The 144,179-nt window shown below is 42.9% G+C and overlaps 3 protein-coding genes and 2 pseudogenes across 3 annotated transcripts; 3 read left to right on the forward strand and 2 right to left on the reverse strand.

Annotated features, from left to right (window-relative positions):
- The first annotated feature begins 19,567 nt into the window (after positions 1 to 19,567).
- On the forward strand, positions 19,568 to 25,690 carry FBXO48 (F-box protein 48). The gene is given in 5 exon segments (XM_059659589.1): positions 19,568 to 19,678; positions 20,384 to 20,500; positions 22,789 to 23,076; positions 23,078 to 23,294; positions 23,780 to 25,690. Coding segments are annotated over 3 exon segments (486 nt in total). The 5' UTR covers positions 19,568 to 19,678; positions 20,384 to 20,500; positions 22,789 to 22,990; the 3' UTR covers positions 23,963 to 25,690.
- A 9,276-nt stretch (positions 25,691 to 34,966) lies between these two features.
- LOC132213966 (ADP-ribosylation factor 1-like) lies at positions 34,967 to 37,724 on the reverse strand (annotated as a pseudogene).
- Positions 37,725 to 55,325: 17,601 nt separating this feature from the next.
- On the reverse strand, positions 55,326 to 79,721 carry PLEK (pleckstrin). Its single transcript, XM_059659590.1, has 9 exons — positions 79,573 to 79,721; positions 68,826 to 68,981; positions 68,407 to 68,588; positions 66,713 to 66,804; positions 65,931 to 66,115; positions 64,174 to 64,278; positions 59,281 to 59,364; positions 58,398 to 58,467; positions 55,326 to 57,036 (listed from the first exon to the last, which is right to left on the reverse strand). The coding sequence occupies exons 1-9, from the start codon at positions 79,612 to 79,614 to the stop codon at positions 56,900 to 56,902; spliced, it is 1,053 nt and encodes a 350-aa protein (XP_059515573.1). The 5' UTR covers positions 79,615 to 79,721; the 3' UTR covers positions 55,326 to 56,899.
- A 14,692-nt stretch (positions 79,722 to 94,413) lies between these two features.
- Positions 94,414 to 95,088, forward strand: LOC132213687 (RNA-binding motif protein, X chromosome-like; annotated as a pseudogene).
- A 10,971-nt stretch (positions 95,089 to 106,059) lies between these two features.
- On the forward strand, positions 106,060 to 117,670 carry CNRIP1 (cannabinoid receptor interacting protein 1). Its single transcript, XM_059659591.1, has 3 exons — positions 106,060 to 106,940; positions 109,888 to 110,038; positions 116,651 to 117,670. Exons 1-3 carry the CDS (start codon positions 106,762 to 106,764, stop codon positions 116,813 to 116,815), a joined length of 495 nt encoding a protein of 164 aa, XP_059515574.1. The 5' UTR covers positions 106,060 to 106,761; the 3' UTR covers positions 116,816 to 117,670.
- The last annotated feature ends 26,509 nt before the right edge of the window (positions 117,671 to 144,179 follow it).

Raw genomic sequence — 144,179 nt, forward strand, 5'->3', positions numbered from 1 at the left:
GCTTAGATGTTTTGAATCAAGGTCTCTAGCCTATTCATTTATTATTTCCAAAAACCTAAAAATAAACCCAAATAAAGTAAAAGCAGAATAGCTAGTGGGCCCTGAAATAGCTAGAATAGAATGGTACCACTTATTTCATTTTTGCCTCTATGTATTTACAGAAAAACCAACACCAGTTAATTTTTCTTAAGATATTTTCCCAGAGAAATTTCTGAATATCATAGACAAATATAACTCAACTAGAGGCCCGGTGCACAAAAATTTGTGCACTCGGGATGGAGGAGGGGTCCCTCAGCCAGGCCTGTGCCCTCTCGCAGTCTGGGACCCCTCGGGAGATAACGCCCTGCTCGCTTAGGCCTGCTCCCGGGTGGCAGAGGGCAGGCCCAATCCCTAGGTGCAGCCCCTGGTTGAGCTCAGAGCAGGGCCAATTGGGTAGTTGGGGCGCCACCCCCTGTCATGCACAGAGCAGGGCGGATTGGGAGGTTGCGCTGCCACCCTCAGTCACGCTCAGGGTAGGGCCAATTGGGGGGTTGGGGCACCACCCCCAGTCACACTCAAGGCAGGGTCGATGGGGAGGTTGCGGTGCCACCCCCTGTCACGCACACAGAGGGCCAATCAGGGGGTTGGGGTGCTGGCCCCTGTCACGCACAGAGCAGGAACCATCAGGGGTGTTGTGGCTTCGTACCCTGTCATGCACAGAGCAGGTCCAATGAGGGGGTTGGGGAGCTCCCCCCTGTCACTCACAGAGTAGGACCGATAGGGGAGTTAGGGCACCGCCCCCTGTCACACACAGAGCAGGGCGAATCAGGGGGTTGGGGAGCTCCCCCCTGTCACGCACAGAACAGGGCCCATCAGGGGATTGAGGAGCTCCCCCCTGTCACTCACAGAGTAGGACCGATAGGGGAGTTAGGGCACCGCCCCCTATCACACACAGAGCAGGGCGCATCAGGGGGTTGGGGCGCCGCCACTGTCACACTCAGGGCAGGGCCGATGGGGAGGTTATGGCTCTACCCTGTCACACACAGAGCAGGGCCCGTGGGGTGGGGGGGTGGGGGGTTGGGGCGCCGCACCCTGTCACACACAGAGCTTCAGGGCGATCAGGGGGTTTGGGCGCTGCCCCCTGTCACGCTCATCCCGGTGCCAGGAGGCCTCTCAGCTCCGCTGATACCGGTGCGGGGAGGCATATTACCCTTTTACTATATAGGATAGAGGCCTGGTGCATGGGTGGGGATTGGCTGGTTTGCCCTGAAGGGTGTCCTGGATCAGGGTGGGGGTCCCCACTGGGGTGCCTGGCCAGCCTGGGTGAGGGCTGTTTGCAGGTGGTCACACACCCTTCAGGGTGGGGGTCCCCACTGGGGTGCCTGGCCAGTCTGGGTGAGGGGCTGAGGGCTGTTTTCAGGCTGGGACTGAAGCTCCCAACTGCTCCTTTTTTTCTTTTCTTTTTTTCTGGGCCACCTTTAGCTCTGGCTCCAGCTCTGAGGCCTCAGCTGCTGAAAGTAGGTATCTGGTTTGTTTCTGTTCTACAATCGAAACTCTGTATCAACTCCAGCTCTGAGATATTGGCTCACTGAAAGCTGGTTTCTGGGGTTTTGTTTAGCTTCTATATTTGTTACAATGTTTCTTAAACTGCAGGCTCAGAGGCCGGAAAGGCAGGCGGGGAACGTTGGTTTCCTCCGTCACTGAAGCAAGCAAGCCTCATGTTAGCTTCAAGCTGCCTGGCTGCCGGCCGCCATCTTGGCTGGCAGTTAATTTGCATATCACCCTGATTAGCCAATGGGAAGGGTAGCGGCTGTACGCTAATTACCATGTTTCTCTTTTATTAGATAGGATAATTCAATGTTCCCATTTAGCCTGCTTCCTATATATGTAAGAACAGAAAAGAGGTGAACTTTGTGTGTTGTTTTTTGAGTATGAATTACATAGCTCACTAAGGTCTAAGACAGGGGTGGGCAAACTTTTTGACTCGAGGGCCACAATGGGTTCTAAAACTGGACCGGAGGGTCGGAACAAAAGCATGGATGGAATGTTTGTGTGAACTAATATAAATTCAAAGTAAACATCATTACATAAAAGGGTACGGTCTTTTTTATTTTTAGTTTTATTCATTTCAAACGGGCCGGATCCGGCCCGCGGGCCATAGTTTGCCCACGGCTGGTCTAAGAGAATAAAAATTTCCTTGTACAGTACTTTATAGTTTTCAGTGCTTTCACACAAGATTATCTAGTTTGCTCTATCGACAACTAATAAAAAATAGACCAATTCAAACTTTCATGGTAGAGAACAATAGAAAACCACCTGAGATCTGAGTTTGTGTTATGGGAAAATACACAAACCCAAAGAAGCACAAGCTCTATTTTAGGCATGATTTGCATAAAATTCCTCAAACTGTGTGTGTGTGTGTGTGTGTGTGTGTGTGTGTGTGTGTGTGTGTTTGCATGTGTAAAGTCAATAAAATCCAAAATTAAGACCTGAATTGAACAGGCTGGCTACTATAAAGCAGTCTTCAAGCCATAAAGTTTTCTTATCTAGAGAGCATCCCAGTATCGGGTCCAGCATACACTCCAAAGCTCAATCACCAACACTGAGACTCAATCATAACTTTACATTAGTTTATCTTATTCCTCATAAGAGCAAAAGTTAATTGACATAAGATGTTTATTATTTCACTTGGAATTTACCCAAGTCCAATTTCTGATATTACGAAAAGACAACTTTGGCCTGATCGGTGTGGCTCAGTTGTTGAGTATCCACCTATGAACCAGGAGATCCTGGTTCGATTCCCAGTCAGGGAACATGCAGGTTGTAGGCACAATCCCCAACAGGGGGCGTGCAGGAGGTGTCGATAACTGATGTTTCTATCTCTTTCTCTCTCTCCCTTCCTCTCTGAAATCAAAAGAAATATATATTTTAAAAAAAGAAAGAAAGGACAACTTTGAGAAAATATACTTGATTTTGGCCATAAGCACTCTAGGCAGACTCCAATTTACATATAAGCTTACAAAGGTTATTAGTATACTGGAGGTGAAGCAGTTTTTTGAAATTTGTGAATATACTTTTCCATAAGAATAACAGGGTAAATGGTAAGGTCATCAGGCTATCCCACAAATACCTATTTAATCCACAATACTGATGAAACGTGGATCATGTCGATTTTTTAAAGTAAAATCCAATACTTTCTGATCAACTAATTCAAGGTTGCTGAATTGTTGGCCAATATGATGGACCTGTGCTGATTTGCTGCTGTTGAAATTTCAACTCACCTAACCTATTCGGCTTGCAATGCAGCTTGCAGAGTGAATGCTATACAAGTGTGAGAACATCTTCATCAGCAATATATTATGACAGAGACAACATAGTGAGTAAATGCATAAGAAAAGGAGGACAAAACTGCACTTAAATCCTCATTTGAGACTTTAGTAAATTAAAGTTTCTTAATTGTTACTTATTTAGTTCAGTTCAGCAGACCCTTCTTAAAGACCTATTCTGTGCCAAGCATCCTTCAGAGTGTATCTAGAAGTGGTGTTGAACTCCGGTTCCATAACAGAATCATCTTCAAAGCTTAAAAAACACACAGATATCCAGAAACCACCTACAGAATCAAGTTACCAGAGAAAGGAGCTCGTACAGAAATATGAAGGCATATGTAAAAATAGGCAGATGATAATTTTTGTATACATAAGAAAAGTAATTCACAACACACCTACCAGAAGCTCCACAGCCAAAACACTGACAATACCAAACTCTGATGAAGATTTGGGATGGAACTCTCATTTATTGCTGGTAGAAATGCAAATAGTATAGCCACTTTAGAAGACAGTTGGCAGTTTCTTACAAAACTAAATACATTCTTACTATACAATCCTGTGCATAGATGTTTAAAACAGCTTTAGTCATAACTGTCAAACTTGGAAATAACCAAGATGTCCTTCAGTAGGTAAATGGAAAAACTGTAGAACATTCAGACAATGGAATATTACTCATCATTAAAAAGCTATAAAAAGCTATGGAACCTTAAGTACATATTACTAAGTAAAAGAAGCCAATCTGAAAAGTCCACATATGCATACTGCATGATTCCAATGATAGGATATTCTGCAAGAGGTACAACTGTAGAGACGGAACAGTTCAGTAGTTGCCAGGGGCTGGGAGGGAAAGGAAGGGTGAATAGACAGAGCACAGAGAATTCTCCAGACAGTAAAACTATTCTGTGTGGTACTACAATGGTGGATACATGTCATTACACATTTGTCAAAACCCATAGAATGTACACAAAGACTGAACCCCACTGTAAACTATGGACTTTGGGCGATAATGACATGTCAATATAAGTTTATAGAACATACCACGGTCGTACAGGATGTTGATAGTGGGGGAGGCTGCAGATGGGGTTTGGGGACAGAGGTATATGGGACTCTGTACTTTCAACTCAATTCTGCCTAAAACTGCTTTACAAAATAAAGCCTTTACAAAAAGAGGAAGAAAACTAATAAATGCTATAAAAGTAATGTCTGTAAAAAGGTAAATGGGATCATTGTTGTAATGATTATCCCACAAGTCTAGTCAGCACTTATCCAATTATCCAATACTAGAGGCCCAGTGCACGAAATTTGTGTGGGGGGTGAGGAAGGGTCCCTCAGCCAGGCCTCCACACTCTTGCAATCTGGGACCCCGTGAAGGATGTCCAACTACAGGTTTAGGCCCGATTCTTAGAGGCAGTCAGACATCCCTCTCGCAATCTTGGACTGCTGGCTCCTAACTGCTCGCCAGCCTGCCTGATCGCCCCTAACCACTCGCCTGCCTACCTAACTGCCCCTAACCACCTCTGCCTGCCTGCCTGATTGCCTCTAACCACTCGCCTGCCTTCCTGATTGTCCCTAACCACTCTGCCTGCCTAATCACCTCTAGTTTCTTACCTTCCTACCTGTCACCCCTAACCACTCACCCACCAGCCTGATGGCCACTATCCACCTCTGCCTGCCTGCCTGATCGCCCCTAACCCCTCTGCCTGTCTGCCTGATTGCCCCTAACCACTCGCTTGCCTGCATGATCACCCCTAACACCTCTGCGTGCCTGCTGATCAACCCTAACCACTCACCTGCCTGCCTGAGCACCCCTAACCTCCTCTGCCTGCCTGCCTGATTGCCCCTTACCGCCTCTTCCATAGCTTCATCCAGGAGGACCCCTGGAATGACATCTGTAAGGTTGTTTGGCTGCCTGGTCTAATTAACATATTACACTCTTATCATTTCAGATAGATGCGAATTTACAATTAACTTCCTGAGTTTTTCCACTTAAAACTGAGTCTTTGCTCTCTCATGCTACCAAAATAAAAAAGGAAAAAATAAACCCCACCTTACTGGAATTGCTATTGTTTGAAAAAGCAACCCTCATGTTGAGTGTTAACCACTACAGAGAAGAAATACATGTGTCTGTCAGCTCCCAAATCTTAAGAACCACAGATGATTTGTTAGTTCTTCCAATTTTCCCTTCAATGCATTTAGGATATTGTTCATAGGCACTTCTAATGCCTGCCAAATTTGGCAATAGAATCCCATCACTGGATTTTGCTTTCAAAAGAAAAAGCAAAATCCAGACCAGATCATTGACTTTCTATTACTTACCATTTTCAAAAACAGAAGCCAAATAGGCTCATCCTATCTAATAATAGACAAACATGGTAATTAACCATACCTCCGACACGTTTCCCATTGGCTAATCAGAGCGATATGCAAATTAACTGCCAACCAACATGGCGGCCAGCAGCCAGGCAGCTGAAGTGAACAGGAGGCTTGCTTGCTCCAGTGATGGAGGAAGCCAAGGTTCCCCGCCTGCCACCGCTGGCCTCTGAGCTGCAGTCTAAGAAACAATGCTGCAATTATAGTAGCTAAAGAAACCCCAGAAACCTGCTTTCATCAGCCGGCCTAGGAGCTGGAGCTGCAACAGTGTTTCAATTATAGAAGCCAAACAAACCCAGATACCTGCTTTCAGCAGCCAAGGTCTCAGAGCTGGAGCTGAGCCTCAGAGCTAAAGCCGGCTCTCAGTTCCAGTGACAGCCATAGAAGGTAAATAAATCCCAGAATAAAAAAATAAAAAAAAGAAAAAGAAAAAAAGGAGAGGTTGGGAGCTTCAGTCACCCGCCAGCCTGAAAACGGCCCTCAGCCCCTCACCCAGACTGGCCAGGCACCCCAGTGGGGACCCCCACCCTGAAGGGGGTGTGACCAGCTCCAAACAGCCATCATCCCATCATCCAGGCTGGCTAGGCACACAAGCGGGACCCCCACCCTGATCCGGGACACCCTTAAGGACAAACCAGTTGGCCCCCACCCGTGCACCAGGCCTCTATCTTATATAGTAAAAGGGTAATATGCAAACTGACCCTAACAGTAGAAAGACTGGGAATGACTGGTCACTATGACACACACTGACCACCACGGGGCAGACGCTTTATGCAGGAGCTGCCCTCTGGTGGTCAGGGCACTCTCACATGGGAGGAGCTCTGCTCAGCCACAAGCCAGGCTGATGGCTGCCAGTACAGCGGTGGTGGTGGGAGCCTCCCCTGCCTCCTCAGCAGCGCTAAGAATGTCTGACTGCAGTTTAGGCCTGCTCCCCACTGGCAAGTGGACATCCCCCAAGGGCTGCTGGGCTACCAGAGGGATGTTTGATTGCCATCTAGGCCCAATCCCCCGGGGAGCAGGCCTAAGCCAGCAGGTGGTCATCCCCTGAGGGGTCCCAGACTGCGAGAAGGCACAGGCCGGGTTGAGGGACCCCCCACCCCCCAGTTCACAAATTTTTGTGCCCCGGGCCTCTAGTCTTACCTAATAATAGACAAACAAGCAAATTGACCGTACCTCCGCTTTGCCTTAAGCCACGCCCACCAACCAATCAGAGCGACTATATGCAAATTAACCCAACCAAAATGGTGGCCGGCAGTCACGGAGCTGGAGCGAGCAGGAGGCTTGCTTGCTCCAGGGATGGAGGAAGCCAGCCTGCTGCCGGCACTGAGCTACACTCAAAAGCAACAAAGTTTCAATTATAGAAGGTAAATAAACCCCAGATACCTGCTTCCATTCACCATGGCCACGGACCTGGAGCCAATAAAAAAACACAAAAAAAGGAAAGGCTGGGAGCTTCAGTCGCCAGGGGGCTTGGGCAGTCTAAAAACAGCCCTCATCCCCTCACCCAGGCTGGCCAGGCACCCCAGTGGAGACCCCCACCCTGAAGGAGGTTTAGGCAGCCTGAAAACGGCCCTCAGCCCCTCACCCAGGTTGGCCAGGCACCCCAGTAGGGACCCCCACCCTGAAGGGGGTTTGGGCAGCCTGAAAACAGCCCTCAGCCCCTCACCCAGGCTAGCCAGGCACCCCAGTGGAGAACCCCACCCTGAAGGGGGTTTGGGCTGCCTGAAAACAGCCATCAGCCCCTCACCCAGGCTGGCCAGGCACCCCAGTGGGGACCCCCACCCTGAAGGGGGTTTGGGCAGCCTGAAAAAAGCCATCAGCCCCTCACCCAGGCTGGCCAGGCACCCCAGCGGGTCCCCCACCCTGATCCAGGACACCCTTCAGGGCAAACCATGGGGCCCCCACCCGTACACCAGGTCTCTATTCTATATAATAAAAGGGTAATATGCAAACTGACCCTAATAGCAGAAGGACTGGGAATGACTGATCACTATGACACACACTGACCACCAAGGTGCAGACGCTCAATGCAGGAGCTGCCCCCTGGTGGTCAGTGCACTCCCACAAGGGGAGCTCTGCTCAGCCACAAGCCAGGCTGACGGCTGCTAGTACAGCTGTGGTGGTGGGAGCCTCTCCCGCCTCCTCAGCAGTGCTAAGGATGTCTGACTGCAGCTTAGGTCTGCTCCCCGCTGGCAAGTGGACATCCCCCAAGGGCTGTCGGGCTGCCAGAGGGATGTCTGACTGACAGCTTGGGCCCAATCCCCCAGGGAGCAGGTCTAAGCCAGCAGGTGGACATCCTCCAAAGGGTCCCAGGCTGCAAGAGAGCATAGGCCGGGCTGAGGGAACCCCCCCAGAGTGCACAAATTTTTGTGCCCCAGGCCTCTAGTATCACAATAAGAAACCTAGAACACAAAAGATCAAGCTACAAATGGTGAAAGGGTCTGCAACTTACATGTTTATAAAACATAGGCCTAAAACTCACCCATTTTTTAACTAGATCCATAGAACTCTGCATTGGTGATATAATTTGTTAAGCAAATCAAAACTCATTAGTCACCAGTCAAAAGATCTAGATGAAGCACATACTCTGCTAAGTTCCTAACTTAGATATAGATAAAGATATATATAGAGAGAGAGGGGGAGAGAGAAAAGGATAGAGGGAGAGATAGAAATAGGGAAGAAGGAAGAGGAGAGAAAAGGGTATGTAGACGACAAACCTCCCAGGCAGTTCCTTCAAATGTTTTGTACAGCTTAATAAATTGTGGCAAAAAGTATCAATGTTATTGAAATATTTAAGTAATGACTTGACAGGTAAAAAAATAAAAATAAACAACAGGTGAATTTCAACTTTCTTACTTAACCTTACTAAACACACACACACACACACACACACACACACACACACACACACACCCCTTCAGAACTGACTTCCTTCTCACAACTTTTCCTGCTTGGAGATGGGTTCTAGGGCTAATAGCAATGGTTCCATTTACACTGGAGGTTAACCAGGATAACAGTCCGTACCCATTACTCCCTGGCATTACCCCACAGGCACAGGTTTGTCTCCACCGTCCAAGAGAAAACTAGAGGGAATCAACCCATGTCTCATATTTGGATGCCCCACAGTGCTAGAGTCTACAAAATGTGTTGCACAAAGTGGGCACTGAAAAAGAAATGTTGACTATTAAAAAAACATGCGGTGGAGAGAAAAAAAATGGCGGAGGTATAGACGGACATGTTCTGTGCCTTGTCCCAGAGCTGTTAGGGTGAGCAGCTGAAGCGGGTAACATACAGCCTGAATAAGCAGAGGATATTCAGCTGAGAGACAGTTTGCAGCCGGGAAAGGCGGAGGAATCCTGGAGAAAGCGGACTGAAAGTTGGAGACTGTGGCTGAAATCTCTGCCGGAGCACCGGCTCAGCTGAGGAGACCGCACCATCTTGAGTGGCTGTTTATTAGAAACGTATACTGTACACCCAAAGACCCGGCATCCAGAGATCGGCTGCTAACCCAGAGACACCGGATCTGGGACAGCGCGACTACGTGGAGTCCTGCTTCTCACAGAAAGGCCAGGTCCCGCCTGAGGGTGCGGTTGGCAATTCAGGTTGGGGAGAGGAGTGTGCGCAGGAAGGTCTGTGCCCCACAAAGACCGCATCCTTTGGGGCCAGCGTGATCCACGAGTGTGGAAGAGCTCCCACAGGGTTGCTGGCAGAAGGGAACGCTTAAAATTAGCCCATAGCTGGACTGGATGCAAAAAGGCAACATCAGATTTTGCCAGTGGGCAGGCTACTCAATGTAAGGACAGAGAGGGCGGGCGGAAGAGACTGCGTGGGCTGGAAGGTGCAGGGTTGCGAATTCGCGCAACTCCGCAAGATCTTTTTGTTTGTTTGTTTGTTTTGGGGGGTTTTTTTTTGTTGTTGTTGTTTTTCTTTCTCTTCTCCTTAAATCTTGGTGTTTGATTATTAAACCCAGTGCATGGGATTGTCCAGTTGGGGACACTCGCAGAGACTGCAGGGGAAAGTTGTTTTTGTGGAATCTCAGAAACAGAGAGGGATAACAATTAAAGAACCAGCTCTGGGCAGTGGACTTTCTAAAACCAGTTTTAAGTGCAATAGAGAAAATAAACCCCAACTATTGGATAGAGAGTCCGTATAGCCTCGGAGGTCAATCCAGAAACACTGCCACCAGAGGCTGAGCCACAAACTGACTCTTATGTAAACACAAATTAAGGCAGTCTGGGAAACAAATACAGCCTGCTTTAAAATCAGGACTGTGGTTTACAACACGGAGGAACAGTGTATTGCAAAGAAATTCAACACTCTCCTGAATACCTGGCAGGACTAAGGCATGCCAGACTGAAGAGTAGAACTGAAGGACCCTCACTACTGCAAATTTTTATTTATTTTTCTTATTCTTTTTTCACCTTTTACTAAGAAACCAATTTTTCTTCTTTTTTTTCATCACCTGATTTTACCCTTTTAATTACTACATTTTTATTTATTTATTTGTTTTTTATTGCTTAAAGTATTACAAAGGGTATTACATATGTGTCCTTCCCCCCCCCCCCCGCACTTGACAGTCCCCTAGCCTCCCCTATCCCCCAGTGTCTTATGTCCATTGGTTATGCTTATATGCATGCATAGAAGTCCTTTGGTTGATCTCTTACCCCCCCTCCTCCTGCCCCCCAACCCTCCCCGGCCTTCCCGCTGCAGTTTGACAATCTGTTTGAGGCAGCTCTGCCTCTGTATCTATTATTGTTCAAAAGTTTATAATGGTCTCTATTATCCATGAATGAGTGAGATCATGTGGTATACATTTTTATTTTTAACCAGTATTATTACTGCTACCATTTTACCATTTTTTAAAGTGTCATTTTATTTTCTCTTTATTTTATTTTGGGATTAGTATTCTACATTCTATTTTCATCGTTCCTTTAACATCATTTTTCTCTACCTCAATTTTACCTCTATGCTAAAACCCTCTTCCTCACTTTTCCCCTTTTGCACTTGATCTTAGCCAAAAGGCCGAGAAGCGATTCACTTTTCCCCTTTTGTTGTCCTGTTTCTCTTACCCTATTCCTGCTTTAGAGTTTCCCTATTCCTTCTTTTAACCCCGTCAAAATTTCACCCTACTTATATATCCTATTTTCAACCCCCTGCTCTAAATCCTTATACACCTCTCCCTTATCTTTCTTCACTATCCAAATTTTTTTCTTTCTTTTCTCTCTCTATTGTTTTGTTGTTGTTTACTTGATTGTTGAGTATATTGGGTTTATCTTAGGATTGTTTGTGAGGTTGTTTTGCTTTTGCTTTTTATTTTTCTGTTGGTTTTTTTCTTCCCCCCGTGGTTATTTTTGTGCTTCTGTTTTCCCTTGCCTCGCTTGATATTATTGGTTGCTTGTAGTTTGCATTCATCTCCAGGGATCTGTTGCTGGAATTTGTTTGGATTAGTGGCGGTTCTATCGGAGTTTTCTCCTCATATAGTCTCTTCCCCTCTTCTACTTCATTCTCTCTTACTTTTTTCCCTCCGTTTTCCCAATTTCATTTTTGCACTCCTTTTTTTTTTTTCTTTTTTCTCTTTTCTCTTTTCCTCTTCTTTCTTCCTTATCCCCTAATTCTCTTAGCTGGAGTGGTCACCTTTATTTGAGGTTATTAATATCGTGAATACATTTGTGTTCAGTTCCTGGTACGTTGTGCCTTGTTGTGTTGTACTTTGTGCCTTTAAATCAACGCAGCAAATCCAAGCAACAGTAGCCTCCTGATCACCACACCCCCTGTCTGAGGATCAGCAGCTGCGTGTGAAGCTTCCCCCCACCAGCCAGAAGAGCCACCACAACTGTGAACAGCACCCACCAGAGAAGCTACTGCCAACTGAGGAGCAGCTGCTACCACAACAGCCCGAGGAGCAACCACAGCTCGAGGAGCCACTGCCACCCAGGGAGTAGCCACTAAATGACTCAACATCTTGATATGTCGGTGATATCAAATATGGGTAGACAAAGAAACACCCAAAGGAAAGAAAAGGAGGACTCGTCAGAAAAGCAGCTAAGTGATACAGAGGCATGCAACATGACAGAAAAAGAATTCAGATTAAGGGTTGTAGAGTGCATAAACCGGTTGAAGGAAAAAATCATCAACTTATGCAAGAAGCAAGAAGAAACAGATGAAAAAATCAATACCTTATGTAAGAATTGAAAAGAAATGGATGGAAAAAATCAATAACTTAGGTAAGAACCAAGAAGAAATGAAGAGCGATATAGCTGCAATAAAAAACACCATTGAAAGTTTCAACAGTAGACTAGGAGAAGCGGAGGATCGAATTAGTGAATTAGAAGACAAGGAAGCAAAACACACCCAAACTGAACTGCAATTGGAGAAAAGAACTAAAAGATAAAAGACAGGAGGAGAGCCAAAGGGAGCTTTGGGACAACATGAAACGAAACAACATGTGAATAATAGGGGTGCCAGAACAACAGAAAGAGGAACAAGGATTAGAAAACCTGTTTGAAGAAATAATACCTGAAAACTTCCCTGAGGTAGGGAAGAAAAAAGTCACACAAGCACAGAGAGTCCCAAACAAGGTGAACCTGAAAAGACCCACACCAAGACACATCATAATTACCATGGCAAATGTTCAGGACAAAAAGAGAATCTTACAGGCTGCAAGAGAGAGACGGAAAGTTACATACAAGGGATCTCCCATTAGATTATCAAATGATTTCTCAACAGAAACACATCAGGCCAGAAAAGAATGGACAGAAATTTTCAAATTGATAAAAAGCAAAGGACTGAATCCAAGAATACTCTATCCAGCAAGGCTATCATTCAAAATTGAAGGGGCAATAAGAAGCTTCACAGATAAAAAAAAAAAAAAAAAGGCTAAGGGACTTTATCACCACCAAGCCAGCAATGTAAGAAATGCTAAAGAGACTGGTGTAAATAGAAGAAATAAAAAGCTCAGAAAGAAAATAGCCACACAAAAAAAGAAATGGCTACAAACAAGTACCTTTCAATAATAACTTTAAACGTAAATGGACTAAATGCTCCAACTAAAAGACATCGAGTGGCTGAATGGATAAAAAAAACATGACCCATACATTTGCTGTCTACAAGAGACCCACCTCAGAAGAAGGGACTCACACAGACTGAAAGTGAAGGGATGGAAAAATATCTTTCAGGCAAATGGAAATGAAAAGAAAGCTGGGGTAGCAATACTTATATCGGACAAAACAGACCTCAAAGTGAAGGCCATAACAAGAAATAAGGAAGGCCACTTCATAATACTAAAGGGATCAATACAACAAGAAGATATTACCATGATAAACATATATGCACCAATGCAAGAGCACCCAAATACATAAAACAACTCCTGGAAAATATCAAAGGAGAGATCGACAACAATACAATAATAGTAGGGGACTTTAATACACCACTGACATCATTGGATAAATCCTCTAGACAAAAAATTAGTAAAGAAACAGCAATCCTAAATGACTCACTAGATCAGATGGACTTAATTGACATCTTCAGAACACTTCAACCCAAAGCCACGGAATATACATTCTATTCAAGTGCTCATAGGACATATTCAAAAATAGACCACATATTGGGTCACAAACAAAGTCTCCCCAAATTCAAGAAGATTGAAATCATACCAAGCATCTTCTCAGACCACGATGGCATAATACTAGAAATAAACTACAATAAAAACAACCCAAAATACTCAAACACTTGGAAGCTGAATAGCATGTTATTAAATATTGATTGGGTTACCAATGAGATCAAAGAAGAAATTAAACACATCCTGGAAACTAATGACAATGAAAACACAACAATCCAAAACCTATGGGACACATTGAAAGCAGTCCTGAGAGGGAAGTTTATAGCTCTACAGGCCTATCTCAAAAAACAAGAAAAAATGGTAGTAAATCATCTAACTCTACAACTCAAAGAATTAGAAAGAGAGCAACAAGAAAACCCCAGAGTGAGCAGAAGGAAGGAGATAATAAAGATTAGAGCAGAAATAAATGACATAGAGACCAAAAAAACAATACAGAAAATGAAACCAAGAGCTGGATCTTTGAAAGGATAAACAAGATTGACAAACCTCTAGCCAGGCTCACCAAGAAGCAGAGAGAGAGGACCCAAATAAACAAAATCAGAAATGATAGAGGCAAAATAACAACAGACTCCACAGAAATACAAATGATGGTTAAAAAATACTATGGACAACTCTACTCCAACAAACTAGACAACCTGGAAAAAATGGACAAATTCCTAGAAAAATACAACATTCCAAAACTCAATCAGGAAGAATATAAAAATCTCAATAGGCCAATAACTATGGAAGAAATTGAAGCAATCATCAAAAAGCTTCCAGCAAACAAAAGCCCAGGACCAGACGGCTTCACAGGGGAGTTTTACCAAACATTCAAGGAAGAACTAACACCTATCCTCCTCAGACTACTACAAAAAATTCAAGAGGAAGGAACACTTCCAAGATCATTCTATGAAGCCAGCATCACCCTAATACCAAAACCAGGTAAAGACAACACAATGAAAGAGAATCACAGGCCAATATCCCTCATGAACATAGATGCCAAAATCCTCAACAAAATCTTAGCAAATCGGATCCAGCAATAAATCAGAAAGATCATACACCATGACTAAGTAGGATTTATCCCAGGGATGCAAGGATGGTACAATATCCAAAAATCAATAAACGTGATACATCACATAAACAAATTGAAAGAAAAAAAACCACATAGTCATATCAATTGATTCAGAAAAAGCATTTGACAAAATCCAACACCCATTTTTGATAAAAACTCTCAGCAAGGTGGGAATAGAAGGATCATACCTCAACATAATAAAAGCCATATATGACAAGCCCACAGCCAACATCATACTCAATGGACAAAAACTAACACCATTTCCCCTAAGAACAGGAACAAGACAGGGATGGCCACTCTCACCACTCCTGTTCAACATAGTACTAGAAGTATTAGCCATTGCAATTAGACAAGAAGAAGAAATAAAAGGCATCCAAATTGGAAAAGAGGAAGTAAAACTGTCCTTATTTGCAGACGACATGATATTATACATACAAACCCTAAAGTCTCCAACAAAAAGCTACTAGACTTAATACATGAATTTGGCAATGTAGCAGGATACAAAATTAACCCCAAGAAATCTAAGGCATTTCTATACACCAATAGTGAACTTTCAGAAAGAGTGACTAAAAAAACAATCCCATTTACCATCGCACCAAAAAAGTTAAGCTACATAGGAATAAACATAACTAAAGAGGTAAAAGACCTCTACTCAGAAAACTACAGGGCATTGAAAAAAGAGATAGAGGAAGACATAAACAGATGGAAGAACATACCGTGTTCATGGGTTGGTAGAATCAACATCATCAAAATGTCCATACTACCCAAAGCAATATATAAATTCAACACACTTTCCATTAAAATACCAACGGCATATTTCACAGGCCTAGAACGAACTCTCCAAAAATTCATCTGGAATAAAAAAGACCCCGAATAGCTGCAGCGATCCTGAGAAAGAACAAAGTAGGTGGGATCTCAATACCAGATATCAAGCTGTATTACAAAGCCACTGTTCTCAAAACTGCCTGGTACTGGCACAAGAACAGACATATAGATCAATGGAATAGAATAGAGAGCCCAGAAATCAACCAGAACTAATATGCTCAATTAATAGTTGACAAAGGAGGCAAGAACATACAATGGAGTCAAGATAGTCTCTTCAATAAATGGTGTTGGGAAAATTGGACAGATACATGCAAGAAAATGAAACTAGACCACCAACTTACACCATACACAAAAATAAATTTAAAATGGATAAAGGACTTAAATGTACGACAGGAAACCATGAAAATTCTAGAAGAATCCAAAGGCAACAAGATCTCAGACATATGCTGAAGCAATTTTTTCACTGATACAGCTGTTAGGGCACTTGAAACTAAAGAGAAAATGAACAAATGGGACTTCATCAAAATAAAAAGCTTCTGCACAGCAAAAGAAACCATCAACAAAACAACGAGAAAACCCACTGTGTGGGAAAACATATTTTCCAATGTCATATCTGATAAGGGCCTAATCCCCAAAATTTATAGGGAACTCATACAACTTAACAAAAGGAAGATAAACAATCCAATCAAAAAATGGGCAAAGGACCTAAATAGACACCTTTCAAAAGAGGACATTCGGAAAGCCAAGAGACATATGAAAACATGCTCAAAGTCACTAATCATCCAAGAGATGCAAATCAAAACAACAATGAGGTACCATCTCACACCTGTCAGAATGGCTATCATCAACAAATCAACAAACGGCAAGTGCTGGAGAGGATCTGGTGAAAAAGGAACACTTGTGCACTGCTGGTGGGAATGCAGACTGGTGCAGCCACTATGGAAGACAGTATGGAGTTTCCTCAAAAAACTAAGGATGGAATTCCCATTTGACCCAGTGATCCCACTTCTAGGAATATATCCCAAGAAACCAGAAACACCAATCAGAAAGGATATATGCACCCATATGTTCACAGGAGCACAATTTACCATAGCTAAGATCTGGAAACAGTCTACGTGCCCTTCAGTAGATGAATGGATTAGAAAACTGTGGTACATCTATACGATGGAATACTATGCTGCTGTAAAAAAGAAGGAACTCTTACCATTTGCAACAGCATGGATGGATCTGGAGAGCATTATGCTAAGTGAAATAAGCCAGTCAATGAAGGAAAAATACCACATGATCTCACTCATTTGTGGATAATTAAGACCATTATAAACTTACTAGAGGCCCGGTGCACAAAAATTTGTGCACTCGGGGGGAAGGGGGGTGGTCCCTCAGCCTGGCCTGTGCCCTCTCGCAGTCTAGGACCCCTCGGGAGATAACGACCTGCTGGCTTAGGCCTGCTCCCGTGTGGCAGAGGGCAGGCCCAATCCCTAGGTGCAGCCCCTGGTCAGGCTCAGAGCAGGGCTGATTGGAGAGTTGGGGCGCCGCCCCCTGTCATGCAAAGAGCAGGGGGGATTGGGAGGTTGCGATGCCACCCCCAGTCAGGCTCAGGGTAGGGCCGATTGGGGGGTTGGGGCACCGCCCCCTGTCACACTCAAGGAAGGGTGGATGGGGAGGTTGCGGCGCCACCCCCTATCACGCACAGAGCAGGGCCAATCTTGGGGTTGGGGCACTGCCCCCTGTCACGCACAGAGCAGGGCTGATCAGGGGGTTGGGATGCCACTCTCACACTCAGGGCAGGGCCGATGGGGAGGTTATGGCTCTACCCCATCACACACAGAGAAGGGCCTGTGGGAGGGTTGGGGGTTGTGGCGCCGCCCTCTATCACCCACAGAGCAGGGCCGATCAGGGGGTTGTGGCGCCGCCACTCTCACACTCAGGGCAGGGCTGATGGGGAGGCTATGGCTCTACCCTGTCACACACAGAGCAGGGCCCGTGAGGGCGGGGCGGGGGGGTTGGGGCGCCGCACCCTGTCACACACAGAGCCGCAGGGCGATCAGAGGTTGGGGAGCTCCCCCCTATCAGGCACAGAGCAGGGCTGATCAGGAGGTTGGGGTGCCTTCCCCTGTCACGAACAGAGCAGGGCGATCAGGGGGTTTGGGCGCTGCCCCCTGTCACGCTGATCCCGGTGCCAGGAGGCCTTGCAGCTCCGCTGATCCTGGTGCTGGGAGGCATATTACCCTTTTACTGTATAGGATAGAGGCCTGGTGCATGGGTGGGGCTGGCTGGTTTGCCCTGAAGGGTGTCCTGGATCAGGGTGGGGGTCCCCACTGGGGTGCCTGGCCAGCCTGGGTGAGGGGATGATGGCTGTTTGCAGCTGGTCACACACCATTCAGGGTGGGGGTCCCCACTGGGGTGCCTGGCCAGTCTGGGTGAGGGGCTGAGGGCTGTTTTCAGGCTGGCGGGTGACAGAAGCTCCCATCTGCTCCTTTTTTCTTTTTTTCTTTTTTAATTCTGGGCCAGCTTTAGCTCTGAGGCTCCAGCTCTTAGGCCTCCGCTGCTGAAAGTAGGTAATCAAAACAATGTATAACTCCAGCTCTGACTCCAGCTCTTAGATCCCAGCTCGCTGAAAGCTGGTTTCTGGGTGTTTTTTTTTAGCTTCTATATTTGTTAAAATGTTTCAAACTGCAGGCTCAGAGGCCGGAAAGGCAGGCGGGGAACGCTGGTTTCCTCCGTCACTGAAGCAAGCAAGCCTCATGTTAGTTTCAAGCTGCCTGGCTGCCGGCCAACATCTTTGCTGACAGTTAATTTGCATATCTCCCTGATTAGCCAATGGGAAGCGTAGCGGTAGTATGCCAATTACCATGTTTCTCTTTTATTAGATTAGATGAACAAAAATAGATACAGAGGCAGAGCTGCCTCAAACAGACTGTCAAACTGCAGTGGGAAGGCCGGGGAGGCGAGGGGGGCAGAAGGGGGGTGTAAGAGATCAACTGAAGGACTTATATGCATGCATATAAGCATAAACAATGGACATAAGACACTGGGGGGTAGAGGAGGCCAGGGGATTGTCAAGGGCGGGGGGGAAAAAGGAGACATCTGTAATACCCTTTGTAATACTTTAGGCAATAAAAATAAAATAAAATATCCTATATAATAAAAAAACAAAAACATGCATGTACATATTTAGAAGGAGAGCTACAAAATTTCAGAATGCAACAGACCACTTTGTGTCCAAAACCCTACATGTGGCCTTTAAGTAACCGATCTACAACTCAATTTTCTCATCTGAACAATAAGGATAAAAAGAGCACTAACTCCCATGGTTTTGAACGGATTAAAGAACTTGGAATGCCTGCAACACTACACACCCCATAAGGGTTAGCTACTGAAAGACTATTCCGATAAAAGTGAGGCCATCAGTCACACACAAGAGGCCAAAAACTTAAAAGAAATTATTCTAGAAAAGATAATTCAGGGGTTGGCAAACTTTTTTCTATAATGAGCCAGATACTAGTGCAAATATTGTGGTTTGTCAAGTCAAGAGGCAATATCCACAGCATTTGGAGCAATTCTTCCCCCTGAAAGACTAACAGGTTCTTTGTTTGATTACATTTTCCACTTTAAAACTTAAGGGCCATTCTTAGGATGCAGGCCCATTCCAAAACAGGCTGGATTTGGACCCAGGGCCACAGTTTTTCGACCACCGGATGAGATGATAATGATAACTCAAGTCGGTGCTTTTTAAAGGCAACATAAGGGAAACGTGAGTGAGTGGATTCAAGTTGAGTGAAAAACGTGCTGCCCCCAAACTTAAAATCCAGACATGGCCGGCGTGGTGGGGAATAGGTTCAGGAGGGAAAGGGCCGCAGAAGCGAGCGAGATCGTTCGCTGCACGGCTCTCTGTCCGGCCGAGCCCTCGCACACTTACTCCCAGCAGCGGCCCGCGGCCGATCACCGTCTCCCCGGGCGCCAGGGCCACCCGGGGGCCGCCGTCCCGCGGCTGCAGCTCAAAGCCCCCGGACATGGCAGCGAGGATCAGGCCCCTCCGCCAGGAGACGGTCCCCGCAGCCGTTCCCGCCTTCCAGGGAAAACACAGGGGGGGAGCTGGAATTGGCCGGGGTGTGTCAAGTTCTCCCGCAGCTGGGGCCCGAGTGACGCATCCCGAGTCCCGCCTCTCCACTTGGACCAGTGACGAAATCGAGGATTCCCCCTCCGCCTGTACTCCAACTACTGTTTAAAACCCTGGCTGAGCCCGTCCCCATGCCCCTCCCACCGCCCACCTGGCTGGGAGGACGCCGGACCTTGTAGTCCGTCGCGCTGTCCTTCTCCTGCCTGGCTCAGCGGAGACGCCCTAGTAAAACTACCGATCCCAAAAGGCAATGCGCGCTCCTCTAGGCCAACGCGAAATCAGAGTCAGCAAGGACGGGATAGAGTGGGCGGGGCCAGGGGGACTCAGGGTTGGGATTCAGTTTTCAGAGGATTTAAATGGCTGGAGGAGAAGCCGGCACCTTCCAGCAGGTAAGGTCATTCCTTCCCGTCCAGCCAGCATCCGGCCGGCTGTCTCGGGGGCGTGGCCCCTACGCCAGCGCCGCCTCCGCTCAGCGCCGCAGAGCTGAAGTGACAGCCGGTGCTCAGAGTTGTTATTGTCAGCTGTGTTCTTGAGCTGTCAGCTGCAGCCTGCGTGGGGCACCCAAAAAGGGGGGCTCAGAGGGGACGCGAGGTCACTTCTTCCGACTTGCGGGGTCTGGACAGGGTGGGGGGCTTCCCGAGATCCGGGAGGCGTCCGCGGCCAGGTCTGTCCTGCCTCCGGATCCATCTCCGTCCGAGTGACACCTGAACGGGGGCGAGCCCTTCCCTAACTCCAGAGGTAATTCGACAGTTTGGTTCGTAAAGAACAGGCAGAAAGGGGATAGTTTTCTAGGCATCCAGGCAAAACCGGACTCATAAGAAAGATGTCTAGTGGGATTTTAGGAACCTCACAAATTCAAAAGCCTTCTTCTGCCTCCTGTGGAGTAACTAACGAGGTTCATTTTATTCCCCAGTGAGATCCTGGAAGTAGTAACAAATAGCAATGTTCTCCTAATATGAGATTCTTTTCAAGAATATGGTAATTTGGCTTTGGTTTGTATTGATGATGAGACGGGAGGGGTGGTGCATGGCAAAAACCTGTGGATGACTCAATAAATCTTGTTTTTACCTCTTTGGTTTTTTACTTCCCCAAAGCCTCAAGAGGAAGTCCTCTGTTGAAACAGGCATTAAAACTCTAACCAGCATAGTTACTTTGGATTATAAACAACCAACTGAACGGGAGCAACTGTGGCCTTGGTACGTCCAGAACATGTAGGTGAATAGTTCATTGGGAAATGGGGAATTGTCATGAGCTAAGTTAAAGAAATATTTAGCTGTATCTCAAACTCCTCCAACACCATCAATCCCTATTATACAAGTAAGTGCCAGATGAAATAAACTAATTTTAAGTAAGTATAAGCTGTCTTCATATGCAAAAATAGCTCCATGCTTTCAACTGATTTTGGAAGCCTGCACCGTGCACCTCAGGTAAATTAGCTGAAACTGGACTTTTTTTTCAGTTAGGAAAAAAAAAAAACTTTATGCATTAGCTTAACTTATAATTACATTTATACAGGACACTTTCAATATAGTAATTGGTAGAAATAAAGATACAAGATTAGTTTTTGTGTATTTATTTATTTTCAATATTTTATTGAATTTATTGGGGGTGACATTGGTCAAGAAAATTATATAGGTTCCAGGGGTACAATTCTATAATATATTATCTGTATATCGTATTGTGAGTTCACCCCCCCAATCAGTAGTTACATGCTATACCTAAATGAATAATAAACATTATAGTGGTTAGTCACTGGTGCTTGATTGCCTCAGTGATTAATATCCTTGGTTTATAATTAATTGTGCAATTAGGATAGCTTCATGAGGCCATTTCTAAAACACTCATCTTATCATGGAATTGAATATTTGAGACTTTGTGTCGTTGTAACCCTGACCTCAACCTCTTATCCATTTCAGATAGTATCTGTGTCTAATGTGAGCACCTACCCATTAGGTACAAGTTGATAAACAATCCAATCTAATACTAGAGAAACATGATAATTAACCGTAACTTCGCTACCCTTCCCATTGGCTAATTAGGGTGATATGCAAATTAACTGCCAACCAAGATGGCAGCCGGCAGCCAGGCAGCTGAAGCGAACAGGAGGCTTGCTTGCTCCAGTGATGGAGGAAGCCAAGGTTCCCCACCTGCCGCGCTGCCTGCCTCTGAGCTGCAGTCTAAGAAACAATGTTGCGATTATAGAAGCTAAACAAACCCCAGAAACCTGCTTTCAGCCAGCCAGCCTAGGAGCTGGAGCCACAACAGTGTTTCAATTATAGAAGGTAAATAAATCCAGATACCTGCTTTCAGCAGCCGAGGTCTCAGAGCTGGAGCCAAGCCTCAGAGCTAAAGCCAGCTCTCAGTTCCAGTGACAGCCATAGAAGGTAAATAAATCCCATAATAATAATAAAAAAAAAAAACAGAAAAAAAGGAGAGGTTGGGAGCTTCAGTCACCCGCCAGCCTGAAAACAGCCCTTAGCCCCTCACCCAGACTGGACAGGCACCCCAGTGGGGACCCCACCCTGAAGGGGGTGTGACCAGCTGCAAACAGACATCATCCCCTCATCCAGGCTGGCCAGGCACCCAAGCGGAACCCCCACCCTGATCCAGGACACCCTTCAGGGCAAACCAGCCAGCCAACACCCATGCACCAGGCCTCTATTCTATATAAAAAAAGGGTAATATGCAAACTGACCCTAACAGCAGAAGGACTGGGAATGACTGGTCACTATGACACACACTGACCACCAGGGGGCAGATGCTCAATGCAGGAGCTGCCCTCTGGTGGTCAGGGCGCTCTCACATGGGAGGAGCTCTGCTCATCCACAAGCCAGGCTGATGGCTGCCAGTACAGCGGTGGTAGTGGGAGCCTCTCCTGCTCCTCAGCAGCACTAAGGATGTCCGACTACAGTTTAGGCCTGCTCCTCGCTGGCAAGTGGACATCCCCCGAGGGCTGCCGGGCGCCAGATGGATGTCTGCCATCTTAGGCCCAATCTCCCGGGGAGCGGTCCTAAGCCAGCAGGCGGTCATCCCCTGAGGGGTCCCAGACTGCAAGAGGGCACAGGCCAGGCTGAGGGACCTCCTTCCCACCCCCCCGAGTTCACAAATTTTTGTGCACCGGGCCTCCAGTTCTTATATGAACTACTAAATGTCCATCAGGTTTATGATTAGGTTGTAAATTGTAGGTGAAGACCTTAATGACAAGGCATCAGTTCCACAGACAGTGAGTATTCAGGAGCTTAATAGAATTGAATCCCACACATTTTTGAAGCTATTTTCAATAAGTAGTTGGAATGTGTTCTCACAATAGGCATTTCTACTAAACTCAATAAATCATAGTCTTTTTAAAGATAATGTTCTTTGGGAGCAAGCAGAAAGACACATGTTTACTAGCAAACCCATTTACTAACAATATTAAAAAGAAGAAGAGAAGTAACATTTGTCCAGTATCCCCAGATGTGAAACTAAATGATTCACACGTTTTCCTTGTTAATCCTAGCAAGGACATACACGTGAAGACCATTATTGACCTCATTTTACAGGTTGAAAAGCTCAAGTCAAGAAAGTTAAAGTTTTTAAAGTCATGCCCAAACAGTTACCTGGCTCAGAGTGGGACCCATAGTCTGAACTGAAGAGACTGAATAAGTTTAAACTCTGCCTTTTAGATCACCTATGTGGATAATTAACTAAAACATCAAGCTATGCAGAATAACTTCAAGAGGAACCATAATTCAAGAGTTTCTGATATAGACTTGAACTCTGTGGATACTGAGAAGGAAAAAAATGAATCAAAATAACTTTTTTATGTGGCTGCCTCAAGAAGTTACTTTATACATTTTCAGTCAGCTGGACATTCAGAGCTTGTGCAGGGCTTCAATGACATGCACGAGCTGGTTTGCCACAATAAGAAACAATGACCGCTTATGGAAACCTCATTGCTTGGCTGTACGAGCTGTGTGCAGAAGAGAAGTAGATGATGATCGGAAAAGCGGTTATTCCTGGAGGGTAAGTGTCATTTTTGTAGTCTGCAGTATTCTTAAGTACACGGTGGTAGGTGTGAACCAAACTCTGCTTTCTGCTTGGATGAGGTAGGATTCCATATACAGAATGACATTCAAGTGTGTTGACTTTTGAACTTAATGTTGAATTGTTATTCTTTTCCTGCAAACCATACTATCTCCCATCCATCCTTTAACATTTTTTCAATCTTAAATTAAGGCATTTTCCTCTGTTAACCAGAAGGAAAGTGGCTACTTCTTTTCACTTCCTATTATCCACAACCCCCAGCAAACTCTATGGTTCACACTGTATATATATATATACACACACATACACACACACACACAAATTTAGTAGTATATGTGTATATCAATGTGAAAATTTAATCTTCTTTTCAGCCCTGTCAATCAGCTTCTCTGGTTTCAAACAAACTCAACTCACCAGGCAGCAACCTACTACCTTCTGTGATGATGCTGCTTTGCCTCTTTCAGGACACACTACTGAGGAATTACCAGAAGAGTCAAGTGAAACTTGGATGGCTAAGTGGCAGATACAGCAACATATGTTCTCCCATTAGCCTACCAGAAACAATCATGTGCCCAATGGATGCAGAAACGTGGGGGGAAATTCTAGAAGCAGAACTGAAAAGACCAAATCACAAACAGATTTCATAACTGTGAGAATTTAAACCTAAAATGACTCTTAGGTTGCAAAAGGTATCTCTTTACCCATTCTTTTTTTGTTGTTGTTATGTGCCTTTTAAAATATTTAACATTTAAAAATAGAAAATATTGTAAAAGTAAAGCTTTGTTTTTACTTGGCACTTCAGTAAAAAAATATTTTTCTGGTTTTAATGTAATGTGACAAATCATGAAATGTTTTTTTTATATAAGAAATGATGTACCAGTAGAGTAATTCCAAAATGTATTGTTTCATGTATTTGTGTCAGTATATTGTGGTACTTGAATGATAAGAGAGTTTGGCATTTTCTGATTAATAATAATTCAAAAATTCAGGAAACCATTTGAAGAAGCTGTCTTAGAGATCATTGAATAGTAATCATAACTAGGCTCATGGGAAGATAACCTAAATTAAATTAACAGCAATATGTTTAAATGTATAGTAAGTTTATATTTCAATAACTTTAAGTTTTCCATTTCAGTGAAATCGGATTGAACTGATAAACATTGAAACCATTATAAAATGTGCTAGATTTGTGGTTTAGTTTCAAATTAATCTGACCATGGGGCTAAAACTTGTTCTGAGACTGAAAAGTTATGGAAAATATTCAGAATGCTTAACTACCATCAGAACTGCCATTCTATTTTTCTTACCAAAACTCTCTTTCTGCCCATCTTATAGCACCATCTAGTGTTTTACTCATAGATAACTAAGACAAAGGACAGCTCCTTTTTGTTTTCTCCACATGTAAAAGAAAAATATTGTTTCAGAGAACCCTAAATACCTGACTTTGTTAAAGTTTATAGCTTTCCAGTAACCTTTAATTTAATGTTTGTTCTCTTTTTCTTAAAAGTAGGTGCCATGGTATACACTCTACCAGATTGTTCATTGTGAATCTGTGGCCAGCACCATAGTAGAAGGTGTCTGTCTACAAAAGATTTTAGTTAGGATGGGGTTTTCTTCTTACACTGTGCTCTATAGCATGAAAAATAAGGATCCAGGAAACCAGTGTTTAACAAATAGGCAAATATCAGAAAGATGCCCCATTCTCTACAAATTCTCTTTGTTGAATCAAGCAGGGGATGAGTGCTTGTCTCTTATCATCTTCTTAGAGTTGGAAGGGGCCTTAAAGATCAGGCAGTCCAATCTCTAAGACTATTTGGCAACCCACTCTTTAGGAATGTGCTTCCTATCACCCCCTCCCCCATTCATTCTTTTCTTGGCAACCTCTTTTGTAAAACTTATCATCTTGATCTGGACACCATCCCTAACTTCTACCATTCTGGATTAAGTGGCCCTCTGAAGGTTCCCCACAGTTCTTTGTGCATGCCATTCTCAAGGCTGCCACGCTACATTAAATTTGTCTGTTTATCTGTCTGTCTCCCCCTTTAAACTGTGAGATTTTTGATGGCAGAGACCATTTATTTATTTTTGTGTTCCCAAAGCCTGGAACATAGTAGGTATTCCATAAAAAATATTAAATTATTTGTGTGTTATTTATTTTAATTCTACCCAGAATATATAATAAAAACAACTTACTATATTGTTAGTAGACAAGTATTGAAATGCAATGTAAAACTCAGAAGATATATGGTATGCTTGATATTAATGCTAATATATGAATAATTGTTTTGATATGCTCTAAAGTTGTAAGAGAAAAATCAGAAAGTAGAAATATTCTGTTTTGGTTTTTTTTAATAAACACTTGAAAATACACTTCACCCAAATGTATCACTTACTACTTTTAATTATTGGGTCACCCCTATCAATTTTAAGTTTTTGTTTTTGTAGTATTATTGCATTTCCGTAACTCTTGGTGTGATAACTTATGAGCTATGATCTCAGTCTACACTGAAAGGGAAGTTTTGGACCGCAAAGATAAATTTTATGGGATGGGCTTAGAATGAAGTGTACATTTATCAGACCGAGCCGTTAGCATTTGAAAACATGAGTGGGTGGAGTAATGTGGGAGGAGTGCTCTTAATCCTTATATAGAAAAAATAACATGGTAAATACACACAGTTTGTAAAAGAGACAAGATTATTAGAATTTCCAATGTTTTTAAGTATTTAATCAGTTCAATGTCTACTCTTTTTTTTAAATTTAGAAACCTTTTTTTAATTGCTTCTAGCTTGTAACCCAATCTTAGACCAGGACATAATCATCAATAAAATCTATATGAATATAAACTTTAAACCTTAAAATAGTCACATATATACAAGCCTAATTAGAAAAATATAACCCCTAACCACTTTATCTTTGTTTTGACTTTATATATCTTCTCTCCAAAACTTCAAATGCATAATAATATTAACAAAAATAAGAATAATAAGATGGAGGAGTATGCCTTTTTATTTAGAGTACAGTTGAAAGACCAAAGGTCAAATGGATAGAAGTAGGTCAACAATAGACAAAGTTGAATTATAGTAGTTAATATTTATTGAGTGTCTACTCCACAACAAGCATTAGCTTATGTGGAGGTGCTATTACTGTATCTCCGCTTATGATTGAGGAAACAAGTTAGCAAACAGTCTATTTAATTCATTACCATTCCCCAGTAACCTATAAGAGTATGTAACAGTAAGTGCTAAATAAATTTGTATTGAATGAATTAAAAACTTATCTGAGAATGAGTAACTCAAATGGAAGAGCTAAGAATGTTCCTCCAACTTTTTATTTTGAAAAATTTCAAACCTGCAGAAAAGTAAAATTATATGACAAAAGCTTTTATGTATACCTTTTACCTAGATATACCAGTTATTAACATTTCCACATTGGTTTTATTAATTTTGCTGAAGTGTTTGAAAATAAGATGAAGATGTGACGATACTTTATCCCTAGATATTTCAGCATCTTCTAAGAATAAGTGTACTCTCCTGCATATAATATCATTATCACATCAAAAATTTTATATTAATTCAATAATATCTCATTTACAATCCATACCTAAATTTCCCCAATGGCCCCCCAAAATAGATTTTATGGATTTTTTTTCCAATTCAGGATCCAAACAAGGTTTACATGTGCATATTGTTTTTATGTCTCTTTAATATCTTTTTAAAAATATATATATTTTATTGATTTTTTACAGAGAGGAAGGGAAAAGGACAGAGAGCTAGAAACATTGATGAGAGAGAAACATCAATCAGCTGCCTCCCGCACCCCCCCCCCCCACACCGGGGATGCACCTGCAAGCAAGGTACATGCCCCTGACTGGAATCGAACCTGGGACCCTTGAGTCCGCAGACAGATGCTCTATCCACTGAGCCAAACCGGTTAGGGTTGGTCTCTTTAATCTCTTGACCAGAAGTATACCCCTGCCTTTGATTTTGTTTTTCAGGATACTGACTTTTTAAAAAGAATTCAGGCTGGTTATCTTATAGAATTTTCTATAATTGATTTGACTAGTTGTCTCTTCATGGTTTGACTCAGGTATAACTTATTTAGCAACTATACCACCGAGGTGATGTAATATACTTCTTATTGCATCACATTAAGAATTAGCACATAATGTCTGATCCATGTTAGAGGGTAAGTCTGATCATTTGATTGAGATAGTAACACCAAATCTCTCCATTGAGAAAGAAATGAAAAGGGAGCCCACTATATGGGAATAGTTGGCACTGTTGGCAATGCAATATCAGATAAGGGTTTAATATCCAAAATATATAAGGAACTCATACAACTTAACAAAAGGAAGATAAATAATCCAATTAAAAAATGGACAAAGGATCTAAATAGATACTTCTCCAAAGCGGACATACAGATGGCCAAGAGACATATGAAAAATGCTCAAAGTCACTGATCATCAGAGAGATGCAAATTAAAACAATATCATCTTGCACCTGTGAACCCTAGTACACTGCTATTGGGAAAAGGGAACCCTAGTACACTGCTATTGGGAATGCAAACTGGTGCGGCCATTATGGCAAACACTATTGGGGTTTCCTCAAAAAATTAAATATGGAACCACCATTTGACCCAGTGATCCCACTTCTAGGAATATATCCTAAGAAATCCAAAACACCAATCAGAAATAATGTACGCACCCCTATGTTCATATGTGGTGAAGGCCTGGAGCAGGAGATGGAGATGGGTTAAAAGGGATCAACTGGGGGAGTGGGGAAGGGGACATATGTAATACTTTCAACAATAAAGATTTTATTTTTTTACAATAAAGATTAAAAAATAAAAAACTGACACCACAAGTAGAAGGGGCACCATGGCACTTCCAGAATGGAGCATATTAGGAACCAGACCCAGCGCACAATTCACACAAGAGTTTGCCCGCATCCACTGAGACGTATACTTCTGCAATGGCACCCGGTCAGACTTGCAACCAGAAGACCGGCTTCCTGGCCTCTCTCTCCCTATATAAAACTTTCCCTAAATAAAACTTGCTTTGGATCTCACTCTACTAGTTCTTAAATTCTTCCCTGCGCTAGTTAAGAGCCAGGGCAGGGCCAGCCCCCAGGATGGAACCCATTTGGTGACACCTCTATGAAGGTTTAATATATTTATCATTGAACTTCCAGAAGGAATGGGGAGAGAGAGAGGTCACCCTCAAGTTTCCCTCAGTTCAGTGGGACCTGAGGGAGATCTGACAAAGTTCCAATGCCCCATGAGAGAGCTAGAGAAGCAGCTGAGAAATAAGGTCACAGGACCCCAGAGCAGAAGCCATGGGATTGACAGCCAAAACCATGAGAGAAATAGAGGATGCTGCAGAGTCCTTAGAGCACCCCACACCTGGAACCCTGATTTTGCCAAGAGAACAGACTGCAGATCATAGGGGCCAAGGACGCACTGAGAGGAGAGGCTGCTGCCCAAAATGGCAAGAGGCCCCTCAGGAAGGGCTGTGTGCAGGCCGCAGGCTGCGCCTCTGATGCAATGCTGTTACCCAAGCTTCCTGCCCTGCCTGGATGCCAGGAAAGGGGAAGAAGGGAAAAGAGGGAACTCCAGATGGGATTGCCAGAGTTAATAAATAAAAATACAGGATGCCCAGGTAAATTTGAATTTTAGATAAACAATAAATCATGGTTTTTGTATAAGTGTGTGCCAAATGTCTCATTTTTAAAATAAATTTTTAAAAGTGTTTCAGTTTTATCTGAAATTCAATTTAACTGGGCATCTGTATTTTACCTGGCGTCCCTAATCCCAAAAGACTGAGTAAGGTGTTGAGCCTGAGTTAGCATGCAAATGACTGGAGTACTTTTCATAGGTGAGAGTCTTATAGTGTGTCCCATCCCCCTCCCAACTCCACAGTCTTCATGAACCAGAATATGGTTGCCAACTACGTGGTAGCATTGTAAGGAAACTCAGTCTCCCCTCAGGCCCACTCTGCCTAAACACCCTACAGCACCCATTTCTACTCTACAGCAGTTGCTTCACGCTGTTATAGGACGTCCTTCTCCCAGGTTCCAGGAGAAATGAAGAATGTTCCGCCATTGAAATGTATTGGAATACTATTAAATTAGGGATAGTTCACATCTTGATGATGTCTAGTTATCGTATCCCTGACCAAGGAATATTTCCATTGGTCTTTGAGCAGTGTTTTAAATTATACCCTGCAGCAAACAGCTTCTTAGGTTGACATAATATATGTATGTTTTCTCAGACCCAGAAAAACAACAATATTTTACAACCTTGAAAAACTTGAGGAACAGGCTGGCTGTCTTCCCTAAAATTGTCTAATCATAATATCTTCCATTGATTAGGTGCCTTTTATATGGCCATTTAACTCTTCAAACTATCTTGAAAGGTCATTTTTTAACATTAATATTTTAATGATGCAAAAATTGAGGCTCACGGAAGCAACGTAAGGTGAGTAAGGTCAAACAGCTTGTACTTGGAAGGGAGGGACGGGAGCTGTTTCTGCCACTGGCTCCTTGAGACCTGGTCAATGCGAACAGCTTCCAGCAGAGGGAGGAATAGTTCTACTGAAACCAGACCAAGAGTTTGGGTGTGAGAAAGTTCCTCTTCCCAGCTGGGTTTGCTAATCTCACAAGCCAGAAGTCAGAACCCTTTTGAGTAGCAAATGACAGAACTGAAACTAATCAGTTTCACCTCCAGGTAGGAGGGTGGGGCTAAGAGTGAAGTGTGACTTTAAGAACATAGGGAGGGTGCAACCCCAAAATGACAAGCAGCCTCTACAGCTAGAAGTTTAAGATGTCAAGGAATATAATACTCCAATTAATAAAAAGTCTAACCCTCTCTGCCCCTCAGTCCTAACCTGGCCACCCAATAGGTTTCTACTTTAATTTCCAAAGGCACAATGTAAAAAATATGAATTTAATTTTGCACTTTTTTATCCAATTATTCTGTGCAGGTGTTTTTCTGTAGGGTATTCTTTCTTTTCCACAGATTCATTCTTTAACTCTTCATCCCAGGGTCTCCAAGGATTCTGCAGTTCTATGATGCTGGGCTGTGAGTGTGAGTATATTTACTGAAGTAACGGATGTGAGTTCTGAGTTTGTTGGTTCCAAGAACTTAGAAATAGACATTTATGGTTTGACAGTCTTGAGGTGTAAAGAAATTTTTCACCCTTTTACTAACATTGTGAATACATTCTTCGTCCCTGTATGAAAAGACTATGAAAGGAATTCACCCAGGGGTGAAAAAAACTTCTAGAATTATGTTTTTATTATTTCCCTTAAAAACTCATTTAGGCAAGAAAGTTGAACAAGGGGCCTTGGGGAGCTGAGCAAGGTAATCAAAATTCACATGCAAGACGCCATTTCATTTAAAAACAAGCTGCTCACATTTAAGTTTTGAAATCTGTCTCTTGGATTATATGCACTTTATTATGTACATAATATCCACATCTCAAAATGGAAAGTAAAATATGCCTAAGTATGATATATAGTTTTATCTCAATATGACTTAGTTTTTTATTCTACTGTCATGACCCTGCCTAAGCACAGTATATTTGTGATGCAAGTCACCACTCAAGATCAAAGTTTACAGATAACTAGAGGGCCGGTGCACAAAATGCCTGCACAGGTAGGGTCCCTAGGCCTGGCCAGTGATCAGGGCCGACTGGGACCTTCCAGCTGCTGGCTGGGCCCTTCCTTCCCCGGCTGCCAGCTGCCGGCCGGGGCCTTCCTTTGTTCCACGCCGCCCCCTGGTAGTCAGCAAACTCCCAGTCTTCTGGTTGAACTCCCAAGGGGACACTTTGCATATTAGCCTATTATATATATAGATAATAGCTATCCTAATGTGAATGTTTATTAGATGGTATCCTTCCATTCCTGCAACTGCTCCTTATTAACTATGTGGGCAATTTATCTGTGCCTCAGATTTGCAACTGTAAAGTGAAGATTGCAGAAGTATGTACTTCATGGAACTGTTATGAGAATTAACATTTATGCCCCATATTCCCATCCCTTTCCCCTTGGACTGAGACCTGAGACACTCCATCATTCAGAGATGAAGAGGATGAAGAAGAGCCAGCCAAAGAGACTGAGAAATGAAGTAGAGGGGAGACTAGAAAGTAAGTGAGATGCCTAAGGAGGCAGGAGGGACCTACCAATGGCACCTGACTTCTGGGACCATTGGTTTTAACAATGTGGATGGAAGTTATTTATGTGTTTAATAAATTGACAGGTACAATGTATTGCATTTCTAAATCTAATTGAAAATATTGCTGCTCAGGAGTTGAGAAAAGGCCTGAGAACTTTTAGGATGCACTGCATGGAAATTTTTACTTATTTGTGGCACTTCCTGAAATGATCCTACATGACCTGGACTCCACTGCTGCTTTGGTCTTACCTGCAGGCCCCTTCCTCCCCCACCTCCCACTCACACTTTGCTTTTACTACACTGGCATCCTTCCTGCTCCTCAAGCCCACCCACCCCGGCCCTTTGCACTTGTGCTCTCTGTCTGGATGAGTCTCCCCTCCCCATACCAGCATGGCTCACCTTCTTCCTTAGGTGTCGGCTCCAATGTCACCGTATTGGAGAGGACTGCCCTGACTTCCTTCGCTAATAGAGCATCACTAGCCTCGACTCTTTATTCCTGTTATCTGACTTTTCATATAATAATTATCACCACGTTATAATTTATCTATTTAAAAAGAATATAAACTCAACAAGATCAGCAGCTAAAACAGTGCCTGCCTGACACATAGTGATTAATCAATAACTCTTTTGAATAAATATTAAATAAATAAATGAAATGAAATGAAAAACAAATGGCCAAGACATTTCCATGATAACTAGATACCTCATAATTATTAATATCCCAAGAAGGATAAAAACTCCATCTTTGATTAAGGGGCATATTTTTAGAATCTACAGGCAAATTCTGCAAACAGCCCCCCTACACACACACACACACACACACACACACACACACACACACACATACTTTTATTTAACTAAACAAGAAAGGCTACCTGAGAGCATTCACTTCAAAACTCTAGTATAGATTTTATTTCTAAATATCCTCTAGTGACAACTGTTTCTGAAGTTTCTGACTTCATGTGAATAAATTAAAAAATACATGCTGTATAAGATTCCACAATAATATCAATGTCTATATATTACTTTAAATTTTCTTCTATTTAAAATAATAATTTGTCTAAGCTCTTTTTTTTAATTTTTATTAATTTACTAGTGGCCTGGTGCACAAAATTTGTGCACTGAGGGGGTGGTTCCCTCAGCCCAGCTTGTACCCTCTCCAATCAGGGATCCCTTGTCAGATCTGGTCTAAACAGGCAATCGGATATCCCTCTCACAATCTGGGACTGCTGGCTCCTACCACTCACTTGTCTGCCTGCCTGATCGCCCCTAACCCCTCTGCCTGCCTGCCTGATCACCCCTAACCTCTCTGCCTGTCTGCCTGATTGCCCCTAACTGCCTCTGCCTGCCTGATCACTCCTAAATGCCCTCCCCTGCTGGCCTGATCTTGCCCCCAACTGCCCTCCCCTGCTGGAAAATTTGGTTCTGATTGGTCGGTTTCTATGCCAGTCAGCGTCAAAAACTCTACCTCCTAGGCAGCCATTGGCTCCTCACAGTTCACCCAGATTTGGTTCTGAGTGGTCAGTTTCTATGCCAGTCAGCGTCTCCGGGCCTATCTCTGGGCCTGATCAGAGAAGCAGGGCTGATCAGCAGCCCCTGCGGAGGCCCGGAGAGAAAGAGAAAGAGAGGCGTGGCTGCTGGCAAAGCCCAGAGAGAGAGTGGCAATGGTTAATCAACAGCTGCCACGGAGGCTGCGGATCAAACCCTGCCTCTCTGTCCGAGCCTCTCTCTGGGCCTGATCTGCAGCCCCCTCCGCAGTCAGTGAGTGCTGGGTCACTGCGCCTGCACTGGTGGAGTCAGTGTGGGTTGCCACAGGAACCCAGCACTGACTGCAGGACTGACTTCCAGTGTTCAGTCGAGCCTTCACTCAGTCATTACAGATCCTGGGTTTTTATATATTAGGATTGAGGAGACATTGGTTAATAAAATATCAAGTCTCCTTTCATCATCATTTATCCTCCCTTTACCCTCTTCTGCCTCCCCTTCCCTCTGGTAATCACCATATTGTTGTCTGTGTCTATGAGTTTGGTGTGTGTGGGGAGGGGCGGTGGGGAGGATTGCTTAATCCCTTCACCTTTTTCACCCAATCCCCAACCCCCTCCCCTCTGATAAATGTCAGTCTATTCTCTGTCTCTTTGCATCTGTTTCTATTTTGTTTGTTTTGCTTATTAGATTCCACGTGTAAGTTCAATCATATGGTATTTGTCTTTCTTTGACTAACTTAATTCACTTCAAATAATACTCTCCGGGTCTATCCATACTGTCACAAAAGGTAAGATTTCCCTTTTTTTATAGCCAAGTAAGTGTTCCATATGTAACTGCACCACAGCTCTTCTATTCACTCATCTACTGATGGGCACTTGGGCTGCTTCCCAAGCTTGGCTATTATAAACAACGGTATAATGAGTGGGGGTGCATATATTCTTTTGAATTAGTGTTTCGGATTTCTTCAGGCAAATTCCCGGAAGTGGAATAGCTGGGTCATAAGACAGTTCCATTTTTAAGTTTTTTGAGGAAAGTCCATCCTGTTTTCCACAGTGGCTGCACCAGTCTGCACTCCCACCAACAGTGTCTAAGTTAACTCTTTAATAAACTATATTTACTACATTTTTAACTCTAATAGCTATAATTACAGTGCTTGTTTGTCGAAATGAAAACTGAAAACAAGTAAACAGAACAGTTGATTACTAACCGTGTATTGAAAGCAGTAAGAGGTTCCACGACACCAGATAACCCAGTTCTGAGGTTTTCCCCAAGATAAATTTTAACAGCTCTAGTTTCTTCAGTGTTTATCAAACTATAAAAGAAAAAAGTAGAGGTTGTTGTTTTTGATGTCAATCTGACCCTTGCAGGCTGAGGGAGTGAAAGTGCATGGGGACGGGGGCTCTGAGGAGCTAGGCTCTAAGATGACCGGTCACCTGCCTGCGTTCCTACCGGTGAGACCCAGACAACCTGGAGCAAGTGAGTGTGTGTAGGGACCATGGGGGTCTCCCGTTCTGGCCAGAGTGGTCCCACCAAAGCACCTACGCTGACCCACACTGACCGAAGGGAAGGCTGGGGTCCCTCCAAGGGGCCTGAGTGGTGGGCACAGCCCCCAGCCCACCCCCATAGGCGGTGGTGTAAGCAGAGGTACAAGCACAAATGCTATGGGATGCATATGACCCAGCGAGACAAAGCCAATCAGGGACCGTAAGTGACCATGCAGGATGTACTGTGGCTGGTTCTGCCCACTGCACGCTCCAGATGGGAGACAGGCCACGGGCAGACTGGACTCAAGCCGTTACTGCAGAACCTGCACTAGGCACATTTCTCCCTTCTCTGTGTTAAAGTGTCTCCTTACCTTGTATTTATATTATAAAAAATGTACTGAGTTTGGGTTAAAAACCAACCACCTAAATGGATCTCAACACAGATTTAAAGCCCAGAGGAGGAGCGTTGAGGTGATCTCATAGCAACTCCTAGAGGCTCCGCCCTGGGTGCCCAAAATCCCTTCTCAGTACTAAACAGTGGGTTGATTCTTTTTTTTCCCTTTTTTACAATAAAAATAGCTGAGTAATATTGCACAGGAGTACCAGAAACTGCCTCATTGGAAACAAGAACTATTTACATTAAATAAAAGCCCGGTTGCAGGGTGCGTCTGCACATGTACAGCATGATGAAGCACACTGGGACCGACCATGGAGACAGCTTCTGGCACTCACACCACAGGGCACATCTGCCACACGAGAGGAAAGCAAGGGTGAAGGAGGGAGTGCGGGGGAAGAGAGGAGTTCGGTTCACTTCTGGTTCCGGAGTTGATTGGACAGCCAATCCAGTCCCTCATAGAGCCCGTCCCCACGGGTGGCACAGGTAGCCTGAATGGACCAGTTCCTGTGGCGCAGAGAGTGGAGGCCCAGCTTGGCCGTGATCTCAGCTGCGTTCATGGCATTGGGGAGGTCCTGCTTGTTTGCGAACACGAGCAGGACAGCATCCCTGAGCTCATCCTCCGCCAGCATCCGCATAAGCTCCGCTCGAGCCTCATTCACATGCTCTCGGTCATGGCTGTCACCACAAAGATGAGACCTTGTGTGTTCTGGAAGCAGTGGCAACACAGAGGCCGGATCTTGTCCTGGCCACCCACGTCCCACACAGTGAAGCTGAGGTTCTTATACTCCACAGTCTCCACGTGGAAACCCATGGTGGGGTGGTGGCCACGATCTCACCCAGCTTCAGTCTGTACAGGACGGTGGTCCCCGCAGCGTCTAGGCCAGTGATGGCGAACCTTTTGAGCTCGGCGTGTCAGCATTTTGAAAAACCCTAACTTAACTTTTTTTATATTTGCAACCATAGTAAAGCAGAGACTTATATTTTTGATATTTATTTTACATATTTAAATGCCATTTAACAAAGAAAAATCAACCCAAAAAATGAGTTCGCGTGTCACCTCTGACACGCGTGTCATAGGTTCGCCATCACTGGCTAGGCCCACCATGAGAATGCGCATTTCTTTTTTGCCAAAAAGGCCCTTGAAGAGGTTCGCAAAGATATTCCCCACGCTGTAGCCTGGAGGGAGAGACACTGGCCAGAGAAAACCCTCGGCAGCCGCGGTGCTGCAGCTACTCCAAGCCAGGCGCTGGTTTCGCTCCCACAATTTTGAGTCCTCGTTTTTTAACTAACCCTTTCATTGATTTTAGAAATTTCAGCTTAAAAAAAAAACCTTCAGGCTTTGAAAGAGAAAGTATGCAAAGAATTCAACCAATTAGCATTTGTAGCTAACACTCGGGTGTCCAGATGGAGCAGAAAAGATAACTAGACGCCTTTACGTGTGTGCGCCAGATGCGCAGACACCATGGACTGTGCAACAGAGACCCTGGTACCTCTGCTGCAGTGTGACATTGAAGCACATGGAACAAGCCAAATAAGGGAACAGTTACATCTTTGCTGACTCATTTGACAAAGACAAGAAATTCGTAGACAAATGCAAATAAAGAGTCAATGCAGGGGGAATCAACTGGGGAAGATTTCCGTTTCTGATGCCCTGAAGAAGCATCCGCATAGGGAGAGAACACTGAGAACAGATGCATGAATGCAATATGGTGGCCACGTGAATGTGTATCACATGTACAGGTAACAGGATAGTGTTAATTACTTGCATGTGCCTGTTCTTTTGCCTTCCTGAGAATAAGAACTTGACCTTGCCGTTGATCTGCACAGGACGAATAGGGTAGAATTAGAATTGCCAATGCATTGTAATAGAGGCCATAGGGGCTTGCTTTTGTTTTATTTTCTCAGCCTGGCTGAACAGAGGCAATCAATAAGTAGCCATTGAAAGACTGGATGAGTAAAACAAGGAGAAAACCTTTCATTGTTAGGAAGCAGGGAAAGGCCTTTCTATACCTAATTGCAGATTTCCCCAAAACAACAAGAAAAAAGAGAAACAGCAATACAAATTGCATTCTCAATGTGACTAAGGAGATGTGTAATTGAAACACAGTCTGAAAACAGAAAGTCGATGGAAGAATGAAAAATGATTTAGCAGAGGCAGAGGAAGGTCAATTATAGCACATGCAGGGAGAGATACCAAAGAGAATCTAAGTGAAGTGCATTGTGGAAACCCAGGAATTGAAGGAGCAATGCCTCAAAAAAGACACATATAGACTTCCAGGTCAAAAATAACTTTTACTCAGAGTTTTGAAGGCATTGATCTATTCTAGTTTCAATGTTGCTATTGAGGAGTCCAATAACATTCTCACTTCCAGTTTCTTGTGTGTGCCCTATTTTTGTTTCTCTTTTCTCTCTGATGTTCTTACTTTCACAATGATATGCCCAGAAAAATCAGTATTACATTTTCCATTTAAAAGCTTCCATTTTCATCCTAGCTGGTTTGGTTCAGTGGAGAGTGTTGGGGCCTGCAGACTGAAGGGTCCTGAATTCAATTGCGGTCATGGGCACATGGCCAGTAGGGGGCGTGCAGGAGGCAGCCAATCAATGCTTCTCTCTCATCATTGATGTTTCTATCTTTCTCTCCCTCTCCATTCCTCTCTGAAATCAATAAAAATAAAAAAGCTTCCACTTTTTTCTGTCATAGCTCTTTTCCTTCTTAAAGAAAAGTCTATGTCAAATCCAAGCTTGGCATTTTTTCAGCCCTCACTCCACTGCTTTACTTGTGATAAAACTTCATGCTGGTGTTCTACCTATATGCTGCACAGGATTACAAAACTACCAGGTAGTTGGATTCTCCATCAACTCCAGTGTCATGACTACAGTGCTTCACCAATGGAACATAAGAGAGCCTAAGTAGAAGTTAAGAGAATGAGGACTTACCAATCAACCTTTAAAATTAAAAGCACTATGAACTGTACGAACCTCCTTAATCATGTGCCTTGTCCTACCCAGAAAGTGTCTTTTATAAGAATTGTCTAGAAGTTTAGAATATGCGCCATGTACACGGGATCATTAACAGTTTATAATATTTGCTGGACTATCTCACCAGGAGAACAGCATTAACAGGCAAAGTGAAGAACTTCCAGAAGTCAACAAACAGAGCCAGACTTCTGGGTAGATGTTGCAGAGGTAGCATATATTTGTTGCTTCTGGAAAGGTCTTTCCCCATCAAAGGGGAAATTATTTTTTATAGTGAGAGGTGAGTTGACCTCCGTGTTTCTTGAGATGAAAGTCACAACTGATCTTTTTTTCTCTCTTGATATGCATTTTGCCATCTTCTCCCTAGAAACCTGTGTTTCATATTCTTGATAGCTGAATCTTCTATAATATTTCAGAGAATGGCCAGGACAGGAGATTGAAACATCATGGGGCATGTTATAAACTTGTGAGCACTAGAGTAAGTGGATCCAGGAATAATTGGTACTACAAAAAGCCCATTTGGGGAGGTGCCACTTGAAAATGGGATGGTGATTTTATTGCTAATGGTTTTTAAATTTTTTTTTGGTTAGGACATTATCTTGAAAACTTTAATTATAAATTAAGAAATTATGCCGAAACTGGTTTGGCTCAGCGGATAGAGCGTCAGCCTGTGGACTGAAAGGTCCCAGGTTCGATTCCGGTCAAGGGCATGTACCTTGGTTGCGGGCACATCCCCGGTGGGGAGTGTGCAGGAGGCAGCTGGTCGATGTTTCTAACTCTATCTCTCTCCTTTCCTCTCTGTAAAAACTCAATAAAATATATTAAAAAAAAAAAGAAAGAAATTGTAACTGAATAATAATTGTGTTGAGCAGCCCTCTCCCAACCAAAAGACATTCATATCCTAATTCCTGGAGCCTGTGAATATGTTAAATTACATGGTAAGAGGGAATAAAAGTTGCTAATCAACTAACCTTAAAACAGGGAGATGATACTGGATTATTCAGGTGGGACAAATGCAATCACCAGGGTACTAAAATGGGTAAGAGTGAGGCAGAAGAGGCAGAACCAGAGAGATGTCATCACTTGGCCAATGTTGGCTTTGAAAATGGAAGGAGAGTCCAAGCAAAAGTAGCTCAAAAAGGCAAGACAAAGCACAACCTGGGTTCTCCCCTACAGCCCTGCCAACACCTGGATTTTAGCCCAGGGCGACCCATTTTTGAATGTTTATTATCTATAATAATAAAAGTGTAATATGCTAAGTAGACCGGAGAGCCTAACGACCTTCCGGACAAAGCCTGGGCTGCGAAGGCAGCGGCAAGCCACCACGGCTGCGAGGGCCAAGCCGCTTCCACAAATTTCGTGCATCAGGCCTCTAGTAAGATAATAAACATGTGCTGTTTTAAGCCACTAAATTTGTGATAATTTATTAAAACAGCAATAGGAAACTAACAATACATTTTTATTGAAAGATGACATACAATTATATTCAAAAGCACACTCATCTTAAGTGTACAGATCAACAATTTATCTTCCCCATATTAATACACAATTCCCCTATCAAGTTATAGAACATTCCAGCATCTTATGAGATTTCCTCCTGCAGTTTCCCAGATGATATAGCATACCCCCAAAAGTATTCAATGTTCTGACTTTTATAACCTTTAGTTTTGCCTGATCTTAAACCTCCTGTAAAAGAAATCATACATTACATTCTTTGGAGACTGGTTTCTTTTATGCAACATGATATCTATGAGATAAATCAATGCAGGATAATAATTTGAAATATTATTACAAGTACTTTTTATTCCTGGCAATTTTTATTACTCCTTTAGCCTCTTCAGAGGGGTGAGCAGAGCTAAGCTACAAAAAAGGGAAACAATATTCAGCTTTTAGTTCCAACCTAGGCTTTTGATATCCATTTTAGAGATAATAGTTATGCAAGCCAATGTTTTCATTAGTAAATGTCAAGTTTTATTGGGAGAATAAAGGACTGTAATGTTGAATTGAGCCAAAGCTTCAGGACTAGAGTTCACATGAAAGCTAACTAGACACTAGGGAGATATAAGGGTGGGATCTTTTTTTGTTTGTTTGTTTTTTTGTTTTGTTTTGTTTTTATTAAATCTTTATTGTTCAGATTATTACATTTGTTCCTCTTTTTTCCCCCATAACTCCACTCCTCCCAGTTCCCGCCCCACCCTCCGCCCTCACTCCCCACTCACTGTCCTCATCCGTAGGTGCACGATTTTTGTCCAGTCTCTTCCCGCATCTCCCACACCCCTTTCCCCCCCAAGAATAGTCAGTCCATTCCCTTTCTATGTCCCTGATTCTATTATGATCACCAGATTATTTATTCACTTGATTCTTAGATTCACTTGTTGATAGATGCATGTTTGTTGTTCATAATTTGTATCTTTACCTTTTTCTTCTTCTTCCTCTTCTTAAAGGATACCTTTCAGCATTTCATATAATACTGGTTTGGTGGTGATGAACTCCTTTAGCTTTTTCTTATCTGTGAAGCTCTTTATCTGGCCTTCACATCTGAATGATAGCTTTGCTGGATAAAGTAATCTTGGTTGTAGGTTCTTGGTATTCATCACTTTGAATATTTCTTGCCACTCCCTTCTGGCCTGCAAAGTTTCTGTTGAGAAATCAGCTGACAGTCGTATGGGTATTCCCTTGTAGGTAACTGACTGTTTTTCTCTTGCTGTTTTTAAGATTCTCTCTTTGTCTTTTGCTCTTGGCATTTTAATTATGATGTGTCTTGGTGTGGTCCTCTTTGGATTCCTTTTGTTTGGGGTTCTCTGTGCTTCCTGGACCTGTAAGTCTATTTCTTTCACCAGGTGGGGGAAGTTTTCTGTCATTATTTCTTCAAATAGGTTTTCAATATCTTGCTCTCTCTCATCTTCTGGCACCCCTATAATTCTGATGTTGGTACACTTGAAGCTGTCCCAGAGGCTCCTTACACTATCTTCGTATTTTCGGATTCTTTTTTCATTTTGCTTTTCTGGTTGGGTGTTTTTTGCTTCTTCGAATTTCAAATCTTTGCCTTGATTCTTGCGCTCCTCTGGTCTGCTGTTGGGAGTCTGTATAGTATTCGTTATTTCAGTCCGTGTATGCTTAATTTCTAGTTGGTTCTTTATCATAACATCGAGGGTCTCATTAGATTTCTTGAGGATCTCACTACATTTATCGGCGGCTTCTAGACAGTTGTTAAGAGACCTTAAAAGTGTGGTTCTGAACTCAATATCCTCCATTGACAGTTTTGTCCTGTTTCTTTGTCTCCGCATTTTTTATGCTTTCTTGGTGCACCCCCTAGTGGTCTTTGTGTGCAGTCTTGTTGTAGTTAAGCCTTGATTGCTGTACTTAATACCAGGGGTGATTTGACCTCCAGGCTAACTGGCTATGAGAGTCTGCTGTGTCTGCAGTGGGAGAGCTTCTGTGCTGGATCTCTAGGGCGGTGCTAATCTAGCCTTCGCCTGAGGCTATCTGGCAAATGGCTCTGTGCAGGGCTTGGGCGGGGTGGGTCCCCGGGGATCTACAGGGCGGGCTGGAGCAAGCAGTTATGGCTGCTCTCAGTTCTGTCCCTAGGGGCTCTGCCTCACAGAGTCCCAGCAACCGCTGCAACGGAGAGAAAGCTGCCTTCGAGTTCCGACCAAAGCCAGACAGTCCCGCTTCTCCCGTTTGAGTCTGGGACCCTAGAGACTCGCCTGGATCTGGAGCTCAGAGTCTGAAACTCCCTCCAGATTGAAAACAACAACCGCGCCCTCCGCCTCCAGCCCGTTCCGTGTGCACTCCGCACCTTAGTATTTCACTTCAGCACTGCGCCTCCTCTGAGTCTGGGTAGGATAGTCTCTTTCCTCCTAGTTGTAGAATTTCCACTCAGCCAGCCTTCCTGTGGTTCTGGATGATGTCCATTCCATCTTTTAGTTGTTTTTTGAAGTGGTTGTTCGAGGCAGCAATCTCCGGCGTTAACCTATGCCGCCATCTTGGTTTCTCAAGGGTGGGATCTTTAAGAACCTTTTCTGAAATACAGGAAAGGCTCTTTTCAAAATCCATATGGACCAAATACCTCTGTTCTTAAGTAGAAAATCATGGTGGAATAGGAGGGCTTGGCCATTTCTCCTCAACGTGGGAACAGGTAATCTTTGCTCTGGAGCTTCCCATGATGTGGACTGAGCCATTGTCCTACTTGCATCACAATGTGAGGTGCTCCCTGGCTAATCCTCCCACTTTTATCTTTCATACGTATTGCCTCCAATACATCCCTTGCATTCCTAATTCTGTTTCAAGTTACTGACTCCACCTCTTGTGGGCTGGTCTCAAGACACAAGGAATTCAAATGTCCAGATGGCAGCTGTAACTTAGAGTTCAGTGGGGACTTTGCTGTGTCCTCTAGCAAGAATGTGCTCCCTGAGGATAAAGACCTCTAACTTAACAGAGTCCAGAATTGCAAAGACCAGTAGCCCCAAATCACCGGATGGGTCACTGGGCATGGTGGTAAGTAAGGCTACACCTCCTTTCACCCCTTGGGTCTCAGACACGGTGTCATATAGAAGCCTCTGATTCGGTTGACATACTGCGTCCCAGATGCTGGTTCCCCTCTTTGCAGAATATTGTTTCTGAACTGTCACTTCTGCTGCGCTTTCAGCAGGACATTCCAACGTCCCACCACTCCAGCAGCTTCTGGATGTGACGGTGTGTCATATGACTAATGGATCGCATGGTCGTGGGCCCATTCCCTACAGCCCTCGTTGTGAAGTGGGTCCACTGGTTGAATGCTATGTTGTATAGGACCCTGTACCTCAAATCAGGCGCTCTGTAAACTTTCAGATAGTGATGTTGGCTGTGGGCTCCATGGACAGAAAAGGGAAATCCAGGCCCATAATGGATGTCTATTCTTATAGGAATAAGTCATTGGTCCTTTCATGATGGAAGGTGTCCAGTGTAGTCAACTTGGCCAATGGCTGGTTGGTCTCCTAAAAATAAGTGTCAGCTCTGGCTGGTTTGGCTCAGGGGATAGAGTGTCAGCCTGCGGACCAAAGGGTCCCAGGTTCCATTCCAGTCAAGGGCATGTGCCTTGGTTGCAGGCTTCTCCCTGGCCTGGGCCCTGGTTGGAGCATGTGCAGGAGGCAACCAATCAATGTGTTTCTCTCACATCGGTGTTTCTGTCTGTCTTTCCTTCTCTATTCTACTCTCCCTAAAAATCAATGGAAAAGTATCCTTGGATGAGGATTAACATAAAAATAAAATAAAATAAGTCATACAGGAGGCTCAACATTTATCTATGTTGCTCACAGGTTGGCCATTCAGAGATGGCAGTAGCTAGATCAGCCTTGGAAAGTGGAAGTCAATACTGCTGACACTATGCATAGCCTCCATCTCTGCCACTGTGACCACCCTATTGAGGTGCCCATGGTTCTGTAGTGACTGTAGACAAGGACTAGCTAACTCCAACTGGCTAACTAATTTGCAGGTGGATGCTTTGGGGGAGTATTAGTATATAATACAGACTTCTTTATACCTCAGGTCCCTTTCTATACGTCCATATGCCAATATCTCAGACCTTGTCTCTGATTTTTCAGTCTTTTTCCCTATAGGACCCTGACTAGTTCTACAGGCCATTTGCCACTGTCCATGAGTCCAAATATATTATCACCTTGGGCCCTTATTCTTACAAACAAATCTCAAAGCTCTGTCCATTGAGAAGACTACCCTTTGCTCTGTCTCTCAAGGCCACCTCTGTCAGGTTTGCGTTGTAGTCTGAAAGCTTTCTGTACCCAACTCGGCTTCTTCTTCTATCTTTCATGGACTTAACCTCTCTCTTTCCCAATAAAACCCTTCCATTTCTAATTCTGTCTCAGTATCTGCTTTCCAGATGACCCAGCAGACATGTTATGCCTTCAGAGGAGTGGTATGCACTCTCTCTACCCTACATGGCAAATTGAACATTGCATATAGCCTTACACGTCATTATGCTGAACACTTTCCATGGCGTTTCATCAGTGCTTATTTATATTTGTGGACAAGCCACAGTGAGAAAGTGGGGGATTTCCACATTGCTTAACCCCTAGTCAGGGGCAGTTAAAGGCAGTTCATACATGTATTTCCTGATTTTCATGGTTTCAGTTTGAGCTATGTTACTACAAAAGCAGTTGCACTACTGCTGTGGACTTATGTAACAAAGAGAAAAGGTACAATACCAAAAGTGGGAGAGGAGAATCTTCTACTCCATCCCAGGCCTAGGCTTTTGCTCTGTTGCTTTTAACTCCCTACATCAAAGTCTCCACATCTTGTTCCCTTTTCCTAGACCTTGGCATCCATCCCCTGACCAGCTCCTTCAGATCAAGGGTGTATCTTGCCTCCTCAGTCCTCCAGGGCTCTCCCTCTGAAGTGTCATGGCTAGTGAGGACCTTCAAGACAGTAGTCTATACCCAAAGTAGTCCAAAGACCTCCAAGCAGGAGCAGCTATGACATTGTGTTAAAAGTTTGCTTTGCGTAGAGACTTTTCTCCCTGATATAGTCCTAATATTATGTGTCAGGAATTGCCTTAAGGTATTTACATGTAATATAACCCTTACATTAACCCTGTGCACTATTATTTGCATACATCAGCTTATATAGAAATAGAGGCTAGGCTAAATAACTAGCTTAGCAGGTCATCTAACCAGGAAGTACCAGCCTCCCCCGGTTATTCCCTGTGAGAAACTAAACTTCTGGGAGACCCTCACAGTCAGGATTCTGTTCCCTCTAACATTGTAAGTAGTCCTAAAAATGTGCTTGAACATTAGTTTCTTTTTCAGACATGTCTGTGTTTTCCACTTCCAAGACAAGTGTATGTTCTTTTTTAAAATCAGAAAAATCAGCCTAGCAGGTTTGGCTCAGAGGATAGAGCATCGGCCTGAGGACTGAAGGGTCCCAGATTTGATTCTGGTCAAAGGCACATGCCCGGGTTGCGGGCTTGATCCCCAGTGGGGGCATGCAGGAGGCAGCCAATCAATGAGTCTCTCTCATCATTGATGTTTCTATCTCTCACTCCCTCTTCCTTCCTCTCTGAAATCAGTAAAAAATATATATTAAAAAAATAAAATCAGAAAAATCATATAGATTACAAAGTAAAATATATCAAACCAATCTATAAGAAAGATCCTCACATCTTCAGCAGAAATATACAGTTGTTGTTGTTTTTTAATTTTAACCTTTGAAAGCCTCATTTCCCAAAGCAGCCCATTCCAAATTTTAATATGCATAGAACATCACACGGGAGTCTAATTAAAATGCACACTCCTACTCAGAGATTTGGGCTGGAACCCAGCCTTGGTATTTCTAACAGACTCCTGGGGACACTGCAGCTGCTGGGCTGTGAACCACACTTTAGCAGCACAGCTCTCTTCTGCGGCAAACACACTCAGCATTTTACCTACACCAGGACCCTAACCCATAAGCCCCACTCAGTGCACTAAGGCCCCTCTGAATCCCACACGTGCCTATAACCTAGTCTAACAATACTCCCCTCACCTACTGTTAGAGTCGCCACCCAACCTGTGTGCCCAATTCATTCCCATTGCATTCCTCATCCTTGCATGAGGGTCACTAAGGACTTCTGAAGTCAAGGGCTTTTCTCACTCCTGCATTACAGGGAGTGATCCTCTCTTCTCTCAACTGAGCCCCTAAGATGTCTATTCCTCACCTCTCTCCTCCAGCTCCTAACAATTCCTCTCCCTGGAATCCCCCTCAGCAGGCAACTTCCTCTCTTATTTAGAGAGATGGCAGAGGTCATTCCACATAAGCTCTACCCTCTTCCTTCCTCTCAACCGCTAAAGAATTCTATTTCTACATCTGTCTTTATTTCCGTTTTCGCATCAGTAGAGTCCCTTCTGCTTTCCATGGCAAACCTCTGTCTGGGCCAGTGATCCAATCCTTCTTTCCCTCCTTCAAAACCTTCCTTCCTCGTTTTCTGCCTTTCACCCCCTCTCCAGCATATTCCTACCCTCAATTTATAATTTACAAATATTCAGTTCTCCACTAAGAGAAAAATCTTCCACTGGGTTCTGACCACTGCTCTGAACCCCATCTCTCCTTAGATGACTCAAAACATGTCACACATGAGCCACCCCGTCTACCCTACTACCCTTCCACACCCCACATCTTCACCTCCCCCAGTCTTTCCAGAGCAGCAAAAGGTTCCACTGTTGATCCACTCAGTCAGATGAAAAACCCGAATCATCCTTCACTTGTCTTTTTCCCTTATCCCGACATTTAGCAGGTCCTAACTGGTGATTCCGCCACCAAAACATATTCCAATCTGGCTCTTTCTCTCTGTTTTCAGGGCTACCGGCCTGGTGTAAGCCACCCTTCTCCCTTGCCTGAATTCTTCATCAGCTCCCTCAGTCCATTCTTCACAAGGCAGCCAAACAGAATTCAAAAGTTGTAAATCAGATCATGTCATTTCTCTAAAATCTACAATGGTGTCCCCTTGGGTTTAGAAGAAAACCCAAACTCCTCCCCCGTCTCTCTGATGTCTTCCACTACTTCCCCTTTAGTTTATCAAGCTCCAAGCACAATGGCCTTTTTGTTCTGGAATATCTGGCACCTGGTCCTGCCTCAGGTTCTGTGTGCTTTCCCTTTCCATCCATAGTCTGAAATGTGCCTGTTTTGTGCCTTGTTTTATTTTCATCAATAGCACCTTCAGTGTCTGAGGTTGTCCTCGTTGTTTACAGATGAAGACAACCTCCACACTGGAATGCAAGCTGCGTAAGAGCGGGGGTCTGGCCTGCCTTATTCACCTAGCAGTGGACAAGCACCCAGTGGGCTGTGGTACATAGGGATTGAACAAGTGAGTGAATGGCTTACACTATTACTCCTGAAAGCTGCAACCCAATTCTCTCAACTTCACTATAACAAACTTCTAGAATGAATAGTCTACATCCACAGCTAACCCCTTTCCCTACACCCACCATTTTTTCTGTGCTGCGACTTTTTGCCTCACCATTCTTCGGAAACTGCTCCCTTGAAAGTCACCATGGCACTTTGGTGACCAAACCCAACTGCTTTTCTGAGGCCTCAGCTTCATTTGACACTGCTGACCACTTCCTTTTTCTTGCAAAATAATTCTCCCCAGGCTTCTGGGTCTCCTCCTGTAGACCATGTCTTTGCCAAGCCCTTGGCGGCTCCTCTCCCTGCTCCTGATCCCCATCCATGGGTCTTCCCAGTTGTCTGACATACAGCTGTGTCAATTTCTTACTTCTTTTTTGATTAACACATCTCCAAAGATTTCGGCTTTTACTTATTTGCTCAAGCGTTTAAGCAGTCCCCTGGTCCCCGCTCTCTCACCTTATTTTCAAAATCATTTTCCAAACCCATCCTCATTTTATAACTTTCCTTTTTCTGTTAAGGAACTACTCTTCTCAGAGGTACAAGACACCAAAGTCCTCTCTAAGTACCTCTTAACTTTCACCATCGTATTCAATCAGTACATTCTTCCTTTGAAATAGTTGTGTTCAACAGACTGAGGAACCTCCGGGGGTGGCTGGGTGGGGGGAGATGGCAGGGGAGATGAAAGAGTAACCAAAGAACTTATATGATATATGCGTGACCCATGGACATAGACAATAGTGCATAGTGCGGTGAAGGCCTGGGGAGGAGGCAGGAGTGGGGGGGGGGGCATCTGTAATACTTTCAACAATAAAAATAAATTTTAATAATAATAAATATTAATAAAATATTTTTTAAATAGGACATGAAACAAAAGAGGGTGTTGTACTAGGGCATTTATAAATGGGTAGAAGAAAATACCAGATTTGACGGACTAACTCCTAAAATATTGCAGTGAAAACTTGCTTTCATGCTTAAAATTTTCAAGCATTAAGCAATGTTTAAAATAACTCGTTTATTCAAAAGTAATTTAATAAAATTAAAACTACTTTATGGACATAAAATACACTTAAAGTTTAAAAATTAGAAATGTAAAGAGCACTCTCACTGACTTTTTAAAAGCAAGAATGACTTTATTAACTTGGTTTCTAAGGTAAATGTACTATTTGAGTCACATTTTTATAAAATCAATTTTATTTTTAAATATTTGAAATTAGTTTTTGAATACAAAGATAAGGACCTGGAAAGAAATCATGTGTTCATCTTTATTTCTGCTACCTATATCCATTGCCTCTCATGCCGATAAACTATAATAATCCACTAATGGATTTCCCTGTCCCTTGAGTGACCTTCTTTCAAGCTACCTAAATGCCCATTGCCTCCAAGGAAAAAAGGGAAGTCCTAATTCTTTAGTTATTTATTTAACACAAACAGAGCTCAAGCCATTTTTCTAGACTTTCCTCAATATTCCAACTTTCCTACTTTTTGCAGTATTTTCTAAAAATGGAGGTGTGATCTCATCACTGTGGTCATCTATGCAGTTCACTAGCATTGATCCTTATAAACAGACACTAAGGCCTGGGGGGCACAATTGGGTCTTGACTTCTCTGCACCCGCATAACACCTGGCTCTTGAGATGGCCAGTTAACATTTGTCCAATTAATTTCTTCTGAAGCATAAGTCTTCTAAGTCCATTATTTGCAGAACAGAGGAATCAGATTATGGGTAGGAGTATTAGATACTCCTAGATATGATTAAATCCCTGAACATTTTAACAATATTAACATCTATGCAAACAATCAACTGAGAATTTTAAGTTATATTTCTCTCATTGACAAAAAGGTGTGTGTGGGGTTTTTTAAGTGTAGGTGAAATTAAACTAAATTTCCAACTCCAGAAAGTCTTTCATCCTTTTAAAGCGTTCTCTTGGTTTCCTATCCCATCTAGTTATCAGCTATTTATCCCTTTCCTTGCACATTTAAGTCTCTTTTTAAAAAATATGTTTTTATTGATTTCAGAGAGGAAGGAAGAGGGAGAAAAAGAAACATCAATGATGAGGGAGAATCATTGATCGGCTGCCTCCTGCACACACTCCACTGGGGATTGAACCCGAAACCTGGGCATGTGCCCCAATCAGGAATCAAACCAAGACCTCCTGGTTCATAGGTCAATGCTCAACCACCAAGCCACACTGGCTGGGCCACAGTCAAGTCTCTTGAAGGAAGAGTCTACATTTCAGTGTGTCTTGGAAGTACACACTTCCTCAGGTTGATCTCACCTTTCTTCGCTTACCACACTGTGAACTCTCAGTAAACACTGAATGCATGAGTGAATGAACGCATGGACTTTCCTTCTCCCTGGGCAGTCTTCTCCACTGTTACAGCTTCGAATGCTCACAGACAAGCACACGACTCCAACATGTAACACTCCCTTTGACCTTTCTCCTTTGCTTCATTCCTACATCCTTAACTGCTACTGGGCAGTCCCTTCTAGATTCCTAGCTAGAACTTCACGTTTAGTATTTTTCTATCGAAATGCATCATCCTTCCCACTAACTTGTTCTTTCTGTATTTCTTACATGGGTCAGTGAAATGACCATTTTCCAGGTCACTAAGTGCCAAACTGAAAATCATCTCAGATTCTTTTCTCTCTTGTTCATTTTCCCTCCTGAGTAGCTTTCAGGTCTGTCCCCTGCCCTCTTTGCTGGATAATATCCATCCTGCAAGGCTTCCCTCAGCTCTCACCATCTCTAGGAAGCCGTCTCAAACAGCCCAGTTCCCCCTCTTTATCGGCCCATCAAGTCCTCAGCAGTCACAAGGTGCTGAAACATCAGCACCGCAGTTCTTTGAGGCAGAGGAAGGCTCAGCTACTTCTCATCCCTGCACAATTCCTGATGTGTGATGGACTTTCTGCAAACAGTTATTCAGCTGGTGACTGAAATGGACTCTCACCTGCCTCACCTTCACTGCCGTGTTCTTATCATCTCTTACCGGGGTGTGACAACAGGCTTGACTACCACTGTCCTCTCACTCCACATGCTCTCCACACTATGGTTAGAATTTGCTTGTAAAACACTAATGTGAACAGTTCATAGAGAGGCCCAGAGAGCAAGAGAGACAGGAAGGCAGGCATAACAGAAAGAGTGGGCTGCTCTTCCATCTGGGTCACTCACTGTGACAGAAAACAAATGACCAAACTGGGGCAGTGAGTCTTCCAGCCTCATGTTGACATTATTTACTAATCCAATGGCAAGACAACGAGAACCTTATCTTCCTTGTCTGTCAAGACACTGACGTAAAAGAAAAATCCACACAGTGATATTGGATATGCCGTTTTTCTTCTGAATTATTACTAGACGAGAGTTCATTTAGAAAGACAAGGAAAATCATAAAGGATTCTGACCTGTCTGGTTGTGACTCCTGGAGATGAGAAATCTAAAGAAGAAAAATTATCGATGGAGACTTCAGAGGGTAGGGTAGTCTGGAAGTTCCTCTTCCATGTTGACCCAACACGTTAGCTAGGGTGTTAACGCTGCAGTAACCCCAAACCCCAATGGCTTAAAACAGCAAACACTTATTTCTTGCTCACATTGCACATTGTGGGTTGGGTGTAGGATCTGTTCCATATTTTGGACATCCTTGTTTTAGGAACCATCCAGATAGAGGAACTACTATCTGGAACCAGGTTATCCAATAAAAACTCGATGCAGGCCACAAAGGCAAGCCACATGCACAATGTTAAATTCTCTAATAGCCATATTTTAAATAGTAAAAAGGAACAGATAAAATTACTTTTAATAATATCTTTTATTTGACCCACTGTATTCAAAATAGTGTCTTTGGCAATAAAGATTTCTCTAAAAACTAATGAAGTTGACTGGCCATCTATATATCTTTTTCAGTAAAGTATCCCCCCCCTTTTTATGATGTTGTTTGCTTTCTTATTATTGACAAAACATGACCTTTGATCACACAGCAATTTCTTTCCTGTGCATGGATGCAGTGATATCAGTAGAGTTAGGTAAAAAGGTTATACAGTGGGGCCTTGACTTACGAGTGTCCTGACTAACGAGTTTTTCGAGATATGAGCCGTCTCTCGGCCGATTTTTTGCTTTGAGTTGTGAGCTAAAATTCGGGTTATGAGCCAGCTTCAGATACCCCACCGCTAGTTGGCGCAGCGAACGTCACAGTGAACGCCACAATGCCAGCCCAGCATCACGTGTCTCACTCGTTCACAATTGATTTGACATACAAGTAATTTGAGTTACGAACTCCATCATGGAACAAATTAAACTCGTAAGTCAAGGCCCCACTGTAAGTACATATACAAGTGCACATGTGTATATATAGGCACACACACACACACACACACACACACACACACTCATGAGCTCAGAAAAATGCTTTGGAACATATAGTGTTAGAGAATAAAATGTCAGGAGCCTCCAAACCAATATCAGCAGGGCAGAGCTGTTTGCATAGCTGTATCTGACCATACAGGTTTCCCTTTAAACAAAGGAAAACCTAGAGCCCGGTGACCTAACAGGAAATGTTGCTGCCGCTGATAGTGCATGAATAGTGGGTGCAGTAAGCAGGGCGTTCCCACAGCAACGAGATACATAACCAAAAAGTGGTAAAACCTAAATGTATCCAGGGCAGAGCCGAGCACTTAAGCACGTGGCTTCAGAAGCCAGGCAGGCCTGGGTTTGCAGTTCCTTGGGCTACTGGCTCAGAGCTCTTGGGTAATCTTTTTAACCTCATTTTTTACATTTGCAAAATGGGGGTGAAGCTGCCTCACATGATAGTTATAAAAATTAAGTGAAAAATCTGGGTGGTATGTAACAAAGTTCTTGGCATCTATGATCAGCACATTAAATTCATCTCTTATTATGAAGGGAAAGTGGGGGTTATGAGCCTGAACTCTGGGACTCTAGGGCCAGCCAGACTGGGCTAGAACCCCAACTCTGACAATTCCTAGCTGTGTGACTTGGACAAGTTACTTCACTTCTCTGTGCCAAAATGTCCTCATCCATAAAATGAGAATAATATGATATAAATCTCCTAAGGTTGCTATAAACATTAACTGAGCTTATATCTGCCAAGTACTTAAGATGGCAAGAGCAGATAGAAGTGTGCTCTTCCAGCTGCAGGAATCTCCCTAAGCTCCCGTCAGTGTATAAAGAGCTTCCTACTTGTGACTATACTTCCTTGGCTCTCATTACTCAATCAACTGCTATTTATAGAGCATCTACTATGCACAAGTACTGAACTAGGTGTTAGAAGGGATTGGAAAAATTGTAAAAGACATACGTTTTCCTGATCCCAAAGAACACAAACCCCTAAAACAGGAAGCATGGTTCATAAGATCAACCAGTAGAGTAGGTAACTATTACTATGTACTCTTCCTAGTACAAATAGATGACAGAGAAATTCAGAGACATAAGATCTGCCGTGGAAGTAGAGGGAATTACAAAGGGAGTTGGAGAGCTATGCATTAAGAGCGAGAGAGCTAGTCTGGCCTGTGTGGCTCAGTTGGTTGATTGTTGTCCTATGCACCGAAAGGTCACTGGTTGGATTTCTGGTCAGGGCACATGTCTAGGTTGAAGGCTCGATCCCTGGTTAGGGTGCAAACTGGAGGCAACCGATTGATGTTTCTCATATCCATGTTTCTCTCACCCTCCTTCTTCCCTCCTCTCTCTAAAATCAATAAAAACACACACACACACACACACACACACACACACACACACACACACACACATATATATATATATATATATATAGAGAGAGAGAGAGAGAGAGAGAGAGAGAGAGAGAGAGAGAGAGAGTTCTAGGCCTTGGGAGTGCATGAGCAAGAGGAGGTTCCAGAAGCCTGATGGTCTTCCCAAGGACAAGTGAGATGGGTGTATGTCTGGAGTGGATGGTGGGCAAAGGGGAAATCAGTTAGGAAAGGTAGGTGGGGGCCAGTTGGCAAAGAGCCTTAAATGCTAGACTATTTCTTCAATGTCTAAACTGTAGGCAGTGGGGATTCAAGCAGTTTACTGGTAGTTTTTACCTTTAATGTTGATTAAAAAGTTACCCCTATATATTTTTTAAAGTAGAAGTGCAAACAGGCCCCACTGCACACTTATGAAATCAGAATCCCTGAAGCAGAGGCTCAGGCATATGATCAGTGAAAGAATTCTGCAAGCCGTTCTGACAGAGACCAAAAGTTGAAACCCACTGACACGGAGCCTATGGAGATTATGTTCTCAAAACCCGACACAGGGCAATTTACAATTGAGTAAATTAATACCTTATGGGGGAAAATGACCCCATGACATTATCTATATATATATATATACTAATAAAAGGGTAATACGCTAATTAGACCGGGAGACCTTCCAGAAGTCCTTCCAGACAAAGCCATGGTGTCGGGGCTGAGGCAGAGATGGTTAGTGGGGGCTGGGGGGGGGGCAGTTGGAGGCAATCAGGCCGGCGGGGGGGGGGGCGGGAAGTGGGGGCGGGGAAGTTGGGGGCAAGCAGGCCGGCAGGCCCCTTGAGCAGTTAGGAGCCAGCAGTCCCAGATTGCGAGAGGGATGTCCAACTGCCTGTTTAACTGGAAGATGGACATCCCCCGAGGGGTCCCAGATTGGAGAGGGTACAGGCTGGGCTGAGGGACACTCCCGCCCAGTGCACGAATTTCGTGCACTGGCCCACTAGTGTATATATATAATTTCATTTGCAAAGTTATATACATATACTTTGCAAATGAAAAAATAATGGTATACAGTTCATTGCTGGCACATAGTAAATGTTCAATAAATATTTGTTAAATTTTAAAAAAAGTAAATCTGGATTAATATGAATAGCTTCTTGACAGAGAAGTCAGAAGAAAGAGAACTAGGACCTGTCTGGTGCCCTCACATGCCAGGTAACTTACAGGTAGTATTTCATTTAGTCCTAAGAAGATCCCTATGAGGGGGACATTATTATTCTCATTTTAGGGGCAAAGAAGGTGATACTCTTACATGGTGCACGTGTAGTAAGTCACAGACTGGGCATTCAAACACAGGTTCCAGGCTCTAAACCAAGGCATTTCCCACTGTATCAAACAACCTCCCCATAAACACTGTTCCCTTGAATCTTAACTAGATAGCAAATATTGTGTCATAAATACTCTCTACTCATTCTCCTTTTTCTCCTGCGCTGGGGTCTGAATTTTACCTTCCCTCTGCCCTGAAACTGAGCCCAAATCAGTGAGAACTATCATTTCAAGTTTTGGTGTTTGTTTGTTTTTTAAAGCAAACTCCTCCTTTCCTTCTCTTTGTCCCACCCTCTCCCCCTCTGACATCTCCTAATCCACTATACTCAGTTGTGAAACTCCTTGTTTAGAGAACACAAGATGGAACCTGAAATCATAAGGAATTCCTTGGGTGGTTTTCTTTGTACCCAAACACTGACTTGGGGTGACAGCAGAAAGGGGCTCGTTTATAGTAGGCTCCCCCCAAATCAAAGGAAATGACGCCGGTGCTCTCTGTAGCACTGGGAACAGTTCGTTATTTTAATCTAAGCAACTTCCTCGTCCTGCTTTGGAAAGTCATCCTCTACTGGAAGACTTTGGTCGCTGTCTGTGTGTATGTGTCTGTGTGTGTCTACAAGGGACACTGAACATCTCTCCTTAAATCCGCACTGTCTTCTCCATCTGCGTGTAATAGTCTCACCTCCCAGTGATGCCTTCTATTTTTTTCCCACAAAGGCGTTAGATTTTTCAGATCTAATGCTTTATTTTTCTGTTGATCACATGATGCACAAAGACATTTTTCTCCTTTATATATACTTTCTTAATTCTTCTACAATGGATTATATTACAATTTACCCCACTCCCATCTAAATTGGAATCCTGGGTAAATGCCAAGCAGCCTTTCTTTTTGGTTTTGAATGTTCTTCAAATGAAACTGACAGTTTGTATATTCCTTCATCTGCATTATTGATGGAAAAGTCTATCACTCTGGGTCTAGGACCCACGTGGATTTACCTATTATTAGCCTGAAGGCCTGGGCAGACTTCTTAGCCAAAGAGGTTCAGATATAACATCTATACCTAGACTCAAAATATCGACTTTGAAAAGTGACCCCTTTGTTTCACCAGGAAGAATGAGTTGCTGTGTGAGGAAGCCATGATAACACTTTGCATTCTCTGCAGACGACTATATCCAAATATGCAGATTGTGTAATGAAAATCCTAGGGGCGCCAGTCACCTAGACCCCAGTCTGAATAGTGCTCCTGGGGTTGAGCAGCACACATCTGCTCAACCCCACACAGCAGCCCTCCAGTAGGAAACTCATTTCTCCCTGATGCAAATACTTTTCTGCATCCCTAATAGCTAATGGCCATTTGTGGACCCTTGTTTGCCTGGACATTATAATCAAGGTCTCATGAATTAAAAATTAGTGAACCAGGCGTATGGTTTATCTTTATTGCCCCCTATTTTTATTATTCCCAGAACAGACTGACGTTGAAATCATAGAGTCATCGGGATACCTTGAGAGATTATAAATGGTGTTGTCCTCAGGAAATGGAAGTGGGTTGTAGAAAAGGAGAGTCATCAATGGGAGGCAAGACATCAGAGTTATCACATCCAAAAGACACTAAACACAGTCATATTTATTTGAAAACAACGTGGATTCCATATTAATAAATACTTTTAACAATGAATATCGAAAAACTACTGTGCTTGTTCTAAGAAAACAGTTTACTACAGAATCAGAGGAAAGGTAGTCTTTTGCCCGTAGGCCTTTGCTAAAACAATCTGGGACTAGGAATAGCCTCATGGATATTGCGTGAAATTGGGGGAGGGAAGAGAGTTGATACAATTAGGAAGAATTTTCTACTCTCCTTTCTTCACTGGGGCCTTAGATTTAAAAATCTGAAATTGGGAAATACACCTTTACACACATCCCAGTTTATCTCTCAGTTTTGGATTAGGATCACCAGTGAGCAGACATGAACAAAATTTGGAAACCGGTCCCTGATTTGAATCAAGGTCAGATCAGTCTGGTTGAAAGTGGGTCCATGAGGTCCAGAAGGAGTTGCTACAGCTTATGCTTAAAGCTCAGGCACAACCACAGTGTCACTCACCACAGAACTGAAAGCACCAAACCACGTTGACTGCCACCTCCACCAGCTCTGTCCCTTCAGTGCTAACTTTATATGAACCTATCACCCCGTCTGCCTGCCTGCGGTCCAGCCCCTGCACCCTGGAGCTGGGGTTGGAGGCACACATTACCAGGCAGCTGTCTCTGCACCCATGGAGAGAAACCATGAAGGAAACCCATATGGTGACTTTTTTTCCTGCAAACACTCAAATGAAACAATCTCAAAGATGTGGAGTTCCCCATCCTAATGGTAATAAATGATAGAGAAATGCTCCTGAAAGAAACAAAGGTAGGCCCTCTCAGATCAGCCTTAAGTGGGAGTGGAAAATGCCTGCTCTGAGCGGCTTTAAGGCATGGAAAAGACCTCGGCTACTCCAGGCCTCCCTGGATCTTTTTCGCAGAAGACATGATAACCTTCCAGGCTCTAGTGAGTGGACGAAAGCTTCACCCTGAAAGCCACCGCTGCACTGCTGGCTCTCAGGACGTTTCTGGGTAGAGGGAGGGAGGAAGAAAAGAGGTCTCCTTCGTTTTGATACATAATCTTGTGGCCAAGGGCAAGGGAAGGAAGTGGAAAAGAACAAACGTGGTTTGTGCCTAGTCGTTTTAGTACAGGTTGCAAGGATTATAAAGGGAAGAGCTGTTTCAGGTTCTGAAGGCCAAGACTTAGTCAAGAAGGGACAGCAGCTGGACGGCTGGGGGCGGGGGTGTTAGAATCATGGGGCTTTGGGGTTTTAAGCTAGGGAGGACCTCAAGGCTTTCACTTCATTTTCCAGAAGAGGAACCAGAGGGGGGGCCTGAGAGATTAAGCTGTGTGCCAACTCCACATAGCTTGGTATATCTGCTTGGGGGACACGAAGAGTAGCAGAGACTGCAGTGAGCCATTCGGTGGGGTGCAGGTGCACATCGCCTGCATGTGGTTAGTTACATTTAGAAGCCCCGCAGGTGAACAGTTCCCAGCCCTGGGCCCTTTCTTGTTGATGTGTCTCCAGAAGTGAATAGATCCTGGACCGAGCTTATCTGGGGGGTTCCCTCTGGAGGGTGGGGAGGAGCTGCAGGTGTGTCCTCACTTCCCAGTCCGGGAGGCCACCTGGATGGCTTTGATCCACTCGGTGCGCTCCTTGGGGGTGGCCGCTTGCAAGAAATAATGAACTTCATCGGCCGTGATGATCTCAAACAGGTTCTCTTCTTCACTTTTCTTGGCTGGTGAGAGAAAACAGGAATGACAGTGCCCATGAGCATCAGAGAGGCCACCTAGCTCACCCTCCTCTGCAAGGAAGGAAACCCCTGTTTCCTGAGTGTCCAAGGAAAATCAAATATGTGGTTTTCAAACTTACCATCATTGTATGATCATATATATTTATTGTATAACTATAGATAGTATTTATATGGACAGGTACATAGTATGATCGTGTGTGTGTGTGTGTGTGTATGTGTGTGTGTGTGTTTAAGAAATAAGTTGAAACACTCAAGGAGAAACATTTTCTTTTACAAACTACTCACTTTTGCATATGAGTAGTGAGTAACCTCTAATAGTGTCTAATGAATATTTCCTCTGCTCAGAATATAAATCAAGGGCTGACCCTGATACCTTTTTAAATTTATAAATAAATAAGTAAGTAAGTAAGTAAATAGATAGCCAGGCCTACCGCCAGTACCACCAGACTAGCCTGAACTTGATTTTGTCAAGGGCTAAGTTAGAGTCTCTGCTGAAAGTTTGGAGGCAGTAAACTGGCCAATACTGTGACAAGGCTTAAAGTCTCCACCTCAAATTAAAAAGCAAGATGCTCCCTACCCCAAAACTAAAGCAGAATTCTATGCGGTGAAGGGAGTAAGCAGGGGTAGTGGAAAAAAATATCTAGGCTTATGCAACTATAGTGTTTTTCTGTCTATCTCTATAACATTATAAACCCAAAACAACCAGATAAAATCAAGGTTTGGATGTCTAAACCACACCTCCACCGTGATACCACCCTCCCCACACCTGAGAAGTCGATCTACACCAGCATGCTTATTCCAGGCACCACATCATAGACTTGTGACCTGGGACCCAGAGGTCATCTGGTGCAAACCCCTCATTTCAGAGGAAGAACTAAGGCCCAGATTAGTGAGGTGATTCACCCAAGGCCGTGCCGCTACCCGACTAGCACAGACCTAACGATAACCCAGGTACACCTTCCACACACTACAAATGTTCTTTGGGTTGTGAGAGATTTCCTGGTATGTAAAAGGCTCCCATTAAGGAATGTCGTGGCTCACTTACACCCATCAGGAGGTAACAAGTTACTCCACTTAAGCCGGCTCTAATGTGAAGAATTTTTCTCAGCATTGCTCAGAGATTTACCCAAAGCATCCACAAAATCTCTCCAACTCCCCAAGACCCACAGAGCCAGGGCAGAAGTTGGGAAAGAATAGCTCTTGGTCTCTCCCAGATTTTTAAACAGAAATTCATTCATGCTTATGCCTGATTAAACGAATGATTGATAATTGTTGGCTCAGGATGCCCATGAGTGGAAAGGGAAGCTAAGTAGATACACCGCTCTCAAACAAAAATTCATTCTTACCATCTGGGTTGCTCTCCACTGAGGTCACCACACAGCCTCGCAAATGAATTGCTCCCAGGGGATCTTCCCCCTAGAGGAGAGAGGAGTCCTTCGTTATGTTTCCAAAGTACAGGGTGTGGATATACCTTATTCTGTCAGAGCAAAGCCACACACTCATTCTGGTACAGATCAGGGCCCCCAAAATAGATAAGAGTGGAAGGAAATTAAAAGACACCCCTTCCAAGTCCCCCACCCACCACCTCACCCGGGGAGATGGGGTGAGGAGACACAAGTCAATCTTAGCTTCATATCTGGAGAAAGTGGGAGGGGAGGTGGAAAGGCTGAATCATCGTGTCCCACAAGAGAACTGCATGTTTCCGGAGCTCTTTGGCCTCATGCAACTAACACTCATGGGAGGGAACTGAAGAGGCTGGGGACCCAACCCAGATGGAGTTGTCTGTACATTCAGAGTTGGCTCATTTCATTGAGGAAAAGCCCCCTTCAATACTCAACAGTCTAAGCGCCTAGATTTAAACAATGCTTTCATCCAAGTTGGCCTGAAAGAGAAACTAACACTTGTTTGCATATTAAACAAAGTGTTGAACTGGTTGAATCCCTCTGAAAATATTAGATTAGAAAAAATAAAACAAATTCTGTTGAGTTGACTAATAAATAACAATTTAGTGATATTTTCTTCCCTGAGCTATGCCTCAAAGCCTAAGATCTCAAATCTTTGCAAATAAGAGGAGGTAGAAAATGGTAGAGACAGGTGGCAGAAAAACAAAAGTGGGAGGACGAAGAGGGGAAGGGGATATCAGCAGAGCGGAAATGGGAGTGGAAAGCCCCATGAGCAGATGCAGTGGAGGCTGCCAGTAGGATGGGCTCATTGGCCACAGAATCTCACCCCAGCTGGGTCATAGTAGTGCAGATATGCTGGGTCTTCTCTCAGAATGAACTTCCTCACTTTCCAGTTCTTCCTCCGATGCCCCTATATCCAGGAACAACATAAGAAAAGGGATGGTGAGTTCTTGGCATCGCTCTGTATATATAGCACCTGCAAAATAAATCTTGGCTGAATTGAAAAAAAAAAATGAAATACTAATTCTAGGAGAACCAGGCCCCAACTCAGATCTTTGTCAGAGAGTTAGCAAGGTGGCCCATGAACAATTTGGATATCATTAAACTATAGATTAGCCCTAGCCGGTTTGGCTCAGCAGATAGAGCGTCGGCCTGCGGACTCAAGGGTCCCAGGTTGGATTCCGGTCAAGGGCATGTACCTTGGCTGCCGGCACATCCCCAGTGGGGAGTGTGTAGGAGGCAGCTGATTCATGTTTCTCTCTCATCAATGTTCCTAACTCTCTATCCTTCTCCCTTCCTCTCTGTAAAAAATCAATAAAATATATTTTTTAAAAAAATAAACAAACTATAGATTAAATTATTGCTAAGATTGCCTTCCAACTTGATATTATACAAAACAGTACTCCGTATGTGCAATGTACTATGTTAGGTAATGTGGGGGCTATAAAGAGATTTAATTTAAGACATGTCCCTTCTCTTCATAGAGTTTATAGTCTATGTGGGAAAATAAAGTATCAAATAGTTGGTATAGATAATGGATTTGAAAAAAATTAAATGAGAGGTATGTAATTTGGGGTTTGGATGTCAAAGAAAGTCTTATAAAGACCTATTCCTATCCACATGGGTGAGAAAAGGGTAGGTAAGAAGACAATTGACAACAAAACAGCAGTAAGAGCAGTCAGACTAGAAGGCAGGGGTCATGAGGAACAGTCCAGTCAAAATTGGAAAAGTGGAAAGAGACTTGGTAAAAATTAAAGGTGGGGTTGTTGCTGAGTCAGAAGTAAAAAGATTATAATCACATTTTAGGAAGATTGATGTGGTGACAACATACAGAATGAACTAGCTGGTTAAATTAAAGATAAACCAGGGGCAAGATAATAAGGTAAAAAGAAAGTCATTAAGAAATGATTGCAGCCGAAACCGGTTTGGCTCACTGGATAGAGCGTCCGCCTGCGGACTGAAGGGTCCCGGGTTCGATTCCGGTCAAGGGCATGTACCTGGGTTTGCGGGCACATCCCCAGTAGGAGATGTGCAGGAGGCGGCTGATCGATGTTTCTCTCTCATCGATGTTTCTGACTCTCTATCTCTCTCCCTTCCTCTCTGTAAAAAATCAATAAAGTATATTTTTAAAAAATGATTGCAACAATTCAGGCATAAAATTATCAGGGACTAACATCAGATAGCAGCAAAAGAAATGGGAAGCGATAGCTGCTGTACCAGACATGATGAGAAAGAAGAATAGGACTTGGCCTTTTCCAATAGAATTACACACTGACACTGTTTGGACTGTGGGTTTTAAGGGCAGAATTTGTGTCTTGTTTGTCTTTGGTCCTCCAATGCATTTTATTAAAATGTCATGATAAAACTGATTGCATACTTTCCCACAGAAATTCAAATGACTTGAATAACTCAGAAGCCAAAAAATACTGTATTAGATGAAAAGATATGGAGTTTCTATCTTGCCAGTACAAAGAATGTTGTTCCCTAACACTCCACACATTGACAGGCACATCAATGAATTTCCCAACATTTTTTCATTGTGTGCATATAGAAAGCAATGAAACATTTACAATTTTAGCAAACAGTGCCATAATTCCAGGTCAGAGGAGTTTAAAGGGAGCTTTCAAGAATGGGTCTAAGTTATTTGGCCAATCATTTGGTCAAGGAGCTCATGTCAAAAGAGTCTTTTACTTGCATGAAGGTTGAAGCCAGGAACTCTGTGAACTCATATGGGAGAATACAGAATATTTCTATCTGATATTTCACATTCAGAATGGCTTTTGCAAAGCATCAACTTCTAAAGTTCTTCTTATGAATTTCTGCTCTTCGCCTTAATTGATGTTGCCCATAAAATGTGGACACTAAAGTTTCTGCCCACATCGTTTTATCCTGATCTGTGTATGTGCCATATCCTCCTATGAAATAACTGGGTGAATACCAACTTCTCATGAGTCAATGGAAGAGGAAGGTAACAGGAAGATGTGAAATCAGCCAACCCTGGCCACCACCATAATCCCTTTAAGCCCTCACTGGCATCACAATGTGACAAGTTGAAGAGTTTGATGTTCTGCCTGGACAGCTTTCATCTAATGAGCATTTCCTGAGGGATTTTAAGGAATGCATGGGTGCCTAGGGCTTCCAAGAATTGTTGCTGATCTGTCAAAGTAATCTACTTACATTTTATTTAATTCATCCTACAAATGTTTTTTGCCTATTATAGACCAAGAAGGATGCTGAATTCTGCAGCAGATACGAGAAAAGCATACACGTATAACACATTGTCCTTCCTCATCAAAGAATCTACATTGGTTGAGAAACCAGACATTTTATCCATTGTCACAACAGAATGAATTATATTTAAAAAGATTATATCGAATATAATCCAATCTCATTGGTCCTAGAATTTGTTACATTCCCCCAAGTAGAATTATTTCCTCTAGGATGGGAGAAGTGGGGAGGAAAGATGGGGAGGAAGGGGCAAACTCCAATTGGACACTGCTTCTTCACCATTTAAGGTGTGGAGCGCAGGTGTCCTTTTTCAAGATCAGCATTCTATGCAGGTTAATGGTCGCTAACTCCTAGCAGTAGACACAGGGTGGGTTAGTTTTTGTGCCACTTAACAAGGACATTTAAAAAATTCCCTCCGATGACTCTGATATAAACCACTGAACTAAGAGGAAGGAAACATTAAAGGGGGCTGTCAATTCAAATAGAAGAGGTTTTTGTTCTTTTCCCCACCGGCCTCCCAAAAAAGAGAGGAAAGAATATTGTAAAAGAACAAAATTTCTGAGTGCACATAGATTTCTGTTTTGTTTATGTTTAAAGGAGGTTTATAAGGATGGCTATTTAAATAGTAGTGTTCTGATAATAGGATAAATTAGCTTTTAGGTAAAAGGCTAGATCTGTGGTTTTCAGCCTGGCCACACACCAATGGGAGCTATAAAATCCAGAGACTCTAATCTAATTGGCCTGGCATGCAATTTTAACAGGTCCCTGGAGGAGTAGAGTGTGCATCAACAGGGCTAGCTAAGGCTAAACGGTAGCTAGCAAAGGCCGAGTAAAGGCAGGCGAAGGAAAACATGGAAGCACGCCTACTCTGGTCCCCACTGTCTTCAACAGGCACTCAAGCACCCGTTACCCTCAGCCAGATTTTGACCCTCCAGGGCTTGCATTGGGGTACTTATGCAGTCCAGCTCAGACTTCGTTCAGCCCTTTTCAACCCTCACATTCAGTTTTCTCAGGGCTCCTCTCTAGACTAGGGCTTCTCAGGTCAACTAATTCAAGAACAGTCATTAATGGCCGATAACAATACAGAATTCTACAAGGAATCAACAACGTAAGAAAATAATGAGATTCCCTCCTAAGGAACTCTTGTCTTAACGGCCACCTCCCAGCACCTGTAATCAAAGAGCCAGGATTAAACTAAAGAGGAAGCCAGCAATGGGCAAACTGTCCGTCTCCCCTATATAAGGCTGGCCTTGCTCCTGTGATTTTCCTTTAATCTAGTCACTGGTCACCCTGTCATAAAAGTCATTACAAGACTCTGTGAAATCTTTCTAAATCCTTGCTGTACTATTTCTTAGGACCCTGATGTTAAGGTAGTTTACCACACTAATGCCCCACTTCCCCTAGTGAAACTCGGAATCCACGTCTATACCTAATTTCAGCTAGCCCAAATCCCTTCTTTCTAAAAGTAAATATATACTCAACATTGGTTCTCCCTTCTTTGCCCTGAAAGTTCAGGGGTCCATTACGAGGTAAGTCAAATCTCCGTCCCACAGGGCCTATAGACAGTGCACAAAAATCTCCTACAGCAACCAGATTCTCCCTGTTACATGCTGAGCAGTGCCTGTAAGACAGCTCACAACACAACCAGAAGGGCAAAACCTTGGCTTCATCAAGCAGCTTTTGCTTCTGTGACACCATGTGCTAGTACCAGTTGATTTCATCCTGATATTCCCATGTCTTCCTGTTGCTTCTGCCTCTACCAGGTGCTGGCCCTGGCTTTCTCGCTCGCCCCAGCCCTTAAACTCTCGGCATCTCATGCCTTGGCAGCTGGTAACTAACTACAGCTCTTCAGCTCACCTAGCCCTTGCCTCCTAGTCTAATGCTAGCCTATACCTGTGGACACTTGAGAACTGCACATGACTTCCCCCCAGGACTGAGTCCATGCCCTCTCACTGGATTTGACCTTCGTCTGCTGCTTCTGCAGAGTTGGCCTCAGGCATGCCCTGGATTTGGTTTCACTATGTCCTACCCACAGGCTGGAATGGCACTTACTTGCTCTCAAGCATATATGATGTTCCTCCTCTGGGTGTGGCTTATTCCTGTTTCCTGGTTACTTTGGGGGCAAGCGGAGGGGGAGGGATAAGCAAATGGAAGTATTTTTATTATGAAATATCTGTCTTTTCCATGCCATCTCTTAGGCAACTGATTTCTTCCAGCTAATTAAAAGATCAATAATTTTTTTGAAACATCTTTTTCCCATGATATTGATAAAAGAGTTTCCTTTTTTTGAAGTGCATCTTCTGCCCTGCCTGCCTCAGTCCTCCTGTCCTAATGCCACTTTGATCATTTACCAAGCTATTTGTCCATCTCAGTCTGCTGGTTTCATTTACTGATAGTCATATCAGCCAAAGGAAATATCATTTGGTGGTTTAGAAATGAAAAGAACCTGAGAAGAGGGAAAGGCTAAAAGGGAACAGTAGTGGCCACTCACCTGCTTCAGTAAACATCCTTGCTTGATAATGACCCCTCTGAATTCTTCTTTCAGAATTATATCATCATCACTGGAATTCTCTTCACAGAAGAACCCACTGTCTGGCTATTGGGAAAGGAAATAGCAAGTTTATTTTACCAGTCTTAGGCATATTGCTATGTGTACCATCTTTACACACACACACACACACACACACACACACACACACACACACCCTGCACCACTTCCAGCCACTGGCGTAGGCTCCTTCTTCTCCCCCAGTGGCTCATATCCCAACTTGAACTTTGAAGGCTGTCCTTGGATCTCAGAGGAAAGGGGGTGGGGGTAATCAACCAAAGACCTTGTATGCATATATGCATAACCCATGGACACAGACAATCGAGTGGTCAAGGCCTGGGGCAGAGGGGGTGGGCTGGAAGGGGTCAATGAGGGAAAAATGGGGACATATGTAACACTTTCAACAATAAAGATTTATTTTTTAAATATTATAAATAAATAAAATAAACAATGAAAAAATAAAGGCTGCCCTTGGTTATCTCATTTCCCCTCCCCCTTAATCTTGTTTCTAGAATCTAGATGCTCTTCCTCTCCTTCCACTCATGTGATCTTGCTGATATCCTTTCATTTTCTTGGGTTCCCCATGCTACACATATTTTAAGCCTAGCTCAGCACCTTTCTTCCTTCAAAGCCTTCCTTCTCTTCGGACCTCAAAGCCACATCCTAAAACGTAGAGTTGGCTACTTTATAAGACATTGCACAACAAGACCTCCACTATGATCTCTGCCACTCTGCCCTCTTCTGCTTTGAGAAGAACAAGAGCAGGTGCCCAGCCTCAACCCCTGAGGTCAGCAGTGAGCTGGGTTTTGCTCAGCTATAAGCAAGCAATGAATCATACAGGGAAAGAGGAGCCACTTTTTAAGACCTTCAATGGGGAGGACTTAAGAAGCTCTAGCCCAATACCCTGGACTCAGTAACACATTAAACAGGAAATAAGCCTGGCCTGGACCTTGTGGCTGGATATTTTTAGAATCCCACATTTAAATGGCTATAAGCAGCCAAATCAGAGGTCTTAAAAATATGTATGCTGACAGCGGAACTTCCCCCAAAGTGAAATGAAACTCTCTCTGGGATATTCACATCATTTTTGTAAAAGGCTCTTAAGTAGCTTCCTAACTTCTGTGCTCTGACCCCAAATAGAAACAAAACTGCCAAAACTCCCCTGGAAATTCACTGTTGCAGGATTTCTCACGTGGCCCAGGTTTAGGTCCACATTGTGTAATATCCCGTGTTTCCCCATCTGTGGTGACACAGATGATTGGGGGAGGGAGTGCCAATGCATACATTTTGCATTAAATTGAATATTTGAATGTATATTTGAGAAAATATACAATCAGCATAATGTGATTTTATGGATCTCCTCTAGAAAGGCAGCTCCATGCAGGCTGCAATTTTTTTTTTTTTTTATTGCTCTATCCTCTTCGTTTTTATAAATGAATTATTGCTTAGAATAAGAATAGATGTGAAGCTTTAAAAGTCATTTTAAAGCAAACTACTCAAGTAAACAATATTTTCCTTTGAACTGGCTCGCTTGGATGTGGCAGGCATTGAGCTGGGGGACAGCTGTCAAGGCAAGAACAGCTAACAACTCTGGGGAGAGGGCTGGGCCTCTCTTTCACGCATGTGGGTGGCCCAGCCTCGAATCTGCCCAGAGCAGTCTCCATGACAGGAAGAGTAGCTAAGCAGCTTCTCTCACTTACAAAGTAGTAGAAGGCATCAGGGTTGTCCAGGAAAGGGTTTTCAGCAGTCCCATCCACGGCGTTCTTGGACAGGTCTCCGGCAGGCTGCAGGTACCCTTCGTTGAGCAGTGAGGAGGCGATCATGAGGCCTTCCTGGCGATTCCGAACAGACTTGTTGGAGAGCAGCCAGTCAATGACACAGTTACCTGGATGGAGCCATCAGAGGGAAGGTTAACTCTCCTAATCAAAGAACAAACCACTGACCATCGCCCCTGGAAAGCCCCAGAGCACCCGCGTGTCTGACTTGTTTCATCTTCCCTGTTATTCCAGGAAGGAAAAACGAAATCAGTGGGATAGCTGCCCGGAAACAAACGGAACTATGTAAAGGGTTTTGTTTTGTTTCTCTTTCCTTAAAAATCTGTAAGTTCTTTAAGAAGCAATGCATCATTAAAGAAATAGTTCTTTACCCACTTGCACTTAAGTCTTATATATCTTGATTCCTGTCTATTCTTTTATTCAGCTCTGTGTCTATTTTAACATAATACCATTTGGGGGGAGAAAAAAATGACTCTTTGATTGATATAGCTGGCATTTCCAAAACAATATCTTGGGCAACAAAGTTCTTTTCTACCCTTCATTTTATGTCCATGCTGGAGAAGTTCAATTCTCATGTTCACCAGTCATCCTCCTATGACCCCGTCTACCCAGCCTGCTACACACGCCCCTCCCCACACATACGGCTGAGCGGGAACTCCATATTGCCTTCCCCAGCTGCCCCATTTCAGACTCGCAAGGCCTTTTACCTGTGAAGCAGTGATTAAAAATCTTCTTGTCCTTCTCTAGGTTCAGCTCTTTTATTCCTTTCTCCGTGTCTTTCATGGACAAATACAGAGCCCTGCACAGAGATGAAAACAGATGGATGAGTGGGGAGCATTTCAGAATGGCAAGTCCTCGCAGGGACCTTGAGGAGCTGGCCAAGAACACAAGCTTCTCCCCTCCCAGGTGGCCCCTGTGCCTAACCTCCCCACCAGAACACAAGTAGCTAAAGGGCAGAGTTGATATTTGCATAATTCTGTGTCCGGCATGGCATTCAACAGAATGCAGTAGGGAGATAATTATTAGTTCTTAAATTCATTGAGCTCTTTGTTGATTTAAGTCCCAGTGCCTGAGAGAGAAAGTTAAGTGGCATGGATTAAGGTTCTCAGGGCCAGTTTTCCACTCTAATCTTCAAGGTCCCTTGATTTTCACATCCCAATCCTTCAAGTGTCATTAAGAGACCATCTAGACTAGACATTGCCTCCAAGAAAGCAAATGTTTTAGCTAAGCTTATCTCCTATTCTATTATGAGACAATAGTGAGAAGCAAAATAGTGAGAAGTTCTCATTTTTGTCCTTGAAGTAATAAACTCAAGATGGCCTTATAAGAGAAACTGCCAACAAGTACTCAGAAAGCCCCTTTCATGTATCATGTGGTTCCATATAGCGCAAACACCATTCCCACTTAGCTCTGACAGCCATGGCCAGAAATGTGGTCACCTGATGCCCCCAGCCAGCAGCTGCGCTAGACCAGGTGCCTGCTCTTGGGTCTTTACCCAAAAGCTCTGCTGGTGAGAGAAGATTCTAAGTCTCCCCAAGCTCATTGTACAAACTTAAACCCCTGTGACATGCCAAGTCCTGTGTTAGGCTGCTGAAAGGGTTCGTCTTTGGTCCCTCTCAGGGACAACCACATTGTGTAAACAGAACCCTTCTTGAACATTTTTAGCAGCCAATATGGAATACTTTCTGACTGGGCTCCTATTTCAGGTTATACTCAACATAGATGCAAAACTATCAGGAAGCAATGATTCTTCTAGAAAAAAAAAAAAGCTCATGTGATAGAAGGAGATATGAAACATGCAGAAAGGAAGGAGTCCTGTTCCTGTCACGGGCTTAATTTTCCTGTGAGCTTCTAACAATCTTTAGTCAACAACTAGCACCTGCAATTCCAAGCCAGCCCACGTCATAGGACGTTAAACCAGGCCAGGGTTTCTTCCCAGGATGGGTGTTCACCTTGACTGGTCCTTGTGACAGTGTGAATATATGCACTTGAACTCAAAACCTTGCATACATGGATGCAGACCCCCTGCCTTTTCCTCCCTACCCAGACATCCTGGAGCATTCTTTAAAGACTAGCTTATTATGGCTACTTCATAAATGCAATAGGTTCTATCTCTCTGTCTCTCTCTATCTCTTTGGATCTCTTTCTCCGCCAAGGTTTCTTCTCCAAGGTTTTCCAAAATGAGGGAATCTATATTCCAGTAGCTTCGTCTCCTCAGCTGCTAGGCCTTGGAGAAGCCATGATCACTCCTTCAGATCCAGGTAAACATCGTAGTACACCAAGAGCCAGTATCGGCCTGGAAGGGTGAATATAGCCTTCAGAGGTGACCAAAGCAGGCCCTGGAACATCTCCTCAAAGGGGAAAAAAGAAGGGGTAGAAGGAAGCAAACACAGAAAATCACCCTAAGTCAACGGTTTCTGGAAGTCGAATAGATCTCCTGGTGGATTTCCTCGCAAACTTCTGGCCTCCTTCAATGCACTTAATGGCCTTCTTGATGTCTCGAACCCAGCCATCTCTCTCTTCCAGGAAGGCTGCCTGGAAGAAGTGGTCCTGCTGTTTGGTTGTAGTGATCTTAAACACAAACTGAAAATAAAAATACATGCCATTAGGAATCACTCTTTTCAAGGGGCTGAGGTCCCTTATGAAGCACAGCAGTTGAGCCAACCCTGTCCTGGAAGTACTTGGCCAAGAGAGACCCAAATGCCCAGGGTGGTGGTGAGGGAACTAGTCCGGGGGGAACCAGTCATACTGTAGGCTGTGCACAGGCTCAAAGGTCAGTGTCTGACCAACCATTCATTGTGGCTATTAATGTCAACTCACCATCCTTTTGCCGAAGTCCTGACAGGGACTAGTCAGGGTGCTTCCTTTCAGAGGAATCATTCCTTTGGGGCTGTTGTCACTTTTCTTCTTATAGAATTCAATTCCATCTTCTAACAATACAACCCACATGGGTTTCCAGGTGTTGAACACACTCCCCTGTAATGACAACAAAAAGCCATGTAACAATATTTTCTAAAATTGTTCTATAGATGCGGTAGGACTTGGTCAATAGCCTACTGTTGACCAGTGTGGACTCAGGTGACCCACATTTGTGTGATCAGAGTGCTAGGCAAGCAGCCTTCAAGGGAGAAGGGACTGCCATTCTTCTGGAACTTTAAAAAAATATTTTTAAGATAAACTGTATGCATGTTCATAATCGGCCATAAGCCTCTCATGGGTCATTACCAAGGGAATACGGGATGGATCTCTACTCTTCTTCTTGTGCATTTCAGGCTGGCTTTCTGCTCCCACCCCTGCCCATTGTGCTCAGTTCAACTCAGGGATGGCAAATAGATTCTATCTCAAGTGCCAGCACAGACTGAATAGTAGCTGAAGCCCGAGGCCGGACTCATGGGGAAAGCGACATGATCAACAGCTGTGTTTCCCTCAGGTGTGGCGGCCATAAAGGTGGCGTGCGCTGCAGTTCCTTCCATCCTGTGGTCTAAGATTTTATCTGAATGTGAATGTCAAGAAGAAACTCAGACAGCAGCCTTGCGTTCAGGATGGCTAAGTTGTATGAAAATCCCTTGAAAAATGGTCTGTGATGCCAGACTGTTGCCATCCATACTTTTAGGAAGATCTTTATTGGAAAAGTTTTCAGTCTGGACTAATGTCAACTGCCCCTGTAGCAGTACATTAACTGTTCTGACTAAATCAAAGAAGTCTCTCTTTTTTGTCCATATTTTGGGAGAGTTTGGGAAAATAAGGTTCTTTGCCTCTCACCATTGGACCCATGAGGTCACCCTGTCATGACTTCCACAAAATAGAATTATCATCCAGCTCCCAGAAGACCTTGCGGCTTATCTTAACATGCAAAGAGCCTCTATATTAAGGTCAGTTGCCCAAAAGGAAGTCTATTTATGCAAAAAGGTTAAGTACTTGTGGGACTATCATTTTGTATCATTTTGCTTGTCCAAGTGTTTCCTTTATTTTAGTTACTAAAAGAACTTTTAAAATTAGAACCCACTATCTCTTTTTCGCACAGGCAGAATGACTATCCATACTAACACTAGACTGTTTTCCTTTCTTTAAAAATGGGGAAGGTCAGATACTGCAAACACAGGAAATAATTTCAGTTAAATGTCTTTCTGCTTTACATCTATCTGAGAGAAACTTATATCCAGAATATAAAGGGTTCCTGCAAATCAATAAGAAAAATAAAATCTATTTTTTAAATGGGAAAACAACTGCAAGAGGCATTTCACTAAAGAGGTTATCCAGCCCAGCTCAGTGGTTGAGTGTCAGCCTATGAACCAGGAGGTCATGGTTCAATTCCCAGGCAGGGCACATGCTTGGGTTGCAGGCTTGATCCCTAGTAGGGGGCATGCAGGAGGCAGCCGATCAATGATTCTCTTTCATCATTGATGTTTTTTATCTCTCTTTCTCTCCCCTGCCCCTTCATCTCTGAAATCAATATATATATATATTTTAAAGAGGTTATCAAAAAAGTATCTGAAATGATGTTTGGCATCATTATTCACTAGGAAAATGCAGATTAAAAGCACAGTGAGATACCTCTACACATCATTAGAATATCTAACATTTACAAAAATTAAGAAGAGCAAGACTTGGCAAGGATGGTAACTGGAATCCCAATATGTGGTGGGCAGGAGTGCAAGATGGCACATCAAACTGGAAAATGTCCTAATTCTTAGGAGATATATGTTGAATTACTGAGGAGTGAGGTAGCATGATGTCCGCAGCTTATTCTCATGAAAATTGTGTGTATATTTATATAGAAATACAGAGATATGAGAGATAAAGCAAGTGCGAACATGTGTTAACAATTGATAGATCAAGGTAAATAGTATACAGGTAGTTGTACTCATTTTCTCATTACTCTGTGGGTTTGAAATTTTTCAAAATAATTGGGGAAAATTAATAAATAAATGAACACAAGACACTATATAGAGTAAAATCTAGGTTATACTTTCAGGGAAACATAGAAACAGGTGTATAAAATAATGAAAATAATAAAAGCGATACTCACAGAGCTAGGAGCAAAAAGTTGGACTAAATAACGCTGAATACCTTTCATGTCTAAAATTGTATATTCTACCTCAGGCCCCTCAGAGATGAATAACTGCCACAATCACTCAGCAGTTTTGACCTTAGTATTGGGATAAATTGGGAGAGGTCAGCCAGCACTGCATTCCTCCTGTAGGCAATTAAAGTAAAGCTACTCCTAATTCAAATGTAGCCTCAGGGGTCTGTCAGTTCTCAGAGCAGGATGTGTCATTTGGGATTCAGGGCCATTATGCACACTGAGAAGGCTGATCCTCTGTAAAACAAGGGAAATGAGACCAGCCTCTTAGAGTGGAAAGTTTCTTCCAGGCTTGGTAGGAGTTAGCTGGGTTAGGATGATGGAATGGCAGGTGATCTCTCTTCTCCTAGCCATTGCTATGGCCACCAGCTTCTCACTGCAGTAAACTGAAAGCACCTCCTCCCCACCACTGTACTGACCCCTTCCTGTCCCCACCCCCTTGGCACTCACCCAAGAGCAAACCGGGCAGAGTGACCCTGAAATGCCCAAGGCACATTACACCTGACCAGTGCATGTGGAACTGGAACTAGAACCCAGGGCTCTTGATCCCCAATTTTATGTTCTTTCTACTTCCCCTCAGATGCCATCTTTATTTTGGTTCCTATGTACCTTTGAGTAATTCTGGAACCTAAATCAATTTTTTCAGGCCACTTAGCTAGCTATACATAAAATCATGGTTATAATTTTATATAATATGTTATATATATACATATATATATCATATGTCTGAAGTATTGAGGGGTGAGGTATTATTTGTATTTTTCTGTAATGCCTTTTGTCATTATAGAAGAAAACCTCTACAATGTACAATGGATGGGTTTTAGATGCTGAATTAGGTTTATTAATGTTTCCCAGGGAACAGCTGTTGATCATCATGGGACTGGTATAATTTAGTGCACAAGAGTCTGACATTGCATAATGCCAAAAGAAGAAATCTCAAAGGATGAGATATTTGACTGTATACTTTTAAAAAATGAACTTCTGTGCATTAAAAAAACACAGCAAAATAAAATGTGGACATTTGTAATATGCCATATAATTAAAAGTTAACATGTTTTTAAGAACTTTTTAGAATCATCAAAAATGTATAGAAACACTCCTTAAATGGGCAAGCAATATAAATAGGCCATTCTCAAGAGAAGAAATACTCAGGCTCAATAGACATAAAAATGTACTGCTTCAATAGTACTCAAAGAGACAAAAATTAAATAAGATATAATTCTGTCCATTGATAAGATTTTTTAAAAGATTTATAAAATATATTGGTGAAGATTTGGGGAACTGGGCATGAAAAGACAAAAAGGAGCCTTATGAGCAGCAGTTTGATGTGCACTATTTTTTAAAAAACCTAAAGTGCCCTGGCTGGTTTGGCTCAGTGGATAGAGTGTCGGCCTGCGGACTGAAGGATCCCGGGTTCAATTACAGCCAAGGGCACATGCCCAGGTCACAGGCTCGATCCCCAGTGTGGGGTGTGCAGAAGACAGCTGATCAATAATTCTCCCTCATCATTGATGTTTCTATCTCTCTTTCCCTCCCCTTTCCTCTCTAAAATCAATTATATATATCCTAGAGGCCCGGTGCACAAAAATTTGTGCACTGGGGGGGGGGGCAGGAGAGCGGGGAGGGGGGGCCCTCAGCCCAGCCTGTGCCCTCTCGCAGCCTGGGACCCCTCGGGAGATAACGACCTGCTGGCTTAGGCCTGCTCCCAGGTGGCAGAGGGCAGGCCCAATCCCTAGGTGCAGCCCCTGGTCGGGATCAGAGCAGGGCCAATTGGGGAGTTGGGGCGCCACCCCCTGTCATGCACAGAGAAGGGCGGATTGGGAGGTTGCGATGCCACCCTCAGTCACGTTCAGGGTAGGGCCGATTTGGGGGTTGGGGCACCGCCCCCTGTCACACTCAAGGCAGGATCGATGGGGAGGTTGCGGCGCCACCCCCTTTCATGCACAGAGCAGGGCCATTAAGGGTGTTTGGGCGCTGCCCCCTGTCACACTGATCCTGGTGCCAGGAGGCCTCTCGGCTCCGCTGATCCCGGTGCTGGAGGCATATTACCCTTTTACTATATAGCATAGAGGCCTGGTGCACGGGTGGGGGCCGGCTGGTTTGCCCTGAAGGGTGTCCTGGATCAGGGTGGGGGTCCCCACTGGGGTGCCTGGCCAGCCTGGGTGAGGGGCTGATGGCTGTTTGCAGCTGGTCACACACCCTTCAGGGTGGGGGTCCCCACTGGGGTGCCTGGCCAGTCTGGGTGAGGGGCTGAGGGCTGTTTTCAGGCTGGTGGGTGACTGAAGCTCCCAACTGCTCCTTTTTTTCTTTTTTTTATTCTGGGCCAGCTTTAGCTCTGGCTCCAGCTCTGAGGCCTCTGCTGCTGAAAGCAGGTATCTGGTTTGTTTGGGTTCAATAATCGAAACACTGTATCAACTCCAGCTCTGAGATCCAGGGCCAGCTGAAAGCAGGTTTCTGGGGTTTTGTTTAGCTTCTATATTTGTAACAATGTATCAAACTGCAAGCTCAGAGGCCAGCAAGGCTGGCAGGGAACGTTGGATTCCTCTGTCACTGAAGCAAGCAAGCCTCATGTTAGCTTCAAGCTGCCTGGCTGCCGGCTGCCATCTTGGCTGGCAGTTAATTTGCATATCGCCCTGATTAGCCAATGGGAAGGGTAGCGGACGTACGCCAATTACCATGTTTCTCTTTTGTTAGATAGGATGAAAGCCTAAAGTCATTGTAGGCCATATAGAAGCATAAGATCTAAAATGAGGACAGTAATGTTCTGACTTTAAGTGGCACATAACCACTAGGTGACCACGTCTCTAGAGCTGGGTGGTCCAGGCTCAAATCCCAGTTCTGCCACATTCTACCAATGGGATCTTGAGCAAGTTCTTATACCTCATTCTACATCTGGCAAATGGGGACAATGTTACTATGTATTTTTCAGCGTTTTGGGGAGATTAAATAAAACAATTCATGTGGATTGCCAATGGCATTATCTAGCACATAGTAAGCGCTCAATAAATAGTACCTATATCCTGTAACTCTGCTTATAAGGTGCACCTGGAGGACGACCTTGCGTTTAGAAAACCTCAAGGCTGCAGGTAAACCAGAGCCTGTTCAAAAGAGAGGGACAGGATGGCATCTCTTTGGGGAAATGGTTGAAGAAACTGGGTAGGTTTTAGCCCCAAAAGGAACAAGCAGAGCTGAGGAGGACTGTCTTCAAAGGTGTCAAACACTGTCACAGATCATGGAGGTTTCAGAAAAAACAGTTTACGCATAACTTAAGAGAGAAAGTTAAATTAGTGAGTTCTCTGACACAAGAGGCATTCAAGCATGCTTGGTAACAGAATAGCAAAAGAAATGCGGCCTCAGGTGGAAAATTCAGTTAAAAGTTACTTTAATACTTAATACTCCTTTCAACCCTCAGATTCTACACGTCTATTCCAAAAAAGGCTGTTGCCCTTACTATCCCTGTGGATACCCTCAATTTCAAGATATCCCTTTGGGTCTCTCCTGCAAGCCAAAAATAAGTAAAGTTCTAACACGTATTTAACATGATCACCGAAAAACGAATACCCCATTGGAAAAAATTTAATACATTATAAGTTACTGTAATATGGACCCCCAATTCTTTGGTTTCTATGATTTAGGCAAGTTTCTTCCTTTGAGACATGTTCATTCAACAAATAATGATAGAGCAACTCCTGTGCTTCAGACACTGGCCTGGGTGCTGGGGTGGAAAATGAGTAAGACAGTCTCTGCTCTTAAATGATTCACCATCTCACAGGGGGAGAGAGTGACCTTGAATGACACCTCCAATTCAATGGAAGGATGCAGAGTATGAGCAGCGTCACTGAAAAAAGCCACGACTCACTGCTGTGGGTTGGGGCAACCTTATTATGTTGTTTAGAACCCCTCCCCGGTCACTTCCCAGGGAGTGAGGACACCTCCTTTAACTTCTCCTTTCCCTCAAACTTCTCTTTTCATATGTTGACGTACAGCTGGAATTCAAAGGAAAATTACCTTATGCTCAAAACTACGTGTTCAACTAAAGCAGAACTGTGAGTCGGCATGACCTATTCTCCCACACTCATGGGCATGTTACTTCAAGTTGGTGTTGCATCAAATTACATCCTTATTTCTGCTGCATTGGAAATTGTATCTTCTGGTTTTCCAACCTGATCCATGAAATCACTTGTATAAAATCCCAGACAAATGGTTGTTTTGTGCCTATTTTAATTATCTGAAGGCAAGGAACCAATCTATTTCCTAATATGTTTTTTACATTAATCAAATCTTCCAGGTTGGATAATTTCTCAATAAAATCATACTGGGTAAGCAATAGAGAAATGGTACCAAGTGCTTAACAGCATGGGATTTCTGTCTTAGGAATTTGGGTTCAAATTTGAAGACGGTCCTCATAGACAAGTTACTTAATTTTTCCAAACATTAGTCTCCTCACCTGTAAAATAAAGGTAATATTGTACTACTTCCCACTGTTGTAAACATTAAGTGGAATATACTTAAAGGGCTTAGTACTGTGGCTAACTTGGAGCAGGTGCTCAAAAGTGGTTAGCATATAGGCAGATGGGATTACACAGTTTTGTAGGCAATTCTGTGAAATCATTCTGGCATAAGGTTATCCTGGGTACCAGCCATCACGACAGCCGTGCTTTGAAATCTAAATCACTGCAATCCAAGCCCAAGAGGGCTGCACGTAACACGATTAGGCACAGCTCTCTGCGACACTGAGGCCACACTGCTGGGTTCCAGTCCAGCTGTGCCACCTAATAGCTGTGTGACCTTGGGCAAGCCTCTTAGCTTCTCTGTGCCTTAGTTTTGTCATCTGTCAAGTAGGGCTAACACACCTCTCGCAGGGCCTTTTCTTTCCTGTCCAACCCGCTTGTCCTTGGGCACCCCAACTCCTGTGCTTTCTCCCAGCCCAAAAGACCACCCAAACCTCTAAGCTTACAAACTGGGATCAGTTCTGCTACATGAAGTGCCTGTGGAATTGATTGTCAAGCAATCAACAACAGTTTGCTCCATAAACTCCCAGGAATGAGGTTGGTTTGGGATGTGACACGGTAGAGTCCAATTCGTAACCTGCTCCTTTCTCTTTTTTAAAGCTATGCTTATGCACATGAGCAGAACCTGCTCCACATGCCCCACCCCACACATAAGGCTGAGCGGGACTCTAGATTGCTTTCCCCAGCTGCCCCATTTCAGACTCGCAAGGCCTTTTACCTGTGAAGCCTCCGTTTTCTCATCTGTAAGATGGGGATAAGGACACTATTGTATAGGATGGTTAGGATTGCATGAGATCTTGTTCATAGAACAACTGACTGCTACATGGTAGTGAAGGGAATCAAAGGTTTGCCACCCTGAAGCTGCCTTTTTGGGATATTGATTTTGAGATGGTTATTGAGAAATAAAAGGCTCAGAAAGAAACTCAAGCCCTCCCTCCTATCCTTTCCAAGAGGTTCAGCAAAACCTACTCCAGGAAGGGAACCTTAGGATACTGCCTTAACCAAATTCAAATTAAGTATGGTGAATAGGAGGGCCTCAGGCTGGTACCCCTTAGCTTAGATATCCAGTGTCCCACTGTTTCTGAGTTGCCTAGCACGAATTCGCCTGCCGTGTATACTGTGCTCTTCCTCGACTACCTGTGAATTGCCAATCTCACTTCTGAAATCTAAGACCAGTTCTCCCACTCCTTTTCTGCTTTGTCAAAAATGTCATATATACCCAATGTCAACTCACTATCTATGGAATTTTCATGCTTATGTGAATTCCCATGCACATGCATTAAAATTTGATTTTCTCCTGTTAATCTGTCTGTTGATTTGATTATTAGCAGTTGGAACTTAAAAGGTGAGAGGAAAAGTATTAATTATTTTTAGGCCCCATAGTAGCTTCTAAGTATTTTTGTGTTTGTTTGTTGTTGTTGTTGTTGTTGTTGTTGTTGTTTGTTTTTGTTTTTGTTTTTGTAGTGACAAGATTCTGAGGCAAGGAAATCCAGGTCTTATTTAGAATGAAAAAGCTACAAAATGACAGAATTATGTATTTTTCTTCCTTTACTTAACTATCATCTCTAGGAGGAAACCTGAATTGTGAAATGTGGGCAGTTTCCTTGCACAAAAGAAAAGCAGAAACATTCCATTGATTACCGATCCTAAGATTTCTGACTTGACAAAATCCTTGCACCAGAGTTTTCCTAGTGTTGTATTTTTTTTACCCCAAACGTATTTATCTCCAATAAAGTTATTTCATAAAAGAATAATAAGGAGAAAGATATTTTTATTACCACCTAGGAATCTGAAACTGCATGAGAAAAACAAACAAACAAATAAAATAAAAAAACACGTGCCTGGAGGGAGATTCATACATTATTGCCTGTCATGCCTTAATGTTAAAAACTATAGTCAAGGATTCGCACAGCCTTGCCAGAGAAAGATTTTCTTGGTCCTTGCTTCACTATTAACTTGGCAATCAAGCCAAGAACTAGTAAATATCTATATATATATAAAATTAACCCCCATATATGAGGTACCTGAATGAAACTTAACACCTAAAGAAGTTAAGAACTTCAGCACCTTCCCAGGAAATTCTGGCTTCAGGGGTAGTTCTGCAGCCAACAAGCGAATATTTCTGAAGCAAGCATTTCTTAAAAATGACAAATTAGGGAATCTTAATACATTACAACACAAAGTGTTCAAAAGGTCCCAGAGAAAAATGCAGAAATTACTGAAGATGTAAATATCAATATGAAATTTCACTATTTTTCTTTCTTGTTACATTTTCTAGATTGCCTTTTACAGGCCATGATCTGAAAAAATTAAAAACTATGTATTTATTAATTTAAGTCCATAACCCTAACTCTATCATTCCCATTTTCTACTGGGGCAAACTCACTTACTAAAGATTCAGTCTTCTTTTTTTGTAGAGTTTAAAATATGAAAATACACACTTAAAGCAGTTTTTATTACATGATGTTTAAATTATTTTTGAACAAAACAACTTTGCAGAAATGTTTCCATTTACCCGCTCATCTCAGGATACTAACTGAAGCAATCAGGAAAGAAGTAAGTCAACATTTATTATTTTTGGTTCTCAAAAAGAGTATTGGTGCCTATTGCAAAGAATCTACATACACCTTTGTGTACATAGGTGTGTCTTTTCCAAAGGATGTTTCAAAAGATGGCCAGCTAGAGAAAATATAAACTGAGCGTTTACGTAGTCTCCCTCATCCGCTCATACCCCTCACTACCATAGATGCATTACAAATCCTAGCTTAGATTAAGTTTACTCCGAGAAAATCCTGGTGTACTGACTGAGCTCAGGGCCACAAAATCAGAAACTCAGGTTTCAAAAGAGTGGGTTTCTGGCCCCAACTCTGTCACAGCCATGTGACCTTGGGCAGTCAGTCACCCAGCTTCCGGGTCTCAATTTCCCCTTCTGTTAATGAGGGAATGAAGCCAGATGATCTAGGGTCCCTTCCAGCTTTAAATAAAAGAGAATCAGGCATCAATGTGTCCTGTTTAACCTCCTTGTAAGTAGAACATTTTGGCTAAAATGTTAAACCAACAAACAACCTAGAAGAGTCACTGTAGGCATTCATCTGAAGGCCCGTATCGAATTCAGCTCATTTCTGACATGCTTAGCTCACTTGGGACAGTATGAGTGTACTATTTATATGTGTATTGCCCACAGGATGCTCATAAACCTTGAGTGTGAACTCAACATCCTGGAGAGTTTCACAGTGACATGGCATACGCTCACCAGCAGAAGAAAAACCAGCAGTACTAACAAAATTCAATTTCCTGATGCCACACCAGTGAGACTAAGCATTTCTGAGTGCCCTTGTGTCCTTATTTTCCAATCTTTAAAATGGTGCTCTACCTACCACTTGAATGGCACGTTGTATAAATTCACTAAGAATTGTGAATGATTTCAGGCCAATAAAAAAGATAGAGTTTTAATGTACCAATTCTAAGAAGAAAGCCCAAGTAATAAGCTACAACTAGAGTATTATTATATCAGCTCATCTTTAATCATTTTCTGTTCTCTCTCCTCAAAAAAAAAAAAATAATAAAAATTAAAAAGAGGGGAATTGGAATTTAAATAACAACTGAATAGTCTCTCCAAATAACCTCTACAGCAAAAGAGTTTGAGTCATAACAGGCATATGTGGCTCTTGAAAAGCATACTGATTTTGCTTAGACCTTTGCCTTCCAGACCCTGTAGCCTGGAGTTCTCAGTCCCACGAGTTCAACCTCCGCTGACACCTATGCTAGGTAAGTTCACCTTTAAGAACCAGAACGAAGTGGAACCTGTACTGGTTTCCTCCTGAACATTTACATGCTGCGATGTTCTCCTAGTTCAACCCAATAGGTTCAGCATTCAACATTTCTAAAACGAGTGCACAGGGAGTGCAAACTGGACTCTGATCCTCCCAACCCTCTCTCCATGACACCCGTGTAGGCGGCACTTCTGGCTTACCTTTTTCACCAGGTAGCCCTCCCTGATCCGCTTTGGTTCCATGTTGGTTGGACAAACAGACGGCTGGGTCCACTCTCAGACAAGTCCTCTCAGAAGCTCAGCCTCCTCTGAGAGCTGAGGCGCTTGTGGGCTGCTTTTCTATGGTGAGGTCCCTTTCACAATTTCCCGTTGGCAGGCGATCGCATGATCACATCCTCTTCCCCTCACTGGGGTGGAAGATCAGAATAAGGAACTGCAGAGAGAAACAACCCATTCTGTGCTAATGCTGGAGACTGTTAAACGTGCAGCTGTAAATTTGTATAACCATAAGGAAAACCATTCTCCTAAATAGAAGGAAAATGGTCAAAAGAAGAGGAAAAATGAACAAGAAAACCTTCTTAATAGAAATAGTCCTGGCTTTGAAATGATTCTTGAGATCCTAGAAATGCTTAATAAACATTCCAAGAAATTCACAACCAACAGGTTAGCATAACAAAGGTAGCTACTATTAAATGAATGTCCACTTCTATGCTAAGTACTCTACTGGCTATTTTTCAGCCATCCTCATTTATTGTGGTCCTTACAAGAAATCCATAGGGGGAAGTTTACTATTGTCTCCATCTGAGACACCAATAAACTCATGCTCAGAAAAGTAAGCAGTTGTCTCAAAGTGACAGAGCAGGTAAGAGGTAGAAGCAGAAAAGAAGGGAGAGATCTTACCAGGGTACTGCTGCCTCCCATCAGCCTGAGGACCATTTGACACACAGAGTGCTAACCCTACAGTAAGCTGGTAAGAAAGCAATCCGTACTCAAACATGTTTGAGAAATTGTACATTACAGTCTCAGCTTAGTGACTCGCCTTTAGATGAACAAATTCAAGTACTGCAGCAGACAGTCTTATTGTAGTGGTGTTTAATCTTGTGTTTCCCAAATTTATTTGACCACGGAATTCTTTTTGAGCAATGTCTATTAACATTCTTGTTATAGGTTGAATTGTATCTCCCCTCCAAAGAAGTCCTAACTCCCAGTACCTTAGAATGTGATTTTATTTGGAAATAGGATTTTAGGAGATGGAATTAGTTTAGCTAAAATGAGGTCATACTGGAGGAGGTGGGCCCTTAATCCAATATGACTAATGCTCTTCTTAGAAGAGGAGTGAAACACAGAGAGCAGACAGCCACATGACACAGAGGCAGTGATTGGAGTGATACATCTTTAAGCCCAGGAATGCCGAGGATTACCTGCAAGCACTAGAAGCTAGAAGAGTCTCCCCTAGAACAGTCATAGAGAACATGGCCCATCCAGCACCTGGATTTCAGACTTCTAACCCCCAGAACTGCAAGACAGTAAACTTCTGCTGGTTTAAGCTATGCAGTTGGTGGTACTCTGTTACAGAAGCCACAGGAAACAAGTAGAAATCTGTAAAACTAGTATTCTATGAAGCAAACTTTGAGAATGTTTATCTGGCCATGTGAAAATGGGCGGGTTCTTTAATCCCTCTGTGCCTCAGTTTTCTCATTTGTAAGATGGGGATGATAACATCTATTCAATGGGGTCATTCTGAAGTTTAAATAAGGTGATATTTGTAAATATTTAGAAAAGTGTCTGAGACATTTAGTAAGTGATTTCTCATTTTCAAAGAGTCTTCATTATCCTGGGGCTGATCCATGTTTTTAAATATATATTCTAGTATATTTTTTATTTCAGAGAGGAAGGAAGAGGGAGAGATAGAAACAGTAATGATGAGAGAATCTTCCATTGGTTGCCTCCTGCACGCCCCCTACTGGGGATCAAGCCCACAATCCAGGCATGTGTCCTTGACCATAATTGAACCGTGACCTGCTTCATAGGTTGACAATCAACCACTGAGCCACATTTTTATAAAACATGAAAAGAATTACTTAAAAAAGAGATGCACCGAAACATACATTTTCACATATCCAGGGGCTACAGTTTAGTTTTAAGGTACCAAACATCAGTTCATGGGATATTTACAAACGAAGGTAATTATCAAACAAATTGACAGGGAAATTTTCTTTGCATAAATTGTGGGGCTGATTCTTTTCAATGATAAGTTCAACAAAGATTATAGAAGTAATCATAGGACTAGTTTTTGACTAGTTCCTGCTCCTCGTTATATTAGCAGTTTTTGGCTGCAATCAATAGAAACCAACTCTGACTAAGATAGGCAAATAGGAATTCACTAGAAGAGTGTGGAGTGGCTAACTTATTCAAAGAAAAAATACCCAGGTCTTTGGGTGTGTCTGTGTGTGTGTGTGTGTGTGTGTGTGTGTGTGTTAATCTTTATGTTGAAAGTATTACGTATGTCCCCTCCACCCCATTAACCCCCTCCAGCCTGGCCCCGCCCCATGCCCCAGGCCTTCACCGCCCTATTGTCTGTATCCATGGGTTATGCATATATGCATTCAAAGAAGACTCAGGTCTTTGAAAGGACAGAAATCAGGGCAGCTGTGGGGTTCCAGGAAGCAAGAACTAGTACAGTGGTGTCTTTGAGACACAAACTAAAAGAATTTCAATGGTTTCCAGGCTCTACAATAAGTTCCAGGGACCCCACCTTTGATGGGACTAGACTGCCTCAGTGCTTCCCTCTCAGCCACCTGGACAGTGCCTGATGGAGGTGGGCTCATCCCCCAAGGTAAAATCAGGGCACTTTTAATAGTGGACGAGTGAAAGGCCCTGCATAGGCAAAACCCCAGGAAATTCAGGGGCAGGAAGATCTCTTCTTGAGGTTTTATTTCTAACAGTCTCCTGACTCACTCTCCTCCTTTCTTCCAACTCTATCTAACCAGCAGTCACTGCCCCTCTATGTTTCACTTTTCATTTTAGGCTAATGTAGTGTTAACATTAAAAAAACAACAACATTGAAACCTGTAAAGAATTTTTGTAAGTTTATTTGAGCCAAACTGTCCACATATGCCAGGAAGCAGAACCTCAATGAATTGAGATAATGCTCCGGAGATTGGCGGGTTACATCTGCATTTATACATTGCAATCAAAGGAAAGAGACGTAGGTCCCTTACATGAAAATCCATTGGTTACATGAAATCCATTGGTTATAGACTAGAGAAGCGGGAGAAAGCAAAGCAGGGAATCCCCTGGGATTGGATAAAAAGTAAAATGATAAGACACATACTTAGGTGGGTGCAGGAACAATTAATACGATAATGAAGGAACTTGTGGTATCTGTCCTGGCGCCCAGCACATTTGGTTGTGCCCCAAGCAGTCCAGAAAAAGGGAAGTTACAAGTTACCCAGACATTTCAAGGGTATGTTATTATAGATGCAAAAAGACAGGCTCAGTTAAGGTAAAGGTTGACCTTGTCAGTGAAGATACCAGCCTAGGATGTAACAACCCACCATAACTGCTTTTAGTTAAAGTTTAATTTCAGACCATTCTTTGTGATTAATTTAGGTCTCTGTTTGCAAGGCCGCCATGCAGGCCTCCCCTGAGCTTGTCAGGTTAGCATGTGGCCCCTTTTCATCCACAGTAGATTATGTAAAACTATATAGATGGCTTGCTGTCCGCTTTTCATTGCACCAACATTAGTTGGAAGTTATTATGGGGGCGTAGGAGTGGAAAAAATAAAAATTAGATGGCACCTGAGCAAGACAGAAACCAAAGAAAGGGAAGGTTATCCTGTCTTCATTGAAACAAGTATTTTGCATTGTCTGTATTTTTACAGGCAATGGAAACAGTTCATAGATTTATCAAGTCTCGTTTCATGGCTAAATTTACCTCGTTTTGTTTAATTGGCCAAGTGACTTGCAAACTGTAATGTTTTCTCTCTTTGCCCAAATATGACCAGAGGTCGTAAAGAATCCTTACTCCAAAATATCACGTTTCTAGGATGCCTACGGTATAAAAGCAACCCCCTGTGTTCTGAATAATTTATTTCAAGAAATATGTTTTGAATGCTTACTATGTGCCAAGCCCTGGACTAGGTAAAATGTCTTGCCACCAAGTAGCTTAAATGTGTTTATCAGCTGAACACTACCAGGGATGGATTAGAGGTGACACTTGCTTCTCCTCAAGCCACGGGTCATCATGCCTGCTTAGCAACACCTAGTGGTCAGTAGAAGGAACTGTCTGAATGAGTGACATATTTAGGACTTTCACAGGAGTTGAAGCAAATGCTCTTCCCCTCTGTCACATCCCATCTCCAGATCAGATAGATAATTAGAATCTCTTTGAATATCTTTTTTGTATTTATGTGTGTCTACGCTTACTTCTTTAAACCTCTTTCTGTCCTACTTCTAATTCTCCACAATGGATCAATACTTTGGAAACATTCTTATAGTAGATTTTATTGGTGTAAGGAAAAGTAAGACTTTAGAATAAGCAAAAAAAAAAAAAAAAAGATTACTGTATGTCTCCAATGGAAAATTATGCTTCGTTTACAGCACACATTTACAGGTGATTTGATTCTATGGAGTTTGTGTTTTTCCTTATATTTGAATTATTTTACAGCTTCGTAAATTCTCTTTGATGGAGGCTCAACAGACTCCAGTCCACTCTACTACCCCACCCAATTCCACCCCCCCACACACACAGAAAAAAAAAGGTTTTGCCCATTTGTAAATTGATTTTAACATTCTTTCACTCCATATAAACTTGTATTTGACGTCTCCTTCTCCATTGTATTCTATGTGAGTTGTGACCTTATTTTTAGAATATCATAAAAAGCACTCGATAGAAATAAGTGGAAAAAGCAGGACACCAACCAGTTGGAGACTTTATGTGCCGATTCTTACACAGCACACACAGGCCTTTGATTGGGCTGAAAAGGTTGTCAGTCCTGTGATGATCTGGGTTTTGTGAAATTGTCAAGTTTTTAGTAAGATCATGTTTAATAATGGTCCATGAATACTTCACTAGTAACAGGTATAGAGTGCTGGAGATTTTATGGTATCACTCTGGTGTCTAATTAACAGATAATGGCATTTACGGATGCCAAGTGTCCCCTGAGTTGGTGTAGCTTTAGCACACTGAAGCCTCCAGAAGACTAAGCACAGCTTTTCAGGGTCCTGTCCCATCAGCACTTGTGCTGGGAGCAGCACCTTCACATGGGCTCTGCAACAAGGCACGTGCTCCCAGTGCAGACATCAGCACTCTAGGTGTCAGGTATCCACAGCCTATATGCCCCCCCCCCCCACCTCAGGAGGCATCACCTGCTATGGAGGCCACATGGGCTGCAAGAGAGAACCATAAGGAGGGTCAACAGGAGAAATCCACAGTGACTGATAGGACCGTGTCCATGAGTCCCCTGAGTCATCTCCTGCAGAATCAACAAAATACAAAGGGAACCAGAAATGGGGCCAGAGCTCCCACCATAGAAGGTATGTGAAGAGCTCAAGAAATACCATGTGCAACTGCTGTAGGGAGGCAAGATTTCTCCCCAGACTTGCAGGATCAGGGCCACACAGGTTCTATATCTACATCGTGGCCACTGGATACCAAGGGTATCTTCAATCTTCAACTTGTCCAATCCAGTTCTTTCCTAAAATGGGCCTCTGAAGATACAACTGCTTGGAATTCCAGTTGTCACCCATCCTTCTTATATTTCCTGCCCACGTCTAGATGAGCTAAGTGGCATCACGTGTAGCTGAGGTCACTGCAGAGAGTTTTAAATAAGCTGTTTAAAAGCTACTGATATCATCAGCTCAGAGCTGTTATTCCTAAATCAGCACAACGTATTCTCCGCAGCAGCAAATGTCCTTGCTAATTCTGCCTGACTGCTCAGGACACAGTGGGGGACCAGAGCTGGGGGAGGTACCAGTAGCACAGCGAGATCACAGGCCCTCTAGCAGCCAACCTACCATAAAAGGTGAAAGGAATTGTTTCCCAAACAGAAACTTAAACCAAATGAAATATCAGATCATAATTTGGTTCTGAAAGTATTTAAACACTTTAGTGTTTAGAAACGTGTATATTTCATTCTGATTCAAACAGACTTCCCATTTCTTTAAAAGACACTTTAGTTCTCATATAGGGGAAAAAGTTAAATTTGGGGTTTATTTTAATATTTGCCAAATAACTCTTGGAGGGGAAACTGGGCCAGATAACACCTTTCCAACATCTCCCTTCTGCAATTCTACGAAGTGAATAGGATTCAGTCACATTTGGTTTGTTTGTTTGTTTTTATATATAGTTGGGTCTTTTTCAAGGTAGTTTCCAGGATATTAAGAGCAATAACGGGCTTAGTGGGTTTGGCTCAGTGAATGGAGCGTCGGTCTGTGGACCAAAGGATCCCGGGTTTGATTCTGGTCAAGGGTTCCGGGCAAGGGCCCGTACCTGGATTGCAGGCTCTTTCCCCGCCCCACCCTGGTCAAGCGCTTGTGGGAGGCAACCAATTGATGTGTTTCTCTCACATGAATATTTCTTTCTGTCTTTCCCTCTCTCTTCCACTCTTTCCGAAAATCAATGGAAAAATATCCTAGGATGAGGATTTAAAAACAACAACTCTCTGTCTTAATGCAGAAATGAAACATGGAAAAAATACACACAGATATTTAAAATCCTCAGATGAATATCCTTTAAGCAGTCCTCCATGTAAATCATCTTTTATCACAGTTGAGCAACACCAAGTTTGAGGTTGTAGTCTTTAGCAAAGACCAAAAGTGTGTATATCCTAGGTTACCAATTAAAGCAGGTAGATAAGTTCTGAAATATTATCAAGTTGTTATTCAATAGATCATGGTGGTGTAATGGATAGCATATGGAAAAAAACAAATTTTAGATTCTATAACTCACACCTTGTATCAACATTAACTCCAGGTGGATAATAAATTTAAATATTAAAAATGATATCAGGAAAGTCCTATCAGGAAACATGAGATAAAATTATTTTTATAATCCCAGAATGGAGATGTCATAAAAAACTAATAGTTTAAATTCCATAAAAGTAAAAAATAGTGTATTAGAAAAACACCACAAAGCAAAAAGATAAATTTCAAATTGAAATAAAATATTTATTACATATTTCAGGCAAAAGGCTTATTTTTTAATGCAATGAGAATTTATACAAGGAAATACAATCACAACAAAAGAAAACAGGTAAAGGACATGAATTAACAGTTCTCAGGAAAGGGGGTTAAATGATTCTTAAAATTATGATAAATGCGTAAACCCATTCATAATAAAAGGAATCACAAAGGAATGATGAGATTCTATTCTTTACATATCAGATGGCTCAGACTCCAAACTTATGCACCCTATGCTGACAAAGGTGTAGGTAGGAGACAGGCACATCATTGGTGGGAGTATAAAGCTGAGCAAACTCTACAGAAAGAAATTTGAATATATTTATCAAAATTACAAAAAGCACATGTTCTTTGACCCAGCAAATCTGCTCCTGAGCAAGAATCCTATGGCTATACTTACCTGTGTACGAATGAGAAATATGCAAGGACTCCCCTCACTGTGGTATAAAGGAGCATCTTCCGTCATCTCTAGTTCTTTCTCCTTATTGGTCGTCACAGCATTTACCAATACTGTCCTTAGGACACACTTGCTTGTTTTGTCTGTCTCCCCTCAAGAGTGTGCAGGTAGGTGAGGAAAGGGAGAGCAGCAGTTCCGCTGGGGGAGATAATCCTGGGTTTGCCTTCTCACAGCACCACTTCCTTGCATAAATGTGGGCTATTGCATACCACAAATTGGTTACATGTCTTGCTTACTGGGAGAGCAATGAATTGGCACGCACACCTTGGGTCTACATAACTAGCATCATATAAAGTGACAGGTACAAAAATAGAACAGTACGTTCTCTGTTTCAAGATGAATCCGATATACCTTGACCTCATTCATGAAAACTATGTTTGCACGCCCTGTGTGAAGTTGCTGGATCGCCAATGAGAACAAAGATGTGTTGCATGCTGTTTTCCTCAGCCTGCTTATGTCTATAGAGTAAACTTAGTGCTAGACTCAGTCCCATTGGGTCCTACTAATTGGATTTTGAGTCTGAACTTGTAACTACTGCTGATGTCAGGGCAATGCACCCAAAAGACAGGCTGCATCCCCAGCATCTAGAATGGGCCTGGCATTTATTAGGAGCTCTACAAATAATAGTAAATGATAAATGAATGGGTGAATGTATATTGTTAAGTGAGAAAGAGCAAGGTGCACAATGGTAGCACTGCATGTTACCATATGTGTAAGATAATATTGCTTCTATTTGCTTCTATTCTAGCTCTGATAGAGTGCACAAGCAATTCGCACCTCAATAGATGAATATATCATTTCTGTATTGGTGATTATAGAATTTATTTTTAAAGCTAGAACACAGATCTTTCTTGGAAAACAATTATGGGCTGCCCTATCCTACATGTAAATATAAAAATGATTAATCAAAGTTGAATATCATGAGTTTTTTATATCGCAATAATGATTTTGAACTGGAAAATTATTAAAGCAGGCATTAATGGGATATATTCATTATCTATTTGCTTCCAGAAGTATAGTGTTCTAGGTGCTCTAAGGGGCATGCCACACACACACACACACACACACACACACACACACACACACACACAGACAGACCCTGAATAGGAGCAGACGCTGGGAGTGGTGTGCGGTAGATAATCAGGTGTCAAACAACATAGAATCTCACTGATCCCACCAGAATAGAGAGGTTGGAAAATAATACAGCCTAAAGTACTTGTTCCAGTCCTCTCAGGTCTCACAGTTCTATATTGCCTGAGTTTCACTGTTTGAAAATAGTTGTTATGTAAGCTCTGTTCATTTCGCTAGTTGTTTATCACAAAATGGAAATTCTTGTTGCTGTTAAGCTTTCATGCAAGGAAAAAGCACAAGTCAATTTTATTCTTCAGAACTTATCAAAGAAAAATAGGGTATATTGAAGGTCAATTTAAATTGCACTGTGGTCATTTTAAACACACACAAACAACAACAATTCTTACCTTTTAGAGGTTCTGTTAAAATCTTTATGCCCATGGACACAGACAACAATGTAATGAGGGCGGAGCGGGAGGGGGGGCACAGGGGACGGGAATGAGTGGAGGGGGAAAATGGGGGACATCTATAATAGTGTCAACAATAAAAAATATTTATGGATCCAGTGACATAATTTCTGGGATGTGTGGCAAAAAAATACAGGTGAGAATGAAATATATGTACATTTTGATGTATATACAAAGATATATATACATATATGTATATATATGCCATGAATTCATAATTATTGAAGTTGGGTGATGAGTACTAAAAATAATTTCTAGTAAATTTTTTACTAAATTAAAAAATGATAATTTACTAAATTTAATTTACTAAACATTTTTTATAGTAAAAGGTTTTCTGAAATCAATTCTAAGAATCTCTGTGTGTTTTTTTTTGTTAATATATTTTTATTGATTTTTTACAGAGAGGAAGGGAGAGAGATAGAGAGCTAGAAACATCGATCAGCTGCCTCCTGCACATCTACTGGGGATGTGCCCGCAGCCCTGGTACATGCCCTTGACCGGAATCGAACCTGGCACCCCTCAGTCCGCAGGCCGAAGCTCTATCCACTGAGCCAAACCGGTTTCGGCAGAATCTCTGTTTTAATGCCCACTTCTGCCGTGTCAACTCAGGTGATCTGAGAGCAGATGTATGAAGGCAGAAAGGGAAGAACATGGAGGCATGTGGCACAGAAAAGACACTGAAGGGAAAGGAAACTGAAAAGCCAACGGCAATCTTCAACTGCTGCATCTTATCAGTTCAGATGACTGCCTCCCTCATCACCCGGATACCAGGACCTGGCGCCACGCCAGGCTGACGGTGGGTTCTGCACTTACCATGTGGCCGAGAGGTGGCAGAAACTCTGCCCAACACGTGTAACTGCTGCCGTGACTGCTTGGTCCTTATTTTAGAGAGTGAGATTTCACAAAATTGCAAAAGCAACCTGTCCTATCACTAAGGCCTGCTAAATAGAACCTGGATCACCATGGTAACAGCAGAGGCAGGCAGTGGGGGAGGGATGTGTTCTTTGTCAGAGCAACAGAAAAGCAGGTGAAAAGGAAAAGTCAGAGAAAGCATGCTATCCATCCCTCAGGATCCAGCTCAGACTCCGTCTCCTCTCAGTCCCCAGGGCCTCCTCTGTCTAGCTATGTTTATAAAAAACCTGGTCTATGCATCCAAGGCAGGAAAAATTCTCCCCATTTTGAAGAATTTTTTATATCGTAAAAGGGAAAAATGAGGCTCAGAGAGACTAAGAAACTCCCTATAATCTAATAAGTGCCAAAGCTAAGAGTGAAACAGGTCCACCTAGTGTCCAGGCCCACGTTCTCTTACCTCTGATCCTGCTTTTAGCATTTGCAAGTGCTCATTCAGGCATTATCCATGTAAACCTGCATGTCATCACTTGTAAACACATGGACAACATCATAAAGGCAAAGGTAAACATGAAAATAATTTTTAAGCATTTAAAGGTCCAGAGTGTTTTTGAGAATGCATATTTAATCCCCTCTCCCAAATTTCAACCAAATAAGAACATAAATCTCTTTCTGTTATGGAAACCTGAGAAGAGGCACATAAACATAGCTGCTTTAGGGATGAACCAAACAAGCAATATTCTAGGACATCAATCTATGTATCTAAATATAATTAGATAAATAACAATTATACTGTTCAGTTCAGGTGTCTTCATACAACTCTTCAAATAAGCAGTGAAATGTAAATCAACCTTATTCTTGTTCAATGGCTATAATAAATCCTGAATTTAAACATTTTAAAATGTGGTGCAGAAAAGGATATTTATTATCTCGTATTTGTTTCTAAAGAAGGTGTGTGGTTTTTGTTGTTGTTACTGTTATTTTGGGATATTGTTTATTCAGGAATTTTTATGTTTTGTTGAACACAAATACAATGTTATCTTCAATGCAGCTGCCTTGTCAGACTCGAAGACGGAAATGAAGGGGCTCTGGTCATGAGTCTGCTGCAGGAATAGAAATCCGCCACATCTACTGCTGCAGCTGAGGAATTCTAGCTACGTTTTAGTCTTTGCATCATAATTCATTCAAGAATTAAAATCCTAAAAGGACCCAGGCCTCAGATGTTATACAAAAATTAACTCAATAGCTCTAAAAGTAAAAACAAACCTGGGAAAACCTGCAGAAAAACTCATTGAAACCCTAGGTTAGGCAAAGGTTCTTTTTTTTTAGATGGACTTCATGATAATCACTTTCTGTTTTCCTTTGTAAGTTAAATGCACACATGGAAGAGTATTTCTATCCATATAGTAATTTTGCTCATTCCTCACATTGTTTTAACTGTGGTAAAGACATGTAACATACAAATTTCCATCTTGATTATTTTTAAGTGCACAGTTCAGTAGTATTAAATACATTCACATTGTTGTGAACAGCGCTCCAGAACTTGTCATCTTGCAAACTGAAACTTTACACCCATTAAACAACTCCCATATCCCCCTTCACCCATCCCTCTGTACCCGTCATACTTTCTGTTTCTATAAGTGAAATCATATAATATAATATTTGTCTTTTTGCAACTAGCTTATTGCTCACATACTATAATGTCCTCAAGTTTCATCTATGTTGTCAAATATGGCAGAATTTTCTTCCTTTTTAAGGCCAAATAATATCTTCCCCCCCCCCCCCCCCGCTTTTATTATATTTTATTTTATTTTTTGGTCTGGAATATTTTTTATTTTATTTTATTATTTTACTTTATTTTATTTTTATTTTCTTTATTGATTAAGGTATTACATATGTGTCCTATCACCCCATTGCCCCCCACTCCCCCTCACCCCCCTGGTGTCTGTGTCCATTGGTTAGGCTTATATGCATGCATACAAGTCCTTTGGTTGATCTCTCCCCCTTACCCCCACCCTTCCCTACCTTCTCTCTGAGGTTTGATGGTCAGATCAATGCTTTTCTGTCTCTGGATTTGTTTTTGTTCATCAGTTTATGTTGTTCATTATATTCCATAAATGAGTGAGAGCATGTGATATTTAACTTTCTCTGACTGACTTATTTTGCTTAGCATAATGCTCTCCAGTTCCATCCATGCTGTTGCAAATGATAATAATTCCTTCTTTTTTTATCCCTCTTAATGAATATACCACATGTTATTTGTCTGTTTGCCAATGAACATTTGGGTTGCTTTCACCTTTTGGCTATTGTGAATAATGTTGCTATGAACATTATTGTACAATTGTCTCTTCAAGATGCTGCTTTCAGTATATATATATATATATATATATATATATATATATATATATTCATAAGTAATATTGCTGGACCATATGGTAATTCTATTTTTTTTAGGAAGCACCATGCTGTTTTCCATAGTGAGTGCACCATTGTACATTCCCACCAACAGTACACAAGAGTTCCAATTTTTCACATCCTCACCAACACTTGTTATTTTCTGTGTTGTTGTTTTTCATACCAACCATCATATTGGATGTGAGGTGATGCCTCATTATGATTTTGATTTGCAATTCCCTAATGATTAGTAATGCTGAGCATCTTTCCGTGTGCTTGTTGGTCATTTACATATTTTCTCTGGAGAAATGTTTATTTGAGTCCTTTGTCAATTTTTTCATAGTTATTTGGCTTTTTGTTGTTGAGTGGTAGAAATTAGTTATACATTTTGGATATTAACCCTTACCAGATATAGGGTTTACAAATAGTTTCTCCCATTCCATAGGTTGCCTTTTTACACTATTGACAGTGCCCTTTGGTGCAGAGAAGTTTTTAATTTTGATGTAGTCCAATTTATCTATTTTTACTTTTATAGCCTGTGCTTTATTACATCCAAGAAATCATTGCCAAACCCAATGTCATAAAGCTTCCCCCCATGCTTTCTTCTAAGACTTGTATACTTTTAGGCTTTTCATTTAGGTCTTTGATACATTTTCAGTTTTTATTGTTGTTGCTGTTTTGCATGTGGATACCAGTATTTCCAACACTATTTGTTGCAAAGGCTGTCCTTTCCGCCACCGAAGGGTCTTTGCACCTTTGTTGAAATCTTTTGATCATCTATGCAAGCGTTTATTTTGGGGCCCTATTCTATTTCATTTGTTTATGTATCTCTCTTTATGCAACACCAAACGGTTTTGATTATTGTTGCTTAATTTTACTTGTTTTAGAACTATATGAAATTCTATTATTTGTTGTTGTTTTTTAATATTCATCTGAGGATATTTTCCCATTGATTTTTAGAAAGAGTGGAAGAGAGAGGGAAAGACAGAGAGAGATATCGATGTGAGAGAAACACATCGATTGGTTGCCTTCTGCACACGCCCAAACCAAGGCCCAGGCAGGGAGGAGCCCACAACCAAGGTACATGCCCTTGGCCAGAATTGTACACGCTCTATCCACTGAGCAAAACTGGCTAGGGCCTATTCGTATTCTTTTTTTTTTAATGTGACTTAAAAAAATTTTTTTTCTTATTTTTGTAACTGATTTCAGTGAGGAAGAGAGAGGGAGAAAGATAGAAACATCAATGATGGGAAGGAATCATTGGCTGCTTTCTGCACACCTCCTGCTGGGGAATTGAGCCTGCAACCCCAGCGTGTGACCTAGATCAGAATCTGAATGCTTGACCCTGTAGTCCACAGGCCGATATTCTATCCACTGAGCTAAACCAGCTAGAGCTATTACTTGTATTCTTGAGGACCTTATTTCTTTTGTTTAGTATTGAAAGATGCATTTATATTATTTCATATAGCTCTAAATGGTTCATTTTCATTAAAATAGTATTCTGTTGTCTAAAATGTATCCATTTGCTCCTTGCGCAATAATTCCAGAAGTTCTCTCTTGTCTTCGGAGCCGGCGGCCCTCCCATGAGCCGCTAGGAAGGCCCGTTCGTGAGATCTTAGGAGCTTGAAACTGTGGTCACCCCTCCGACTCTCACCAGGGGAAAAATTGTTGAAGCTGATCGCCCAGGAAAGCTCTTCACTGGTGGCCTCAATATAGAAACAAATGAGAAAACCCTTTAAGCAGTATTTGGCAAGTATAGACAAAGAGTAGAAATACTCTTGAATAAAGATCATGAAGCCCTAGCTGGTTTGGCTCAGTGGATAGAGCATCAGCCTGCGGACTGAAGGGTCCTAGGTTCCATTCTGGTCAAGGGCACATGCCAGGGTTGAGGGCTTGGTCCCCAATGTGGAGCGTGCAGGAGGCAGCCGATCAATGATTCTCTCTCATCATTGATGTTTTTATCTCTCTCTCCCTCTCCCTTCCTCTCTGAAATCAATTAAAAATTTAAAAATAAATAAATAAAGATCTTGAAACCAACAAATTGAGAGGATTTGCTTTTGTCACCTTTGAAAGCAGCCAGAGCCATGAATGGAAAGTCCTCAGATGGAAGCCATGAAGGTATAACGAGCCATTAATCCATCATTTGAAAGTAGTAGAAGTGGGCCACCTCCCCCTCCAAGAAGCAGAGGCCCTCCAAGAGGTCTTAGAGGAGGCAGGGGAGGAAGTGGAGGGACCAGAGGACCTCACTCACGTGGAGGGCACATGGACGATGGTGGCTATTCCATGAATTTTAATGAGTTCTTCCAGGGTACCACTTCCAGTAAAAAGAGGACCACCGCGGAGAAGTGAGGGTCCTCCTCCGAAAGATCTGCTCCTTGCCCTAGCTGGTTTAGCTCAGTGGATAGAGCGTGGGCCTGCAGACTAAAGGATCCTGGGTTCGATTCCAGATCAGGGCACATGCCTGGTTTCTGGCTCGATCCCCCCAGTGTGGGGGATGCAGGAGGCAGCTGATCCATGATTCTACCTCATCATTGGTGTTTCTATCTCTCTCGCCTCTTCCTTCTGTGAAATTAATAAAAAAAATATATGTATTTTTTTAAAAAGTAATTTCACTTAAAAAAAAAATTCTGCTCCTTCAGGACCAGATTCCAGCAACAGTGGAATGGGAGGAAGGGCTCCCCATCACTTGGAAGAGATGGTAATGAAGGCCCACCTCGAAGGCACCCCACCTTCTGGTACAGACGTTTATTTGTTCCCAAGAGAGGATAGATATTCTACTAAAGACAGCTATTCGTACAGAGATTATCCAAATTCTCGTGATACAAGAGATTATGCACCACCACTGAGAGATTATACTTATCGTGATTATGGTCATTCCAGTTCATGTGATGACTATCCATCAAGAGGCTATAGCGATAGAGATGGCTACGGTTGTGATCATGACGATTCAGATCATTCAAGTGGTGGTTCCCGCAGGGATCCACATGACAGGTACGGTAACTCACGTGGTGCTCCACCTACAGGAGGGCCCCGTCATTTTACGGTGGAAAGCAGTCGCTGTGATGACTACAGCAGCTACGGTGGAAGTTGAGACAGTTACTTAAGCAGCTGAAGTGATCTCTACTCACATGGTCGTGATCAGGTTGGCAGACAAGACAGAGGGCTTCCCCCTTCAATGGAAAGGGTCGGGGGGTCCCTCCTCCACCTGATTCCTACAGCATTTCAAGCTACCCAGCACCCTGGTGGTGGCCCTGCAGGAAGCCAATCTGACAGAAGGGGAGGCAGAAGCAGATATTAAAAACAAAACTTTGCAGCAAAATCCCTGTTCAATGAAACAAACAAAATGTGGAACCTATCTGTCATAACCACCCTAGGGCTACTAAAAGAAAAAATGTGTTACCTTTTTAAAAGTTCCTGTTAAGTTCCCCTGCCATAATTTTTATGTCCTTGTAAGGAAAAAAGTAAAACATGCTTAATCTTATGACATTGCATTCAACAAGCAGATATTAAATGTGTTAAGGCTTGACTTGTGTACTAGTGTTGTAATTTTCCAAGTAAAAGTGTCCCTAAAGGCAAGCATTCTAAGATCTACAAACATCAAGCCATCTAAAATGGAGAGATGAAGCCCTCTGCCTATAGGCCCTATGCAAACAAGCTAGCTAGTAGGGGGTGGTTGGGGTATGCTACTCATAGGACCTCAGGCTGTCTTCAAACTGAAATCTCAAGTGTCCTCAGTGTGAAAAACCTGAGACCAGATGCTCATGTAAAGAAAGTGCTATTTGGTCGGCCTACGGACCCAAGGGTCCCGGGTTCGATTCCGATCAAGGGCATGTACCTTGGATGTGGGCTCTTTCCTGCCTGGTCCCTGGTCGTGGTATGTGCAAGAGGCAACCAATCGATGTCTTTCTCTCACATTGATATTTCTCTCTGTCTTTCCCTCTCTCTTCTACTCTCTCTAAAAATCAATGGAAAAATATCCTCGGGTGATATATAAGCAATGTAATAAAAATTGTGTTTTATGTAGGTTCTAGTTGTTTTGTAAGAGGAGACTATGTGGTCTACTGTCATGCCAAAAGCAGAAGTCATTTTTTGGTAGGTTGGTAAGGCATTGCGGTCTTGCTTGAGAACAATAAATGGAAATTATTCCACTAACCAAACCAGGCTTTTATTTTTTGGGTTTTTTTTGTTGTTGGTGGTTGGTTGTTTTTTTAAATAAGGTAGACGAGAGCTGGGTTATCTGCAGTTGAGGACAAAAGCTAAACCTGGACCACAGAGAGGATCTGTAGCAATTTGGAAAGAGAAATGGGTAACTGGAAAGAGGAACAAACTCTACTGCGTGAGTTTGATTAAGTTTCTGCTGTTTGGTGAGAAATGTGAATAACAAACTAACCACAAATATGTCTTCCCATTGTAAAAAAAAAAAAAAAGTGAATTTGGGTCTACTTTGGAAGATCAGGGTCCAAGGTGCCGGACGAGTGATATGAAATGGAGAGAATGGGTTACCCTGGGGGCGAGGTTCTTGTTTTCCCAGTTTGCCCCTTGTTAGGCATCTGGAGCTTTCTGTCCCAGTGGGTTTCTATGCCTGTCCCTGGCCCATCATTCTTGCTCTGGGGTCTCAAGGTCTTCATCCCTCCCTCAAGGATTTTTGGCACTGAATCCTTTCAGGATGAAATTCTGAATTTGGCTCTGAGGTAGGTGAGAGTGAGAGCTAGGATCTATTACCTATACTAGGTAATATCTGGAGAATGCAACTTACATGATATTATTATTTTGGTCTCATACAGGAATCTTCACTTGGTTAAGATGGAATATAAGTCTCTTAGTTTTTACAGCATACTAATATAAACATTCATTTGAAGAACAGTCTGTCTTTTGCAAAACCACATTTTAAGATATTTATTAAATTACTCCGTGTACCTTGAACAAGAACCCACACACATACAAAAATTTCTCCTTAAATTCAGTGCCAGAATAAAAACCTTGTCTCTTTAGAAAAATATGTTTGTTTATTTTTTTATCAGACTAAATAATCCATATATTTCCTGTCTCAACTTTTTCCCCTTAACTCCCCCCAAAAGTCAGATCTAAACTGAGTAAGGTCAGTTGTAACCAGTGCATCGGGGGTACCTGGTCTCATTTTCATCTCTGATCCTGTTTGTAAAAATAGCCTAAAAGTAATACATATTCATTATTCGTTCTAGGAAATATAAACAAGAAAAGCGAAGGGAAAAAAGGCAAATGTTATTGTTAAAACCTTAGTGTACATTCTCTGATTATACCATTCCCACCCCACACCAACTTTATTAGTAATACTAGAGGCCCGGTGCACAAAAATTTGTGCACTCGGGGGGGGTGGTCCCTCAGCCCGGCCTGTGCCCTCTCACAGTCTGGGACCCCTCGGGAGATAACGACCTGCTGGCTTAGGCCTGCTCCCGGGTGGCAGAGGGCAGGCCCAATCCTTAGGTGCAGTCCCTGGTCGGGCTCAGAGCAGGGCCGATTGGGGAGTTGGGGCGCCGCCCCCTGTCATGTACGGAGCAGGGCAGATCGGGTGGTTGCAATGCCACCCTCAGTCACGCTCAGGGTAGGGCCAATTGGGGGGTTGGGGCACCGCCCCCTGTCACACTCAAGGCAGGGTCGATGGGGAGGTTGCGGCGCCACCCCCTGTCACGCACAGAGCAGGGCCAATCAGGGGGTTGGGGCGCTGCCCCCTGTCACGCACAGAGCAGGGCCCATCAGGGGGTTGGGGAGCTCCCCCCTGTCACGCACACAGCAGGGCCCATCAGGGGGGTTGGGGCTCTACCCCATCACACACAAAGCAGGGCCCATCAGGGGGTTGGGGAGCTCCCCCCTGTCACGCACAGAGCAGGGACCATCAGGGGATTGGGGAGCTTCCCCCTGTCACGCACAGAGCAGGGCCCATCAGGGGGTTGAGGAGCTCCCCCCTGTCACTCAGAGAGTAGGGCCGATAGGGGAGTTGGGGCACCGTCCCCTGTCACACACAGAGGAGGGCGGATCAGCCAATTGGGGCACCGCCCTCTATCACCCACAGAGCAGGGCCAATCAGGGGGTTGGGGCGCCGCCACTGTCACACTCAGGGCAGGGCTGATGGGGAGGTTATGGCTCTACCCCATCACACACAGAGCAGGGCCCGTGGGGGGGTGGGGGGGGCGTTTGGGCACCGCCCTCTATAACCCACAGAGCAGGGCCGATCAGGTGGTTGGGGCACCGCCACTCTCACACTCAGGGCAGGGCTGATGGGGAGGTTATGGCTCTACCCCGTCACACACAGAGCAGGGCCCGTGTGTGTGTGTGTGGGGGGGGGGGGGTTGGGGTGCCGCACCCTGTCACACACAGAGCCGCAGGGCGATCAGGGGGTTTGGGCGCTGTCCCCTGTCACGCTGATCCCAGTGCCGGGAGGCCTCACGGCTCCACTGATCCGGGTGCTGGGAGCATATTACCCTTTTACTATATAGGGTAGAGGCCTGGTGCATGGGTGGGGCTGGCTGGTTTGCCCTGAAGGGTGTCCTGGATCAGGGTGGGGGTCCCCACTGGGGTGCCTGGCCAGCCTGGGTGAGGGGATGATGGCTGTTTGCAGCTGGTCACACACCCTTCAGGGTGGGGGTCCCCACTGGGGTGCCTGGCCAGTCTGGGTGAGGGGCTGAGGGCTGTTTGCAGGCTGGGGGTGACTGAAGCTCCCAACCGCTCCTTTTTTCCTTTTTTTTTTTTTTATTCTGGGCCAGTTTTAGCTTGAGGCTTGGCTCCAGCTCTTAGGCCTCCGCTGCTGAAAGTAGGTTTCTGGCCTTTGCATACAATGTTGTGATCCTGCTGGCTGAAGTCCGGCGGTATTTGTTACAGTGTTTGAAACTGCAGGCTCAGAGGCCTGCAGCCGCAGGCGGGGAACGTTGGTTTCCTCCATCACTGAGGCAAGCAAGCCTCATGTTAGTTTCAAGCTGCCTGGCTGCTGGCCGCCATCTTGGCTGACAGTTAATTTGCATATCTCGCTGATTAGCCAATGAAAAGGGTAGCGGTCGTACGCCAATTACCATGTTTCTCTTTTATTAGTGTAGATTTAGTTGCCAAAGCGCTCTGACTCTGATTTGTGTAAGGGAAGAAATTTTTTTTCTTTTTCTTATATGCATCTTAGATTCATTGCCTTATGCCAAAGTGGCACGTTTGGAGGTGGCAAATTCTGTTACCCTCCACTTACTTAAATAATAGAAGGTAGTGGTTAGAAGGGTACTGGTGAGCTCCCATAATGGAAACAGAATACCCAGTCCTCAGGATGCACAGGAACCTAGGTGTCCCTCAGCCCCATCAAAGGAATTGTTAGGGACAGAAATAGGATATTGAAAACTAATTATAAGTATAATTATAAGAGATATTAATCATGTTCTGTTAATCATGACGGTTCTGTTCTGACTAGAAAGCACATTTTGCCCTGACCGGTTTGGCTCAGTAGATAGAGCGTTGGCCTGTGAACTGAAGGCTCCCAGGTTCGATTCCGGTCAAGGGCATGTACCTTGGTTGCCGGCACATCCTCAGTTAGGGGGTGTGCAGGAGGCAGCTGATCAATGTTTCTCTCCCATCGATGTTTCTAACTCTCTATCCCTCTCCCTTCCTCTCTGTAAAAAATCAATAAAATATATTTAAAAATTAAAAAAAGAAAGCACATTTTCACCTGGCTGAGAGTTGTACGCCCTGAGACAGGGGAGCTAACATCGGAATGCAGTCCATCCTCCTGTCCCGAGAACTGCCTATCATTTTGGAAAGATTTACAACCTCGTGGCCAAAGCAATCTAGTCCTGGAGGCACCTGCTCTTTACAACCTCCAGCCCCTATTGCCTGTAATCTGGTCCCACGGTGCCCGGAGGCGTCCACCCTCCTGCGACCCGCCAGCCCACATGGCATAACCTGTAATGATTATCCTGTGCCTCCTTTCCCATGCTTGTAACTCCTACTTCCCCACATAATCTTTGCCCTTCTACCCAATATAAGCAGCTGGCTTATGGTGGGGTGCAGAGCAGATTTTTGTGGGTAACCTGCTGCTCTCCCATACCGCCGGCATTATTGAAATAAACTTTCATATTTGATTCTACCCATCTCCGCTGAACTGGCCCAAGCAATGACAGGTAGCCCGGACTCATTGGTTGTCCAGTTTCATTATTTCAGTACACAAATATTAATTTATATTTACACAAATATTAACCCTTATGACATACTCTATTATCAATAAAAAATTCTTCATATCTTTTATAATGTATAAGTTACAAGGATATTATTTTAAATTTATTTAAAATGTCCTTTTAAGTCAGGGGTTGGCAAACTTTTTAAGTAAAGACCAAATAGTAAATATTTTAGATTGTAGGCCATACAGTCTCTGTTGCAGTTTCTCAGCTCTGCTGTTTTACTGCCAGAGCAGCCCTAGGCAAAAGCTCAACAAATGAGTATAGCTGTGTTCCAATAAAACTTTATTTATGGACACTGAAATATGAATTATGTATTTTCACCTGTCGTTAAATATAATTATTCTTTCTATTTTTCCAATTATTTAAAAATGTAAAACCATTCTTAGTTCATGAAACATACAATAAATAGGCAGAATCAAATTAGGACCAAGGGCTATATTTTGCTGACCCAGTTTTAAATATTTGTGGTGCAGTGACCACTAAAAATATTCTACTTATTCAAACAAAAATATACCTATGCTTTGGGATTTCCTTATTAGGAAGATTTCCGATCAACCTGACATTTCCTAGGGAGAACCATCTTATTAATAAATGCTTTTGTACCGGAGGTACCTACCCTCCAAGTTGGCCCCCAGTGATACCCACCTCCTGTAGTCACCCCTGGTGAAGTTCCCTCCCTTAGCACAATAGCATATGGTAATGGTGATGGTATATCACTTCCAAGATCCTATATAATAAAAGCCCAGCAACCGAATGGAGGAATGACCAGAACAACCGGTCAACCAGTCACTATGATGCACACTGATCACCAGGGGGCAGATGCTCAATGCAGGAGCTGCTTCCTGGTGGTCAGCGCACTCCCAAAGTGGGAGCGCCACTGCTGACCGGGATGAGTGGCACTCCCACAGCAGGAGCAGTTGCTCAGAGGGCAGGTCCACAACCACTCAGCTGACCAGAATGAGCAGCTGTGCAGCCGCTTGGCTGATCTGGATGAGTGGGGCTCCCACAGCGGGCCAATCCCCGCAGGTCACACCCCCCACCAGTGCATGAATCCTGTGCACCGGGCCTCTAGTAAGGTTATAAACACTGCAGTTTCTGCCTTGGCTCTCTGCCATGTTATGTGGTGAGGCCCAAAGGGTGAGGAACTGAAGCCTCCTGCCCACAGTCAGAAAGGAACTGAGGCTTCCTGGCAACACCCATGTGAGTGAGCTTGGAAGCAGACCCTCCACTCCCACCAAATCTTCAGGACACTGTATCCTTGGCTAACAGCTTGAATGCTTGAGACTTTGCACCAAAATCATCCAACTAAACTCTCCTGGGCTCCTGACTCCCAGAAATTGTAAGATAATACATACACATTGTTTTCAGCTGCTAAGTCATAGAGTAATTTTTTATGCATCCATAGATAAGGAATACAGCCCCTATGTTATAGACTGAGTTCCTAACACCAGCCACTCTGCATATATTGCAGCTCTCAAGAACCCTCTTCTTTGACTCAAACCCAGTCCTTTGTCTGAGTGCCCAGTCCATGAACCCTGCTGTACTCAGACACAACTCCAGCGTTCGGAATGTCTGTGTGTCATATATGGAACTAGTAAAAAAAAAAAAAATGAGGGGGAAAGTTCCCTGCACATTATTTTCCATAAAACACTGGTCAGATTTTCAGAATCTAGTGCTTTAATAGCATCTTTCCATCTCAAGAAAATAAATAAATAAAAGTCTATTTACTGCTTCCTACCCTGTTAACGCCCCATCTCTCCTCATGTACAATTTTCAGCATGTTTTCGGACAGTATGTTGTGCTTTAAGCCACAATTTCATCTTTGAGAACTGTGCTTTGATTTTCAATCAGTCATTTCATTTCCTATTTTATAATGCACAATCTATTCCACTGTTTATGGCTTCTTACTCATCAGCATTACAGGTCCTGTGATTATTTAAGATGCCATTTTGTAAGGCATAAGGCAGGAGAAGAAAGAAAATAATGGAGCCAATTTCATGATCCTGACAAGCTTGGAGCCAGGCCAGTTGTCATTAGCAGGAAATCGTCTCATTGCATTTTGTGATTTCAGAGCCTGAGAATTTCATAATGTCCACCAATACCTTATATACATTTAGAGAAGGATTGAGACTGTATATTGTGTTTCAGTTTGAGCATATTTGAGGCATCTGAGCATGCGGGCACATATGTGCATGATGGAAAGAAAGGTGGGAGCCAGAATGTGAGAAACACCCAGGTGCTCTATCTTCCTTGACTCAATTTGTTTCTTACTTGACTGAAGTACTCTAAATGTAAAATAAACTTGAAGAGATCATTAAAAATTCCCATCCAAAAATGTACTGCTAAGGGACAGAAGGAATGAAAAAGAGAGTAAAATGTTCTGGGTTTGGATTTCACGTTTACAAGGGTGGGCAAAAGTGGGTTTACAGTTGTGAATACACAAGAATTTACTCTTATATTATTATTTATTTATTAATTATAGTATTATTTATTTGTATTATTTTTTTATCCTTACATATGATTTATCTTTTAGGTAATAATGGCTGGTATTTAACCTACTTTTGCCCACTCCTGTATGTATACACACACATACACACACACACACATGTCCCATATCATAATACTGATAACTTTTTAAAGTCTATAATATGAATTTACCATAGAGACTGGAACAGTGAACATGGAATGTTATTAGCCTAATTCCCAATTTCCAAAAGAATGGTAATAATGGTTGTCCTGCTGACAGACAGTGTTTAAGGCCATCAATTTGAGGTAATAATACCAGACACCTTAAAAAATACAGTAAGTATATTTTCAAGGGAACAGAAATAGCTACAATATATTGAGCTTATATGTGACTACTGCACTTGTGTGTTTTATGTTATCTTATTTGGCTCTATGAGCATTATATATGTTCCCATCATCGTTGTACTAATGAAACACTGGATCCTGGAGAGACTGCGTAGCTTGTCTTGCTCAAGGTCACCTAGCTTGTACTCAGCAGAACTGGGATATAAATACAGGTCCATTAGACTCCATACCCAGATTTGTTGTATATTTGTATCAGTGATGAGAAATTGTCCAGTTACCTTTACATTTATTAATTTCATTTTAAGAAGTTGCATTTTATGATTCTGAATATGTTTTTAATAATGCATGTTGCCTGGCATTAATAACACCTCATATCTGAAAACCAATTTTTTAAAACATTTTTCATTTCTTCTTTTAATTCTCACTACAGTGAGAAGGAAGCGTTTTAATTCCCATTCTACAACAATAAAAATTGAAATACAAACATTTTAAGTGCTTTGCATAAGGAAAACAATTAATACCTGAGCCAGAATTCAAACTGAAGTCATCTCACCCCACGTCCAAAGCTTTCATCAATACACAGATAGAAGCTGGTTTGAGACTGTAGGACTGCTGAATGAAAAGTGAGAAAAAAAGTAAAAATGTCCAAAAAAAACTAAAGCAATTCTCTTTCCATCCCCATTCACCAGAATAACCAGTTTTCTGTGTACCTCTAATGCTTTTTCAAATTAATAAAAATATGTACAAATTAATATAGTTTTAAATTTTTAAGTATTTTAAAATACCATCATACTATAGATATTATTTACAATTAGATTTTTCTCTTTACATTATTCCAGATAAATCATATAGATCTAACTAATTACTTTTCAAGATATGGAAGAATTTCCATATGAACATATTTACAACAAGGACAGGAATTCAATTTTGCCACAACCTGCACGGCTAGGGTTCAGGATCTGAAGAAGGGGCCGACGCACAAATGAAAATTCTATACAAAATGTATGAATTTAGAAGGCATTGGGGGCCAGGGGTGTCTCTTTTGTGACGAACACACACCGAAATTCTGACCGGTCTGCTTTTTATTCAGTTTTAGATACACATCTTGCCCTCGGTAAAGCACGGCAAACAGGCAGCAGACGGACCATCTCAAAGGTCAATAAAGATCAGCAAAGATCAGTAAACATTTACTTTGAGGCTAGCAGGTCCGGTAATTGCTTCGAGCCACCACTATCTCAACACAGCCCTGCTAAGTCCAAGGTCCATCGGCCTTCCGCATTCCTTGAAGCACTCTTAGGACAGTATTGGGAAAGCGGTGGCTTCCCGCACAATTCAACAAATATTTATGGAGCCCTACCATGTACTGGACTGGGGATATGGCAATGAACAAAAGAGACAAAAATGCCTGCCCTTGGACTGTCACAGTTTACCACAGTGTAGCCATCCTACCTTTGTCAATAACAGTTTTAGCATACGTGTTTCCCAATTTAACGTATAATTTATTACTTTAATAAGTTACATAAGTTCTATAGTATGGGCATATGAAAACTTATTCAGCCATTTATTTTTGACATTCAGTTTATTCTTTGTCTTGATTTTTATAATCAATGTTGCAATAAATACCCATATTACACATATCCAGGGTGATGGTGCCTTTATTTCTTCTGAAGGGTAGGTTTTAAAAAGTGGGATTGTTGACTCAAGGGATATAGATGTATAATTTTAAACTTTCAATAAATTCCTCAGATTACTTGTAATAAAAGGTTATAGCAGTTATATTTTTCTACCAACGTCTAACAGTACTGATTTCGCTACATCTTGCCAACACTGAAGTTTAAGTATGTACAGTGTTTGCCAACTCTGTGTTTCCTCCCAGACCTCACCCTAGGTGTGTCTTCATTTGGCCGGTCCTCCTAATTGGAATTCTTTATAATAAAACTAATTACAAATATAGCGAAAAAAAATTGCCAAGCTGATAGGCCAAAATAGTTTTGATATTACTGATTTAATTTGCATTCCTCTGGCTCTTCTCCTAGGGAGGGCTGAGCATCCTTACATATGCCTACTGCTCTTTGGGTTTCAAATTAATAATGATTGCTAATATTAGAGCCAGGTACTGAAATGTGCATCCCTCGTTGGTTCTTTATCACAACTCTCTCAGAGAGATAGCATCTGCTTCCCCGGCCCACTTTTCAGATGAGAAAACTGCTTCCAAGAAATTATGAGACCCCAGGTCACACAACAGGTGAAGTGGTAGAGTGTGGATTTTAACAAGTCTGACTGTAGGGCTTCTGGGTTGAACAACTACACAAACTGCTTCTGCTGCCAGGAACACTTTCAATGCATTCCACCCAGTCTGACTCCCTTCCTTCAAGTGGGAACAAGCTGATTAATCTAGCAAATACTTGAAGGTTCCCTGTACAGAAGACACTGTGATAGACATTATTTGGTGATCTGAAGATGCAAAGTCTTATTTAGAAACCAAAAAAAAACAAAAAAAAACCCATTATACTAGCATAAGCAACTATGGTGTGATCAGAAAATCTATCCAGTGTCAGGGAAGCCACCATACAAAATTCTACAGCTCTACACAATTTAATACTACTCAGAATAGTGTAGGGAATATTGCAAACAACGCCGGAATGAGAGTTAAAACTAATTTATTTTTGTAGAATAATGTAGGAAACAAATCACTTTAGAGACGACGCTACTCCTAAAGAAAAGTGGGACCAGCCCGGGTGAACAAATACTACCAAACAGACCCGTTCCTACCCACTAGTCCTCACTAACCGCTTCTCCATCACCCAGGTGTGCTCACCGGTCCTGGTACTATCCACCTGGGTGGTGCTGAAGCAGAAGCTTGCTCTCCGCTCTCGGAAACCATTCTCAATAGAGCCCTAATACCCCAGGTCTCTGCTTGCTTCCAAATCAGGATCTGTCAACTGACTCCTGCCTTGAAGTCTCTCTAATCATACTTAATATGCAAATGTGTCCGGCCAAAGGCTCTGCCGATAATCTTTTATGGAGGATCCCTCCTGGACATAGTCCACCAACTATGCCTTCCAGACATGTCAGTTGCCTTTTACAGGGTCAATAGCTCACCCATCAGGAACTATAAATATATGTGTGTGATTCATTACCGTGTCATTCGTAAGACAAGGATATGCACAATTAAAATATACACCGCCAGGTGTACCTCCTTGAGTATTGCTTATTTTCTTTCTCTTCATCTTTCCCCTTTTCTCGCTCACATTCCGAATCCTAGCTTGCAGTCCGCATTAGCAGGAACTGCGCCTTTCCTCGGCCATTTCCCCGACGCTTTGGAAAGACTCTTATTTCCTGAAATTTAAATCACTGGCTAGCGGGTTCCTGCCCTGCTCGCTTCCAGTCTCCCTTTCTCCTCTCAGCCTCCTCCTGTCTGCCTGGGACCCCATCCGCGAGCAATGGTGTCCACATCCCTGTGCTGACCGAGGAGGCATCCCCATTCGGAGGTCTCGCTTCTGGATGTCGTGTGGCTGAACCCCTTCCTCCCAACCCTCTCCATCGACCAAACCCCGCCGCTCTAGGAGGAGCCTAAATATCTCCTCTCCCCTAGCTGCAGGGGATTGTGGTGCGTAAACAGGATTAACTCTCTCGCCCCCAGCCACGCTGATCTACCGGGGGCCTGCAGGCTGGCGAGCCCACGGGTGCCCGGAGGGCGCAGCAGGGGAAATGGGCAGGCTCGGGGCCTCGCAGCTGTCCCTGCGGTGCGCTTCCTCGCCTAGTGGGGCGGGAGGCCACAGCCTCGGGAGCTGCTCCAGAGCCCGTGCGGACGGCCGCGACGGCGAGGGCTACTAGCGGCAGCCTTCCCTCCGCCTCCTCCCCCCTACTCGCGCTTCCTCTCCGCCCACCGCCCTCCAGCCGCCCGGTCACAGCCCGCGCTCTCCTCCGCCCCCCGGAGCCGCCGCGCCCGCCCTGCCGCCCTGTGCCCAGCCATGGGGGACCTGCCCGGCCTGGTGCGCCTCTCCATCGCGCTGCGCATCCAGCCCAACGATGGCCCGGTCTTCTACAAGGTGGACGGGCAGCGCTTCGGCCAGAACCGCACCATCAAGCTGCTCACCGGCTCCTCCTACAAGGTGGAGGTGAAGATTAAGCCCAGCACGCTGCAGGTCGAGTGAGTGCGGGAGCGCGCCAGGGATGCCCGGCCCCCTTGGGGTACGCGCGGAGGACCGAGGCCCCGGGACGCCTGAGCCTCCCGGGCCCCTCTTGGCTCGCGCCGCACCCAGGGGGACCCGGAGGTGGGGGGCAGAAGTCCTGGTTCCCTTGGTCCCTTCCTCTGCCTTACCCTTGCCTTTCCTCTCCCTCTACCCATTGCGGGGTGGGATGTTTAAAACAGCGACAGGAAGCCAGGGGTTCGGGGTTGGTTTTGTTTGTTTGTTTGTTTACCTGTACATTTCTCATCCCTTCTGTCCAGCCTCCGCGCGGACCCCAGGCGGCCGGGGCGGTGCAGATGGGTGCAGTTCGCCGCGGAGTTCACCTTCCGCAATCCCGGTCCTCCTCTCCCGTGTCCTGGCGACCCGCCCCGGCCTGCCCACGAGCTATAGGCTGAGGAAGGGAGTGTAAAGGCGGCGGTGGGGTGGTTATTGTGGCTCCCGGAGGACGCCCCCACTCCTCCATCTGCCCTTCGGTGGCTGCGGACGCCGGGCTGGGGGAGCAGCCACAGTCAGAGCGCAGCCTCCTGTGCTTGGCCTAAATTGCCGGTTTCCCGTGCCGGGTGTTTTTCTTTTTCTCCCGAGTTTTCTGTTCAGCCTGGTGATGGCGCCTGGGATTAGCAACATCCTTACAACAAAAGATGTGTGTGTGTGTGTGTTTTTTGTGTGTGTGTGTGTGTGTGTGTGTTTCGTTTACTCGTGGCAGGGATTATCTCTTCCCTGCTACCCCAGCTGATGCACCTAGTAGACCCCTGGCTGGGAGGTAGGGGGGGGGGGGGTGCTTTGAATCCACCAGAGACCTTTTCAGCGTAAGTGCCCATCTGCAGTCATTAATTCACTAAACTTGTATTGGCCTTCTAGGTGGCAGGCCCTAATTCAAGGACCTAAGACCTTGTTTTTTTTTAAAAAAAAAAAAAATATATATATATATATATATATATTTTATTGATTTTTTTACAGAGAGGAAGGGAGAGAGACAGAGAGTTAGAAACATTGATGAGAGAGAAACATTAATCAGCTGCCTCCTGCACACCCCTTACTGGGGATGTGCCTGCAACCAAGGTACATGCCCTTGACTGGAATCGAACCTGGGACCCTTCAGTCCGCAGGCCGATGCTCTATCCGCTGAGCCAAACCGGTTAGGGCAAGACCTTGTTTTTTTCTGGTGCTCCTGGTCCACCTATTTGTCAGCATCTTCTCCCCCGCCCCTCCCCCCCCCCATAGCTTCATGGACCCATTGTCCTCACATTTCCCAGTGTTATCTGTTCATCTCCATGAGATCCAGGCGTTTTCTTTCCCCTCTTTCCAAGCAACCTCTTCTCTCAAGTTATCTTTCTCTGTGCCATTTTCTTGAGGGTAGTTCTCTATTTTTCAAGCGAATCTACTAATGAATGTGTGTTGACAAAACTATTATTTTCTAGTTAGAATTTAATTTTATCAAGGGGATTTCAATGTCCTAACCCAGTGGTTCTTGAACTTGAGTGTAGGTCAGAATCACCTAGAGGTCTTGTTAAAACACAGAGGGCTGAGCCCCACCCTAGAGTGGGGGCTTAAGAATTTGCTTTTTAATAGGCTGTCAAGTGATCTGATATTGGTAGTTCAGGACTATTTGAGGGCCATTACCCTAACAAAGGAATGAGTGGCTTAAACAACAGTGAGAATGTCTGGGGTTGTAGCTGGCTTGAGGAAGAGTACCCCAACTCATGGGATCCGTGATTGGTGGAACAGAAAAATCATGAGAGAACTAGTTTAGTAGTTCTCAACCTTACCTACACATTAGAATCACCTAGTGAGTGTTAAAATAGATTTACTAGTGCCCAAACCAGACCAATTGAATTCTTCTCTGGGGTTTGGGATGGGGCTGGGTATGGGTAGGTTTTTAATAGTACCTGTTAAAAGAGACACTAAAGAGGAGGACCACTGCTAACTCTGACTTGGCCTGTACCAGTATTCTAGATGAGAATACTGTCCATCCAGAGAGATTATGTAGTTGGTCTAAGATTACATGACTGGTTAGTTGGAGAACTCAAGCCTCTGCCGGGGTCCAACCCCAGCAGGTCCAGGGGCCCCCAAAGGTGTGGACGGAGTTGGCGAAGAAGGAATGACATGGAGGCAGCATTCAGTTGATCAGCAGCCTAGCCAGGATCTCTAGCCAGGATCTCCAGCCAAGTTCTGGTCTGGATCTCCAGAGAAGTTCTGGTTAGGATCTCCAGCCAGGCTCTGTGTCCAGTTCTCCAGCCAAGTTCTGTCTAGGTTCTCCAGCCAGGTTCAGTCACCAGGTTCTAGTCAGGTTCTCTTGCCAATTTCTGTAGTCAGGTTCAGTCCAGGATCTTTTGCCATGTTCTCTCCAGCGAAGTTCTTCTGTCTGTAGGTTCTGTGTAGGTTCTGTCTTCTTGGCTCTCTTCTAAGTTCTGTCTCTTTCTGTCTTGTTACATCTGTATTTATACCAGTTGATTCAATCCTATCAATCTCTATTACAAAGGTTAGGGCGTTTCTTATCTCCATTCCAGGGAGTAAAGATTATGTAGCTTAAGCATGATTGTTTGTAGTTAAAGTGATTAATTACCCTCCTGGCACTTAATTGAGGGGTTTTATTCCCTCCCTAACTTCAGGGGAAAATCCCTACCTGGGGAAACAACCTTTCTCAGAGAGGAGACCTTGGTTAAAACACATAGTGCCAAGAAGGTGAGCAAACATTTTAAGAACAGTATGCCATATATGCCAGGTCCTTTGAAACAGCAAGGATGGACCGGCTCCCGGCAAGCCTCTTGATTTTCAGAACTTTCTAGAACACCATAATGTCTTCTTTAGCCACACCCTGTAGGTTTCCTGCCTAGAGGTGTGGTCAAGACCAAGAAAGGGTACGTAAGCTCATTCCTATCACATGTGCTCAACTCAAGTCCATTGCAGGAACATTTCCATTGGTGGTGTGGTCGTCCCACTGGAACTGAAGTCGAAAGAGCCTGATGGGGACAGAATTGTTTATATGGGCACATATGACACAGAAGGCGTGGCCCCAACCAAGAGTGGAGAACGACAACCCATCCAAATCACCATGCCGGTAAGGCCTGCTTGCGGGTGTAGGGGGTGGTGTTTGGGCAAATAGCAACTACAGAAAAGAAAACAATCACTATCGCCCCTTAAGAAAAGGTATAAAATGAAATATTTAAAATCATGGTTTCATATTAGAATCTATTTGTCCCTAATGTCCCAATATAATTAATTAAATAATCCATACTTTTCCAAAGGTCAGTTTCAAAGTAATTTTTTATATGGGAATAATGTTAAGGCCCTTTTTACATTTTCTAATCTATTCCATTGACCCGTCTATTCTTATGCCAGTACTGCATTGTTTTAAATATGTTGCTTTTATGATATGTGTTCATGTATTTTGTAACTGGCCACCTTACTAAATTTGCATACTAAAAATTTTCAGTTAATGATCTTGTGTTTTTCAGCTAGAAAAGCATAATCTACATATAAGTGCATCATTTTCTGATTTTTTTTCCCTCCACCGTATTGCATTGGCTGATGTTTTTAGAATAATTTTGCATGCCAGTGTTGGTAAAGGCTAGCCTTGTCTCCAGAGTTACATTGTTAGGTACAATGTTAGTTTCAAATAACTATTATGTTAAAGCATCCTTTTTCTAGTTCACTAAGAGGTATTTTTAAAATTGGGAGGTGTGTGAAATTCCATCTAATTTCTTTTCCTGTCTATGGAGATAGCTTATCTTCTTTGATATATTACTATAATATTACATAATACACTTTCAAATGCTAATATACCTTTATTTTCTAAAATAAGTCCTACTTTTAAACATCATGTATGATTCTTAATATATTGCTAAGTTCAATATGCTCACAGTTTATATCGAGTTTTTAGATTTTTATTTTATGAATTTTTTTATTTTCTTGGTTTGTCAACAAATAAATATATGACGATTTACTATATGTTAATATGGGAGAAGAGTGGTAAACAAAATATACATTCCTGGCTTTACAGAGTTTCTAATCTAGAGGAGCAAAACGTAATTATACATGATTATCAATAATAAAGCAAATTATTATTATTATATAAAGTGTAGTGAAAAAATAATGGTGCCTGTGAAGCACATACTAGGACTCTAATCCTAGTTTAAGGTTTTGAGGATGGCTTTCTTTTTTAAAAATATATTTTTTATTGATTTCAGAGAGGAAAGGAGAGGGAGAGAGAGATAGAAGGATCAATGAGGAGAGAGAATCATCTATCGGCTGCCTCCTGCACGCCCCTCCCTGGGGATCAAGCCCACAACCTGGGCATGTGCCCTTGACGGAATCAAACCCAGGACCCTTCAGTCCTCAGGCTCTATCCACTGAGCCAAACCAGGTAGGGTGAGGATGGCTTTCTTAAAGGAAGAACTAAAGAATGAATCAGAGTTCGAGGAAGAGGGAGCATGTGAGGGAAGAAGAGGGGCTTGGAATCCAGTGGGAATTAATAGATCACACTACACTAAAAGTCACAGGTGCTTTTTATACTGAATTTACTTGGTAATGAAGTAACATGGTGTTTTTATCAATATAATAAGTTTGTTCTGTGCTCCCAAGTCAATGGATTTCTGAATGACCTTATTAATAACTTGGTGAATTTCACATATCTCCAGTGGAGGTGGGTGGCATAGAGAATGCAGGGAAGTTCTCGGGATTCTAGACCAACTGGTGGTAAGATCACAGAAATTTGGGGGTTTTTTTGTTTGGTTTTTTTTTTAAATATATTTTATTGATTTTTTACAGAGAGGAAGGGAGAGGGATAGAGAGTTAGAAACATCGATGAAAGAGAAACATCGATCAGCTGTCTCTTGCACACCTCCTACTGGGGATGTGACCACAACCAAGGTACATGCCCTTGACCGGAATCGAACCTGGGACCGTTCAGTCTGCAGGCCGCTCTATCCACTGAGCCAAACCAGCTAGGGCAAGACCACAGAAATTGTTTTAAAAAGCTCTTCAGATTACTCATTTATTACTGGGGACAACAAATGCATCTTCTCTTCTTGGAATCTGATGGGCTCTCTTTCACATTAGTTGTGAAATTAAAATGTACCAAGGCTTGCAACTTTTAAGGACACTACAGCAAATATCCAGGTGTATAGTGGAATGTAAACTGTAGAATACAGTAGACGGGGTGGCTTAAATAACAAACATTTATTTCTCACAGATCTGGACGCTGGAAGTCTAAGATCAAGGTGCTAACAGATCTAGTGAGAGCACTCTTCCAGGTTTATAGAAGGCTGCTTTCTTGGTGTGTCCTCACATGAAGGAGGAGAGAGAGAGAGAGAGAGAGAGAGAGAGAGAGAGAGAGAGAGAGAGAGATCCTATTCATGGGAGCTCCACCCCCAGGACCTCTGAAAGGCCTCCAAATACATTTTTAATTTAGGCTTGAATATTGGATAAATTCAAACACTCAGTCCATAGCAGTGTTAAAGGATTCTACAGGTAACAATCTGTGTATGTTCTCACTGAAGGAGAAAAAAGAAACCACTGATGATCAACTTGTAGCTCTTTTCCTTATATGAGCAGTTTGGTACAGTGACGATAGTTCCTAGATAGGAATTAGGACACCTAGGTTCTTGGCCTGCTCCTATCGTTAGCTGGCTGCCTCGTCTAAACCAAGAGAAAGTCACTTCACCTCTCCGAATCTTAGTTCTTACCTTCATAACATGGAGATGTTAAAACCCATCACAAGACCAATGTGGAATGACATATGTGAAAGTGTTGCATAAAATAAAGAGCACTGCCCTGACTGGTTTGGCTCAGTGGATAGAGCGTCGACCTATGGACTGAAGGGTCCCAGGTTCGATTCTGGTCAAGGGCATGTACCTTGGTTGCGGGCACATCCCCAGTGGGGGGGTATGCAGGAGGCAGCTGATCGATGTTTCTCTCGCATCGATGTTTCTAACTCTCTATCCCTCTCCCTTCCTCTCTGTAAAAAAATCAATAAAATATATTTAAAAACTAAATAAATAAAGAATACTATACAAATGCACAGAATTACACCCGTGTATAAACTGCATCACCCAGGGAGCCTGCTTGGGTAAATTTTCCTTGGAAGGTACAGATGGTTGAGAGGGAGTAGAGAGTCTATGTAATTTCTTCTGTTCTTCAAGAAGAACGTCAGCTTTTAAAACTCCATCTGTTCTTAGCCAGAGGAGCAGAAATTCTGAGCTAGGTAGTGAGATGCCCAGAAAATAGAACTCCAGAAGAAAGAACAAGAAGGAAGAAGGTTAATGAGAAGTTAAAACAACTAAGGCATGGTAAGCACCAGTTAAGTTCACTACAACATGCCTGTGGGTGCAACATCAGTAAAGGAGAAACAAAATTGACTATGAAGCATCTCATGTGCCATTTACTGAGCTATGACTATTGCCGTCAGCAGATTTCTATTTTGCTCTATTGGGTTACTGAGACTTCCTTAGTTCTTAAGGTTATTCAGACATAAGTTTTTTCTTACCTGTTGTTATAATCAGTTTGTTTTTTTAAAACCAAGTTTTGTGTTTATTTTTTTTAAAAAAAAAGGCCTCAGCATTGTTTCTTCCACTTACCTAGCATGGTTTCAGGCTTCTTCTCTCAAAAGATCAGCTAGTGTTTGTAAAATATCTTGATAATTTAACTTAACTCAATTGCACTTAAAATGTGTAATGCCCTTTGCTGGTCAAGAATAATAAGTAATACCAAACCCTCTTCAAGTGAGTTGGTGATTTACAAAACAAAATTTCATTTTATTGTTGTTAGTAACCTATTGTACATAAACTTTTAATATTTTCATTAGCATATATGTATCCTTCATAGAATTTATAAAATCCCTAGGATTCGAGAAATACATGTTAATTTTTCAGGGATGATAAATCCATTTCACCATTTAAAATATTCTTTCTGATTATGAAAGTAACATATATTGCAAAAAATCTGAGTAGGAAAGATAGAAAAACCACTCAATTTTTTTTTACTTAGAATTACATTATTAATGTGTTTTTATTTTCCCCCATATATCTTATTTTATGGATTTGCGCTCATACTGTATATAAACTGTTTTTACCCATCTTTTTCCTGTTTGGCATTGTTCTAATCACTTTCTGACATCATTTACAACCCTATTTCATGGTTATACAGAGGGGGTAAAAGTAGGTTTACAGTTGTTTGTAAATAATACAAAAATAAACTGTTTCGCATGCTCACAACTGTAAATCTACTTTTGCCCCACCCTGTATAAATCCATCATATTCCACAATTTTCATAATATTTTCCTTTTATTAGATGCTTAGCTTCTGGTATTTAGAAATGTTTGCTAAGTTGACAAGTCAATAATATCTTTGTAATATATTGCTTAAATTAATAAGTATATTTGAATATCTTCAGATATTAGACATTTCTTCTTTTTAATGACCTGTGTTCCAGTTTTATACAAATGTTCACGTTTTTAGTGCTCTAAACATTATGATAATCTTATGAAAAATTACAGGTGGAGTTGCTGAACCCAAGTATATTCAGAACCTTTAATTTGATACAAATTACCTTTCCAAAGGCTATATAACTCAGTTCCCATTGGCAGTATTTAGAATAGCTGTTTCCTTGTAGCACACTAAAAAACAATATTTCTATTTCTAATCCACTTTGCGGAATAGTTTACATATAATAAATATAACCATCTTAAGCACACTGCTTAGTAAGTTTTGACAAACATATACATATACTTCTATAACCACCACCACAATCAAACATTTTCATCATCCCAAAAAGTTCCCTCTTGCACATTTTCATCAATCATCATCCCTTCCTCCCACCCCAGGCCCTGGGTAACCACAGATGTTCCCTGTCAGCTTACATAATATCCTACCACTATAGATTATATATATATAGTTTTATATAAATAGAATCATACAGTATGTATTCTTTGGGGTCTGGATTCTTTTGCTCAGCAAGTGTTTGAGGTCCAGATCCAGTCTTGTCACTGCCTGAGTCAATATGTTCCCTTTGTTGTTGAGTAAATGCCATTTGATAGATATGCCAAATATTGTCTGTCATCGGGTAAATGATCCCAGCCTGGGGCTATTATAGATGAAGCTGTTGTAGACTTGCATAGGTCTTTAAGCCATGACTCTCTAGACAGAGATACTTTATTTTTCTTACCTGGGAGTAGATTTATGGATCCTAGGTAGATCCTCCATTCTCTCAAGTCAAGCAAACTGCCCCAAGGAAAGCCAGATCTTGTTTGGGGAATCACATTAGCAGGATGAGGCCATCATGCAGGATATACTTCTGAGAGCATCTTGGAAAGCTATCTGGGAAGCACCTGACCACCCTTCTCCTGTCACAGCCACAAGCAGAAGACTCCTAGCTCTCACTGCCCTCCCCCTTTCTGTCTTCTGGCTCCTGACAAGTCTGAGAGTCCTGCCAAGTCAGTCCCTGTCCCCTCCCAGGACAAGGGAGGGTCAGCGGATAAAATAACGGCAGGCATCACGCTGTTTAATGCCAGATCCCCTAAATAGCTCCAGGAGGTGGTAGCTGGGTCAGGCTACCCCACAGGCCACTTGAGCACCTGCCCAGTGGCCTCTGGGGTGTTCTGTGCCCTCGTCTCAGCGACATGAGAATCATGGGCTTATGGTTCCGGAGAATTCTGTGCAGTGACTTGCAGGGCCTACCTTCTGAAGTAGAATGCAAACTTCTTTTCTTAATTTAAATTCTTTATTGTTTAAAGTATTACATATAGAATGCAAACTTCTTGAGATTAAGAATAATGCCTTATACAAGTTTTTTATATGTGCAAAGCACCTAGGAGGTACTCAAATATGGTTTTGATAAGGTATAATCAAAGCCTGAGGCATGGTCATGGATCTTGACTTCTAAACACTAGGTAGTAAGTAATATTTGAAAGTTAAAGGAGGGTCTTTAACTATCAAATGCTTCCAATCACATCGTTTTTCTTGGAATTAAAATTGATGATGGAAGGGCAGTTGTATCTTATGTTGTGCTTGTGTTATTTTGGACAGCTGTCTTTTGAAATAGAAACCAAAAAACAACCATTAGACATTATGCCCTCTTCTCTTCCCAATCCCCCTTTCTGTGGCAAATGCTAAAATTCTGAGATTGTCAGAGAGGTTTCCCAGAAATTAAATTTGGAACACAGATACATTTTGTGAAGGTAGTTTTACTGAAGACAATACGATAGCGCATGCCACCCATATGCTGGGATAAGATTTCATAGAGGAAAAAATGGTTTACCGACAGTTTTTCAGGAAAATATCTCCCATGATAAAGGAAGATAGTTCGCCAAAACCGGTTTGGCTCAGTGGATAGAGCGTCGGCCTGTGGACTGAAGGGTCCCAGGTTCGATTCCGGTCAAGGGCATGTACCTTGGTTTCGGGCACATCCCCAGTGGGGAGTGTGCAGGAGGCAGCTGATCGATGTTTCTCTCTCATCGATGTTTCTGACTCTCTGTCTCTCTCCTTTCCTCTCTGTGAAAACTCAATAAAATATATTAAAAAAAAAAAGGAAGATAGTTCATTAAAGGTCTAAGCTTTGCTGACCCACAGAGCCTTGGTTGCTTATCCTGGGTGATGGAAGACCTTACTCACGTTAGCTCTTGCCTCTTGCTCAGGGAAGAATGGGGTTTTTATGGGGCGTGTTTCTCTTCCCTCAGTTCACTGACATTGGGACCTTCGAGACGGTGTGGCAAGTCAAGTTCTACAATTACCACAAGCGAGATCACTGCCAGTGGGGCAGCCCCTTCTCGGTCATTGAGTATGAGTGCAAGCCCAACGAGACGCGCAGCCTCATGTGGGTGAACAAGGAGTCCTTCCTCTGAAGATGGTTCTTGCTGATGTTGCTGGACAATCGCTTCCGAAATCTATTCTTAGATAACCCAGCACAAGCCTTCACCAAGGCACACCACACCGTTGCTGTTTCCCGTCGGTGCCAATGACCTACTGGCCCCGATTATTTGGAAAGTGTAATTCCCCTCTGATGCAATGTCCCCGACAAAGGAGCGCGATGTACCCGCCCGAGAAGATCCCTTCTGTGTTCTGTGCCGGCTCCCTGCAGCCAATTGTTCTCGGCCGTGCCGTTGGCCGCTCGCGCGGACCTCCGTGGCATTGGCAGGCGAGTCCCATATTTCACGGTTCCACGGAGTGACCCTGGTGTTTTGTTTCTAAGTTGAGTGATCCCCCCTTCTTTGTTAGCCTTTACCTAAAAAATAACAATGTGTGTGGGTTCTTTCCCAAGTGTAACATGGTAACGTGTAACTTGCAATGTTGTGCAACTCTCAAAGCAGGCTTTGTGAACATGTGACGCAAACAGCAGGGAATGGGACTCAAGTGGGCTTCCCGTGCACAGCTCAGCTTTTTCAGGGAAGGGAGATGACAAAATAAAAGGAGAGCTATTGAACGAGTATTCATAGTGTGTTTATGATCATAATGTGTTTAAACAGTTTCAGGTACCTAAATTGTGCTGTGACGGAGTGGCGATGGGGAAAGGCAGGGTGTGGACCACTGTTAAACAAGGCGACGGCAGTTACAGGGTCATCTCGTTGGCCAGCTGCCCTAGTGTCCAGACGTGCATATTGACGCCATTCCCACCCTCTCCTCCACTTGAACTTTGTAAAACTGTGTATGGAACTGTAATCAACTTTTGATATTTCTTAATAAAGGTGTTGAAAATCATACTCGGGCTTACCTTCTTAATTTGGGCAATACCTATTCGTCAGGTGGACGTCAGCTCCAGGCCAGCGCCAGCCCAGGTCTCCGTCTGCACTGCAGGGGAGAGGGGTAGACCTGGACTAGAAGGAGCATACATACTCAAAGGTCAACTCTGACCATTCCACCGGCATGCTCCAGCCAGGCCTCACTGGGCTAATGTAGGCTCGGGCACTTGGTGGGCAATCAAAAAGTGCTTGTCCCTGTCCTGTCTCCATTCCGCCTTCCGTGGTGACCACCCCGTCATCAGCAGGCTCCGTGGCTGAGCAGCTTGAGGGGTGGGGCTGTGATAGTACGTGCCCACCAGGGTGGACACCTCCTTGCCTGCTCCCAGGGCTCTACAGGTTACTTGGCACAAAGCCCACCCTCCATGAAGGTTGAGGATGAATCCCTAGGAAGGAAAAAAAAACATCCTTTTGAAAAGTAACAGACTTCCCTGGCCGGTGTGCTCACTGGTTAGAGCATCAGCCTGCACACCTAAGGGCCTGGGGTTCAATTCCCGGTCAAGGGCATGTATCCGGGTGCAGGTTTGATCTCCATCCTGTCAGGCTGCCTGCGGGAAGCAACCAATCAGTGTGTTTTTCTCACATAAATGTTTCTTTCTCTCTCTCTCCCCATCTCCCCCTCCCTTCCACTGTCTAAAAATCAATGGAAAAAATATCCTGGGGTGAGGATTTAAAAAAGAAAAGTAACATATTACTTTGCAACAGTATTCACCTGGGAAGCACAAATCCTACTGTGTTAGAAAAAATTAGTTGGGGGTTTGGTTTTTTGCTACCTGTAAACCCTTCGTGTAAGAATATGCAAGGTTAATAGGAGTATTAGAAAGAGTCCGTTTATAGCAGAACTGAATTTGGAGGGCTGGCACCAAAACCCTTTCCACCTTTGTCACCTGCCTGCAATGAGGCTGTGCTGCCAGCAGGGCACAGCACTGCCTTGGATTTGGGCTAGTCTTGAATTGGTTTAGGAGAGCAGTACGTTTCTCAGTCTGCTTGTTTTTCGAAAATAATAGTTATTACAACTGCTGATAAATATAAGCATTAGCCCATTCCTAATTACTGTGATTTTTTATTGATTTTGGAGAGGAAGAGAGAGGGACAGAGAGATAGAAACATTGATGAGTGAGAAACGTTGGTCGGCTCCCTCCTGCACAACCCTAACTGGGGATTGAGTCCACAACCCAGGCGTGTGCCCTGACCAGGAATCGAACCGGTGACCTCTTGGTGCATGGGTCGATGCTCAACTACTGAACCACACTGCCTGGCCTAATTACTGTGATTGTAAAAGCCAACACTCAATTATTTACACAGACACTGAGGTATTTAAAACAATGTATTTACTACAGACAGTGGCTTAAGTTTTCTTCCAGAATATCCAATAGAAGTGCAGTGATTAGAAGGTATGGAAATGTGAAAACCACATGTTTTAATCTAATGAAGTATGTGACTAGTAAATATTTTCACTTGTGAAACAAGCTAGTGACCCATCAGAGCTTTAGTATTTGTTGTGAGGGATGGAAGCAATATGGCTTTTGCAATAGTCCCATGGCCTTTAAAAAAGAACTACAGGTCCCCCAGCCGGTTTGTCTCTGTGGATAGAGCACTGGCCTTGGACTAAAGGGTTCCAGGGTTAGATTCCCCTCAAGGGCACATAGCTCAGTTGCAGGCTCCTCCCTGGCCGGGGCCCTGGTCAGACTCATGCAGGAGGCAACCAATCTATGCATTTCTCTCACACAGATGTCTCTCTGTGTCTTTCCCTCTCTCTCCCACTCTCCCCAAAAAGCAATGGAAAAATATCCTCAGGCGAGGATTAACAAAACAAACAACAACAGCAACAAAATATAAAAATAAAAAACAAGTGGTTTTGATTTTTTTTTAAATTTATTGATTGACTTTAGAGAGAGAGAGAAAGAGAGAAACATCAATTTGCTGTTCCACCTATTTATGCATTCACTCATCAGTTCCCTATGTGCAACCTCAGTACACAGGGATTTGGGGGTTTGGAATGATTTGAGGCAGAGCAGGAGGAAACTGCACACACTGTAACTGCACACACTGTCCCCCAGAGGAGCCGGAGGGTGAGCCCTGGACGGGAAGCTGGAGCAACCAAGTCCCACAAACACGCTGGCTGAGCCTAAGTGCTCATTTCACCTTTCTATGTCTCAGTTTGCTTGTCTCCAACACAAGGAGTTAGGCTATGAAAATTCTAAAGCCCTCTAAGATTTAGAGTTTTTACCTCTATTTCATAATCCTTTTTTTTTAATTAAAAAAAAAGTGTGTGTGTGTGTGTGTGTGTGTGTGTGTGTGTGTGTGTGTTCCCTTGGGGCCAAGAGATAAGGCTGAATCAGGTAGATGGGGCGGAGAGGGAGATGAAGTAAACAGGAAATCTTAACAGCTAATCTGCCACATTAAGTGATCTCTCCTGGCATACACTGTCCCACTTACGGTTGGACTCCGGCCCAGTGTCTCTGGCTACTTCTCGCACAGCTCTCCTCCTCCTCCAAAACTTGAGTGCTCAGCTATATCAAGCTGCTGAGTTGTAACTTTGCCCCTCAGCCATCTGGAAGGGCTATTTTTACACAAGTTGTAGCCACGTCTCTCTACTTCGAAGCATCAGATGGCTACCCAGAAGCTTGAGGAACAAGGCCATCCTTCTAATTATGTTGGTGACTAAAGCCCTTCGAACAGGTGGGAGAGTAGAAATGCCTTGAATTTGTATTTTGTCACTCCTGGCTTACTGAGAAGTCACTCACCCAGCCATCTAAACTATCTGGACCACAGCCGAGAGCAGAAAACACGCCAAAAAATAAACCTCCCCGCCACAATGTCACCTGTCCACGGGCTGGGGTCTTCTCACAAAACCTCATGACTCTCATCTCCGAGGCAGTTCTAACAAGTAGGGTGATCTGGTTTCAGGCTTTTAGGAAATTGGAAGCAGAATAACTAGAGGCAAGAAGGCAATTGGTAGAAATAGATATCCTGAAAATAAATTTTTTCACAGAGAGAAAACAAAGAAAAAAATGTAAAAAGCAGATAAAGTCAGTCAAAAATATACTAGGTGGGGATGATGGAGACACAATTGTGTACTAAATCACAGTAGTTTCTGTGACTATCAAATACAAATTGATAAACATAATCATGGCCCTAATTCACCTAGGAAGGTGATCCATTATCTTCAGAGATGTAATGTCACGACTCTGTTTTAAGAGTTCAGATACTGGAGTCAAGATCCCTCAATCCAAATCCTGGCTCAGCTGCTTACTGTGTTACCTTAGGCAAATCATTTCATATCTCTGTGCTTCAATTTTATCATTTGGAAAATGGAAGTAACAGTAGTACTTACCTTGTACAATGGTTGTGAGGATCAAATAAATGAGTGTATGTGAAACCTTTCATGTCTGCACATAATATTATTCAGTACATTTTTTAAAAGCAGGGCAAAATGCTTTTTCAAGCAACAGTATTAAAAATACCAAGAGAAAAGCTGAAGGCATTTCAAGGAATAAAACTTATTTTTGCAGGATATTCCATGCCTAGATTGAAAATAGTGGCCAGCGTTGGTGCTCTCTTTTGTGTGTGCAAAATTTTATGGTTTTATTAACACAAATACAATGTGTACACAATCTGTACTCATTTCTTCGCTGCGCAGCCTGGCATTGGGGTTGGTGACCTGATGGCCAGCTGGGCTGCCTTTTCCACAATGGCAGGCGCGGGGAGCAGCCTGAGCACTAGCTCCCTGACGCTGTGGACCAAGAACTGCGGAAAGCCACTGGCAGCACGTGCTTCGTTTTCTTGGAGCTCCCATAACCGGCACTGGGCACCAAGATCCCCCTGCTTCTTCTGCGCACCCCGTTGTCAATGTCTCTGCGTTTCCGCCAGCCCTGCTTAATTTTGACCCATCAGTCTGTCTGGCGCCGGATGACCTTCTTGGTCCTCTTGTTGACAATCTTGGGTTTCGTGAGGGGTCTGAGGGCAGCCATGGTGCCAAAAAGGAGACGGCTGCCACCTCCGCAGGCAGCACCGAGGAAGAGCTGTGCCCTTTTGTTACACTCAAAAAAAGCATGTAGAGATTATATGTATATATTTTTTAATCCTCACCTGAGGACATTTTTCCATTGATTGTTTTTAGAGAGAGTGGAAGGAAGAGGGAGAGACAGAGAGAAACACTGATATGAGAGAGACACATCGATTGGTTACCAATGCTCTATCCACTGAGCCAAACTGGCTAGGGTTAGAGATAATATTTCAAATTATTTAAAAATAAATAGTTTGAAGTAGTATGTTTTATAATATATGGTAGGAAAAGACTGTCTCCACAAACAGGCTTCATTATGTCTCTTTTATAAAGACCCAATTTTGGATACTATGCAAACGTCAGGACAGAATTAGAGAACTTAAAATCTGGAAAACGTCACGAATTATGTCGAAAATTCTATTTGCTATTTCTTTGCACCCTCCTGATAACTCTGTAAGGTAAGCAGCACATGTCAGATCTTCATTTTACAGAGGGGAAAAACGTCTCGGAAGTTTAAATATAAGGCTCAAGTTTAAACTGCTACTTTAATAAGAAACCACCTCATTTGATCTGCAGTTGTCTCATTTATGAAATGGTGATGATGATATTATCCACTTCACAAAGTGCGTTAGAATTAACTAATACACCCCACCCATGACCTTCATCCTGACACACGTCATTGCAAATGACTTCATTCTGTGCCCATATTCCTGCAGCGTTTGTTTGTTTTAACCTGATGTGTTTGCCTTCATTTGCTTGCAGCCTAGTAGATCAGTTGCTTTTTCCCAAGGAAACTTACTATGGATCTATTAAAAACATATATGCAACTTAAAAATTATTGTCAATGACTAAAAGTATTCAATTTTTAGGAACTTGGTGTTCAGAATGGAAACCCTACACAGCAAATGACTTGTAGATGACCGTTTCTTTTTGAAATAACTGCTGTTACAGCACTAGGTAAGATGAATTAAATGTTTTCCTGAGTGTGTATAGGATTCCATTCCCCATTTGCTAACCAATGAAAATTGCAACAACATTTTTAGTTCTTCTGCCCTCGTGCTTTAGGAGCAATCCCCACAGGCACGGAGAGAGTGTGATTCTCCTCAGACGCAGCCGCGAGCCAGAACAGTTCCCTCCCACCGCACAGCCTGTTCCCTGGGCTTGGAATGCCCGGCTCCGTTTTCTACCTGGCACATGCCTTCAAGGGCCAGCTGAAATGTCACCCCAGCTCTGAAGGCTTTCCTGACTCCTCTAAAATGTCAAGTCAAGAATAATTGTGAAATATCGTTGACTCAAATATGTTATTGTTATACCCCCTTTCTGAAAAGCGTCATCAGCCTCCATCTAACTTCTGCTTTTCCTTAAGTTCTCTGGACGGCGTCCACCTATTCCTGCTGATGATGAAAATGAGCTGACTCAATAAAAAGGTGATGAGATTCTAGAAAGAGCTGGCTGACGGGCTGGCTGGCGGGCTGGCTGGATGACTGGAAAACCAGCCATCGAGAAGTGTGGAATATATTAGCCTGGAGCGGCTGCGTTCTGTTCCCTTTAAAGGAGACCAAAAGAAGGCAAGTGCATGAGAGAGGAAAAGCTTCTGGGTTCTCCTGCTGACCTCGCCTTAAGTGGCCCTGCCTTTTCGAGTTTGTATTATTAATGATGATGGTACTGAGGTCGGTTGTTCCTTTAAGTGGTTTATTTCTGTCAGGGTAATTACTGATGTTGCCCAGTGTTTCCAGCCCTGCTCTTCCTACAACGTGATAGGACTCACATCCATGGCCGGGGGTAAGGCCCTGTGAGAGCATCTCCGGCCAAGGAGTTGTGAGCAGCAGTGACGAATGTCGCGTCCAGCCCGAAATATCTGGCTGTCTGTGCAATGCCGGCAGCGCGCTTTTCCTTTGCCATGACAACCAGCCACTTTCAAGATGATCCATCACCCTGGGTCCTAGAGAGAGGAGATATAAAGCAGGCCCCTAGCCCACCTCTGTTAGACCTGTAGCAGAGGTGCAAAATAAACTTATCTCCCAACATTTTATTGTGACAAATGTCGAAATATGTGGAAAAATCGAAAGGACCATACAGAACACATTCACATACTCGTCACCTGGATTTCACAATTAACATTTTGCTGGTTTGCTTTGTCACTTATCTACCCATCCATCCACCCTTCTGTGCTATAGCAATCCAGCTTTTCTCTCCTCCTCCTCCTGCTCCTCCTTCTTCTTTTTTTTTTTCTTCTTCTTCTTCTTCTTCTTCTCCTTCTTCTTCTCCTTCTTCTTCTTCTTCTTCTTCTTCTTCTTCTTCTTCTTCTTCTTCTTCTTCTTCTTCTTCTCCTTCTTCTTCTCCTTCTTCTTCTTCTTCTCCTTCCTCTTCTTCTTCTTCTTCTTCTTCTTCTTCTTCTTCTTCTTCTTCTTCTTCTTCTTCTTCTTCTTCTTCCTCTTCTTCTTCTTCTTCTTCCATGAATGAGAAGCTATTGTAAAACACTATTACTAAGATTCATGGTTGGTATGTACCATGGCATAACTTAGACTTTCCTGATCTACAACACCTGGGGAGCCCTAACCAGCTACTCTCCTTTTCTGCAGAGGATCCTCAGTTGGAGCTACTCCAAAAAGAAAATAAGTCAGTGTCTAAGTGAGCTCTAAGACATTGTTTCCTATCAGGGAAAATGTAAAGTCATTGGATGAATAAGGAAACAGGTTCAACCATCGTTTTTTCCACTTATGCTCTTAAAAAATAACAAACTCGCCCTAGCCGCTGTGGCTCAGTGGATAGAGCGTCGGCCTGCGGACTGAAAGGTCCCAGGTTCAAGTCCGATCAAGGGCATGTGCCTTGGTTGTGGGCACATCCCCAGTAGGGGGTGTGCAGGAGGCAGCTGATCGATGTTTCTCTCTCATCTGTGTTTCTAACTCTCTATCCCTCTCCCTTCCTCTCTGTAAAAAATCAATAAAATATATTTTTTTAAAAAAATAACAAACTCTGACTGAGCTAGTTTGAGTGGGGCTCTGTTTAGAGGCAGAGGGATGGGTTAAATGGGGGAAAGAAAAGCAAAACTCACATTTATTGAGCGTCTGATACATGGCAGACATGTTATACACAGTGTCTCATGAAGCCCTTCAAATCATATGAATCTATATGGTTTCCTTTGTTAAAGTGAGGATATTAACCTCGGAGAGGTTAGGCTGTCTGCTCAAGGTCGTATAGCTAGTTCGAGTGGAAAAGGCAGAATAAAAACCCAAAGCTGGTGTTTCTCTCCCCCTGAGAAGGCCATTCCTCATGGCCCCTGCAGTAACCATGCTGTGATGGGCAACCTCCCTGATAGTTTGGAGCAGAATTTGAAATGTCAACATTATTTGGCAAGAATGTTTTTGAATGCTCAGAAAAGTTCAACAAATCCATTAAACATAGGAGTACTGTGATTTTCTCAAAGCTGAAACATCTAGTTTTTTTCTTTGCCTTTATCAGTCACTTTCTCTGGCAAAAAAAAATATAGTCTAAAATACTATTTTTTTTATAAGTGAAAACCCAGCTGGAATTTTGATCATCTCGCAGTTTATTCTCTTTTTTTATCCTCACCTAAGGATATGTTTTTATTGATTTCTTTGAGAGAAAGAGAGAGAGAGAGAGAGAGAGAGAGAGAGAGAGAGAGAAACATCAATTGGTTGCCTCCTGAACACACCCCAACAAGGGATTGAACCTGCAACCTAGGTATGTGCCCTGACCAAATCATCAGGTTCCCATTCAGGACAAGGATGTTTTTCCTGAGCAAGGTACCTCTTGCTTGCCTGGGCAGGAGGGAATAGCTCAGCCAACTAGCCTCGGAAGACAACCTAAGGATCCATTTAGGACTTGAAAGTGTAGGAACTAGTCCTCACCCTGTAGATGTAACCTAACCACGAATGACAAGTTCCTTTAAATATTGATCACAGACGATCTTTCTTAACTTTTCTACAGAGGCTAGCCTTTCCCTGGTGAATTTTATGAGAGAAAGGCCTGGGATGAAGCTCGGGTACACTCAAAGGGGCTCTATGAGGGAGTTTCCTGGGGCCATAGACCTGTGCTGCCTCCTGACTGTGGAGGCGGCTGCATGAATCTATGTATGTATTAAAACCCATAGAGCTGTACACACCACACACACACACTCACAGAGTTATCTCTTTTTTACTATGTGTTTACATTTATAAAAACCTGAAGACACTAATGCAAAGTGGCCCATGAGGCAAGAAATCAAGTTCTCAGTTTCCAATCATCTGCACAAAGCACCAGGGAGTAATTTCAGAGGGGCATGCACTGAACAGACTTCCTCAGGAGTAGCTGCCTATGTGGTTCTCTCCTCTTTCCTTCACATATAGCCATCCTCTGGGAAGCTGACAATAGTAAAATGTTCCTCATAAACTATCCTAGAAGAGTGCAATGTCTTCCCAGGTGATCTGCTTTGAATATATGTGTGCTTGCTTTGGCCCTGTAGTGGTGTCTTCATTGAGTCGGGAGTCATGATTTTGGAGTGGGAATGCTAAAAGGACTGTGACTGAGAAGGAAAAAAACCTAGAAAGTATGGAGTCAGCCCAGCTGGCGTGGCTCAGTGGTTGAGCATCGACTTATGAACCAGGAGGTCACCGTTCGATTCCTGGTCAGGGCACATGCTCGGGTTGAGGGCTCCATCCACAGTGTGGGGTATGCAGGAGGCAGCCGATCAACGATTCTCTCTCATCATTGATGTTTCTATCTCTCTGTTCCGCTCCCTTCCTCTCTGAAATCAATAAAAACATTGAAAATAATATTAAAAAAGAAAGTTATGGAGTCAGAGAAGTACCTAAATCGAAACTGGGTTAATTCAACTGGGTTAACCTCTTTAGATCTGAGGAAATCTGAGTGGGTAAAGCTGAGGGGCTTCACCAGAAGGAAAACAACAGGAATAAGGAGTCAGGTCAGGTCCAGGCAGATCATGTGGCTGAGGTCGGAGCCCCCGGACCTCGGGGAGAACTGGTGCTCTGAACCTGGTGGGCATCTGCTGCCGAAGGGCTCTGCCTTCTGAACCAGAGCCTAACCCACGCTCTCCACTGTCTCTGCTAGCTCCGGGCGGGCGGCGAGCTGTATGGAGTCTTCACTTAGCGCAAGGTGGTCCTTGGCCGTCCTGCCTTGTCTAGAACCTGTGCATGTTTTCAGAGTTTATCTCTCTTGGAAGGAAAATTGTGTGAGCAGATTTGAAGGCAGGGGTGGGAGCCACCTGCTGAAGACACCAGTGAGCATTTGGCAGGGTGGGTGGGGAAAATGAGACAGCGCAGAGGGGAGGGGGCTGGGAATTCTCCCACTCTCCCCCTCCCGCCTACATCTGGTGCCCTGGAGCTGTTCTTGAGCAATGCCTCTCTCACGAGTTGAGTTGGCGTGACCTAGTGCGTGTTCCTCCTCCAGGGAACGAGGGAAGACAGGCTTGAAGTTGCTAACACGCTTGGAGAACATCCAACGAGAAGCTTGACACAAACGCAGCATATTAATGACAACAGCTTGGGCCTGGCTAGATAATGACTATTCTAACAAAGCAAACACTTGGGGGTTGACAACAATTGTTCTGAAAAAGCAGCAGTTCAGCCCTCGAATGTGGAGCTGGATGCTTCTTTAGAGTCTTCATGGAATTCACTGCACTGTGGCCTTCCCTATGCCACGTGGGCTGGCATCTATTCATTCTCAGGGGTGCCAAGACAACCAGCCTCATGGGTCTTTTATTGGCATAATAAGCACGTTCTCCAATGTATGCCAGCGTGAGGAACAAATGTGTTCTTTGATTTTTTTTCAGATTATTTGCTTTTCATTCTAGGAGGGAATGACCTGGGATGCTTGTTAAAATGTAGGTTCCTGCACTCCACCTTTTCAGACCTGCCAAAGACGTGAACTCTGAGAGCAAATCCAAAATATCTGCATTTTAATAAGCACCTTAGATGATCCTTATCATAGTGAAGTTTGGAAATCACTGCCCTGAGGTCTGTTCACTGCAGTGCTTCTCTTTAATATTTATTTACTCATTCAGAACACATTCATGTGCCAGCTACTCTGTGGTGAGGGTACTGCCATAAGTATTCAGGTTGCTTATTGCCAACTAATTACAATACAGTGTGGCAGATGCTACAAATAGAAGGGGATATAAAATATAGGAGAGGATAGAGGAGGAGGCTGCTGGAGTTGGAGCCAGCTTCATGGATGATATTTCAGCTGCATCTTGACAAATGAGTCAAATCTAATCAGGAGAACAAAAGAGATAGCATATTCTGGGCACAGAGAAGGTGTTGCAGGGTATTGGCATAGGAAAGCGTACCGTCCACTCTGGAAGAAGGAATTCCGTGCAGCTGGAGTGTAGGGAGTTGTGAGGGAGGAGAGAGATATAGACCAGATTGGGAGGAGCTTTGCATACCTGCTGAGCAGTCTAGGCTGTTTGCTCCATAGGAAATGGGAGCTGGAGGGATTTTGTAAGCATAATGACCTGTGTGTTATAGAGTGGTCTCTCTGTTGGCAATGTGGAGGCAGGGAGAGGAGTATAGAAGCTTCTGCAATGGTGAGGCATGAGGAAGCTAAAGCCAGGGAATGGCACGTGGGGGCAGAGAGCTCTGCAGGGAGGAGTGTGAGAAGACAGGAGAGACAGAGGTGTGGACCTAGATGGCCCGTTGTCAGCTAAGGCCGCAGGGTAGAGAGGAAGAGGGCCTGTTGCTCAGGGCAGGGAACAAGGAAGGGGCCGAATAGGCAGGGGAAGTGATAATAGCTATGGATAGTCTGAGGCAAGAACCTCGTCCAAGAGAAGGCATTTTCAGTGCCCACACAGCTCTTCTAGTCATATTTTGACAGCTGACATGGCATTTGAACTTGTGAGCAGAGTGTAGCATCTGGGGCCACTGGGGATCGTTTCTGCTGTACTAGGGAAGAGGTTTACTAAAAACTATCACTCCATCATATACAGTATGTTTTTTAAAAACTACGTGCAGGGAGAGAGAGAGCTTGAGAGAGAGACATAGGTAGAGGCAGAGACCGAAAGACAAAGAACAAAAGAGAGAGAGAGGTTGGTCCCTTGCCCCATCCCTCCCCACCCCTCCGCTAGTGCCTTACCATCAGCCTCCTCACTCCCAAGTGTCAAGGCCCCTCCCTTTACCTTTATAACTTGTTTCCTAAGCCCATTTCTGTTAGAAATTACTTTTTCTACCTCTATGATTTACCAAATAAGTGTTCTTTAAGAGAGAGAGAGAGAGAGAGAGAGAGAGAGAGAGAGAGAGAGAGAGAGATTTGAGGAAATTCACAGCAAAGGCAAGTTGCTCTAAATAAGGAAGAGGACTGGGGTTGGGAGAGGGAATTGAAAGGCCCCTGACAATTTACTCTGAATCCTTGTGGATTTTAAATTGTTTTTACCAATGAATTGTATTGACATATGTTTTTGTAACTTTTCAAACCAATTTTTTATAAGGGGCTTACACATCCTCTTGGCGGCCACTAGGTGGCACTAGTGGCAGCACAGATGGGATGGCCTTGAAGTGTCCTGTGCTCATCCGTGGCACCTGCACGTGGGTCTAACTTCTGACTTTAACGAGTGAAACACGTTAATTCACCACTTATTATTAGCATGTGTTCTCCGAGCTTAGAGCTCAAAGCCCCCTGACTTCCCTCTTATTTCACTTCAGATATGAGATACCAAATTTTTATTTAATTTGTATCAAAACATTTTCAAGTAAAAAGAATATTCTTTCTGCATAAATCTAAGTTGTACACAGTTTGGTTCACCTACATTCAGGTTCATCTTAAGAGCTCCACCTTGCAATTATATTCCCAAGTCAAATCTTAATCAGATGCATAAAATAATTTGACCTTTCTCCGTGATGGTACCCTTGATCCCAGGTTCCCTGATTCCAAGACCAGGCCTTTCCTTCCATCCACTTATCCTTAATCCTCTTGGATAGGCGTGTCTTCCATCACCTTGACTGATGCAAGCAGGAGGCAGAAATGTTATCGCTTGTCCTCTTTCTACCTCCCATGATAATGCAGCATTTGTGATTTCACTAAAAAAGGGGCTTTTCCCCCTTTTTAAGGGGGCTTATTTCCTCTTCTATCAAGGAGCGGTCTGAACTAGCTAATGTGTTATCCTTTGTTCTGAAACAATATTTTATTCCAAACCCAGGGGCCTGAGATTCCTAACCCTAGACTTAGCAAAACCTCTCAGGGCTTAGTGAAAACACATGTGTGCTCTCTTGGGGATACCAGCGAGGCCAGCCTGGTGCACACAGCTCTTCTGTTCCAAAGGGTGCAAAGCCAAGAGCGTCTGCACTGGCTCTGGCTTGGCTGAGGCCTGCCCTGGTCTCATCCTCACGGGACCTGAGTGATGCTTCACCTTCTTACCTCCCACCCCCACGCCCCCTCCAGTAGGGGCAGTGTGCGCAGTAAGCCTTTGGATCAAAGCCAAGAAGAAAGTGACCAATGTGATAAGAGTTGTACATGACACCCCCTGTGTGGCCAGTTGAGCCACCCATAAATACCAGAGAGGAGAGTCGGAAACTTTCCATGCAAAGGGTCCTAGACATTAAATGGGTGTTAGCAACTGCCCGTCATTAATAAGACCACTGTTTCTTTGAGCTCTTGCTCTTGGCCCAAACCTGTGCTAAGCACTTATTATATTGCATCTTACTTGATTTCCTCACCCTCCTTGTAAAGTGGCAGTATTGTTCCCGTTCCCTTTCTAGGCTTGTTTTCAAAGTTTGTCTTGTTAATCCCTGTCCTGTTCTGAAGACAGTGAAGGGCTCTGATTCCTCAGGGACCTGCTTGCTGAGGGCCTGGGCTTTTCCTCCTCCTTAACCCCTTCATCCATTCTTCTTTTCAAAGGTGAGAAAAAAGGTTCAGACAAGGAAGTGAATGTAAATTGATCCATGTGCTTTGTACACCTATCTAGGCTTAGTTATACATTTTTTAAAGATGATAGCATGCTTTTCTGTTACTTTTTGCCTGTTTCTCAGCACCTCCCATCTGGTTCCACCCACAATGGTTTCTGAACACTGTGTTCCTTCCGTGACTGCTGGCACCTTGCTCATATTTGGGGTCAAGAAGGTTAATGATGGGATATAACTCAAAGTCTGTGAGTTTCTGTGGGTGACAGTTATTTTTACCACCTTTTTCCCTTAAATTTTAAATGTAAATTTAAAAATCCTTAAAATTTAAATGTAAATTGGTTTCATTATTGAAACATTTAATGTAATTTTATATGGGTTTAATTCTATTATTTTTAAACAAAACAAATTAAGCATGGTTGATTGAAAGTAGTAAATAAGAATAAATCCACCACACCTTCTCTTTCCTAGGAACTTGGAGTATGAGCCTTGTTTTCATAATGTAATTAGGTAGGGACTTCTGTGACTTAATTTAAAAGCCTGAATTATAATCACTTTTTTCCCCAAAAAACATAAACTGATGAACAAAAACAGATCTAGAGACAGAGAAGCATCGATCAGATGCTCAAACCTCAGAGGGAAGGTAGGGGAGGGTGGGGGTAAGGGGGAGAGATCAACCAAAGAACTTGTATTTATGCATATAAGCATAAGCGATGGATGCAGACAACAGGGAGTGAGGGTGAGGGCAAGGCTGGGGGAATGAGGGGATAAAGACACATTTGTAATACCTTAATCAATAAAAAATTAAAAACAAACAAACAAACAAAAACAGTTTTCTTCTTGGCTACCCCTAGATGAACCTGGCTCTGCTTTTCTAAATTCAATGATGTCAGGTCATCAGGGAGCAAATTTGAGACTGTACAATTCCCATCAGCTGTTAGCTGGGGAGATCTCTTATCCCCAAGGTCTAAGTTCAATTCTAAAGGGCATGTTTTCTTTTCAACGTTCGTGGTTATCCCTTATTAACAGTAATGGGTGTTATGTGTGAACATGCAGAAGACGCCATACCCCTAAGAGTTTCCCAAGCATGAATTTTATGAGGCCAAAGTAAACACATTTTTGGCTCTTTGGCTCTGTTATCCTCCACGTTCAGATAAATGTTGACACCTGAATAAGAAGACTGTCGGTGATGGAATGCCAACATAGCTTCTGCATATGTCATCTAAAGGATGTGGCTTTTAAAATGGGTTCCTTTCTTCTCTGTTTAATCCTTGGCCTGGCAAGCCTTGTAACTCTGTGAGCAATTGTTTTCCTGCCCAGATGTCAGGCAATGTGTGCCAGTGAGGGGGACATACCCAGTACCACGTTAATGTCCTATTCTGAAATTGATTTGATCAGCATCAGATACTCTGATATCATCAAGTGAAAAACAGGCATGAAAAAAAGAGCGACTGGAATATGAATAAACAAACTGTTCAAGATGAGACAGACAGTTCTAGAGGGCTGGCTCCACTCACCTAGGAGGTGTGTACCAGTGCCAAATGAGCCAAAATAAGAGGCAACCTTGTTTGTATAGAACTTAATAGGCCCCAGAGGGAAAAGGGGTGGCTCAGTGAAACAGCTCGTCTCATTTTGTTCTTAGGTTCTTTACTCGCTGTTTCTTGCGACTCGTGATTTAGAAAGGTCTCTAGGATGTGATGGTCGTAAGGACACCAATCTGCCAAGGCTCTTAAACTGTACATGAATGACTTTAATTTTGTTGCCTGCCTGTGTCGTTATCAATAGCAACAGTGGCATTTAGCATGTACTTGAACTCAGTAATTTCTGCATGGGAAGGGCTTTACGGAGGACATTTAAAAATTCTTTGCCAGAAAAAAAAAACAGTATAAATAATATGATTGAGAGTAATATCAAGGCCCTTTCATTCCTTCTGAGCTGATGTTTAAGAACATAAACAACTCACCCCCTTCATTGTGGGTATTAACCTACAAAACACAAAAAGTCAACTTGTGGTTATCTTTTCATGACTGTTGGCCTCAATTCCTGGCTCAGGAGATGAAATAAAGCAGCTCAACTGGTTTTGTCTTGTTTGAGGGACCATAATTAAAGTTTCAGGAGTTATTTATTCTAACCCAGGAACAGGAAAGAACGTGATCTATCGGAAGAAGTCATGAAGACAGTTTTCCAAACGTGCAGACCTTTTTAACATAGTACCAATCTTCTTTCTAAAAGATTTTTTAAATGTGTGTGTTTATTGTTTTTAAATGTCTTTCTCAACTTGCAACTGGACACTTTAGGTTTTATTCTCATCTTTCAGCTACTGGCATGTCATAATCTACTCTAGGGAATGACTGCCTAAATTACTATATCCATAAATATTCTAGTGGAAAACATTTGCAAGGCTCCTTTTCAGGAGTACACTGCAGTACCTTGAAGCTGAAACCTATCTCATAAGACCAAATTCAACCCTATTTTTCTATATTACAGGCAACAATTTCAAGGTGTTATTTTAAATAACTTTAAATATCGCAGCTCCAAAAGTCTGACAGAAAAGAGTTATCTGGGTGTTATATAAACCAATATTGCAGTTTATTATGGTGCAGAAAACTAGTCAGTGATGGTGAATCCCATTTTTCATACTATCCAATACTGATAGTCAAGCAGCCTCTATCTAGCATTTATTCTTAGCTAAGATAAGTGATTTTCTGGAAAATAAAATTTGGACAAATGTATGGTATGCTGGCTCTTGACACATTCAATTTCTTTCTGTTTTTTAAAAATCATAAACCAGACACTAGTCATCAAATTTGAAGAAGAAATAGCACTAGGTGTTTACCAAATTTAACTAAATTGAAGTCATCACAGCGATTTCTGGCTCATTTCTGGGATTCTTCAATCACAAATTACTTGGTTAAATGAATAAAGTGCTATATTAACTGAATGTTTGAAAGGGTAAAATTGTTTATACATTGTGGTACCCATTATACAACATTCTATACTAGTCCCTGGTCAATGTGCAGGGTATTGTGTTTTAGCTAATAAATGCCCTCTATATGCTCAATGGTTGAGATAGAGGAAGAGAATATGAAATAATCTCTGAATTACCTTACAAATTACAGTGATTGAGACAAAAATCTAAAAATAAAACCACAATAAACAAGTAAATCACTTATTTGAAAGGGGAAGGTCTTTTCTTTTCCTTATTGCTTTCGGTCTTCATGGTTCTTCCTAAATTCCATTCTTAGTCCACTTAGAGAGGAGCAATTTGAAGCTCACTGAGTAAATTCAGGTCTCAAAGACTGAAGGGTTTGCATTACCAAAAATAATTTGTGATTGCAGGTCCTGGAAACAAATGGCTAACATTTGGGGAGTCTCAGTAGGACACACCAACCTCTCCCTCCACAGGCACACTCTCTATCAATCTAAAGAGAAGCAGAAATCTTTTTATCCAGGAGGAATGAGTCTCTTGTTAAATTGTAAACAATTGGGCTCCAATGCCAACCTCCTGGGCTCGGTTTTCTGGCCAGGCAGCTTCTCCCACACGTCCCCCGGGGGGAGTTGCTCGGTCTCCTGGAATCTTCCTCTCCCTGCCTGGCAAACGGAGGAGGGAAATAATGCTTTCACCACAGGGGTGTCGGTAAAAATTAATTAGTATTAATAATGTGCTACATTAAGGTCCACAGGTAATTCATAACTTAGAATTTACATGGATCATTGCTTAAAGTTGTTAGAACAGTCCTTGGTTTTTCAACTCAGCCAAAAAAAAATACAAATTTTTATACTTCAAACAGTAGGATTAAGTGTAGGGACATTTTGGTGTTCCTAGGAACAATTATTTTCCTGAGGTGAAAACATTAGCATGTGACAAAAGCTTATTTCCTCAGCTTTAGACCATGAATAGAGTCGCTTTCATTTATAGTTGATGAAACCCAAAGGAAAAGGGACTTACAAAAACCATTTTAATAGGGTATTTCGCCATCTTTGGTGACGTTTTCAACTACTCACTAGTGAAGGGGAATTGCTTCATTTGTTTTATAATTGTTTAATTCTAGCACTAAAAAGAAACCCCTTTAAGTCATTTGGTTGATGTCCAGATGACATTAGGTCATTTGGTTGAGTTCCCCTGTGAGCATTAATAGTATTGAGCACCGACTCTGCAAAGCAAGCTTCTCAAATTACAGATGAGAAAGCGGAGCCTCGGAGCCTCGGTGAGCTTCAGTGATAGAGCAGAAGTTTAACCCCACCATTGGACACAGTCCATTCTCCTTCCGCCACCTCAAACAACGGCCTCCAGGAAGTGCACACAGGCATTTCTTCTCCTCTCTGTGCCTATCCTTTCTTTGAACTTAAATATTACACTAAGATATTCTAATGAAACTTGAGTCTCCTCCCCAGAGAGCTGAAGACCATCCCCAAATCATCAGTTAGGAGTTATTTTGTAGGATAGGTAGTTTAAAGTCACTTTAAAAAGACTCTTCAAAAAAATGTTATTGAAGAAACAAAAGCTACATATATCCTTTTTTGAGAATTGACTTAGTTCACTCTGTCTTAGTAAATATCTTACACCCAATTAAAGTGCATGTTGCTCTCTCAGCCTTTTAAAATTTGTATTGAAGTATAATATACATATAGAAATAAAGTATACTTAATTTTTGAAATGTCTAAGACAAGATGCCATTTCACATCTCAGAGCAATGTAATGAACTCTAATAATGCCTAAATTAGCTCATATACCTAAGAATATTTTGAAAGGTTAAGCTCATTACTTTAATTAAGGTACTATTGTTAAAGTAGTATTATAATTGTGATTATAATCTTAAATGATAATATATTTTCATATGCCTTTGAACAGCAGAAAAGATAAAATAAAGTTAATAAAATATTACAGGCACCTCTGCACACTATCACAATCTTTAAATAGTGAAAAATAACCCATACAATATAAGAATATGTATAAAATTTTGTTCACACAATTTACCTGCACATAAATTATATAAATCATCATCATGGTCTATTATTGGAACAATGTGGCCTTAAAATCCAGAAGCACCTATGAATTTGAATAGCAATTGAGAGAAATCAGTCCTAGGTTGATATCCATCTTTAACCTTTCATTTTGACTCATTCACTCTGTTGAATATTCACTGACAATTAGATGGATGGAGAGTCCTTATCAAACATACTAGAGGCCCGGTGCACGAATATTCGTGCACTGGGGAGGGGGATGGTCCCTCAGTGCGGCCTGCCCCATCTCACAGTCCAGGAGCCCTCAGAGGATGTCCTACTGACCAGCCTCCCTCAGCAGGAGGTGACCAGGCTGATCAGGGGAGGGCACTGCCTCCATCACCTGCTGTTGCTGCCACTTCCAGCAGCAGCTGCTGCGAGGCCTGAGCTCCAGGACTCATAGCCACCAGGGCTCATGGCTGCCATGAGCCCAAGGTTGCTGTGAGCCCATGGCTGCCTGAGCCCACGGCTTCCCTGAGCCCAAGGATGCTGTGAGCCCACGGCTGCCTGAGCCCACGGCTGCCCTGAGCCCAAGGATGCTGTGAGCCCACGGCTGCCTGAGCCCACGGCTGCCCTGAGCCCAAGGTTGCTGTGAGCCCACGGCTGCCCTGAGCCCAAGGTTGCTGTGAGCCCACGGCTGTCTGAGCCCACGGCTGCCCTGAGCCCAAGGTTGCTGTGAGCCCACAGTTGCCCTGAGCCCAAGGTTGCTGTGAGCCCACGGCTGCCTGAGCCCACGGCTGCCCTGAGCCCAAGGTTGCTGTGAGCCCACGGCTGTCTGAGCCCATGGCTGCCCTGAGCCCAAGGTTGCTGTGAGCCCACAGTTGCCCTGAGCCCAAGGTTGCTGTGAGCCCACGGCTGCCTGAGCCCACGGCTGCCTGAGCCCACGGCTGCCCTGAGCCCACGGCTGCCCTGAGCCCCAGGCCTCGAAGCCGCTGTGGCTTTGTCCAGATAGGCATCCAGAAGACATCCACCCTAATTAGCATATTACCCTTTTATCAGTATAGATATCACTGCTCTAAACTGGTAAACATCAGACTCCTAATTAAGGAGGCTGGATGATGCTCCTGGGTGAGAACATACAGTTATTGAAACATTACCAATGAACTTAGGTCTTTCATTGTACTGTAGTTGGTTGCGCTTCTCTTATCTCTAGACTGTAAATCATCTCAGCCTTACCTTAAATCAGGTAAAAGGACAGAGGCTAACAAATACCCTTCTCTATGTTAAGATTCAAACAAAAACACAATAGCCATTCCCATACACCTTGAAAGATGGACATGGACTTAATCCCTATTTCTCAGTGTCTGTTGTGGCAGACAGGGGAGCTGAGTGGCCCTGGGTACCACATCTCAGGTGTGCAGCTCCCTCCGGGTATTGGGGCTGGGGCACCATTTGCAGAAAGCATCCTGCGAAGGTCCCTGAGGGCAAGAATTCAGCTTTTGTCTGCCTGGTGAAAAATATTATTCTTCTCCAACAATTCCCCTAGGATTTTCTCTACTAGTAAGAGTAACTTATAACACTAAACTGACCCAGTTTGAAGAACAAGTTAGGTACACGAGAAAGAAAACAATGTCCCTTAAACTTATCAACTGAAACCTCAGTAATTTGAGTTTAACTTGCTATATGAGATTGATTAACTATACTCTTATAGCACTAAGCTCTGTAATATTTTATGAAAAAGATCATAAAGACTTTCAAATTTAAGAGTTTTATTGAAAGCAGCCTAAGTTATTTATGAAATATATTATCAGCCAATATAATGACCTATTTAAATCACTTGGTTTTCTAACTTTTATTTTTTAGAGTTGAAATATTTACACTGTCTCAGATCCAAAAACATTTGTTTACATGGACATATTTTTAAAGCTCTTCGTTTTATAAACATTATATGGTCCTAGAACTTAAACAAAAAATAAAAATAAAATAAGTAACCAATAAAAAAAAAGACATCATGGGGTGAGGGATGGGGGAATTAGAACTGAACCATTAGGCCTATTGGTGTGGCCCAGTGGTTGAGTGTCGACATATGAACCAGGTGGTCATGGTTCAATTCCTGCTCAGGGCACATGCCTGGGTTGTGGGTTTGGTCCCCAGTGTAGGGCATGCAGGAGGCAGCCAATCAATGATTATCTCTCATCATTGATGTTTCTATCTCTCTCTCCCTCTCCCTTCCTCTCTCAAATCAATAAAAAACATATATATTTTTAAAAAGGAACTGAACAATTGGACATACAGTAAGTACATTCTCCTGCTAAGTCTGACAGGAATTCTAGGCCAGCAGATAAAAAGCTATTCCAATTTCCCTTATAAATTTCCATGCTGATACTTCAACAACTCCCATGGTGAAAAACTGTTGTCAGGTATCTAAAATCAATGATAAAGAATGAGGGGTCATTGTCTGCATAGAAACACTGTACTTTTGGAATAATAAACTCAAAATCTAAATTTATAAAGCAACTAAAAATAAGCAAACAGAACATCTGCATGACTCTATTTCAGAGACAAAGTCTCTTGCCTAAATCAAAAAGGATCAGTTGTCCGGTTCAAACACTCACTTGATTTCCCTCATTTTTCTAGTTATGTAACTGGGTCTGTGACTTGTAAACAAACAGCCTATTGCTTGACAGTTCTGGATCTGTGGGTTTCTACTGCTGTTTCCCTGTGGAGGTTGAGAGCTGCATAATGATTTATTCTTTCCCCGCCCCTGCCTTCTTCTCCTAGTTGGCTCCTTTTTTTCTTTTTAGCAAAGTAGGTTAAAAAGAAAAAAATACCCAAGGAAACTACATGTGAAAACAAATCCTGGTGCGATAGGATTGAGGCCGCTAATTTAAACACCTAGGCACAAGAAATGTAAAAACGTGAGGGTCTCATATTCCAATGAGCTCCTCACAGGGAGACCATAACATGAATTTTTCAGCAGCTCCTGGACTCAACCATATGTTTTGTATAAAGCAGCTTTGATTCTCGATTTCCCACGCATGAAACTCTCATAGCTTCAGAGAGAGCTCTGCATGCAAAAGATACATGGGGGTGTGATTTGGGAGAAGAATGGGCCCAGTAGGCAGAATGTGGGTGAATTAACATTAGAGTCTGTGCTTTCGTTCCAGTGCTACCTTTCATTGGGATACCCCAGTTATAACACTGCCTGCTGGCAAATTAGAGACTTTCTGTTTTGGTGATTAGGCCTAACCAATTACTTGGAATTAAAACACACCTAACTCCACCGTAGAGGACCTGGGTTCGAGGTTGATTCTTAGGTTGTGAATTCTGTTTGTTTCCGATGGTGTAGTTTAAGTACGGTTTATACTATGGGGTGTTGTGCCAGGCACTACTGGCACTTTGTGGGACCTTCAGAAAACATTTTCATTACATAATAATATAATGCAGGTCAAATAAATCTAGAATAGATTAGGAGCCAGCGGTTCAGGATTGTGAGAGAGATGTCCGACTGCCGGTTTAGGCCTGATCCCGGGCCTAAACCAGCAGTCAGACATTCCCCAAGGGGTCCTGGATTGGAGAGGGTGCAGGCTGGGCTGAGGGGACCCCGCCTCCCGTGCACAAATTTCGTGCACCGGGCCTCTAGTCTCTATATAAGAAATCTACTCCTCCCCCCTTTAATAATTATTTTGTCATGGGGACTTTTTCATATTAGTGTATGCCTAGCTTTACGTTAAGAATTAATTTTCATGTGTACATTGTCAACAAGAATGTCCAATGTTCTCTGACCTTGATCCGTGTAATCCAGACACGGATTGTGATCTTGAGAGGCACACGTTCTGTTATGCATGTTCTCGACTCTAACATGAGGAATTGAGAAGAGATGAAGGCTAAGCATCACCCTTCCAGATCTAAAGGTCTGCGCTTCTGTTGTTTCTAACAGACTTTCTGAAACCTGCCAGAGCAAACCCCAGCAAGCTCCAACTGCAGCTCTGAGAGAACACAAAGGCTTCTCTTAATTCTTGGGCTCAGCAACTATTTCACTTCAGAATCTCATTTATGTCTTCGTGCTTTGAGAAATAGATGGGTCTTTTCAGGCCCAAGACCAGGCAATTCTGATGCTCAAAGGGTATGTGGTTAAGAATAAGGATTTATGGGGTTGAGATCAGGAGAGGAGTCTCAGAAGACAAATCAACCAGTGGTTGAAATGCACATGCTCTTGTGTCAGTGTAAATAGGCGCTGGACAGGCAGGGGCTGCAGAGTGTGGAGATGATGGGGTGTGGAGAGAATTGAGCACTAGAAACACAAAGTTGAAGAACTTTGAACCCCAGCAAGTGCTCCACTTGTAATGCTGGACCAGAGGCTCAGCTCTTTCACTCTTCACTGTTCCCCCATTGCTTTCTTCAAACTCCTTTTGTTCATTGGCAAACCGGGCTTATAAAGCGACTGATGTTGACACTGGGAAAGCGTACAGGGCCTGCCAGTTGTAAATGCTTTGAGTAAAAGAGAATCAGTCTTCTCTGCTCAGAAGGAGTAATTAATGATTACGGTGTTGTCTTGGAACTAAAATGGGCAGCTAATTTGGAAAATTTTGAAAAGGTAATGGAGACTTGCCTAAATAGAATCACTATTGACTAAATTTGTGACTAAACTGGAATGGGCCCTGAAATGCAATTGCTTTTGGGCAAAAGTAATCTGCTTGTATAAAAATGTTTCTCTTCCTTCAGATTTGTCACTTAGAGTGGTGAAGGAAATACTATGATTTTATGATGACCCGAAAATGCTCTTGAAAATCACAGAACATACAGAATTCACTAAAGAAAACTTATTTACCAAACATCTTATTCTTACTAAAAAATGTACAACTTTTAAAAATATATATTTTTATTGATTTCTGAGTGGAAGGGAGAGGGAGAGAGAGATAGAAACATCAATGATGAGAGTGAATCATTGATCAGCTGCTTCCTGCATGCCCACCACTGGGGATTAAGCCTGCAACCCAGGCATGTGCTGTGACTAGTAATCGAACTGTGACCTCCTCGTTCATAGGTCGATGCTCATCCCCTGAGCCATGCCAGCCAGGCGAAAAAATATACAACTTTAAAAAAATTATGTTTATTGCTAAAAGTATTACACATGTCCCATTTTTTTCCCCATTGATCTCCTCCACTCCCCCTGCCCCCCCAATACCTTCACCACACTATTGTCTGTGTCCATGGGTTATGCATATATGCATATAAATTCTTTGGTTAATCTCTTCCCACCCACCCCCACCTTCCCTCTGAGACTCAACCAACAACTGTTTAATTGAAATATTTTCTTAGAAATACAGTCAACTTCCCCATTCTGATAAAATGTATCTACACTGCAATTTCCAGCTGTGACCTTAATTTAACACTAGTGCAATTTGTAGAACTAACAAGTTCTATTCACAGTATTATAGATTTTGTATATTTTATACACATTTATAAGTTCTTTTTAAAGAGCAAATTATTTTTAAAAGCATACTGGTTAATTTTGGTGATACAATTTTGAATATGCAGGCATGGCTCATTTATTGAATATTCACAATTTACAACATTATATTGTATATATTAATTTCCACAAGTATATTTCTTCAAAATATGCCTTTTGGGGTATTCTTATATTTCCTGGATGAATTCGGTAACCTTATAGACAGTATGATAGTGAATATTTATATTTGGTTCCAACAAGTTTGCTTTAAAAAAACAAATTTCTATGATAATGTAAATCATTACAAGGAAAAGTGATATAACTAGTCAATCCTCTTTTATTAATCCTCACCTGAGGATATTTTTTCCATTGATTTTTTTAGAGAGTGAAAGGGAGGGAAAAGGAAAGAAATACAGATACACACACACACACACACACACACACACACACACACACACTAGTGGGGGGTATCCCTCAGCCTGGCCTGTGTCCTCTCACAGTCTGGGACCGCTCGGGGGATGTCCAACTGTTGGCTTAAGCCGGGAGCGGGCCTAAGCCAGTAGTTGGACATCTCCAAGAGGTCCTTAGCGTTGCCATGGAGGTGGGAGAGGTTTCTGCCACCACTGCTGCACTCGCCAGCCATCAGCCTGGCTTACCCTGTGGGAGGGCACTGACCACCAGGGAGCAGCTCCTGCATTGAGTATCTGCCCCCTGGTGGTCAGTGCATGTCATAGAGACCGGTCATTCCGCCATTCGGTCGATTTGCATATTAGGGTTTTATTATATAGGGTTTTATTATCTATATGTGTGTGTGTGTGTGTGTGTGTGTGTGTGTGTGTGTGTGTGTGTGTGTGGAGAGAGAGAGAGAGAGAGAGAGAGAGAGAGAGAGAGAGAGAGAAAGAAAGAGGGAAATATCGATGTGAGAGACACATGATTTGTTGCTTCCCACATACACCTCAACTAGGGCCAGGGATCGAACCTGCAACCCAGGCATGTGCTCTAGACTGGGAATCGAACCCAAGATCCTTTGGTGCATGAGCCAATGCCCTAACCACTGAGAAACACCAGCCAGGGCTTTTTAAAAGATATTTCTAATTTAGAATATTGCACAAGAAATAACCCATTCCAGTAGAAAAAGAGAATGAGAATTAACTATCCAGAATGGACCTCAGGCTTGTATTTATATATAATTATGATGTTACTTTTGTTGAAGCAAATTGTTTACATGTACTCACAGAATATAGATGTCACAGTTATCCTTATGTACAAATTACAGGTTTAAGTCTCAACCAATTACCTTAGTATACCATGGAGAGAAAGAACAATATGACATAAAATTATGTGTAATTTTGTAATTAGTATATGGATTTGGATAGAGAAAAGTCATAAAACAATGTATATCCCACAGAGCATCTTATAATCATATACATTATATCAGCTATGTGTGGAACTGGTACAGAATTTTAACAAAATAATATACACAGTTGACCCTAGATCATATATTTTCAGAAGATCTCTTCAGCTGTTTTTCAGTCTCTAAATTTAGTTGAGTGTGTAGTTATGTGGCCTTAATGCAGGATTTGCATACATTACTTGCCTTTTCATTGAAGAATATGATTGATCAGTTTTGCTTATTTTTAAGGTCAAATGAAGTTTTGAACGAATCAGATTAGCTATTCAATAGTAAACAGAGGAAGTAGCCACTGTCAAATCATCATTACTTAACTATACTCTGTAAATAGAGTGGTTGGGAATTTGCTAGATAGTCTACCTTCCACTCTAACTGTTGAATATGTATACAGCGTTCAACATAGGAGAAACAGATTGATAATATGAAAAAGTAGTTTTTACTTAACTAGAAGGATATTTATGTCCTAAAGATATGAAGTCTTCAGTTGCTTTCAGATGTATATATCCTCTGTTACAGAATAGGAAAATAAACTTTTTAAATGCTGCAGACAGAACCAAAAGTCAACTTACAAGTTTGGGACAAATCATCCTAACACATGAAAAGGGGATCATATCTTTATATACAAAAAGATGTTATAAATCACTAAAAATTGTAAAATTTCCCAAGAAACATGGGCAATGAATAGGTAAGTCACTAGGATATATCCTTAATAGTTGAGTTAAAAGGTCAAGCTTCAGAAAAATGTTCAGATTTCCAGTAAATCAAGAAATGTAAATTATGATGAGGTGCCAGTTTTTTAAAACCTAGATTCAGAAGAAATGTCACTACAATTTGTATAGTGGTTAGGAAATGTGCATTGCTGGTGGGAGGCTAGAGTGGTACAACTTTCTTGAGATAATCTGGTGACATATATATTTAAAACCTTTAAAATTTTTATACATTTTGGTTCTGTAATTCCTCTACTATAATGTATCCTTAAAAAAATCAGAGATGTGCACAAAGATTTCCAAAGATGTTTAATATACTGTTGTCTGTAATAGGAAAACTAAAACCAACCAAAAATCAGAATTAAGTTACAGGAGATTTGTTAAAGAATTTATGGCATACATTCATTAATATTATCTACACTAATAAAAGAGAAACATTCAAACTGGTGTCACTCTGCTATGCCCACCAGCCAATCAGAGCAACTATGCAAATTAACCCAACAAAGATGGCGGTTAATTTGCATACACAGGCGTGGAGCGAAGACTGAAGGCTCCGGCTGGAGTGAAGACTGAAGACTGAAGACTGAAGAGGCTTGGCTTCTCTGCTGCAACTGGACCAAAGGCCTGGGTCCCGGGTGCTGGAGGAAAACTGGTGCCAGCAGCCAGGGGAAGGAAGGCCTATTGCACGAATCTTCGTGCAACAGGCTTCTAGTCCTATATAATAAAACCCTAATGTGCAAATCAACCAAATGGCAGAATGACCTGTAGCTATGATCTGTACTGACCACCAAGGGGCAGACTCTCAATGCAGGAGCTGCGCCCTGGCGGTCAGTGCGCTCTCACAGGGGGAGCACCACTCAGCCAGAAGCCAGGCTCACAGCTGGCGAGTGCAGTGGCGGTGGCAGGAGCCTCTCTCGCCTCTGTTGCAGGTGGGCAGTAAAGAGCAGCAAGCCCTCCCTACCACTCAGCAGCCCGGGAGAATCGGGCCTAAGCTAGCAGGCGGACATCCCCCAAGGGGTCCCGGACTATGAGAGGGTGCAGGGATCCCCCCAGTGCATGAGGCCTCTAGTTGAATATAAAAAAATTAAAAATCGTATTCTT

The sequence above is a fragment of the Myotis daubentonii genome, chromosome 12, assembly GCF_963259705.1.
Source record: "Myotis daubentonii chromosome 12, mMyoDau2.1, whole genome shotgun sequence".
Taxonomy (NCBI): Eukaryota; Metazoa; Chordata; class Mammalia; order Chiroptera; family Vespertilionidae; genus Myotis; species Myotis daubentonii.

Excerpts from the sequence above, each read along its gene's own strand:
- PLEK (XM_059659590.1), bottom strand. The coding sequence starts at position 79,614 with ATGGAACCAAAGCGGATCAGGGAGGGCTACCTGGTGAAAAAG. Across the intron at positions 64,279-65,930 it reads CTGATGCCTTCTACTACTTT|CCAGACAGTGGGTTCTTCTG; the intron begins GTAAGTGAGAGA and ends CTTTCCCAATAG. Across the intron at positions 57,037-58,397 it reads AGTGGAGAGCAACCCAGATG|CCAAGAAAAGTGAAGAAGAG; the intron begins GTAAGAATGAAT and ends TTCTCTCACCAG.
- CNRIP1 (XM_059659591.1), top strand. The coding sequence starts at position 106,762 with ATGGGGGACCTGCCCGGCCTGGTGCGCCTCTCCATCGCGCTGCGCATC. Across the intron at positions 106,941-109,887 it reads CCCAGCACGCTGCAGGTCGA|GAACATTTCCATTGGTGGTG; the intron begins GTGAGTGCGGGA and ends AGTCCATTGCAG. Across the intron at positions 110,039-116,650 it reads CCATCCAAATCACCATGCCG|TTCACTGACATTGGGACCTT; the intron begins GTAAGGCCTGCT and ends CTCTTCCCTCAG.